The following is a 144,179-nucleotide window of genomic DNA, read 5'->3' on the forward strand; positions in this document are numbered from 1 at the left end:
CCTCATCGGCTACTGGGCTCGAACCCAGGACCTTCTTGCTGTGAGGCAACAGTGCTAACCACTGCACCACCATGTTAAATTATCATTAAAAGTTAAATTCTCTCTTAAAATAGATCTAAAACAACCATTTAAACGCAATCGATCAATCTCTAAAATAGAACTGAAAACAATCAAATGTTCAAACATCCCTTAGCAGCCAAGCTCACAACAATTTGTGCTGTGTTTCAGTGCAGTTTCAGTCCTAATGAGGTTATATCACCTTGACAGGTGACTAGCTGTCAAGCTGTTGGGAAGAAGGGGGCATAGTCCATTTATTATTCTTACAGCTTGTGGGAAGAAGCTGTTTAGAATCCTCCTGGTTCTGCAGTTGATGCTTCTGTACCTTTTCCAAGGTGGTAGGAGGGAGAAGATGCGGTGGGAAGGGTGAGAAGGGTCCTTAATGATGGAGACAGCCCTGCAAGTGCAGCGCTTCTGGTAGATCTCCATCAGGGAAGGGAGGGGGGCACCATTGATCCTGCTGGCTGTCTTCACTATCCTGTTTAGCTTCTTCTTGTCATAGGCTTTGCAGCTCCCGAACTAGGAAGTGAGGCTGTATGTTAAGATGCACTCAATGGTGCCCCTGTAGAAGGTGAACAGTGGGGAGACCTGCTTTTCTGAGTCTCTGGAGGAGGTGGAGCCGCTGTTGTGCTCTTTTGATGACTGCTGTGATGTTGGTGATCCAGGTCAGGTCATCAGCGAAGTGAACTCCCAAGAACTTCACACTGCTGACCCTCTCCACAGCAGCACCGTCGGATTTGCAGCGGCATATAATTGTGTTTGCCAGCCCTTCTGAAGTCAATCACCATCTCCTTTGTCTTATCCACAGTGAGGGTGAAGTTGTGAGTTCTGCATCATGTTGTAAGCATCTTCACCTCCATCCTATATGCTGACTGTTATATTATCATCGAATGTGATGATGTAGTTGCTGCTGAGTCTGGCTGTGCAGTCCTGGGTGAGCAGGCTGAACAGCAGGGGGCTCAGGACACAGCCTTGGGGTGATCCTGTGCTCATTGTGATGGTTTTTGATATGCAGCTGCCCACCCTGACTGACTGCTGCCACTGCGTCAAAAAATTGAGGACCCAATTGCTGGTGCCAGTGTCCACATTCAACAGCCTCAGCTTTTCCACCAACTGCTGTGGAATTATTGTATTAAAAGCTGAGCTGAAATCTATGAGGAGAATCCTGGCATAGGTGTTCTTCTGCTCTAGGTGTGACAGCGCGAGGTGGAATGTGGTGGAGATTGCATCCTCTGTGGACCGGTTGTTTCTGTACGCAAACTGTAATGGGTCCAGGTTTGCAGGGCGACACTTTATGATGTGCTGCATGACCAGTCACCCAAAGCATTTCATTAATATAGGTGTAAGAGCCACAGGGCAGAAGTCGTTCAGGCAGGCTGCGTTTGCCTTCTTTGGGACAGGAACAATGATGGCACTTTTGAGGCAGTTGGGCACTACTGCCTGGCTGAGCGAGATGTTAAAAATGTTTGCAAAAACATCTTTCAGTTGCTCTGCACAGTCCTTTAGAGTAGCCAGTTGACCTTATCTACATGTTTTTGGACTAAAATCAGAGCACCCAGAGGAAACCCACACAGGCACAAGGAGAACATGCAAACTCCAGATCAGAAGGTCCAGTCAGCAGGTTCAAGCCCATGTTAGGCAACCATGCAAACCACTGCACCACCCATATGCAGTCAGTTTTTCCTAAAAAGTAAACCAACATTCAGAAACCAGGTGGAAAAGTCTAAGTACACCCTTCCTGCTTCCACAATCATTAAGAGAGTAAATGGTTGCCAGGTCTTACTAATGAAAGATTAGTTAATGAATGAAGATTAGTTAGTGTGAAGCGTGGCTACTGCTATAAAACAGAACCTTTAGCAGTTTGGTGTTATGAAGCACTCAGATGTGTGTCTACATCATTCCAAGAAGCAAGGATATCAGCCATGAGAACCTCAGAGAAGCAATTGTTGCTGCTCATCAATCTGGTTAGGGTTATAAGGCCATCTCCAAAAAAAAAAAAAATTGAAATTCACCATTCTACAGTGAAAAGGACTGTTTACAAATGGAGAGCCTTCAAGACAGTTGCCAGTCGTCCCAGGAGTGGGCGCTCCAGAAAATTCCATCCAAGCTCAGACTGGTTAATGCTTAGAGATAGAAAGAAAAAACCAAAAGCTAAAATCACGTGACCTATGGACCTCTGTAAGCACATTAAATACTTATGTTCATGACAGAATAATCAGAAAAACCATGACCAAGTACAGATTTCATGGAAGGAAGGCTAAGAAAAAGAACTTTTTCTCCAAAAAAAGAATATGGAGCATGATTTGGGTTTGCAAAATTATAACTCAACAAACCACAAAAGCTATGGAACAATATCCTTTGGACTAATGAGACCAAGGTGGAGATGTTTGGTCATTATTCACAGCACCATTTTTGGTGAAAACCAAACACCGCAAACACCATATACCATCTGTCAAGCATGGTGGTGGACGACTGATGATTTGGGCTTGTTTTGCAGCCACAGGACCTATGAAACTTGACACCAGAATATTCTTGAGACAAATGTGAGGCCATCTGTCCAGTGGGTTAAACTGGGCTGAAATTAGTTTAAGAAACACGTAAATGATCCCAAGTACATCAACACCATCTGAATGTCTAAAGAAAAAGAAGAAAAAAAATTCAAGGCATTGGAATGGCCAAGTCAAAGTTCAACCCCATTGAGATGCTGTGGTGGGAACTTAAGAGAACTGTGCATACACTACCGTTCAAAAGTTTGGGGTCACTTTGAAATGTCCTTATTTTTGAAAGAAAAGCACTGTTCTTTTCAACGAAGATCACTTTAAACTAATCAGAAATACACTCTATACATTGCTAATGTGGTAAATGACTATTCTAGCTGCAAATGTCTGGTTTTTGGTGCAATATCTCCATAGGTGTATAGAGGCCCATTTCCAGCAACTCTCACTCCAGTGTTCTAATGGTACAATGTGTTTGCTCATTGCCTCAGAAGGCTAATGGATGATTAGAAAACCCTTGTACAATCATGTTAGCACAGCTGAAAACAGTTGAGCTCTTTAGAGAAGCTATAAAACTGACCTTCCTTTGAGCAGATTGAGTTTCTGGAGCATCACATTTGTGGGGTCGATTACATGCTCAAAATGGCCAGAAAAATGTCTTGACTATATTTTCTATTCATTTTACAACTTATGGTGGTAAATAAAAGTGTGACTTTTCATGGAAAACACAAAATTGTCCGGGTGACCCCAAACTTTTGAACGGTAGTGTAAATGAATTCCATCAAACAACAATGAACTGAAGCAATGTTGTACAGAAGAGTGAGTGAGTCAAAATGTCTCCAAAATGATGTTAGAGATTGATCACCTCCTACAGAAAATGTTTATGGGTGGCACGGTGGTGTAGTGGTTAGCATGGTTGCCTCACAGCAAGAAGGTTCTGGGTTCGAGCCCAGCAGCTGGCGAGGGCCTTTCTGTGTGGAATTTGCATGTTCTCCCCGTGTCTGCGTGAGTTTCCTCCGGTTTCCCCCACAGTCCAAAGACATGCGGTTAGGTTAATATGGGACGGCCTTGGGCTGAGGTGCCCTTGAGCGAGGCACCAGACTCCTGACTGCTCCCTGGGCGCTGTTAGCATGGCTGCCCACTGCTCTGGGTGTGTGCATGTGTGTGTTCACTGCTTCAGATGGGTTAAATACAGAGAGGAAATTTCACAAGTGTGTGATGAATAAAGTTGTGCTTTCTTTCTTCTTTAAAGGTGGTTCTATGGTACATGTTACTGAATGACAGGGTGTACTTATATTTTCCCACCTGGTTTCTGAACGTTGGTTTCCATTTTGGAAAAAAGAAATGTTTTTTTTTCTTCTTGTCCTGAGGTTATGTATTTGTTTATAGAACATGGTGAAGACCACACAATTGTTATTTAGGCCCTGATAGCTAAAACATAGACTTGAAGGAGGGTGTACTTTCTTTTTCCCATGACTGTATATACACAATTTACACTCTTTCAAATGTGTGACGAACGGCTACATTTCAATTTTTTTAAAAAAAGCGCACGATGTCTCTAGCACGTTTGTGAAAAGAAAGTGTTAAAGGAATTTTTAGCACCAAAATTTGAATATTTCAGAAGCAATGTAAAACCAATAAACTGTTCAAATACATAATTAAGAGAGGTTTTGATTAGAGAATCACTATGCTAATTAAAGATCTTAAATGTGTTATTCAAAGAGGACTAATTAATGGTTAGGTATATTCAGACGCGCAGCTTGTGAACAGGCAAGGCAGGCAACTGCTTGGGGCCCCCTGGCCCAGGGGCCCCCCCGAGAGTCAGGGCCCAAGGGCTTATTTTGATTTTATTGTTCTTTACCATTGTATTTTCACATTTGGAATTTAAAAAACTTTGGTTTCATACATTTTTCGTTGGTGTCAGATTATTTATAACATATTGGTGATGAACACTGGTCAGAAGGGCCCCCTGGAAATTTTTGCTTGGGGCCACAACAGACTAGAATCGCCTCTAGGTATATTATTCTTCAAGTAATGCAGTTTTTCCATTTTTTTCTGTAAAAAATAAACGCTACTACATTTTGTTCCAAAAAAAAAAAAAGCCTGAGAACTGCAGCTCCTTCAACGCATATAAAATTAAAGTAAAATTAAAATAAACTAACCAGGGTGTACTCGGTAGTTTAAGGACACTGGTCTACACTCTATCCTTCAGTACAGGACAGCACAAGTGTAACAGTATTTAGCTTAAGGTAAATTATTCAGCGATGATTTTTGACAGATTTCATACATCCAGTATAACCTCATGCATGTGTCCTTTTTTTTTTTTTCCAAATCATCAAATGTAATTTTACCCCATCAGCAGTGAGTTCTGTACATTTGCACTGAAACTAAAAGTAGTCCAGTGTAAAAACAGTACCAGCAAAGCAGCACAACTGTAACACACTGAATTATAACTCAAATACACGCCGGAAACCTGCTTTATACAGTAGAAGTGCAAAAGTCTTTGGCACCCCTTTTTTTTTTTTGTCATATAAACTTTGTTATAGATTTCTATTCTATGACTTCAGTACAGGCGGCAGGGTGGTGTAGTGGTTAGCGCTGTCGCCTCACAGCAAGAAGGTCCGGGTTCGAGCCCCGTGGCCGGCGAGGGCCTTTCTGTGCGGAGTTTGCATGTTCTCCCCGTGTCCGCGTGGGTTTCCTCCGGGTGCTCCGGTTTCCCCCACAGTCCAAAGACATGCAGGTTAGGTTAACTGGTGACTCTAAATTGACCGTAGGTGTGAATGTGTGAATGGTTATCTATGTGTCAGCTCTGTGATGACCTGGCGACTTGTCCAGGGTGTACCCCGCCTTTCGCCCGTAGTCAGCTGGGATAGGCTCCAGCTTGCCTGCGACCCTGTAGAACAGGATAAAGCGGCTAGAGATAATGAGATGAGGGGAAAAAAAAAAAAGTTTGTCTCTGAGCAGCGTATTAATAAGAGAGCACTTTTCAGATTAAAAAAAGATGACATAATTCCTTATGTTACTGGGTTTTGGTCCAAAATGAAGACGCGAGCGTGACAAAGCGTCCAGAAGAACCGTGGCCGGTTCTGTAAGATGCTCAGCAAAACCTACAGCTCAGTTCCTTATAAAACTGCACTCACTGCACCTCAGATTACTTTTTTTTTTTAAAGCAAAAGGCCGTGACACCAAATATTGACTTTGGTTCATTTATTATGGCTTATAGTATTTTTTTTTAAAAGCCATTTTGGTCTACAGCATTTCTTTACATGTGCCAAAGACTTTTGCACAGGACTGTAGATACAAACGCTCACTGGAAACATTTTAAAGTACTGATATTATTATTATTATTATTGTTGTTGTGAAAAAGCTATAATAAAAGGCAAATAAAAGATTGGAGCATGGATGGAGGTCTTCGAGTCTTCTACATCGATTCAAAAATGCTGACTTTTTTTTTTAATCATCCTGTATAGCAACAGTAATGGGGTAAAGCTTGCATTTACTTCTTCGCTCTGTGTAAATGTGTGCAAGGCAATATTGCCATTAAAATCAGGTTGAACAGGACCATATCCTGTTACACTTCTGACATTCCTAGATTAGAAGTGAGACCGTGAAATCGACGACGTGTTTTACTTGGAAATAAGAATATGGTGCATATAGTACATATACATATAGGCTCAAGGCACATGATTGGCCCTTAATGACCACTGATGTACCTCTATAGCTAATTAATGGATACTAAAAGTATAAAATATGTATTGCTAGTGTACGGTCAGAAATAGGGGTAGAGTAGGAGTCCATTTCTGTACCCCAATGTACAGTCTACCTCAAAGTCACTGTTGCCCCTTTTCCACCAAAGCAGTTCCAGGGCTGGTTCGGGGCCAGTGCTTAGTTTGGAACCGGGTTTTCTGTTTCCACTGACAAAGAACTGGTTCTGGGGCCAGAAAAACCGGTTCCAGGCTAGCACCAGCTCTTTGCTGGGCCAGAGGAAAGAACCGCTTACGTCAGCAGGGGGCGGAGTTGTTAAGACCAACAACAATAGCAAGACCGCAAAAGGTTGCCATTTTTAAATAAGCGACGAGATATCATGGATGCAGTAAAGCAGCAGTCATCCATTATTGTTGTTGCTGCTTTTTCTTCTTCTTCTCCGTGTTGTTGTTGCTTTGATGTTCGCACCAAGGTTTATGCAAACGCAGCGACGTAACTGACGTATACAGTGACGTAATGACGTAGCTCCCCTTAGCACCCTGAGCTATGGAAAAGCAAACTGGTTCTCAGCTGGCTCGCAAGTTGAACGAGTTGTGAATCAGCACCAGCCCCAAACCAGCCCTGGAACTGATTTGGTGGAAAAGGGGTGTGTGTGTGTACACCTTTTTAGGGCCAAAAAGTTCCCAAGCAGTATATAAAGAGTACAGATAAGTACCCTAGACGGTACTGCCCCAGTGACAAGCCATTGTATCCCTAAAGGTACAATCATATAGTTTATTTTCGAAGAGAATGGTACCACTCCAGCACCAAGGTAAAGCGCGTTTGGTACCTTTAGTTCTGAGAGTGGACCAGCTGGGGGCAGTGTAACTCCGTCAGTGCAGGACGGAGACAGCAGGACACAACAATGGGCTCCTGAGCGAAATTAAATCACACTGTGATTCATGAGCTTTAGTGGACTGTTGAAGCAGACCATCCTTCAGAAACACTATTTTTTAATTAATTATTTCCTTCGAATTGACAAACACACCCCACATACGACACCGTGGTGAGTAAAACACACGTTCAATTAACAGGTCTCAATTTGTACGAGTCTAAAAACAATCCAATAATTATGAAAATTACTCTCAAAACACTTCAATCCTGACCAAATCAATGGCATGAGAAGTATTTCAGGAATATATTTTCTATCAGATCTCACGCTGTGGACGGATTGTTTTATTTTATATTATGTTTGGTTCAACTGCTGTCAGCAAGTGGTGTGCAAATTTTAATAACATAATGACCAGGCACGTTAAGTGGCAAGACAGATGATGTGAGTAAAGATGTGGTTTAAGAGGAAAGCGTATCTTCCTAGCGAAGTCAGAGTTCACTAAAAATTGATCCATCTAATCTTACTTTCCATTGTTCATAGGAAAGCCTTATTAATCCGACTCATAAAACCGCAAGGGTGTTACCACGGGTCAATAGATATTACCGTCAAATAATAGTCATCCATTAAAGCGGAGTGATATGGCACCCGTAGGGTTTAATTGGAAATTCATGGAGACACTGACAGTAACAATATGACAGCCGAGGGTGAAGAGTTGACATGGAGGCCTAATTTAATTCCGACTCAATCTGTAACTGCAGCACTTTAAGCAGAGTCAAGTGTGGAAACGTCTGCTGAGTGTCTACTGGGAAAATAAGTGGAGGAAAAATGACAACATTTGTCTCCCAAAGCTTTCGACACACTCTGCTTGACTGGATTGTACTGTACATCATCTCATACTTGACGGAGTAACAATCGTGTGTGGAAAGACTTTATTGGGCTTCGAGAGAGCAATAAAACAATTATCAGCTTAAAGCAGAAGAAGTTGAAGCTCCATAAACGGCAAAGTTCACAATTCTGCTGTTATTCTGACGGGTCTATTTCAGAGCGCACGGTCCTCCGGCTGATGTTTGATTTAATTACTCATTAATAAGCTCAATGACGTCGTGATGAAGATCTCTGATTTTTTTTTAAATGAAAAAATAAAAGGCTTTGGCACGAGTGCACTCTTTCGGGCTGAGATTCGACGCAGCCAGCTGGGCAGGATTCTTCTTGCGCTAAATTGCTTTGACGTTATTAAGGAAAGGTGGGGAGAACAGTAGCGGGGGGGAAGAAAGAGGGAAAAATCTAGATAAACTGTAGGGCAGTTTGGAGAGATGAGGTTGGAAGAAGGTTAATGTAGCAGACAAATGGGCCAATAAAGGGAATATTGAGATGAATAGCAGCCGGCAGAGCAGCAGATGACAGGCCCAGGCAGGCATGCTAACAAAGCCACGATCTGATAAATGTGAACTAATAGAGACAGCAAGCTGCTCCACTGAGAGAAGAGATCTTTAAAAAAAAAAAAATGTATAAATATATAACAGGCAACAGTTCTGAGGGAGGGAGGGAGGGAGGGAGGAAGAACTCATTTTCATCTGGCATAAAGATGTCATTTGGTGTAAACATTTATTGGTTTTCAAACTGAAATAAAAATGACACCAGTAAACATTGAACAACCTTTCAGGATCCACACATTTTCTTTGAGAAATAAAAGAAAAATATATTTATTTATTTATTTATATATATTTATATAGCGAATTGTATAAATGTGCAAATTGTGTTGGTTTTTTTTTTTTTCCAGTGACCCAGTATATAATTTTTTTTTTTTTTTTTTAAAGATTTATTTTGAAAATCAAAACTTCTGACAAGGAGGAAGAGAATCTGAGACAGGTGGAGTAGAACCATTTGAGATGAGGATTATTAAAATAGCGGTGAGGAGGAGTGGACGATTTGCAGTGACAACTTAAATAAAGTTAAAATTGAGGGATGTCCACAAAAAAAAAAAAACCAAACAGCCTGTGCCTAATCCCAACGTTCAATGGAAAGGAAAACGATTGAATTATTCAGCTACTATATAAAATTATTTACAAAACAATGCGTGGGTCGTCATTTTACACTAGACACTGAGGCGTCTTCGTTTTCCTTTCTCGGAGAAAAGCAAAGTCGGCCTCTGATCGAAGGCACAACATGAGACCCACTGCGTGGCACACAGGTGACTCCATGATCTGACCACACCGAGGGGGTGATGGCTGGGACGGAGGGGCAGCTGTGCACCAGGAGGGCCTCAGACAGGGGTGAATGTGATCAACGGCGTCGGACTGGGAAAAACATCGTTGGACTGATGACAGTTTTTTTTTTTTTTAAAAAGGGAGAGAGATAAAATTAAAAAAAAAAAAAAGTAGAAAGAGACAAAAAAAAAAAACCCAAATACAGGTTGCCCTTTGATATGTTACAGTTAATTAAATATAGAAAGGACATTATATGTCTGAACTGAAGTTCGTTTTCCTTTTCCCAAAAGCATCAGAAAGACATCTCTCACCCCCCTGCAAGCGTCTATAACCCGAATGTGTGTAGACGTGTGGGAGGAAAAGAACATTCTTTTTTTAAAACCAAAACAAAACTGGGCAACTCGGAGTCAGAAAGGAGGACAAGGTGAGGGTGAGGATGAGTAAAGCAGGGGGTGCTGGTGCTGTAGGGTCATGGTAGGGGTCAGTTACAGTTAACGCTCTCGCTGAGAGTCGGCCCTCTCCGCTCCAGGCCACGCCGCTCACCGTCTTCTGCTGAGGGGGAGACTGAAGGGTGCCAGGCAGGCACTGTGGCAGGTCTTTTGCCCCTTGGGACACTATGCCTCGAGGGGACTGTGGACAGGATGGTGTAGGTGGGGGCTGGCTCAGAGGACGAGGCTAGGTACGGGCGCTGTACGTACGGGGCCCACCCTGCACAGTTTCCCCTGCAGGTGGTCGGCCTGTGCATGACTGACACCCTCGGGCAGCTCTGTCACCGCCCATGGCCATCTACTCACTGCAGGGAAGGGGGGGAGGGAGAGAGATAGAGAGAGAAACTGTTCAGCACCATCACTTCAGTTTTATATCTATCTAATTAATGCATTTTACAATGCTCAGCTCATTATTTATACATGGCCATGGCTTATTTTTTAACGTTTGGAAAAATCTCTTGACCTCATCACGAATTCAGTCTGCTCTGACAAAAAAAAAAAAAAAAAAATTCACGCACCCTCAACGGCTAATTAGCAGCTCGTTGCTGCCACGTGTTAGCAGCTTAAACGAGAGGACAGTAAAGCTTAATTTAATCCATTTTACTAAAACGGACTTGACGTGTTGCATTTTTACATAATTTTACCACATTTTTTGGGTGTTCACCATGGACAGCTGTGCATTTACCGACAAAACTTGACTCGCGCATGGATTAACATTTGAAATCATGCTGCCAGGGGCTTCAATTTTCCCCGAGACCGTTTAGTTCTATAGAAAACACACATTGCTATTCTATTTTTAAATTAGGTCTAAAGCTTTGGGAGACAGAACAGGCTAGGGACGGGTGATTTAATATTTAGGCCAATGTCACCGCTCCTGTTCCCTTTCTTCTTGCGTGTCCTCCCATTACGGGCTTCACCTACACTGAGATCTGTCGAGAGCGCCTTCCTGGGCCCCTTCCTGCCTCGACCGCCATGCCGAATCCCCACCGGACCCTAAATGAAAGAAGAAAGAAATGATGGTGGGGGAGAAAGAGACAGGTTCTCTCAAACGCTCGTGGAGCTTTGCGGCTCAGCACTGGCTGTAATGATTCGCGCTCTGTGGACTCGCACTCCAGGGCAAGCAAGTGTTTACCTGGTGATTGGTGACCATCGAGGGCGCGTGGAGCAAAGGAGGGCGGATCTGAGGGTTGTACTGAAGAGGTTGACCGAGGAGAGGGTACCGTGCATCACCTAGTCAGAACAACAGGATTAACAATTAATCGAACTGTCACTCATGATGCAAGTGTTCAGACTCAAAAGAAAGCAACCTGAGAACATTAAAGATTGTCATCTAATATTAGTCAAACCTACAGAAACCTCCTGCTATTTTTAGCATTGCCTTGATCGAGCTCGCCGAGGCTTGTCCTCCGCCGAGCAGCCGAACTCACCTTGCCCTGGGACAATGGATCTGGAGAACTGAGGCATGATGGGAAGAGAAGTGAGGCCGGGCCGGACGTTCTTGACGTTCGTTATGTGGGACGGAGTGGGTGACTGTGCTGGGGATGTGGACGGGCTGCCGAGCTGAGTGCTGCTCTGGAAGGCAAAGATTCAGCACTTCAACATGGTTTCACAAAGGAGAAAAAAAAAAAAAGGGATTTGAGACGCGGCTCACTTGGGAACCGTCCAGAGTGGAGATGTCGGTGGATTTCTGGCTGCGTTGATGGTCCAGGCTGTGGTACTTGTTGTGTTTCCACTGTGGAGGCGAGTGCGGCCGTGGCTGCTGACCTGGAGGTAATGTGAGCTGCATCATCACCATGCCACTACCTGGGGGTGGAGGAGGTACGCCTGTGCACCACACACACACACACACACACACACACGAGATGTCCTGTTCAACAGCAAGCTTATTAACATAATACAGGCTGACCACAGTGTCAATCTCTTTATTAACGACGAGCTGCCATTCGCTATGATGAGTTTGATTCATGTATGCATCCTTGTCTTCATTTGCTACACTTAATGCGCTCGAATAAATCTATTGCTCGATCAGGCTGTGACTGAAGGCAATGTGTTCAACAGTGAAACGCAGAGCCGTTAAAATATTTCACTAACAATTTAATCTAATGAAAGGTTGGAGAATTTTAAAGAAAGAAGGGGGAAAGAAAAAAAAAAAACTTGACCCCATTTATGAAAGGCTCGGAAAGCTTTTCACTCCGTAATTACTCTTTTTCTAAATGGCTCAAAGTAACCTATTTAATATCCTCTTCAGATTGAGATCAAAACAAGGTTGAATTCAATTATTCTGCGTTTGCATTAGATCCTCACACCCTGATTAATTTTGCTTCACGAATTTGACTCGCGTACGCCTTTTTTTCCCCCCTCCCCCTTCAAATGAATTACTAATTTCAAGTGTTAAAAGACATCCTGCTTTATTCGCAGACAAAACGTAGTCATAAACCACAGATAAGTCTAATTACAGGCTGAAGGAAAAACCAGAAAAGCAAAATAATGAAATGATGATTAGACAAGCTCATTACGACCTCCTGTTCTAAAATTGAAAGGGCAGTCGGCAGCATCTGATCCAGAACCAGCGAAAGGCGACACTGAAATATTTAGGATTTGCCCTGACTGAGATTTAAAAAGGGCATGTTCTTTCCACTTGGTAATCCCCCCATGAAATTAAACCATTTCGGCCAGTGGCTGCTAAAAGGGGCAGTGGGAATCTAATTCCAGTGTTTGAAAAGCGGCTTTTCTTCTCTACCGTCTTCCCATTTAATTAGTTATGGGCAAAAGAAGAGGAGCACGATGGAGAGACAGAAGAGAAAGATCACGGGGGCACGTGGAGAGAAGCAATTTGCGTTAACGGCATGCACATAAAGCTGCAAATTAGAATTAGAGGCCCCATGAAGGCCTTTGCTTAATTTTTTTTTTTTTTTTTTTTTTAAGATTGCCATAACTGGGAACAAAGCGCACAGGAATTACTTTTTAATTACCACCCCATATCTGTTCAATAATTGGATCGTTAGGGCTGGAGAACATCATTTCAATTAGCACCTTAAAGCGTGATGCGGAAATGAACCGTGGGTGGGGCGAGTCAGATCGCCTGCGCCACGACACAACTTCCTTTCTTTTGTCGCGGCTAAATTATACGGTTACGGTCTCAACAATGAGAAGGACCGCCTCCCTTTGAGCAGGTTCCCGACTGAATTTCCTGAACCTGCGGACAGGGTAGCCATTTCTTAAGGCGCGACCTTCTTTTGTCGAGCTGCGCCGTTTAATTTTGCGAGGTTTAAAGTGAGGAGCTCCGGTATTTAGCAAGGAGGGACTGCAAGGTGGCATTGTGCGTGCACGCACGCGCGCGTAGGAAGGATTAGGAGGAGAGCAATAAAAAGGTAGCACAGGGATAAAGAGGATATTGATTTGAAAAAGAGCAACCTGCAGGAGAGATTTTCGCTCGGGAGTGCGTTGCTGGAAGTCGCACCGTAGCGCAACGGGTCAGACGATGGTGAAAATATTTTATTTGTGCTATTTCAGCACTTCATGCAACAAAATGAGAGCTGCGTCATAGTTTTGGATGAACGTTACACATCAGAAATTAGTGAATGTGTATTATTAACAATGTGGGCGCTGACCATCGGGGAGGGGGGAGGGTCTACAGATGGTGCCATTAAGTCCGATTTAAAATGTAGATTCTCACGCATGAAATATTCATTAGGTACAGTTTCCACAAATGTTGCCCAAACTCATTCTGAATAAAAATGAATCGAGATGGCAGAGAGGAGGATGTTGACCGAGTGAGTTATAGGTCATCCTGGCCTTAAGTACCTGAGCACTGCTGGGCGGGAATCTGTTGGGAACTGCAGGGGGAGGACGTGCGAGGGAATGGCATCTGCTCCGTGCCTGGAGGGGGTAGGAATCCCACTGCGGAGCTGCGGAAACACACACATGCACACGGAGAGATAAACAGGTCTTGTCCGCCAAGACTATAATAAAATTCCACCAATTTGGAGCTACAGCTGACTTAATACAGCACAAATTCAGCTGATTGCCTCGAAATTGGAAGGAAATTACCAATATAGGGCACTAAGCACACATGGGAGCAGCACAGCTCCGCATGCCAGCACTAGTTTAAATATACCCTCTGCAAACCTAGCGGGAACATGCTTGCACTAAAGAAAAAAAAAAAAAGCCCAAAAAACAAAACAAAAAAACCCCACTGCCAATGTAATTTTCACAATTGCAAAACAGATATGGCACCACAGACATTCGCCATCCATCGTCCGGATTTTCCGAGGCGCTGTTCCCGTTCTCTAATAAGGATGTAAAGTGCTGGTCTAATGAGGATATAAGCAGCACAGAGACTGATGTGCCAGTCAAAGTGCACAGGCAGCTGTAAGAGCGATCAGGTGCCCTGAGGAATAAACCCCCTGCACGGGCTGCCTCTTATGAAGGATGGTAGATGTGTAGAGAAAACGAGAGCGCGCTCCTTTCGGGACCAGCTGCGTTATATTAAGTGTGTTCGGGTATCCGGTCACATAAATCAGTGCCAAACGTGGCCTAGTAAAGTCGAGTCTGCTTTAAAAAAAAAAAAAAAAGTGACCTTTTCTTCTTACTTATTCTGTGATGCTCGATCCGGTGCGGCCTGACCTCTTTAGCTGGTGCCTCACGAAATTATGCAAGAAAATTTACATTTAGCAACAGTGTGCAGCACAGATCTGGTTTTATTTCATCAGGGATCAGAAACCAACAAAACGTCCACGACGAGTCCAAGAAAAAAAAAAAAGTGACTGACGGAGTCAATATGAGCTCTGTAATGAGAATTAATGCTACCCATTTAAATGTGGGGTAAATAATGTGCCATTATAAATATTAACCGAGTACGTGGTTTTTAATAAGCGGCGCCTTATAATAGGGTCCGTACCTCATGGTGTTCTGTTGATTTGGTGGTATAACACTGTAGTAGACCTGAATGCTGGAAGCATGGCTCGACTGGCTGGGAATAATGACTGGCTGCTGATATGTCTGCTGGGATCCTTGAGGCATGGATACCTGACGAAAAGCACATGCGTTCAAGTCCTACCTTGTGACTCAAGCATCAATTATTTTAAGTAATGAGGAACGTCGCTCTTTTAAAAAAAAAAAAAAAAAAAAAAAAAAAGGAGTTTAAAGGGTTACCATGGCGAAGGCACCGACTCTCACCTGATAAGATGGCACTGAGGGATACTGGACCATCATGCCTTGCATTTGATTTCCCATATTGCTATGTTGGCCACTGACCAGGGTTTGACTCGGCGGCTGCTGCACCACGCTCTGGTAGCTCGGCTGCTGATTTGGCATCACAGTTTGGTAACCTAAAGCGATGAGAGGGGAAAAATAAAAAAATTAAAAAATCACTAAAAATGGATGGAAATGGGAGGGTAAAATTGTTTCAGATGAGATGAGTGACATCACCCTGATTTGCATTTGGGCACGGGATTCTCAAGTCGCACTTGCGAAGGAGTAAATATTGTTTGTTCCAGACTGTAAATCATTTAAAAAAAAAAATCTCTGAAATATATTTTGCATAATTTTCACTAAAACTGACCTGAGGGAACGCGTTCATCTTCACCTTGTATTTCTCAGACTGCTGAGAAATAACATTGAGAAATGGGCGAATGTTACAACCGAGTAGTGTAATGCAATAAAGAATTAAATTGTATGCACGGTCACACAACACGGCACGTCAGAGAATCAAAAAGACGAAATAAGCCAATCTAAAGCGCGAGACTGGAATAACGCCCGATGATGAATTTGAGTTAGGAAGAAATTACCAGGTTTTATATCCTGAGGCTAAGAAGCAAGAAGTTTCTGAAGAACATGCCGTAATCCTTCCTTTCCGTCACTGGAATGAATTATTTAGAACCAGAGAATGTCAATTAAACTAAAGCCACCTAATTACTCCCTTGTTAGCTAAAATACGTTTCCGTCTCCCTGTGGCAACACCTGCGAGTCTTTTGCCGTTAAACGCCTTTTCATTACCTCATGGTCTACAAACGTTACATTCTGGCTGCTGAGCACCTTTGCTTGCTACATCTTTTAAGGCTATTGGAGAACGGCGGGCGGGCGGGCGACGACGACGTTTGCAGAAACAGCCCAGTGAGGCGAGACGTGATAAAAAGCAGCCGACGTGGTTTTGTTCCGACGCCCATTATAGAGGAGGATAATTTGCATTGGTGTCAAGGTTATAGGGAGGGGGAGGGGAGTGTACATCCAGACGACACTATTGAAACGCTCTCGTCGGAGGAGGTGCCCAGTGGGAAGGCTCAATGGGAGGCCTGTGTGGGAGTTGAGGAAGGTGGGGGCTGTGGATGGATAGGCAATTTTCAATTTCTCCTGGCTTTTGGCCAAAGCGACAGCAATCAATTTAGCCCTGATGAGAAAAAAAAAAAAAGTGGGACAAAAGGAATGGATGGCCCACGGCGAGGAGCTGAAGAGAAGCTGGCTATTTTTGGTTCGATTCACTCACCTCCACTTAGGAAGCCAGAATGGAAGGAAATGCAATATTAAACATTCTCCGTGCAGGCTGACTGAGCAAAGAAGCAAAAAAAAAATGATGATAGTGAGAGAAAGGAGAAAACGAGTTATTTCACTAAACTCCCTTGGAACGTTCAAGTTTTCAAAGACGATCTTGCTCACCCATTGCCTGCTTGAGGGAAAAAAATGCATTGTCAGATGCTTATGATTAAGATTTAAGACTCTGGGGTGGGGTGGGGGGGGAAAATCCTATGTGTTGTCTTTCTTCTTTTGAGGGCAGATGTTTTGTTTCCTCTGGCTCTCTTATTTTTCATTTCCCCCCCCTCTCGCTGACTGCGAAGTTCATTCTGCTCATCCATCACTGCTGATCTGATCGTGTGTTTTTCGTGCATCACGACAAAAAATTATCTTCCCCTATGTCTTCGCTAAACTAAGTTACAAAAGACGTTCTTTTCTTTTCAAATGTTATTCGCAAACCGAGGCGACGCGGAGATTATTTCTAACGGCGCTTCCTGAGGATCCATCTGCTAAGTTTGCCTTTTTCAAACCGAGTTCGGGTTTCGATTTGCAACTTCCATTCACACCGCTATTAGTGATGACTGAAGTGCCAGCAAACATGAAGGAGGATATTTTGGTGATGTGTTCATGCTGTGAAGTACCGTAGAAACGGTACGGTCTATTGTTTGGGATGAAGGGGTAAAGGCTCAGAGGCACCTCTCCTGAGTCAGTGACGCTGCCGTTCCGCAGCAGCCGGAGCGCTCGGACGAACGGAGACGCGTTTAGCGTGAGGAGGAGTGAGGGGCTGGAAAAGAGACCGGTTCACTGTGAGAATCTTAGGGCCTCTCAGACAGTGTCCCGGCCCCGCATTCAGCCACTCTGAGTCACAGCTGACGGTCTTGTTACATTACATCACGTGAAAAGAAAACAGTTTACTGGATGCTTGGCAGCTTTGAAGACTATCTATATCCAAACCTCCAGGTGATTCATTTTAGGACCATGCCTTAGCTCGCTGTTCGGACCACGCCATAAAACAACTTGACAGCTAAGGTGATGAAAGCAAAGCTGAAGCCTTAAAGTCTCAAATGTCTATTAAAGGAACAGTCCACCGTACTTCCATAATGAAATATGTTGTTCTCTGAATTGAGACGAGCTGATCCGTACCTCTCCGAGCTTTGCGCGACCTCCCAGTCAGTCAGACGCGCTGTCACTCCTGTTAGCAATGTAGCTAGGCTCAGTATGGCCAATGGTATTTTTTGGGGCTGTAGTTAGATGCGACCAAACTCTTCCGCGTTTTTCCTGTTTACATAGGTTTATATGAAACAAAGTTCAGTTACACAAATTGAAACGTGGCGATTTTCTATGCTATGGATAGTCCGCACTATAATGACAGGCGTACTAACACCTTCTGCGCGCTTCGGCAGCGCACTGATACCTTCACCCAGGAGTGAACTTTGTTTCATATCACTGGTCATATAAACCTATGTAAACAGGAAAAACGCGGAAGAGTTTGGTCGCATCTAACTACAGCCCCAAAAAATACCATTGGCCATACTGAGCCTAGCTACATCGCTAACAGGAGTGACAGCGCGTCTGACTGACTGGGAGGTCGCGCGACGCTCGGAGAGGTACGGATCAGCTCGTCTCAATTCAGAGAACAACATATTTCATTATGGAAGTACGGTGGACTGTTCCTTTAAGCTTCTCAAAGGATCCAGCTTAAAGCCATAAAGGACATTTTTTTTTTTTTAAATAGCAGTTTTACACTTCAGTTGAATAAAACATCCATCAAAGCATGTGGGGTAATAAAGAGGCGAATTTACATGTGTGAGAGAGAGAGAGAGAGAGAGAGAGAACGAACGCCACTGATGTTGTATTTGATTGGAAATGCTTTTTGTATCTGTTTAAAAAAGGGCAATAACAACGCGAGTACAAAAGTGCTTGGTTCTGTGTAATTAGCTTTCGGCGCCGCTCCTCTGCCCCTGGGGTGCTTCCTCATTTTCAATCATTTGTGTGAAAACTACAACTGCTAGGAAACAGACAACAATGTACTGGAGAGAGGAGGAAAAAAAAAGGGGGCAGGGTGCAACAAAATTGTATAGCTTTTACTTAAAAAAAAAAAACAGATCACATCCAAGTGCTGAAAGGAACGGGAGGAGTTTTACAATTATGTACCAACTCTAATGTGATTAAAGGAAAAACGATAAGAAGCAGCTGTTGAGGTTTAACACGTAGCAGTTTGGCGAACAGGTCGTGTGCGAGTTACCTGGCTGTTGGGTAGGAGCAGGAGGGGGTGGGGGCATCGGCTGGCTCTGAGGGCTATTGTACTGCACCGTGCCAACTGGCCGATACTGCTGGCCGGACAGAGGGTACTGGCCTGGTGCGCAGTAACACGGCATCTGCTGATGGTCAAAAAAAAAAAAAAAAAAAAGGACAAATACTGTAATCACAGCAATCCAGACGTGCTTGAAGGATTCAGGGTCGATCAGAAATCAAAAGCTCGAACAGACCCTTCTTGTGGTTTTATGATTATAAAGATAGATTTGTTTCTAGCGCAATTTTTTATACAATAACACGTCCAACGTTAAGGCTAAACTTGGTCTTGATCAATGATGAATAAGTGACCGAGTCCACTCAGATTCCACCTCTGACTCATCTTTCACTCGGTGCCACTGGATTAAATCCTTAGTCCGGACATAAAAACGCAGTGTTTACTTTAATAAAACACACTCTCAGAAAAATAATGAACATTCTTGACTGGGAATATAATCTTAGGCTTTTTTTTTTTAAAATACATTAATGAAACACAGCATTAACGAGTTATAAAATACTTTTTAAAGCATGTTTAAAAAAAAAAAAAAAACGACCTTATAAAAGCAAACGCTGCTCCACCTCATTCATAAGGTTAACTTCATATCGTCAAACATGGTTCGGATGTCAAAACTGCTCTGTTTACTAAGCATGGCGGCCATTTTAGGATCCTGACACTGATCGTTCAAAGTAAGGTATCTGGGTTTGGGCTTACCTGCTGCATAGGCTGCTGCATGTATCCCTGCTGCTGCATCACCGGCTGGTTGACGGGCACTGGGCCTGGCGCAGGAGTGGAGTAGGTTGGGGTTGGCATGTTCTGCCCGGGCGTGGGCACCATGTAGCCGGGCTGCTGAGGGGGAGGGGGAGGAGCCTGGAGCACCACGGAGGACGGATACATGGCAGTGTGGGCATCACGGGCCTCGCCTGACGGCTGCCGCGCTAAGCTCATGTGGCTGAACTGAGTGCTCAGGTTGTCTTGCTACCAGGTCACACACACACACACACGTGGCATCAACGTTCCAGATAATAATAATACGCCATGTCATGTCATGTCTTCTCTTGCTCCTTAATATCTTCTAAACACAATAACTAAGCCATGGGATCAAATTAACTGAATCGGTAAATGGGCTACGAGAAATATTTTGCGCAGTCACGGGTTGTGCACAAACTTGAGATATTTTTTCCCCCCAGCTCCTAATGGATTTGCTAACTCAAACCCCAGTGGTTTAATCATCAATCCATATCAATTTGTTTTATTTTCTCAATTAAACACACACACACACACACACACACACACACGGGGCTGTGCTGCATTTCTACTCATAGAAAATTCACTTTGACATCTGTTCCGAGATTAATTATTCAGAGCAGACCTTCCTCCCTTTTTAATTAGTAATCCAGGGATGCTTACTGTTCCAGAGAGGTCAAAAACAGTCAAGAAATGAAGCCTTACTGAAGCATGCGACAGAATCGCTTCATGCTGACGTGTAGAAACGTGTAAACAGTGACTAGAATGAGCTTTCCAAGTTCACGGTCTGTAAATCTACTGTAGGCACAAGACCAATGAGTGCCATTAAGGGCGGCGGCGGCGTTCTGCCATCCATTCTACAGGAGAGCTTTCTATATTTTATGAAGCAGAACCATCTATCAAAGGAGCCTGCTTTAAATTACCGCATTATAATCAAATTTGGGCCAAAGGAATTCGTCATAGAGCACAAGTCTTACTGCGACAGATTAGATTCCCTCACCATCACCATGTACAAGTAGTTGAATAAGATTTGTTAATGGCAAATGAGGAGGGGGAAAAAAAAAAAGTGGTGGATGCACACAACTCGGAATAGTACCGTATTTTCCGGACTATACGTCGCTCCGGAGTTTAAGTCGCATCAGCCAAAAAATGCATTATGAAGACAAAAAAAAACAAACAAACAAACAAACAAAAAAAAACATATATACGTCGCACCGGACTACAAGTCGCACTTTTTTGAAGGGTTATTCTATCCATAGAATCTGTGATTGTATCTGATAAGCGGCGCGTCGTTACTGCGCGACTGCATTGTTTATTTAATAAACGAACAGCTGAGCAGTGATAACGCGCACTTTGCCCTGTAAGTAGCCTAGTCTGATTATTTTAAATATCTACTACTATCACTATCGTTATTACTAATAGCCTATATTATTATTATTATAACTAATATTAGGGCAATTCCATGTAAATGTCAACCTCACCATGCAAAAATAAAGCAACATGTAATACATCAAAACCACTCCCAGAGATCTCACCTAGGCCTGTATTTTACAGATGTGAATAAGTTGAACCAATTTGTAACCAACCTAATATGTCACCAACCTAATATGTCACTGTCAGTCTTTCTTTCTTATAATGTAAACCCCAAGCTAAAATCAACTTTGATCATGTACAATTCTATATTATTGCCACAAGCCACAGAAATGTATGCTAAAATCCACAAAACAATAGCCATCCTAAATATTATTTAAGAACTTTGATAGTTTTAGCTGATATTTAGAGAGTTTTTCAAAGGGTTATGGTGGTTAAATTGCTGATTTTCTAAACATATGCCATGTCTATTTCAGACACGTCACATCCATAACGGAATTTCGTCACATCCACATCCGGACTTTTCCTTCCGAAACTCTGCATGAAATACAAAATATTTTAAACAAAGATTTTTTTAATATTCACCTTGGACCCCTCTATCAAATGGATATCTCCATTTCGACATTAGGTTTACAATTTCACAGAGTTTGATAAAAATGTACAGTCACCCAAGAAAAGTGATACTTTTTCTGTCACATCCATAACGCATCTTTTATTGGCGTTTTTTGGCATGCCCTAGATGTACTATGGGAATTGTTCTTGTTCTATCACTTCTCCAGTATGGTACAGCCTTAAAATATGCAACACCTGTTTAAATACTGGGAGACAATAAAACATGCACTGGGTCATTTGTTGCCATTTTGAGTTCAAGTGTCACGTCCGTAATGCTGGAATTGCTGATTAGTAGCCTATTACTAATCATTACTATCGTTATTACTCGCGGTGAAAAAAAAAACAAACAAACATATATACGTCGCACCGGAGTATAAGTCGCATGGCCAGCCGAACCATGAAAAAAAGTGCGACTTATAGTCTGAAAAATACAGTACATAAAACCCTGAAACAAATTGATGTAGCCTTCAGTAACAAAACACATTTAATTTGAACAGCATGCACAGTCGAGACAGAAAAAAATTAAAGCTCTAAATGGCACAAGTAGATAAAGGGGGAAGGAAAAAAAAAGAGAAGAAGAAGAAGAGAAAAAGGTACCACAGTGTACTGTTGGTTAGGGGAGACGGAGAGGAGCTGTGGTGGGTAAGACACCGCCGAGTACTGCACAGGCTGAGCGGAAGGCTGGACAGGCCAGAGGGGCTGAGGAAGCAAGAGACGACGAGAAGACGAGAACGGGTTTAGTCAAAGACGGAGAAAAGACGAAAGGATCTCAAGTTTGGGGGGGGGGGGGGGGGGACACAGCACAGGCATTCAGATATTCAAAAGAGCGGATCTCACCCTGCGGGGCGTATTAGTTTAGTGGCTTAGTAGGATAAAAAGAAAAGGGGAAAAAAAAGAAAAAAAAACGTGTGAGGAAGTTAATTGAGCCAATTAGGCGGCTCGATACGACGACAACGATAAATGTACGGTGATGGGGTTAATTAGAGATGGTCGCACTGTGTGCGTGCGCGTGTTAGTTATCTGAGAATCCCTGGACTTGGAGACAAATTTAATTTTGGAGATCGGCACTCGGGAGATCGATGGGAAAACGAAAGCCTGCTGTTGTCAATGCCCGCTCTGATAGGGGTCAAATTAATTTTACATCTTGGCAATTGATCAGCCTAATGCTCCCATCATCCTCTACTCCGAGGTCATCGTAGCACAGCGCCTGACGAAATTTAGCCGCCCCACCGAACAGACTGTAATTTACTAAAATGACCTGCGGGAACTCCGGAGGCTCCCGTTTGGAAACTGAAGTGCACCTTGCTCTTTAACGTGAGCGCGTATTTGCTTGACATTCACTCGCTGACACGAGGCTGGCAACCGAGGCCCCCGACGGAAGCGTGGCCACAGGTTTAATCTTCCCTTAATAGCAAGCAAAATACCTGGGCCAAGCAATTAATGCCCCTTCGGGCTCTATAACTGGCTGCAGGACAGCGCCATCAGCACATTTCCCGCACCATCTATCATATCTAATTGACATGCCCGCCCAAAAATAAATAAATAAATAAACAAAATCAAAAAGGATGACCACGCGGTCAGTTCATTTGGCTTAAGTCATAGCGAAGCATTAATCTGCGTAACTGAATACTGCATGCGGGTTAAGAGCATGGGGCTGCGATATTTTACTGCTATGACATTTATCTTGAGCAAAATGCAAGCTGTCTCCTGCTTAGCACGCAAGTCTTGTGGGAAGAACAAGCGAAACTATTAACGACAAAACCGATTCCCGTTACTCTGAGAAACGTCACGATCATACAACCATACCTGAGACATGACATGATTGGTGGACTGATGCTGGTGGGGGCCGGGAGGTAGAGGTGGCGGAGGAGGAGGAGGGGGAGGAGGAGGAGGCAAAGGCTGCTGGGGCCTGGAAGCCTGAGGAGCCACGCTGGGGCTAAAGACCACGGCGCTGCCTTCCGGGTTCACAAAAGGCTGACCTGCAATCGGAGGAGCGAGATCACAATCTGGCACAAATAAAACAGCGTTACAACAACATTACACAGAGACACAGACGGCTGCTGAATGAAGTTATTTCACCATTAAAGGAGTACGCCACCCCCAGGTGAAATTGAGTCAGTCCCTGCAGTCCCTAGAGTTGGATGAGTGAGCCAAAGCGTTTTGTAGCCGACCCAGCCATTGTCCTGATCTGGAAACGCCCCGGTTAGCTTTAGCTTAGCGTAGTCGCTGTAATCCGGCGTGTCCAGCTAGCATTGTCGTTGCAAAAGTGAAGCAAATAACTCAAGATTTTTTATAATTATTTCTCATGACCTGTACATTCTAGGGCTGTAACGATACACCCAACTCACGATTCGATTCGTATCGCGATTTTTGACCCATGATTAGATACGCCCACGATTTTTTAAAAAATGTTTTTTTAAAAGTAGTAAATTTGACTTAACATTTACTTACTTACGTTAACTATTTAATAACAAATAATTCAGACCACTGCAGAGAATGAGTAATATGTATGCAAAAATGAACAAATGTAAATCCAAAGAATGTTTTATTTCTCAAAATAATACTGTTGAGCCGGAAGCTCTGTTTTTTTCGGTTCTGAAAAAGTCATTTTTCCAAATCGTGTAAATCCGTTAGGATTTTTTTTTTTTTGGGGGGGGGGGGGGCTCTCTCACTGTCTCACTCTCATAGGGCCAATGATTTTCTGTTATCGCGGAAAACAGATGGAAATTACGGAATTTTTATGGTGAAACATTGCTCGCGTGTCAAAATGTAACCTCCGCAGAAGGCTTCCGCCCAAGCAGACATGCCTTCAGTGTTGCCAGATATTGCTAACGTTTTCCACCCCAAAATATGTTCAAAACCAGCCAAAAAGCACCTAAACCCGCCCAATCTGGCAACACCGCATGCCTTTCCGGTCAAGTGATTGTGATTGGCTTGTGGCACACCTAGCCAGCCAATGAGCTGCTTGTTTACAGATTCGCTCCCCGCGTCGCAACCAGAATGGCGACCGCTTAAAAGAAATGAACGCTCTGCCAGTGGCGAGTGTGGACGTTGCGTGACTCGCAGAAGATTGTCGCAGGTCGGCGAAAAAACGACTTACTAATAGATATAAAAAATAAAAGTAATTTAAGTAAGTTTAAAATGTAATTTAAATAAAAAGTAAAGTATTCATAAATTGAAGTTTGGAAGCGCCTCTGTTTTTGGGCTGAGGACAAGTTTGAAAGGGTGTACCGCGATTCTGCCTTCTTGTATCGCGATACGGATCGTGGCTCTGCGTATCGCGATTTCTATTTCGATATGCATATCGTTACAGCCCTAGTACATTCACATCGAGTACACATATCAATGCAAATTAACACGAAGGGATTTCATCTCATCTCATTATCTCTAGCCGCTTTATCCTTCTACAGGGTCGCAGGCAAGCTGGAGCCTATCCCAGCTGACTACGGGCGAAAGGCGGGGTACACCCTGGACAAGTCGCCAGGTCATCACAGGGCTACGAAGGGATTTACTAGACCAATTTATATCTGGAACTATTTTCGGCTAGCCTGGGAAATCCCATGCTGCTTTGAACAATCGCTCCGATCTGAAAAGACAGCATGGAAACTATGGTCTAAAGGCTCGCCTGAGTTAGGGAGCCAATCAGAGAGTGGGGAGGGGTGGAAAGACGGTGACGCGTACTACTCGACAAACGGAAGCTTGTAGTTTATTTGGGACTGTTTACAGATCACGTTTAACATGGCGGCGAGCGATACGAACCAAACTTTCGATCAAGCTTTAGACACTGTTCTGAATAGTTTAGAGCGAAAGTTTGTTTTAAAAAAAAAAGAACCGCATTTGGCGTTACAGTCTATTTTTGTTTTGCCTTCTCTTTCCTTCTCTTCTTCGTCGCTCTAACTACGTCACCGGGTACAACTGCCATGATTGGCCATGGGCTACGTATACGCCAAATGATAGACATTCGCAACGTCCAATAAACGGCCGTTGACAATCGTAAACCACACCTCCCCTATGAGAAATTCAATAGGCGGATTCCAGACCATATTTCACTTGTGATATGGTCTGGTGTTAACCAGACTAATTTTCGGCCACAGCACAGGCAAAGCACCGCTGCAGGCGCAAAGACACCACGCAGCACCTGAAAACCCTGGTTTCCCTGGTAACACTGGTGTATTGACGGAAGTTGTGGTGCTGCGTGGTGTCTTTGCGCCTGCAGCGGTGCTTTGCCTGTGCTGTGGCCGAAAATAGTTCCAGATATAAATCGGTCTAGTAAATCCCTTCGTGTTAATTTGCATTGATGTGTACTCGATGTGAATGTACAGGTCATGAGAAATAATTATAAAAAATCTTGAGTTATTTGATTCACTTTTGCAACGACAATGCTAGCTGGACACGCCGGATTACAGCGACTACGCTAAGCTAAAGCTAACCGGGACGTTTCCAGATCAGGGTAATGGCTGGGTCGGCTACAAAACGCTTTGGCTCACTCATCCAACTCTAGGGACTGCAGGGACTGACTCAATTTCACCTGGGGGTGGCGTACTCCTTTAAGACGCAAATAGATTTCCTGGTATTCGATCCACGTTCGCTGGATATGAGCAATCACGTGCTCTGATTGGCTACTCTACTACTAGGCTATCAGCTCATGTACCGCGAGGAGAGAAAAACAAAACAGCGGAGTGTTTTGCTGACGCGAACGAGGACGACATACAAAGTTTACCCGAAAACAAACCCCCCCCCCCCCCAAAAAAAAAAATCAAAGTCCTTACCATGCCATGTGGCGCATCGGGCGGCGCCGATCTCCCGTTTCGTAGCCCTCAGACTCTCACGTATTACATAGCTAGGGTTAGAGTGGGGGGCTAGTCCTCTGGGAACTGCGAGAGTTTGACTCCCCACTCACATCTGTATTGCAGCGTGCCTTGCCAGACGGCAGTAGGTGCCATTTTTATGATGGTCTTTGGTACGCCCCGACCGAGAGTAGAACTCGCAATCTCTCCATCGAGAGGCGGACACGCTAACCACTAGGCCAACTCGTGTTTTTTTTTTGGCAACAAAATATGGAATGAAAGTATTTGACGGTAAGAACATCTCTCTTTTTATTTTTCAAAAATTATCACATTTTTCACAAATTTCTTGTGACATTTCGGCAGTTTGTTTACATTCTAAGCAGAAATGACTGGATGCTTTGTATGAAGTTTTTATTGATCAAATTTGCAAAAATTAACAATAAAAATGCTCAGTTTCTCAAAATCCAGTGAATGTGGATCGAATAAAATGGTTATTTCGCTTAATCTCGTCGTACATGGTGTATAGCCGACTCGGTGCTACGCGACTCGTCGGCTATCAGCTCATGCACGACTCAATTCCATGGAATAACTGATAATTTTTTTTTTCGCGGTGCAGTTTCCATCAAATCCTGCAGTCTGATTGGCTGGTGAGCAGGTGCGTATCCTACAATACGGACCCAGGTTACGGACCTCTGGCGACTCGCTCGTTCACAACAACAACAAACATAGTAGAATTTTTTGTCAACATTTATCTTTTTTTTTTAAAATAAGATTTATTTAAAAGATTATCAAAAAACTTAAATTTTTGCCAGCATTTGTCAGGAGAATAGCATTAATTTTACAGCATGGATAGCGATAACGACAGTGTTCACACAGCGAAAGCGAGTTTTACTACCCTGAGGAAGAAGAAATAAAAGAAAACATTTCAGGAGAAAGCTAAAACCTCTAACTGTTGCTGACGCCGAGCAAAAACATGGCTGAATCCTGAATGACTCCTATTTGTATAAATAGGGGACGACATAGGCGGCAAACACTACGTTCAGACTGCAACCTGAAACGACCCATATCCGATTTGTTGTGAAATCCGATTTTTTTGTTCGGCCGTTCACATTACCAATTATATGAGACTTGTATGCGATCTCCAATATGAACGGAAAACGACCCAAAAGTGTCCCGCATGCGCAAATTGACACGTAATAAGCACATCTACGTAATACGTAAACAAACAAAAAAAAAAAGCGCACTCTTCAAGTTTGCAAGTAAAGCATGGAGATGAGGCGAGACCTGGCGATGTGGTTTTTGTGGCGGCGGCGGAACTCGCACAATAATCTGATTAATGTGGGCAGCAGACTAATGAGACCGAAGGTGTCAAATTACTGGAAATTTCCAGAACAATCTTATAATCTTGTAATACAGGATGGTTTAAGTTATAAATCAGTTATAGAAACTGTTTTATTTAATCAGGCTAACAGATCAACATCCAGGTCCCTACCAAATCCACCATGAGCTGGATCAATTCTATAAAAGTCTACTTAAATTCTGAAAACTGTACAAATGTTGTTTTCCACCAAAGAGGCGGGATTAGCCAACGCAGAATAGTGACGTTTGTCTCTTGTTGATGACGTGTAGGTCGCATGAATGCGACCTGTCCGGTCAGACTGCAGTCGCATGTGAAAATAACGGATATGCATCGGAATTAGGACCACATATCCAAGCGGCCTGGGTCGCATGAGAAAAAAAATCGAATCTGTGTCGTTCAGACTGCCAATAACAAATCGGATACAGGTCGCATATGGGCAAAAAAAAAAAATCGGATATGGGTCGTTTCAGGGTGCAGTCTGAACGTAGTGAAAATGTAGTTGTTTTCCTGCCATGGAAGTGCACTTGTATACCGAGGAGGAAGCCATTTGCGTTACAGCCGTGAATGAGGATTCAAAATGGCGCCTCGGCTCGGTTTTCCCTTTCGGGCGCTCTCGTTTTCTGTTAGAATTTGGTAAAGAAAAAAATAAATATATTATTTACCAGCTTAAGGTCGGTCCGTATGGTGAAATACCGTGACCGAGGTCTTGAAAGTACTGAGCGAGGCCCTCTGGGACCATACGGACCTCCCAGCTGCTAAATAACACATATATGCATATTTTATTTTATATATATATATATATATATATATATATATATATATATAAAAAATGCTTGAGTTTCCCAATTTCAATCATGTCTGTTTAGAGTTCTTGCTTCTAGGATCGTGAACCAGCTCAAGATAAGGCTGAGTTAGACTATAAACTAGCATTGTTTTATGCTAGACACAGAGATCCAGGATTTTAATTAACCTGGTTATAAACCTGCCGTCATAAATTTCAGAAATCTCCGAGCCTGGAGAGGACTGATGAATATCGGCCAGCCTCGTACAATTCTCAAGCCTCAGCTAATCTCCAACATGACGGAGCAGAAATAATCCATTCCTCATACACATACATATATACTGTACATCTCAAACCCTGTGAACTATTAGTGGTGTCTCATATCATCTCGCCAAATATACTTTCTGTAATTAGCATTTCTTTCACAGATACACCACTAACAGTTTAGCCGATTCTACCCCATAAAGTTCAATTATACCATCCTGAATTAATCAGGCTTTACTTGTTTTGTTTTTTTTTGGCGCACTCTGCTGCGACTCATTTCTCAAGCTTGGAAGCAAAACGTTAGACTTCTGAACGCATTTCAAATTCGAGGGCGGAAACCTGCAACCCGATGTTTCCTCAGTACGTGTGAACTCTTGTTACATCCGAAAACGGATCAATTCGACCTCGAGTCTTCACGGGCTTTGCCTAGGTCACTTGGATCAAGATAAATTCTTGTGGTAAAGGAAAAATTCCCCCCATTTACTGATTGCTCCGTGACCTTTCTGAAGCAAATAACGCACATGGGCTGCTCCTCAAAAATATATTCGCGGCGGCAATGCGCCGACTTATCGGTCGCATGCATATTTAAAGACGAGACAGGCGTGAGCAAAGTGAATAGGGAATATTATATGCAGCGCAGTTAACAGGATCCATCACCTCCGCTCGCTTTCGAGAACACACAGAACAGCTTCATTATCGGTTTCCCTGCGACACTTTGGAGAATTTGTTCTGACCAGAGATAAGGCGAGCAGTGGATTTGTTTGGAGGGATTTTAAATGGCGTATGAGCTGCCTCATTAGGCGGAGATTCTTAGCAATTCGGTGACAGTGATGTGCACTTCATCAGCGCTGAATTTACTTACCAAAGGACCAGCAAAGAAAAGCCAATTATGAGGCTCGGTCATTAGTTTGTGTTTTTTTTTTTTACACTAATAAACCATGACTACATCTCTACCTCCCCTTACATCATCCAAGAACAGATGGTTAAGACACTATGTAAGTAAGTAAGTAAGTAAGGAAGGAAATAAGTAATTAAGGAAGTAAGTAGGGTTAGTTTAGGATTCAGTGCAGAAAACAAAAGACAAACCTCCCTCAAGCTTAAAATCACAAGGAGACTTATCAGTCAGTGCCTACGTGAGTACCAACCTGTGTGCGGGTTGAGCAGGATGCTCCCGGGCGGTATTCCCGCCGCTTCCAGGGGAAGCAAATAGTAGCTAGCGTTAGCTGCGGTTGTTGGCGCCCCGCTCCTGCCACCCTCACAGGACACACTGCTACTAGTGCTGATGGTAGGATAGGCCAAGGGCGCAGCGTGGCCCGGCTGGATTAGGGATGAGGCCACAGGAGGGGGAGGCAGAGAGCGAGAGAGCGAGCCCGTAGATGAACCTACGCTACTAGAAGAGTCAGAACCTAAGGAAGGGGGAAGGGAGCAACGACAGGAAGCCTTAAGCGACAGGTACAGCAGAAATACACCATGCCAATCATGCTAGATGATGATGATGATGATGGGGGTTGTAGAGTTAGAAATAAATTAGAGCCCTTAAGCTTGAAGTCTTTCGGGATTTTGGACTTTTTTTTTTCCCTCCCCCCCTTTAAACCTGGTGTGATCTATAGATTCCCTATAGATACAGGAAAGGCAATTTTTCTGAGTAATATTCCAAACACGTGCAATACATTTTCAATATTAATTACTAATTACCTCAGAGACCAGAGCAATGAAAAAAGGTAATAATTTTATTAGCAATGAATGACAAGTTAATTAATTTCTTGATTAATTTAGCAATTCGGTTTTTAGTGCTTCAATTTTCAACAGTGGCATGACTCAGGTGCAGGACAGCATAGATTTACATAGAAGACTAGACGCCTCACCGCGTATTCCAGAACGTCCGCACAGGGCGGCCATCTTACCACAGGCAAGCTTTTCCACAGAATTTGCGGTCCACTGAGGTAAGACCATTGAGATGCTTAAATGTTTATACTCTTATCTCGCTGAAATTTTGACGTATATACAAATGGTTTGATTTAGGGCTGGGCGATATGAGAAAAAAATTATATCACGATATATTTTTTCAAAATTTTCGATAACGATATATATATCACGATATAAATCAAATCACCATTTTTGTATTTTCTTTGATTTTCTGCTCAAAATATGAACATTACAAATTAGTAGTTCCTTCCTAATTAACAAAAATAGCTTAACAAGCCTTCAAGGTTCACAGAACCAAAACAAACTGGATGCACATTCTTTTGTTCAAATGAATAAACTGAAAAATAAAAACTATATACCATTGTTAATCATTTGTGCAAATTCTAGCAGCTTTCAAATAAACATAAAAGACGTATTGACGTGTAAACCTTATGCTGCAAGGAGAAAAAAAGTGCAATCCTGTACGTCAGTGTGTTTAAGGTTTTGCGTAACACTTTGTTGTATGTCCGATTTTAAATATCCAAAACACCTCCACACAACCGAAGATCTCTGGCCCTTCTTTTCAACGATGTCCTCCAGGGCAGTGCTCTGACTTTCCTGTTCAGAACTCCGGTCAGTCGGCTTCTCGCTCATTTTTATAATCGCTTTGTTGGAGAAATGCCGCGCTCCTGCAAACTTCACCACAGCCATGCTGTGCGTTGCTGCTAAACGTGTGTGTGTGTTTGTGTGTGCACGCAACCTAACTTGACGTGGCTCTCTTCCAACTGATTGGTTACGTGCGGTACTGTTTAGTTATGATTGGCTATTCGCGTGTCTGTCAAAACTTCGGACGAAGTAATTTTATTGAAGGCGTAGGCTTATCGTAGGCATATCGTACGTGTCTAATTTCTAATCGTAGAGATTTTATATCGTGAATAACATCGTAATCGTAAAATCGCCCAGCCCTAGTTCGATTTCTTAAAACATTATTAATGTGGTTGTAATTCTGGGTGCTTGAACATGCTAAAATCGTACCTTTTTTCTTCAAAAACGACTTACTGCAGCTTTTAGTCAAAGTTGTGTTTCATGCTAGGCTAGCTCGTAGCACCAAGTAATTTTACATGGAAGGTCATGAGATAATATTTTCAATAACTGAAGTTGCACTTGCACATGGTTTTCATTTTCGGGTTGGTTAATTTAAAACAACTTGCATTATGATTTCTCGAGGAAATCAAAAGTACTGACTTTGATGACAAGATGGTGTGCGTGTTTTAATTGTAGATGTTTATATCAGTATGTTTAGTTTTATTTTAGCTGCACGTTGGAGCCTAGTCAAATGAAATTTCAATCTTCTGTGCTAACATATACTGACTTTGACATGATAATCAGCTTTGAATGTTCTTTTTGTAAATGTAAAGATAGCTTTTTATCCTTGGAAGTATAACCACATGTGATTAATTAAGTGCTTTTTTTGTCACAAACTACCGTGAGTCGCTGTCACTGTTTTATACTATTACTTACTCAGGCAGTGCATTTGTTATTATGCTATGATGCGAGTTTACATTTGTTATTATGCTATGATGTGAGTGCATTAGGTTTTGAAGTATTTCTGAAGTTTCAGAAGTGAGTAAGCTGTTTATTTAACTTTAGCTTCCCCTACGGCCCTATCACATGTAAAAATATTTTCACTAAAAATTGGAAATAAATTGTACGGTTATCTGTCCTAAGGCCGCAGTTATCCATAAGTATGCAGTGTTAGGCTTCTCACAGCATAGGAATTTCAGCATGTATTTTTTTTAAAACATAAAATGATTATTCATCATTAATATCATAAATACATACCAGGCTTTCGTCTAAACGGGGGAACAGGGGTGCTGCGCCCTCTTACTCTCGGCGTGTGCCCCCTTACCGACTCCGTGAAAACATCCCAGCAACACTACGTGACAATGTGTCTGATCATCAAATACGTTATAATTGCTCCAAAAATATTCCAATCATAGTAGATACACCGCCAGACGGCGCAAAAACAATCCGAATTGGCGTTTTCCAGACTGAGGCGCCATGTTGTTTAGGTGTTTACTTGTCGCGGCTGCTCTCGCGAGATTTGACATGGGTTACATACAAGGTCAGCTGACTTGTAGAGCGAGATTTCTCGAGACTGAATGACCTTTCACCCACCGGCGCGGGAGCTTTTGACAGAAGTAGTTCGCGAGTTGTTTTTGTTGACGCTTGGGCATTTAAAGACGTCATCCCGCGGCACGAAGCGGAAGAAAGCCAAAGACTGTCCGGGGCAGAAGAAGATTACTTCTTTCTTTTTCAATGTTGACAGAAAATTTGTTACAATTTCCCTCTCGGATAGCCTCAGAATGTCCCATTGGAGCATTTTTCAAAGGCTTTGCACGGCGGGGGGCGACAACCGGCACCATCTCCCCCCCCCCGCTTCACTCCCTCGCCATGGTGAGCGCCCTCATACTAAATTTTTCTAGAAAAAACCCTGCATACTTCCGTTTGGTTTTTTTAATATAACAAACCAAACCGTTTGAATATCGATCGAAATTTGAGGAAGTTACGGTCATCTGAAAAGTACATATCGCTACCAACACAATGTAATGGGTAAGCCAGCTGTCTGAGGTAAGATGGCCGCCATGTGTGGACGTTCGACTTCGTTGACGGGCAACGGGGACGAGGCATCTAGTCTTCTATGTAAATCTATGCAGGACAGAGTTAGAAAGGGCTCAGAACGCGGAGTATACGTGTTTTTCCGTTGTTCTGCTCGTTTGGTTAGCTTGCTCGCAAACGCGGTACAGCCTGCGCTGAAACGAAATTCACCAACGAACTCCTACGGGGAAAGCAGGCTGTTTTTCTAAACGTGAGATCGAGCAACATGGAAATAAATGCTTTAAAAGAGAGAGTACGGCGTTAGTTGGAGAAGATGCAAATGGAAAGCATGCATTAAAACTGAGGGCTTTCGCTAAAGACATTTTAATGTGTCTTGCAAGAGGCATGCTGTGAAAAAAACAAGGAGAGGGAGGGGGGGAAAAAAAAAAGTCGCCCAGCAATAAAACAACTTTGTAAATATAGAAATAAGTTTTTAAACAAAAAAAAAAAAAACGTTTTAAATACTGAAGCGCTTATTCATACCCATGAGGCCAAGTGTTTCTGGGCATGATGCAGAGAAGCATTTCAAGAGCTCATTTGCTGAATGGTGATTGGCTGAGACAGGTGTCACTCACCCGTTTTAGACAGACGTGAGGCACTCTTGCCACTGCTGGAGCTGTCTCCGCGGATGAGCAGCGAGATGCCGCTGAAGCTGCTCGCCTTCGTTATGACTGGCTTCAGGTTGCGGTTCGAGCTGTCCGAGTCGGTGCTGCTCCACGGCCGCGGCTCAGAGGAACGGGCTTCGGTCTCCGAGCTGCTCTGGCGGCTGGTCCCATTCCCCGAGCGGCCATGTTTCAGCCTGGGTTGCAATCAGTGATCGCGAGACAGGAGTATTAAAGGGGAACTGAAGTCATTTTTAAACTTGCTTTATTTCTTAATTGCGTGTTATTCGATTACGGTTTCGGTTTTCGTGACTCGTGTTGTTAAATATTATCCTCATAGAATTAAATATGATACTTATCGGCCTAGTCGGTTTTTAGCCGTGTTGAATTTGGCTTGCGGCAGGCGTCGCTTATCCGCGCCATCTTCACGAGACTTGTGCGAGAGACTTCGAAACGTCAAGTGTCGGCGCCGCCATTTTGAAAACGGTTTTCCAAACGAAAACATGGCACAAAATGACGATTGCTGCCGACAAACTTTCCGATTGCCGTCAAAACAAACAAAACTTCCGGCTTGATTACGTCAGCGTTCGAAAGACGGCGTGCGCGTCTTTTGACGTCGTCGGTCACTTTGGTTTCCGCTGTACGTTTTACTTCCGTCCGACGAGGTCTCGCACAGGTCTCGACGAATCTCGTTTACGGCCGTCGCTTTGACGTACGGACTGATATATTACAGAGCGCATCTCAAACGCCCATCACTTGCTATAGCAGCGACAAAATAGCGATCGAAAACGCGTTCCGGTATTTAACCTCCTAGGGCTTAGCGGTCACATGCGTGGACAGCGCTTTATGGAAATTCAGAACTAGAATCCACATATGTGGACATACTTTTTCTCTAAAAGTACATCTTATCAAAAGATGATGCTTAGTTTTTATTCTAATCAGGTTCTAATAAGCCCAAATAGCAAAGAGAAATAAAAAATGCATGTAAAAAAAAAAAAAAAAAAAAAAAAAAAAAAAAAACAACAGCTTGGGCCTTAGGAGGTTAATAAAATGAGATCAATAGAATTTTGATGACGATAAAATTTGCCTTCAGTTCCCCTTTAAATAAATCCAGACATGAATCCAGTATGGGAAGTGGTGACATTATTCCACGTCGCTAATAAACCAAAGAATACCTGAAAACCTGCCGCCTCTGCTGCGTCGTGTTGCAAACGTCGTCCTCCTGGATCCTGCCAAAGTTAGAAAGCTAGGCTTAATTTCCCCTGAGTCTGGGTCTTAACAGATCTGAGACATTACTTTAGTAGCTGACGTGTGTGTGTGTGTGTGTGTGTGTGTATCACATGGAGCAGGACACATGCTCAGACCACCTGCACACACGTGCCCCTCCCCCGCAAACTCACTTCTAGTCTCAAGAAATCCATCATCCTGACTTTTCCTTCACTCACCTTTTATCAAGCGGGAAAGTGTCCAAACCCTGCAACAGAAATCCGCAGCGGTTTTAACGTTTCGACGCACCAACCCATGCTCTCCAGACAGATTTATATAAAAAAGCAAAGCGATTGACTGGAGGAGAAAGAAATGATCAATCTCACGTCAGCAAATATTCTCTCTCTCGCCCGCTGATACTCCTCTTCGCGCTCTTCTATTGATTTACTCCTCCTGTCATCCTTTAACCTCATCCGCATCTGAAAACACAAGCACCTGCTTTTGGATGTGCTTCTTTTTGGCACTTTTAAATCAGACAATATACTAATCTCGGTCATTGTATGATCGCGAAGGCTTTAAGCCCACCACTTACCAAGCTGTCGTCTTTGTCCATGCTGGAGTTGTCTCTCTTTAAAATGTAACGCTTCTGGAAATCGTCCGTCTTGTCGTCTTTGATGTGTTCGGAGAACTTCTGATCTGGTCTGAACAGGTAAGTGCCAAAAAAAAAAAAAAATGCTTAAAATGTATTCCGCTAGTACGGTCGCTCAGGCTAGAAATATTCAAACCGCACTTAATTCGGGTTCCGTTCTCTTCAAAATTCACATACATGTCAACCTACGGATTTGACTCAATAAACGTAGTATACGGGCGTACAAATAAAGTTATACGGATTCTTTAAAAAAAAAAAACTTCAATATTTATTTAGAGCTATAATCAATTCCCACAATGATAAAAGCACGCATAACATTTACAAACGTACTGTACACCACAGACAGCCAGTAAAGAGTCTTATGAAATCGCGTGTTATCTTGTGGTAGCGAGACTTCGTTCCACTTCTGATCATGCGCACACCGCATTGCGAGAATCCCGCCAACCGGGAAGTAACATTTTGTTTGAAACGCGTATTTCCACCTGAGCGACTGAAAAGATTCTGAATGGGCACTCCGGCAAGATCAACACAGACACTTGCTGTGACATGCAGCCTCGTGAGGTATTGGTGCAGAGCGCTAAAAAAAGCTGTCGTGGAGTAGTCTGGCTAACGCAACTTCAAAGCTCTGCGAGCATTTGGTCTGGCAAAGATATTAAGCCCAACCGTTTCCCAAAGCGCGTGGTTGACCCGCCTCCCTGAAATGCCTCAGTTTGCTACTGGTCGAAGCCAGAAAAGGCTGTGACGAAGCTTAAACCAATCACATCACTCTTTCCTCTGACGTATGTGACGCGACGGAAACTGCTTGAGTAACAGGAAGAAGATAAATACCTCCAGGGCTCCGTTTTCAATGAGAACTTCCCGTTGAATGCTTTCAATACAGCATCTACCGCTGTGTCGAAGGCTTGCCGCTGCTCCATGTTCGTAATGTTTCTAGTGAATGAAGCGCTTCCGGCATAGATTCTGTAAACAATCTATGGCTTCCGGTCGCAGTTCTACTACGTCACTGCCTTGAACACGCCTCTACCCAGGGCCGTTGGAGATGCTCAAAGTTGATTGGCTCCCGATTTTTCGGGAGCTTGGAAGAGCTGGAGATAGCTTGCCTTGCCAGACTAAGCTCGCAACAGGCCCCCGTGTTGCGTCACACTTAGGATGGGCGGGCCCAGGCTAGTCGTGGAGTACAATTCAGAACATTAGAGTGACACTTTGTGTTTTTGTCGAACATTGGAGCTTCGTATTCATTCTGAAGGTTTATTGTTATTAATATTGAATAAAAAGTAACTTGGGTATATCATTGTTAATTATCATTCAAATTTTAGGTAAATTATTTTAATTTGCATCTTATACGGATTTTATAAGGGAAATACGGATTTTGGAGGTTGGTTATACAGGTTTGATTGACCAAAGGTTGACATGTATGAATCCATGGACTTTGTGTCAACTAGAGCTGGGAATCGATCCAGATTTCCTGGATCGATTCGATTCCGATTCACAAGGTCACGATCCGATTCGATATCGATCTACTTAGATATTGCTGGATTGTCACTTTAAAGTAAAAACTGTCCCTATTGACAAGAACAGCCCCATATGCGTTTGCGCATGTAATTTAACACCAAGTGCAGTTTGATTCGCCGCAGGTTTAGCTGAAACTGTGTCGGCGTGATGCCTGGACAAGTGGTTGCGGAGATTGCTTGTATTGCCACGATATTTTACCTCTATGCGGCACGGTTTGCACACTGCTTTTGTTCTGTCGACTTCGTCTCTGTCCTCGTAACGTTTGAATCCAAAGTAATGCCGTACGTCAGCTTTCAGGCCAGGCGGTGATTTTAGCTATGCAGCTTCAGCCATCTCGCGTTCTCAAGTTTCCGTTTCGTTTGCCGGCACCCGCTTTTTGTAGCGGTCCTTGCGCGGTCGAGAAAATAGTGCCTATAGCCACCTGGAAGAGATCGATCCACACATTTTTGAATCGATCTCGTATTTTTTGAACGCGAATCGATATCGGATCGTGGATCGATCTTTTGAACCCAGCCCTAGGGTCAACAGCCATTTCTGCAGTTTAAGATGTTTCAGTTGGACTTGAAGGGCATCAAAGAGCGCGATTACTCACATTCTTGTATTGCTAGTTTTGTTGATGATCACGCATTTCCCGGTTTGGTCGACGTTGTGGTCTAAGCCAAAGTAAGCAGCTACTCGGTGCAGGAGCATTCTGTGGTAGGAGGTCATGGGGGGGAACTTTCTTCTCAGGCTCCTAGAATAGTCAGGGGGGGGTTTAAAAAAAAAAAGTAGCAGTCGTGAAGAAGTAGTGAGTCCCTGCAACCATCATTAGCTGTTAAATCTCTCTCTCTGCTCCATGAGCAAAAAAAAAAAAAATCTTGTAAGAGAATTATTTGATGAAAAACAGTCACTTGCAAAACAATGGATGCCTAAGGGAGCCATTAACTCACTCATTGTTACTGATGAAGTCGAGGATGTCTTGTTCCAGCTTCAGCAGCATCATTCGGTCCCTGGATTACATGAAGGAACATCATTTCACATTTAGGACGAAGCAAGTGTTTCTTATTTCACTTATGAGGTGAATAAAAAGATTCCTCGTGGACGGTTTTTCTGCGAGGAAAAAAAATAAGTCAGCGAGAAGAAATTTTTACAAACCTGGGGTTGTTTTTCAGTGTGTTAACCAAGAACTCGTGCAGATCAATGCCAGTGGAGTCGGTGTATTCTTGACTGGAATCTTAAGGAGAGTGATAGCGAGAGAAAGTCTTTGGCACTTCCAATATAACAGGATCGCATCGTTGCGACAAATAAAACAATAATAATAATAATAATAATAATAATAATTCTTCTCTCTCTCTCTCTCTCACACACACCTCTTGACAGCATCTTGTGCTGCATGTTCTCCAATTTTTCCGCACTTTTCTCTCGGTCATCTTCGTTTTTACTGACTGGAATATCGTCTTTGTCGAATGATTGAGAAAGTTTGATCTGAATCTCGTCCTGTGGAGGGCCAAAAAAAAAAATTTGAGAAAAATTAACCTCAGTGTATACACCCACAGCTTTTACTTGAGGTTTTTTTTTTTGGATCATCAAGCAAAATATATAAACGCTCATTTCACTACTTGCTTATATCCGTGCTAAGCGCCGACACACACTGTCTTCTGCGATACTTATACGAATATCAGATAACGTTCATAAACGAGTTTTAAACACCGTGGACTATAACCAGAAAGCGATACTTCAGCAAGGTTTGTTGCAGGGCTTTGAACCGGAATTTTTTTCCTATTGGTTCGTTCCGAACAGAAACGGAATTTTAACGTTTCCGGTTTTGGGTTCCACCATTAAATAGACGTTCCCGAACCGGTTAGAACAAAAAAATTCGTTCCCGGAACGGTTAATTACGTTCCCTGTCAGCTGTTTAACAAATGGCTATAAAATTATGTCTCTGTCTCATCCAGCTTAAGCCAAATGTAGGCTAATTCTATTACAACCTTCATTAAATAAGACAAGAAATAATTCAAAACAATTATTATTTCAAATGTTGGTGATTTGGATTCTCAGTATGTCTTCCCATCTACACAAACAGAAAAAGTGCCAAAAATGAAAGATAATTCGTTTAGTGTGTTACCAAAGGCTAGTCAGGCCCTATGCATTGATAGGCTAACAGAGGTTAACGTCATTTCATGTTCGCGAGCCTCTCATTAACGTGGACAAATGTATTGATATCGTGTTTGAAATTGACGTTTTTGAATAACGATAGACTGCAATATTTATTTAAGATGTGGAGACGTGATAGTAGTCCACCCTCCCGCTCTCTCCATTCAGTCAGCGAACGTCACACAGGAAGTGAACCCCAGCGGGTCATAGAAACTTGCGCAGGAGAAGAATGACTTTATTTGTAGGCTACGGAAACTTTGAGGAACGAAATAAAAACCGGTATTAACCGGTTACCATTATTTTTAATAAGCGTTCCTGTTCCGGAACAAACAATAATAAAGTTTCTGGTTTCGTTTCTGTTCCATGTGAAATAGAAAAAGTTCCCAGTTTTCGTTTTCGTTCCTTGAACCGGTTCAAAGCCCTGGTTTGTTGTGCGAAAGACCACCATGCACGCCATCAGAGGAAATATTTACAAGGAGATACATCTTGAAGCACTGGTCAAATACTGAGTGTCAAAATTCGAGCCTCGAGCTGAACATGTACCGGTACAGCAACAGATATTATATTTTACTCCTTGGTTGGGTTTTTTCCCCCCCTGGAACCCTGCCATTCGCAATGTGGCGATGCCTGGGCACCCTGACGAGAAGCTTTTGGTTTAAGTCTTTTCTTATTCCTCGGGCTCAACGGCGTCCTTGTGCCTTCGCCTCCTTTGGAGTGGCTCAGACTGAGCTGCTTCTTCCACCCCCCTCCTTTTCCCTTCCCAATTTCCTTTGATTAACAGCACAGCGAAGAAAGGAGTCCATTTCGCTTTTCAAAACTGGCACAAAAGTAAAACAAAGGAGGGCAGGCGCGCAACGTGAGGCCCAGGGAGGCATGGAGCGGTTTATAAGAAGCAGCTTTCTTTAAATGGGGGAAACAGGAGCGGTAGTGTTTACGCCGAGACGAGCGAGAGCTGAAGTTTGCCCTTGTGATTAAAAAAAAAAAAGCAGCCTAGAGGAACTATAACGAAAACTAACACGGCTTTAAGAAGCCGATGCTTTAAAAGTCAGGTTCGGTGATTAATTATTGAGTGCACTTTTGATACGTAAAGTGGGGGAGCTTGCATTTTATTCAACTGCCTGCAAGATCTTTATGGAAATCTTTTGTCGTTGCGCACTGTGTACAGCTGTGCTCTGAACACTAAAATCTCCCTCTTTTATTAAAAAAAAAATTTCAATGAATTACAGTAGGGAGGAGGAAAAAAAAAGACATTACATTCAGGCAAATAAAAAAACAAAAAAAACAAAAAAAAAAAACCACCAAATAAAGGATTTTATCAATCTAACTTTTATAAATCTTGCTTTTACAAAATATATAGTTAGTGAATCGAGTGTCTAAACAGGAATGTAAAACCTTTTAAATAATGTTTTGGTAGAATTATGTACAACAGCTTAACCATTTCCAGACCCACAGAGTGAAAAAATAAATGAGACTACTTCCCATATTGTGCCATTTCCACTACGGACCTCACTTATGTGTTTCAGGAAAGAAAAGAAAAAAAAAAGTCATCGAGCGTGCACTGGATAAAATGAGCCTGTAAGAAGCAAGTGCGAGAGACTTTTCAGTAGCCCTGCGAGAGGTTTACCTGATGTTCTGGCAGCAGTTCAGAGGTAATTGGGGGAGGAGAGGGTTCTTCACAAATGGCCAGGCTCCGAACTAACTTTAACTTTGCGTTAGACTGGGGGAGAGTAGTGAGGGTTAGAGAGAGACACAGGTCAGGATGTACACAAAACCACTGCAGGCTTCATTTCCACAAAACAGATGCACACCAACTCCAGGGAAATAAAACTATGGCAATGAATGGCATGGTTTGGTTTTTAAATAGGATGGGATGAAAAAGAAAGATGGGTGCGATTTTTCAGAGCTGGAGGACGACACCCCCTTGTCGAAGCATCCAGTTCGGTTAGTGGCTCCTGAGCGTTTGAAAATCATGCAGGTGTTTAAAAAGCAGGAACCCGTTTACACAATGCTACGGAAGCCGCGAGAGGCCCTTCATATAATAATTTTTTTTTATTCACCTTGTTATCCCGAGATAACGACATAATTAATTCAGGATCTAGAGAAAACAAAACCGTTATTTCGAGATCTCGAGAAAACAAGACAATTATTTCATGATCTCGAGTAAACAGCTGAGAAATGGTTCATTCCGGTGTGCCAAGAGCAGGGCTCGAAATTAACTTTTTTTCTTTGTGTCCCCCAGTGGTCCCGAATTCTGTGTTGTATTGTCCCGAATGGAAGCAATAGTGTCCCCATTTTTTTCCTCTCTGAAATAACCAGTGGTTAATATTATCATATGAAGTTACTATTATATTTGTAACTATGCAATTTTGAACCCTTTATATCATTTTTACAATAAGTCACAAGACACAAGCGACACGTCCTATACATCATCTACTTCAAAATTACAGTTATTGCATTTTCAGTTTATTAAACTTCGGCGATCTCACTGTATGAATAGATACCCGTTTATTTAAAGGGGCCAACTAGCTCATTCAGAAAATGTTTCAACTCCCTACATCTGCAGTACACTTTAGTTGAAAATAAGACCCCTTTTATGTTCATTTCATCTACTTATACCTTGAGTATCTGTTGGCACTTAGAAGGCCAACTTATCATTTTCACCATTACCGTTATCCATTTTTATGAACTTTCCGTTATCCATTACCGTTATCCATTTTATGAACTTTCGCTGCCGAAACGTGGGCGCAAATGTTAGCAACATCAGCATAGTGGCAGGTCCGAGCCTAGCTGTGCTGCTGACTGACTAAACTTTCTGAACTAGAAAGACACCAAGAAAACTCACTTATTCTGTTGAACGGTATCTTCCGTCAATATCATCCACATCATTCCTGTTGTATTTTATAACGTGTCTAACAGTGTTCATTAAGTTCATTCAGTTGCTTGCGTTGCCTGCAGACCAGGCGATGACACTTTGGATCCTGAAGGTCCCGGAGACGTTATGTCTGGGCTTTCAGTTTCTTCCCCGCGGTCGGTCCGCTTCAACCACTTCAGCATTTTTGTTCTGGCAAGAGTCGGCGCAGTGTGTGCGGTAGCAATTCCATTCCAAGTCCATATAATGCGGACTCCGGCCGAAGATTCTAGAACAGAATGCGCTGCTCTGTAGCCTACGGATGCAGGTGCATCGAAAGTGTAGCTACTATGTATTTTTCGCTGTTAACGTTTTAAAATTAAAATTGACAAATTAGGTGAATGTCTACGTATGTGTTACGGCTTTGTAAAGAATATTAATGTAGAACTTTTTTTCTAGATCTATTTTTTTCCATTGTCCCGGGATTGTCCCAGATATGATAATTGTGTGTCCCGATGACATTTTTTATGGTCCCCGGGACGTCGGGACACCGTTAGTTTCGAGCGCTGGCCAAGAGACTTGTGATATGCTGACTTCAGAGCTATTTCTCATTCTGTCTAGACGCAACTTTGGTCATCCATTTCTCAGCTGTTTACCCGAGATCATGAAATAACGGTTTTGTTTTCTCGAGATCTCGAATTAGTTGTGTTGTTTACTAGAGATCCTGAATTAATTATGTCGTTATCTTGGGATAACAAGGTGAATTAAAAAAAAAAGATTATATGAAGGGCCTCTCTCGGCTTCCGTACAATGCTCTTCATGGGACACACACGATTAAAAACGAGCAGTGCTTCATGAACACACATGAAAAGAAATGAAACTGGCTTGCAGAACAACCGAGCAAAAAAAAAAAAAAAAAAAGGGGTTCGGACATGCCTCTTGCCACTGTACCTTGGGCCGTTTCGCGCTCTGTCCAGGTATTTGCCGCTGTACGGTAGGCAATGAGACAAAAATGGGGCACATGGATTACGCTGTGGAATCATCCATCAGTCACAACACCACAATACTGAATGACATGCTACGGCTGAGACGAACCCAAGGCTGGACACATTACATCCTGCTCGAAACCATTCTTTATTAAAAACATACATGCATCAGCTACGCTTTTAGAAATAATGGCTCAAAAAGGAGCAAAATGTTATTTATACGTACTAACACAAATGTGATAACCGGTGTTCTGTAAAGTTATCCTACCTCTTGGATTTGTCCTACCGAGCCTACTGCGCATGCGCAGAACACATGACGTCATACCGAGTTTTGTCCTACCGATCAGCTGGGCTGAGAGAAAATCGGCGAGTATTTCACGCATTTGCCGATTTTTATGTTTTGTGCGTATTGGTCGAGTCAAATAATTTGTAACGACTTGTTTTGAATAATAAAATGGTCTGTATGAGAACTTGCTAATTCTGTCACACAGTGGGCACTGTATTTTATACGTTTCTGAATTGCAAATATGCCTACATTACGCATTACAAATGCGTGAAATACTCACCGATTTTCTATTAGCCCAGCTGATCGGTAGGACAAAACTCGGTCCAAATTCATGTGTTCTGTAGGCTTGGTAGGACAAATCCAAGAGGTAGGGTAACTTTACAGAACACCGGAACGTATATCAAGCATGGATGCAAACGGCGCGCCTTTTGGCGGATGCCGCCTTTTTCACGGCTGTCTGGGGGACTTGTGTGAATCGCGCAGATCCAATGAGTTGTTTTTTTTTTTTTTTTTTGGGGGGGGGGGGGGGGGGGGGGGGGGTTGGCGTGTCTGATTATAATTTCATCAAAGTAAATTCTGTATTAAAATTACTAAATAAGCAAATGCCGTTACAATCCATGAAACATAGGAAGTACGAGAAGAAAACAGTAAATCAGAAAGCTGCGCACGTAAAGCCGATTGGCTGCGCGCCATTATCTGCTGCTGGCTGCACTTCACTGCACGCGCGAGGATTTCCATCAGTCCAACGCAAGTTACGTAATTGGCTTTACGTGCGCAGCTTTCTGATTTACTGTTTTCTTCTCATACTTATACTTCCTATGTTTCATGGACTGTAACGGCATTTGCTTATTTAGTAATTTTAATACAGAATTTACTTTGATGAAATTATAATCAGACACTCCAACGCCCCGCCCCCCCCCAAAAAAAACCCTCATCGGATCTGCGTGATTCACACGAGTCCCCCAGACAGCCGTGAAAAAGGCGGCATCCGCCAAAAGGCGCGCCGTTTGCATCCATGATCAAGGCCAAAAGGTATGTGGACACCTCCTCACCACTACCACTACCGCACCCATATGTACTTGCTGAACATCTCGTTCCAGATCTTCCCCCTTTCCTCCACCGTTCTGGGAAAACCTCCCACTAGAGTTTCAAGTGCACGGATGTGCGTTCATTCAGCCACAAGAGCATCAGTGAGACGCTGGGGTGGACTCAGCGTCCCACTTCATCCCAAAAGGTCTTTGGGTCAGGGCTTTTTTCCAATCTTAGCAAGCCATATCTTCGTAGCTTTGGGCATTGTCGCGCGGGAACAGGTTTGGGCCGCTTGGTTCCGTCGTAAAGCTACAACTGCGCGCTTCCAAAGTTGTAGCAGCACTTTGGGGAAAGACCACATAGGGGTGTTACGATCAGGTGTCCACAAACTCGTGGCCTTATAATGTGCGGTTGAGGCTTTCTTTTGTAGATGTCCATCATTCCAAGAAGTTATCGAATTTGATTAGGGTGAAGAAAAAAACAAAAAAAACATTGTAAACCTTAGAGCTGTCATGGTTAGTCAAGGTAGAAGCACTGATGGTTACACCACCACTGATTTAAAGGAAAAATTCATTTAAAAAAAAAAAAAAACACCCCGATCCAGTGGTTCTCATGCCTTTTGCTTCCAGCCTCCAAATAAATAAAAATGAAATAAAATAAAAATCACAAACCCCTCCCTCTAAACTACCCCATAATCATATTACAGCACCCGACGCTCCTCAGTGGTAGAAACCGGCGTGGCATAAACCGCACACGGGTTTTATTGGACACACCAGGCACTCGTGGGCGGGGCGATCAGTGTTTACCTCTGCTGCCGCTCCCAGCACGTCGGTTCATATACAATGGTTGTTAAATGCACAGAACATGGTACTGCTGACCAGAACTAAACAAAGCAGTCTATTTTTGGCTAAGCAGCGCATCAACACTGCCACACTAATTAGAGTTTTTATTTTTTATTTTTTTAAAGGCTCAGCATAACACCTTACCTCACAGCTACAGTACCACAATGTGATAATGCTCTCCAAAAGAGAACAATTACGGGATTTAGTTTTTTTTTTTTAAATTTATTTAATCCACACCATCTTTGATGTTCACAAAACGATCACACGAAGCTTCTGATATTTTTCGACCAGGTCATCACGCTATCTGATTTTGATGCAAATGGCTGGCTTCGTAGTTACAGCACTTTCCAAAGAACTGAAGGAGAAACAGAAGGGAGACGACGACGACGTGCTGACGTGTCTTTATAAAAAGAACGGTTATTCACACGCATTCGTGACGGGGGATCTGTTTCGTGACTCGGCCATTTTCGGGGACCTGGGAATGGGTAGAAAAGGCATGCGAGAATTGTCTGTATACTCCTGGTGAAGCTCGGAGACGGAGTTAAGCAGCAGCAGCAGGCCACGGGGCCGTCTCTCGTTCTTCTCCTTCGCCGTCTGTCTTGTACTCCGCGAAGGCTTGAGCAGACACAGTGGGCCATTGTTAATAAGCAACACAGTGGCCTTACAAAATGATGATGGATGCTTATGCGGCTTTAATTGGGTATTGAGCATCTCCAAGTCCCTGAGTGCTTGGCACTGGCGTCGAACCGTGTGCGGCCGATCCGGCGAATACAGAACTTGGTGAAAATTGCCATGGGAACACAGATGCCGTGCGAATCTGCCGAGAATGGGTTTGGGGGGGGGGGGACTCAGAAAAATGTGTGCACATGCTGCAGGAAAGGAAAAAAAAAAAAAAAAGAAGCAGGTAGTGCTGCGTTGTGCACAGCGAGGCAGCAGAGACTCGCGAAGAGCAAAAGGGAGGGAGGGAGCAGACAGATGGCCATAAAGCCACTTGCTGTGCTTCCCCTCCCTGGCTCCAAGGGTAACACAGAGGAAGCGTGGGGATAAGCTCGGATTGGCTGCTCAGACGGTCCTCCACTTCTGCCGCCTGAATTTTGGGCGAGTACCTCTTCAAGAGAGCACGAGGCGAAGACCATTTGTGCAATGAAATGAAACGAGGCGCGAGAACAGACGACACGGGCCAAAATGTCAGTGCGTCAAAAAAAAAAAAAAAAAAAGCAGCAAGGTGTCTGTCGGCTAATAAAATCATAGAAATAAATAAATAAATAAATGACCAAAAAAAAAAAAAAGTAGGCGTGTAACCTTCAAAAGCGTAACCTTCACAAGCCGCACTCGGCTGAGGTGTATCCATTTCAGCCGGTTCTCATAACGCAATTACATCACGATTGATTGCTCGTGTTTGGCGTGCTCGTCCCCTCGGGCCGGCCGGCGTGCCTGGGCTGGATCGGAACAATCGTTCGACCCGATTTGTTTTTCTGACCTCTAGACTTCAGAAGATTCGTTCCATACAAACCTCCAGGCACAATCCTTTGTTTGAGGGACAGCGATAATCACGACGGTCACTAAATGATTGATCGCGGGGTAAATGAACCTGAGAATATCGCGAGTTCTTGGGGTTTTTTTTTTTTTTTGGTACGACGGAATCGAATTGTAGAAAGGACGTGCAAATCGCTCAAAAGGAATTCGATAAGACGTCTGATCAGAGAACACCACGTTCTGTGGTACGCGCCTCGACAGCAAAGCGCAGGCTGAAAGGATCCGTACAGCCGCGATTCCTGCGTCTCGGGAAACGTAACGTGGCTTGATATCGTAGTTATTCGCGCTTGGCGCCGACTAGTCATGTGATTATTAGCCTCCGTGTCAGGAATGTTTAACTCTTAAGCAAAAATGGTACGCTTATCATTAATTAGACGCGCTTATCTTTAAAGTTTTGATGATGGTGCGGATTTTGATCTGACTCGTATCTGTAGCGTTCTCCGTTCCGGGATATGAAAGTCACCTTCGGGAGCAAACGTTCATTTTTCTTCTCGGAACAGGCTGCGGTGTGTGTGTGTGTGTACGCTTCTCTGGCAAGTTTACCTGCGTCTCGCTCTTATCGTTGCAGCAGTTCTCGTCCCCGTCAGGCTCTACGTGCTCCCGGCTCTCGGACTTGCTGAGGCAGTCGCCCCGTGGCGCGGAGTTGGTTTCTTCAGCCTCCAGACCTCTCATGGTTTCGCTCGTCTCCTTTACAGTGACAGTATCAGACATCCTCATTAGAGAAGGCTACGTGGAGCGTTTACCAGGAGCTTGGGACCTGCAGGACATTAGATATTAGATTTCTACACGCCAGACGGATTAAGGCTTCTGCTCTCAATCAGCTGAATGACAGAACACGAAGGACGCACGGCGACGCCGTTAAATAAAACATCGCGGTTTTAATTTCGAGTTATATTCTTTGAACAACGCCGAGAGTCTTGAAATCTTGCTTTTTTATTCTGACGCAGACATCTCAAGTCAGACCAAATGGACATTTAAAAAAAAAAAAAAAAAGGCAGAACTGCCTCATAACATTTATAATATAACTCGGCTTGTTTTGAGAACTAGAGCTGACCAATATGACAATACATCAAATATTATGATCAATTTTACCACAATATCACTAATATTCAGAATTTTCACATCTGAAATGTTGTAGAGTTTATTTTTGTCGACGTTAAATGAAGGGTTTTTTTTTTTTAAATCACACCCACTGTTATCACGATGCGCTATTCTTGCTGTATCGCTCTTCCGTACTAGTTGTTTTGTCATGTCCTGCTGACGTGAACATCTGAGCGGTGACCTCTACGACAAGGGCAACTGCAGTGTTTACGTGAACCCTGGGTCACCTTCATTTATTACCCCATAAATCAACTCCTTCAACTTCAGGCAAGGAGGAGGAGGAGAAGAAAAAAGAAAAAACTCATTTGTATTCTGTCAATCCAAGAGTTCCATTAGCACGTTCGAGCCGTGTGAGGTTTAAACCACGTGACGCGCCGCGTCCCACTGAGACTCTTGGAGCACTGACAGATTGCGGAGATGGTTCTTGAAGCTACGAGCACTTTCTGTTTTCGGTCTACCTTTCCAAAAATGTATTAAAAAAAACCCCTCCCCCCTTACAATGTATGGTTTTAGTACCCAATGTTCTGCTGCGTGCTGGGCCTGTGGTGGCGCCGCCCTGGCGTCCCTTTCAGTGGCGCTGTGGACCAGGTCGTCGCTTGTGCTGAGCGTGCTGGAAGCCCTGAGGAAGAGGCCCATGTCCCTGTCACCAGCACTGGCTCCAGATCAGAACAGCGCTGGCCGCAGACAAGGCGCTCATGGCCTTCAGGAACCTGCGGACGAGAAGGTGGTGACGGAACGTACAGTAAGTGCTGTGTTTTAGAAGAGATTTCAGAAAATCTTGTTCGGAGTGGGCCAGGATCATCAGCCATGCTATTACACTTGACTCTACGGTCAGATGATTCCTTTTCGCTAAGAAGAAAATTCTCAAATAACTTATTGTTCAACACGCTCCCAGATTACAGAGAACCCACTGTGTACGAGAGAGAGATGAAAACTGTAAAGCTGTCTCCACCCAAAGGCTGCAAAGTCCAGCAGGTGGCCAGGCACATATCCACTTTCTTTCATAACGCACCAGGCTGCCATTTTGCTCGTTTCCTGAGTGGCCCGAACGCAGAGGCGCTACATGGAACACGACTGCAAATTCTATTCCGCGCGTAGCACGCAAGCGGGTCAATCAAGTAACAAAATGTCACATGGCACATATCGGTTTAGCTGGTAAACACGCCTCGAGTTGCAAAACAAGGTGGGCGCCCCGCCGCTTTATTTCTGATAGAGGCCAGAGATCGAAGGGACGTGTTCGGAATCGGAGGGCACGGCTAAGCAAACGGCCGGCGGGGCCCGAGTGCCGACAGCGTTGCGCATTTATCACGCTAATGTGACTTAGGCGGCTGCTGCTGCATTATTTAATAGGCTGATGGACCCGGCTGATTGGGATTCATGAGATCTGGAGCCTGAGGGTGGGAGAGAGAGCAAGTGAGCGCGGGTTGGAGGCGAGGGGAGGGGTGGGGGTCCGTCATTGGAAGGGACAGGTGCAAAAAAAAAAAAAAAAGTACGGCCACCCACACATCTCTATGCTAACCATGTGAAAATCACAGGGTGGAAGGTAGCCGTCAAACCCGCCGCTCTGCACAGTGCTCTCCTCCAGCTTGCTCGGCTCTCAGAACTCATTCTGAAAGATGTAGATGATGCCTCACACACACACACACACAAATCTGCTGCTGATATGAGCTGAGCCAGCCTACATATATATTTACACCTTCCTAAAAAGAACCCATTTAACATATTCCGGCTGGGAACGCATCCGAAGCAGGACAGTTCGGGTATAGATAGCGGCACATAACCCAAATTTTCTGACCTTTACCTCGCAGTGGCTTTTAAAAGAAGACTAAGGGAGAAAAAGACGATGCCCGAAGCTTACCGAATTGCCACATGAACATGAAGACGGAGCTAAAGCCTTCGCCTTTAATCCACCGTTCTATTATTATTTAATAATAATAATAATTTTAAAAAAATGTACATAATTGGGGTGTTCGTTTGGTTAATTAACCAAATACATTTTCATTGTCTGATGATTACTACAGTGCAGGACAAGTGCAAAACCCTGCACATTTTTTTTTTTTGCGTGTCGGATCTTGAGATGTTTACACGAATGAATTGCATTCATATTTAACAAGCAGATCCAGGGGAGAGGAGGGGGGGAAAAAACCTTCCCTTCCTTCCTTCCTTCCTTCCTACAAAGGCTGCTCATCTCTGCTCATCCAACAAAAAAAAAAGAGCCGTTTTTGTGGAAGCTGGAAACCCAGCTGCAGAGCCGTGTCCACATTTAGAGTTAATTGGCCGGCGCGTGTCATCCAAATCGACACGGCGGCTGCGTTTGAAAACAGACTTCGAGCCCATTTAGGCGCCTGCAAAAGCCTGGTGCACTGGGAACTGCTGACAAGACCAGGAAAGGAAAGAAAAAAAGAAAGAAGCATGCTGTTTCCAGTGTCAGGGTAGTGCAATCAAGCTGAACTTGCGTCCGTGACTGACTGACTGAGAGAACGAGCATGCGTGTGTGTGTGTACACGCGTGCATGCTTGACTGCTCAAGAATTCATGTCCGCTAATGTTCCTTTCCCAGCCTGGAATCAATCTCTGGAGAGCTGAATGAAACGCCGATGCCGTCAGCCGCGGCACATGTATTGATTTTGTCAGCGCAGACAAATAAGCTGTTAGCGCGACCTGTCGTTTGTAAACCGAGATGAGCGCCGGTCCATTATGGTGGCACTAACTACACTCATTATGCGCCGCTTTTGCGTGAGCGTTATTACTGCCGTCAATTTACGCACCCACACAAAAGTGAAGTATGGAACTGGGCACAGGAGCGAACAGATAACACGGAGGACAAAATTCTTTAAAAACAGGAGCATGTTTGGAAATCTGTTTAAAAAAATAAAAGACAACTAAAATGGCACAAGTATAAAACACGCACAGGAATTTTTAAGAGATGTTTTAAATTTGCACGTCAACCTGTAAAGGCACCGCATTAACCCGATCCCTTCTGAGCTTTCCAGGTGTTCACGCGTCTCTTGCGCACGTTTACGGATATAATCTCCATCTGAGCTGATCATTTCGCAGCCCGTTATGTTTCAGATGTCTAATGGAATGGATTTCCCACTGCAGATACTTTCTCTGAGGGCTAGAAGACAAGAGGTGGAGAGGGGAGGGAGGAAAAAAAAAAAGATTGAATGAAAGAGCTCGGGGAATATTTCAGCGGATGAGTTCTGTCCGCGCAACAGAAGTGGAGCTGAGGAACATGTGAACGGGCTGAAGGTGAAGATACAGCGGCGGAGAATCCGGATCAGGAAGAGTTGTGTTTTCAGGGGCTCTTTTCCTCAAAGCCACGGCTGAAGATGCCGCCGGTCTCGTGACTTAGCAAGAGTTAACTGCACAAATACAGAACGTGGCACGGAATAAAAACGAAACGAAACGAATGGAACCTTCACTCGACCTTTCAACTACGTGCCCTTTTTAATTCCTTTATTATTTACACACACACACAATTGTAATTGAAATAAGACTCATCTTCGAAAATCAATTATTCGTTACCTCCTGAAGACACACTTCCAGCCTTAAACCAACTTCCTTTTCGATTCAAGATCGGTCACTTTGACTTTTCATCAAAAGCAGCAAACTAAAGCAAATAAAAAACAACCAAAGCCCAGCACTGGATGCGCCGGGAGCTCGGGTCCGAAGCTCGTCGTTGTGTGGATCCACACCCCGCTACGCAAGCAACAACTCTGCACGCTTGTGCATAAACACGTCGGACAATTCCTGACAGACAAACGAAGTGGAAGTGTATCGCGGCAACTTAGCACGGCACAGTGGGCAATTATTTCAAGAAAAATGCATGCATAAATAAATAAATAAATAAATAAATAAATATTTTTTTTTTTAAAAAAGCGCAACTCAGGATGGGAGAAAATTACGCACTCATTTCCATGCATGGAAATACAAATACGAAGACAAAAGGAGTCCAAAAGGCGATCGGAAATGGACACCGTGTCTTAAATTATCTGCTCGCGTCGTGAACGATTTAACAACCATCGTATCGCAAACATCACATTTAGGGGCAGAATATATACACACAAGAGAAGTAGTAGTTTGTTTTCACTTCGTCCAGCATCCACACACACACGCTTGCGCGCAAGGTGCAAACACACTCACCTGCCACATCGTAGCCTCCATTATTTCCATTGGTCAGAGGTTTAGTTTCCATAGTACCAGAGGCTGCATTGGCTGTGCCGGCTGCTGCTTCGAGCGAGCGAGCTCCCAAAAGCAGCCCCCCTTCACCCACTCGCTCTCTTTCTTTCTTGCGCTCTTTCTCTTTCTGCGGCGCTAGCTTCGTCTGTGTCTAAGTGCAGGAGCCCATGGTTGAGCCTCTCGCCCCGGAGCCTCGGAGACAGCGGCAAATCAACGGCCGGACGGCGTGATGTCAGCGATGCGCTCAGCCAGTCAGAGCGCACGGCTCGGCTCGAAGGCACGTCACTGGCTAAATTGAGCTCTTCATTAGCGGAACAGCCGCAGCCTCGGGGCGTCGGGAGGAGCAGTGGGTGGTTTACCTTCCCACCCCCTTGGGGAAAAAAGAAGAAAAAGAAGGGGAAAAAAAAAAAACTACCATATCCTGACTTGGTGTGTGTGTGTCAGAAAAAGTGCACCTCAGCAGAGGTTGGGTCAGACACGATCACACGGGGCGGCGGCGGCGGCGGCGGGGGGAAAAAAAATAATTCATGTGAATCTTTGCGTTCAGGAACCGGAGAGACAGAGCGGTCCACCACACGGAGCTCGGATTCAATAGGCTCGTAATAATAATTTAAAAAAAATGTAGTTGCTATCACCGTGGAAATCAGCTGTCGCTAGAATTTCAATTTCAAAACTGAATGATGACGATCTTTGCCCTGCAAAATTTAAAAAAAAAAAAAAGCTGGAATCAGTGCATTCCTGACGCACACAAAACCGGAGCTACACCAAGCACCCAGAAATAAATTCAGGATCGTTTTAGCAATAAAAACGGGACAATCCTGATGCTTCCGTCTGGCGGTTTTCCACTGACTGGAAGGGCAGAGCAAAATACAGCTCGCACCTTTCCCTCGCTGACGGAAGCCATTTGAACTGTAAACACGCGTAAGACGCGAGCAGCCTCCCTTCCTCCTTTCATGTGCATTGTGTTTTCGACGCAGGAGGTCAGGACGGCGATTCCTAAGACGGCTATGAGAGGTGCAGGGGGCGAACGAAAGCGCTCCCTTCCATCCGTGTGGAATAAAAGCCCTCGGAGGCGCGGCGGAGTGTTCATTACATTTGTTTACGTTATCCTGCGATGGCACCAGAAACTCGCAGGCGTGCAGAGATTACGTGGAGCAATAACAGATATGCTGGTAATAAGATGACGATGATGAGAAAGTCCTGGAACTTGGTTGAACGGCAGGAAGAGACGGGGGGAATGTATTTGTTCTGCCTCCCTGCCATGTCATTTGGTTGTTGAATTAGCCGTGGCAGGCCTGAGCCTTTGATTAAATCTCAAACTCCCACGACGAGCACCTGAAAGCAGACGTTTGGAATTCGCAGATGATGTCGCTCAGCTAACCGACCCCCCCCCCAAATAACGCATTCCTAATTGTTGAGGCAAAGTGATGCAGGGTGGCCCTGTGAGGATGAGGACTGGAGTTCAGATGGAGACAGCAGACTGATGGGGGGACAGAGAGGGAGGAATGAGACACGAGCGGGCAAGAGGTGCCAATGCACCAGGGCACTGCCAACTGTGGCAGAACCTCAGTGTGAAAAATAGGAAGGAAGGAAGACAGACTGACAAAGAAAGAAAGGAAGGAAGATAGAAAGGAAGGAAGGAAGGAAGGAAGACAGACTGATAAAGAAAGAAAGGAAGGAAGATAGGAAGGAAGATAGAAAGGAAGGAAGGAAGACAGACTGATAAAGAAAGAAAGGAAGATAGGAAGGAAGGCAGACTGATAAAGAAAGAAAGGAAGCAAGGCTGAAAGAAAAAGGAAGCAAGATCGAAAGGAAGGAAGGAAGGAAGGAAGACAGAGACTGACAAAGAAAGGAAGCAAGACAGAAAGAAACAGGAAGCAAAATTGAAAGGAAGGAAGGAAGACAGACTGACAAAGAAAGAAAGGAAGGAAGATAGAAAGGATGGGAGGGAGGGAGGCTGAAAGAAAGTAAGCAAGACAAAGTAAGTAAGGAAAGAAGACAAAGAAAAAGGAAGGAAGGAAGGAAGGAAGGAAGCAAGACAGAAAGAAACAGGAAGCAAAATTGAAAGGAAGGAAGGAAGGAAGACAGACTGACAAAGAAAGAAAGGAAGGAAGATAGAAAGGAAGGAAGGATGGATGGATGGATGGGTGGGAGGGAGGGAGACTGAAAGAAAGTAAGCAAGACAAAGTAAGTAAGGAAAGAAGACAAAGAAAAAGGAAGGAAGGAAGGAAGACAGAAAGAAACAGGAAGCAAGATAGAAAGGAAGGAAGGAAGGAAGGAAGGAAGGAAGGAAAAGGAAGCAAGACAGAAAGGAAGGAAGGAAGACAGACTGAAAGAAAAAGATAGAAAGAAAGAGAGAGAGGGAGGGAGGGAGACTGAAAGAAAGCAAGCAAGGCAGAAAGAAAAAGCAAGTAAGGAAGACAAAGAAAAAGGAAGCAAGATAGGAAGGAAGGAAGACAGACAGACTGACAAAGAAAGGAAGCAAGACAGAAAGGAAGGAAGGAAGGAAGGAAGGAAGGAAGGAAGGCAGACAGACTGACAGAAAGGAAGCAAGACAGAAACAGGAAGCAAGATAGAAAGGAAGGAAGGAAGAAAAAGGAAGCAAGATAGAAAGGAAGACTGACAAAGAAAAAGGAAGACTGAAAGAAAGCAAGCAAGGCAGAAAGAAAGTAAGTAAGTAAGGAAGACAGAAAAAGGAAGCAAGATAGGAAGGAAGGAAGAGATTGACAAAGAAAGAAAGGAAGCAAGGAAGGAGGCAAGAGACGGACAAAGAAAAAAACAAAGATAAAAAGACAAAGAAAAGACAGCAAGAAAGGAAGGAAGACAGACAAAGTAAGAGACAAAGACAGACAGACAGATAAAGGAAGGCGCCAATCCCGGAATGTGAAGCGCGACAGTCGTGCGATTTGCCAGCACAGTTTCACACTCCCATTCGGTTATGTGGAAGCGGATGATTAAAACTCTTAAGCATTTAAAATCCTCTGTAATTAAAGACTCTGGGGCTCGTGTGACTCACGGGACTCGCTCAGTGATGCAAGATTTCGAAATGACGCCATTTGGTCACACCTGTAAATACAGCCCACTGTACTGAGAACACTAAACTCCCATCCTCCTGAACGACCTGGAGGAAAAGCTCCTTCAGGTCTGAGGTCTGCTCCGTGTCTACTGGATTATACATCGCTGTACTGGTCATGGAAAGGACCAGTAAAGGAATCCGACCGATGGATCGTGTCCCTGTCATCATCATCGTTCTCTCTAAGATGACAGGAGAACCCTTCCACTTCTCATCAGGTAATGCAGGTTTCCTCACACGGATCCAGTAGTCAGCGATTTAAAGCAGGAAGATTGAGTTCAGAAGAAGAAGAGCACCTGGACCTGACCGCATCAGCGGACTACGGACAATACGGATCCAGAGTCGTCTCCTTTCATCATCGTCCTTTAAACGATGCAGAACCGTACAAGGTGTTTAAAATGCCGTGACTGGTCAGTACGTACACAGCGGACTAAACATCATGTGATGATGCTCACAAATCAAACCCGATGCCGTCGCTACCAACAAGTCTTGCTGATTTGTATACCACAAATCTGCTTCCGACATGAAGAAAACTACTCAAGACAAATCATTTGAGACCTTCGGCCCTGACTGGATCGCTTCCAAAATCTAATCCGTTCATCTTGCCATAGAAATCCTACAGTCATCCGTCCATCCTTGAGGTATTGCGCTCACGAGCTTCTCGTACAAACAAATGACCTGAAACATAACTCCTTCACTCGGTGGACAAATCATTCACTCTTTATCTCAAAGCTCTGCTGTGAGGCCCAGGCTCACGTTCTGCTTTCAATCTACTCGGCCTGGATACAAAATAGAAGCTGATATAACGTGATGGCGTTAGAATCGCTCGCTAGTGAAGTGCATTAATCCAGACGAAGGGAAACCGAGGCGGTGTATACGAAGTCCTCAAGACCTCTTCTAAAAAAGCTTCTGATCAAGGACACTGTGTCTGGACAAGTGCTTGGACATTTTGTAGGACACTTTCCCTCCTCACGACACAAGGAAGATGTATTATTATTCGAGTCTGCCTGGCGTCTCTGGATATGTTTAGCCGTGAGGTGACTGCATGGAGTAAGCAGGACAATGATACAACGGTTTCGCTGTCAACTATATTTAACTTGATCCTATTTCTGAAAATATTGTCGGTTATTACAGTGCATGCTGGATCGCACCTCAGGGGTGGAACGATGCGAAGATTTAAAAGATGAGCCGCATTAGCCTCCGCTTTCTTCAAGGCAGTCGTGTAATACTGTCACATGGGCACGGAACGATTCACCACTTTGTTCAATTCACAATATTGGGTTCATGACTCGATTTTCCCATGATACATCATGGAGAAAAAAAAAAATTTACGAAAATTTTACCACCAAAAAAAAATTTGAACTTTTCGGTTCATTTTCTTAACAACCAGCAATAATTGCTTACCCACATTATTTCTAAAGCTTGGAATGAAACATATGAAAATATTCCTTTTATTAAAAACTAGCATCGCCCGGGTTCTTTTGGGGGGGGGGGGGGGGGGGGGGAGCTTGGACGTGCCAAGTTTAGTGAAGATCTGTCGACAGTTTGGGTTGATAAACATAACGTGAAAGGCATTGAGGGAGGGAGGGAGGGAGGGAGGGAGGGAGGGAGGGAGTGGGTGGATGTTGTGCCCATACTTGAATGTTGTTTATATCTGCAAAATTCCAGGTCATCCCCTGACCTACTTGCCAAATTTGGTGAAAATCCATCGAGAAATGGCAACGTTAGCTCAAGACAAACAAACTTTGCCACTTATTACATAAAGGAAAAAGGTTCGTGACAAATTTTCTGAATGAACTTCTGAACATTTCTACTTCCTCTGTTTGCTTCTCCTTTCTTTAGCTTTCAGCAGTCTGTAAAAAGAGAGCTCCAATTTCTTGTTAAACCTATTTTTTGTCAATCGCGCACCAGCTCTTTCCCATTTTAAATCTGTTTTTGTGATTTTATAGCATTAGAGCTGTATTACTTCCGCCTAGAGCAAAGTCATGTGCATTCCCGTTATTAAGTACTTCTTAATTGAGCGAGGTCTTTACGGGAAAATATCAAACCGAGGTCTGAATTAGCCTTTGATTAAATCTCAAACTCCCATGATGAGCACCTGAAAGCAGACGTTTGGAATTAGCAGATGATATCGCTAAGCTAACCGACACCCCCCCCCCCAAAATAACGCATTCCTAATTGTTGAGGCAAAGTGATGCAGGGTGGCCCTGTGAGGATGAGGACTGGAGTTCAGATGGAGACAGCAGACTGATGGGGGGGACAGAGAGGGAGGAATGAGACACGAGCGGGCAAGAGGCGCCAATGCACCAGGGCACTGCCAACAACTGTGGCAGAACCTCAGTGTGAAGGAAAGAAGTAAGGAAGACAGACTGACAGAAAGAAAGGAAGCAAGACAAAGAAAGGAAAGAACAGACTGAAAGCAGGACAGGAACAGACTGACAAAGAAAAAGACAAATACAAAGAGACCGTAAGAAAGAAAGGAAGTAAGTAAGAAAGGAAGGAAGACAGACAGAAAGCAACACAGAAAAACAGACAAACAGGAATAGACAAAGACAGAAAGAAAGGAAGTAAGGCAGACAAAAAAGAAAAAGAAAGGCGTCAATACATCAGGGCACTGCCAACAACTGTGGCAGAACCTCAGTGTGAAAGAGACAGACAGGCAGACAAAAAGAAAGAACGAACTGAAAAAAAGACAGACAAAGAAAGAAAAAAAAGACAGACTGTTTTTGTGTTTTCGCAGCATTAGAGCTGTGTTACTTCCACCTAGGACGAAGTCACATGCATTCCCGCATCCCCTACCATATATATCTGGACAAGAACCTCACTATCCGGAATATGTGCAATATCCTACATGCTGCTATAAATCCTTTATTGTGCAAAATATACATAGCGTAGTGAGAATACTTTATTCAAAGTTTTTTTTTTAAAGTATTTAATTGTAAAATTTGATATTTTGTTTACCGGACTACGTGCAATAGTTACATGCAGTTCTATTGACGCAAGCCAGTGGAACGAAATTTCACTCAAATGTGCATACAGGTGAATAACAAATCTATCTATCTATCTATCTATCTATCTATCTATCTATCTATCTATCTATCACTTATTAACTGAGCACAAGTTCTTTACGGGAAAATATCAGAGCGAGAACTTGACAGTACAAAAGACCGAAGTGTGATATTTTCCCATTAAGACCAAGCAAGCGAGGTTAATAAGGAGTTTATTATATGGCTTTTTTATTACTAAGATTAAAATAAATGGTCATTATAATGAGGTGTGATGTTGCTTCAGTCACGTGATATCTGTAACGTAGGTGAGTCACACATGCAGAATAAACGGCAAGCGGTTTCAAAACGGAATATCTGTTAGCGGTTAGCGGTCTCTGAACGCTCTTCGCTGCTCATTTCTTGAATAACTCAATGACTCGTTTGTCTTTTGTGGTTCAGCCGTTTTCCAATTTGTCTTTTTTTTGTTGCAAAATTGAAAGCCAGCGCCTTGGAAAGAAACTCTGTAATCGCCCACGGGCACTACAGGAAAATACTGCCTGCCAAGGAACCAATCAGAGCGCACGATTTTACAGGAAGTAGCTCATGCCATATAATAATGTAGGTCATCGCAGCCTCTGCCATCTAATCAATGCAATCACATCTAGGAAAAACTAAGCGATTACACAACCTGATAACGATCACAATTCATTTTTTCCTTTCAATTTGAAATCGTCGTAATCTGTATCGTGATCCGTCGTCACACGATGTATCGTTAGATGCCTCCTGTAACATGTAGGTTTTAGGTTTACGCTTCATGCTGCGTGATCTGTTGGCACTCTTGGAGAAAGTTTAACGAATTCGAATTTCCTAAATTTATCACATGTATCGAGGAAACGCCTTCATTTTCTCTCCCCACACTAGCACTGTTAAGCTAAGGTGTGGATGTGAAACACTGACTCGACACAAACTAGTGAAGTATTTCCAAAGACCAAGACCAAATAAACTCTATTCTTTCACAAATGATTTGCAAAGTGCGACACGCTCCTTAGCTCTCACAGCAAATAAGGCGTCTTCTGGACCAGTGTTGAGCTAAAACGAAAATATCGATCGATCACCAACATACAGGTGCATTTCTGAAATATATTTCTGCACTTATCTGATCAGAGATCATGATTACAAGTCGATATTCCGAACCTCACGCCCAGCGATCCTGGGAGGGGCTGTAGATCGACCAGGATAAACGTTTAATGAATTAATTAATGAATCTCTGTGCCATGATGATAAATGTATAGATTTGAATACGTGTTTGAAGATATGGGATTATCTGTTTGAAGAGTGTGTGGCGTAATTAAGCATTATTTTTCCGCCCCGTGTCCTGTCCACGGCTTATAAAACGCTCGCTTGAGACTTTGAGCCCTGATGCTAATCTCGCCAGTCTTGTTTAGAGTCTGTTTACTGCCAGACACGTCTTTTTTTCCTCCCAATCGTCGACTCGCTGCCTTCATGGAGTAATAAAGCAGAACAAATAACCAAATCATAATTCCCATATTCAAATTTTAACCTTTTTGAACACAAGTATTTACATTTACACTTGTAGGACAGACATTAGCAGTAGGTCTACTCTCCCAAGGTGCAAATACATACATCACTTTCCACGGCACTGTTCACATACTCACTAGCGTATCTTATGTACATGTGGAGGATTAAAAGCGGCATCCACTTGACGGCATGTCAGCCTCGTCGTCTCTGTCCATCTGCTGTCCAAGTGGAACTGATGTTTAGTGAGCTCATGCACAGCGATATTTACCACGCTGACGAGCTCCGTTTCTCTTTAAAACGTTCTGCTGTCGACGCCATTGTCGTCATGACCTGCATCTCAAATTGAAAACACTCACGATACCTTCAAAAACGCTTACTATTAATAAAGTAGTACAGATCTGACATGACGTTTAGTTTGTTCGTTCGGTTGAGGACACGGCGTCACATGACGCTACACTGCCGCCGCGATTTATGTTGGCATTGCACATGGCATTAATTTCTGACGACGTGCGCAAGCGGTTTACTGACGGACTGAAGGATCTCCTCCGTGACCATCTTATGCATGCGTGGTGAACAAGTATACATCAGCCTTAAAGCAGATACGCAGAACCAGGGCCGACTTTCGTTTATAAATGCCTTGAGACCTCAAGAATGGCACAGGAATAGTTTTAAGCGCTAACAATAAATCTAATATAGTAATTTTTACTGATTAAAGTGATTCATATACAACCCCGATTCCAAAAAAGTTGGGACAAAGTACAAATTGTAAATAAAAACGGAATGCAATGATGTGGAAGTTTCAAAATTCCATATTTTATTCAGAATAGAACATAGATGACATATCAAATGTTTAAACTGAGAAAATGTATCATTTAAAGAGAAAAATTAGGTGATTTTAAATTTCATGACAACAACACATCTCAAAAAAGTTGGGACAAGGCCATGTTTCCCACTGTGAGACATCCCCTTTTCTCTTTACAACAGTCTGTAAACGTCTGGGGACTGAGGAGACAAGTTGCTCAAGTTTAGGGATAGGAATGTTAACCCATTCTTGTCTAATGGAGGATTCTAGTTGCTCAACTGCCTTAGGTCTTTTTAGTCGTATCTTCCGTTTTATGATGCGCCAAATGTTTTCTATGGGTGAAAGATCTGGACTGCAGGCTGGCCAGTTCAGTACCCGGACCCTTCTTCTACGCAGCCATGATGCTGTAATTGATGCAGTATGTGGTTTGGCATTGTCATGTTGGAAAATGCAAGGTCTTCCCTGAAAGAGACGTCGTCTGGATGGGAGCATATGTTGCTCTAGAACCTGGATATACCTTTCAGCATTGATGGTGTCTTTCCAGATGTGTAAGCTGCCCATGCCACATGCACTAATGCAACCCCATACCATCAGAGATGCAGGCTTCTGAACTGAGCGCTGATGATAACTCGGGTCGTCCTTCTCCTCTTTAGTCCGAATGACACGGCGTCCCTGATTTCCATAAAGAACTTCAAATTTTGATTCGTCTGACCACAGAACAGTTTTCCACTTTGCCACAGTCCATTTTAAATGAGCCTTGGCCCAGAGAAGACGTCTGCGCTTCTGGATCATGTTTAGATACGGCTTCTTCTTTGAACTATAGAGTTTTAGCTGGCAACGGCGGATGGCACGGTGAATTGTGTTCACAGATAATGTTCTCTGGAAATATTCCTGAGCCCATTTTGTGATTTCCAATACAGAAGCATGCCCGTATGTGATGCAGTGCCGTCTAAGGGCCCGAAGATCACGGGCACCCAGTACGGTTTTCCGGCCTTGACCCTTACGCACAGAGATTCTTCCAGATTCTCTGAATCTTTTGATGATATTATGCACTGTAGATGATGATGTGTTCAAACTCTTTGCAATTTTACACTGTCGAACTCCTTTCTGATATTGCTCCACTATTTGTCGGCGCAGAATTAGGGGGATTGGTGATCCTCTTCCCATCTTTACTTCTGAGAGCCGCTGCCACTCCAAGATGCTCTTTTTATACCCAGTCATGTTAATGACCTATTGCCAATTGACCTAATGAGTTGCAATTTGGTCCTCCAGCTGTTCCTTTTTTGTACCTTTAACTTTTCCAGCCTCTTATTGCGCCTGTCCCAACTTTTTTGAGATGTGTTGCTGTCATGAAATTTCAAATGAGCCAATATTTGGCATGAAATTTCAAAATGTCTCACTTTCGACATTTGATATGTTGTCTATGTTCTATTGTGAATACAATATCAGTTTTTGAGATTTGTAAATTATTGCATTCCATTTTTATTTACAATTTGCACTTTGTCCAAACTTTTTTGGAATCGGGGTTGTAGGTAGCGGTCTGAGTGAATGACCTTGACATCTGTGACATCACCGCAGGAAGGCTATCGGTCTCATCGCCATTTCCGCTATACTGAGAAACAGAGCTGACTGCAACTGCGGTCAGCTAATTTATCACCATGCCACGTAGATGTGTCGCTGGCGGGTGCAGCAACACGACAGAAGGCGGATTTACGTCGCATTCACGGCCCAAGAATGTTCAAACTGCAAAGATTTGGACGCGTTTTGTGAGAAGTTCACGGGCACATTGGGTGTCTACGAAGTGGTCTGTCCTCTGCTCTGCACATTTTACTGAAGACTCGTACGAGACCTCTGATCTGTTGAAGAGCGTCAGGTATAAGCCTGTATTGAAAGAGGGTGCAGTATCAACAATTAAAGGAAAAGAAAACTACTAGAAAAGGAAAGTAAGTTCAGTTGCACCAGTTCTCCCGGCGCGTGAGCCGAGAGTTGTTGCTGAAACCTGGGATGGAACGGGACGTGACGTGACATATCACTCGGGCAGTGACCTCCGTGCGGTTGTTGCTAAAATCGGTGACATTCCGTTCCTTCGCGGGTTTTAGTAATTGCCTGAGCCGAGCAGTAATGGCGGAGTACTCAGTCAGTGCGTTTACATGCACATCCAAATCGAGCTACTGTCAGTAATCGAGCTAAGGGGCCCAGCAGGGTGCCAGAGAAATCCAATCCTACGTGCACACAAGGAAATCGAGCTATTGTGTGAGGTACATTGTGCACCCGAGCCATAGGTGGCGCTACACGCCCCATCGTGTTGGTACACTTCCGGTTGTCGTCATGAAGAAGAGGAGTGATTTCCACTTTACATTCACACCACATGTCATTGCCACCCGTCGGCTACAAACGGTCCTGCGCAGACCACTGTTTTGTAAGACAACTTATTTTGCACAATTGTATATTTTTCTAAAGTCCATTTTTTGCTTACAATTTAACTTATGTCTTAATAAACACACAAAAAGTTCAATTGTTTTTGTTTTTTGTCTCCTTGTTCCTCCTGACCTCTTCTGCTGCTCGCTACTACTACTGTTGTCATGCCGACCGAGGCTGTTGTGTTTCCCGCTTGTAGTCTCGTCACTCGTCACTTCCGGAAAGGAAGTAAGTAGCTCGACTACGTACCTCGATAGGGTTTACATGCACCAAGTAGCTCGGCTACAATCGCATAATCTAGGTCGCGTAGCTCGATTACGAGAAATCCAGTTCGTTTCGATTTCAGCCGAGCTAAGGTGTATCCATGGCATTTAGAACTTCGATTTCAGTTGAGCTACGGCAGAAATTCGATTTTCTCTATGTACATGTAAACGCACTGAGTGTAGAGAAAATGGAGAATGAGTGGACCAGCCGTCTGATTTCTCCGCTGGATATGCTCACCTCAGCAGCAATATCTCGCCCTTACGTGGAAGAAGCGAACGAACGGAGAACTGAACGAACAACTGAAAGTCAGATTGTTTCAAAACAATTAGTCACAAGAAGCGAGAACACAGACGGGTAAGATGCGACTCTTATTTGGATACAAAACAACAACATTCGTTGTTTACCTGCATTTAGATTCATACGTGTAACTTGTATTGTGTGTTTAAGTTACCGGTATAAGATTTAATTTGCTTCAGAATGTGATTGTCTCAGTTCATCTGATTATTTAATTAGCCTTTTACGTTTTATCAGTGAAAACGCATGCGTGTACATGTATGTTGCATAAGTTATAACACCCATCCTGTTATAACCCACAATCAATGAAGTCAAATCAGTCCTCGGCCCACTTTACACGGGGACGGTCTGAAACAAAAACGCAAAAGTCCGTTTTCGTTCTCACTTTTTTCCGCGTCTACACGACCGTTTTCAAGGAGGAAACCTGCGTCTATACGCTGACGCATAAATGTGTGGAATTCAATTGGATGTGCATGCCAGGCAGCTAGGTGGTGCTGTGAAAGACCTCCGCTATGTCTGCATGCATGCACAGCGTCTTCCGTCTTGTCTGATCTGCACCGCGAAAACTTTGACTACTCTGGCTATGGTAAGTAAGTAAGTAAAAAAGTAAGAGCATGCTATACCCGCCTCTGTTCATTAACGGTATATGTGCAGATTCGGTATAGATGTTCGAAGGACTCCTGGACGTTTATTAAAGCTGCCAGAGCAGCTTGAAGGTCCGTTGGATCGATGTAATCAGACATGCTCTTACTTTTTTACTTACTTTCTTACTTCCCGGGCTGGCATGTACAGTATATGATATATGTATGACGTAAACGCGTACCCGACGTGAGCAGATCCGAGCAGAGTTTGGCGTATTGGGTAGTTTAGACGGATATGCAACAGGGGCTGTTTTTAACTTATCCACTCTGGAAGGCGTTTTCAATTTTTTCCGTTTTTCAGCCTCGGAAACGCCGTCCCCGTGTAGACGAAAGGTTAGTTGAGCAAGTCGGTAACGGGATTTCTTACTTTCACCGTAAATGTTTATTTATATGACTTTGGTCTATAGCTGTAAAAGGCCTCGGCCTTAAAACCGGTTCCCGCCGTGACGTCACGCACTCAGGGCTGGCTGGCTCAGCGGAGCAGCTCGAATGCTGACTTTGCGGTCATTTTAACTCTCAAAAATATATTTTTTTATTCCCATTTATGCAGCATACAAGAGTCAAGGATGGAGATACTATCCACTCAGAAATGCATTTAAAAATAAAGGTTCTGCGTATCTGCTTTAAATGTACATTTCGCCACTAAAAACATGAGTGGGACAGAAAAGGAAATGAAAGGTTTTTTTTTTTTTTAAATTCATTCAAAACACTGATATATTTGTTCTAGGGAATTATATATAGAGGACTATATAGCGAGCTCGTTGGTAAAATTGGGGGGAGAAGAGAGAAGAATGACGCTACTCCGTCGCGCTGGTATTTACGTCATTACTGTCGCACAATTAAAACGTGCCAGATCAGGCGGCTGGTGGGTTTTCAGAATAATAAACACATGCATGTACACTACCGTTCAAAAGTTTGGGGTCACCCAGACAGACAATTTTGTGTTTTCCATGAAAAGTCACACTTTTATTTCCCACCATAAGTTGTAAAATGAATAGAAAATATAGTCGAGACATTTTTCTGGCCATTTTGAGCATTTAATCGACCCCACAAATGTGATGCTCCAGAAACTCAATCTGCTCAAAGGAAGGTCAGTTTTATAGCTTCTCTAAAGAGCTCAACTGTTTTCAGCTGTGCTAACATGATTGTACAAGGGTTTTCTAATCATCCATTAGCCTTCTGAGGCAATGAGCAAACACATTGTACCATTAGAACACTGGAGTGAGAGTTGCTGGAAATGGGCCTCTATACACCTATGGAGATATTGCACCAAAAACCAGACATTTGCAGCTAGAATAGTCATTTACCACATTAGCAATGTATAGAGTGGATTTCTGATTAGTTTAAAGTGATCTTCGTTGAAAAGAACAGTGCTTTTCTTTCAAAAATAAGGACATTTCAAAGTGACCCCAAACTTTTGAACGGTAGTGTATTTCCGTGATAAATCCATATTATCCTGAGCGCATTTCCCGCATTCATCAATACTTGGCGTCTGCTGCATCTTTCAGTTGTTTTAAAATCAAGGCCGCATACTTTCTTCTTTCTTTGCCGCTGCCTTTTATTAAATCAAATTTGAGGCTTTGGATTTGATTTCTTTCAGCGCAAGTGCAATGCATGATGGGATATATTGCTTGGGTTAGTGACCATCGGTTGTACGCTACTTTTCACGGTGCATTGTGGGATACTTTGAGTGCAATATATAGAGATCTTGCAGTCACGTGACCGGAAAGTTAACAGCCGCCATCTTGTCGGTCAAAAACACCGCTGAATACTGCTGCACTCGTGTACAGAATGGATCAACTTCAACCGACGGACTAAACGGCTCATTTTTCTAATGAACAGATAACTAGATATATGTCTAAAATAAACGATCTACAGATTAGTGACCCTTATGGCTTACCGGATGGAGTTTTCACGACCGTGTCAGTGGATATTCAACTGCCAGAGGTGGAATACCCAGACGTGTATAATTACCTCATTAACTTTCCCTCGCTGTTCAGTGGTGAAGCACTGCGTGCTTATAAATCTCTGGACAGTTATCTTTACAGAAATTCAGGATTTTTCAGCTGCGCCATCTTGTAAACAAGAAAATAATCCTCATTGGACGGGTAAGTCACTTAAGTATTACTAGTACTGATACTAGATATAATCAGTGGTATAGCACTGACCAACCGATTATAGAATAGAATAGAATAAGGTAATTCCAGCTGTAATTCCAAATCGTCCCTCTTGTTTACATGGATCTGGCGTTGGAGAGGTAGAGGCTTGGCAGTGGAGATTTGAGTGGCTGTTTTCTGAGCTTAGTCAACAGGCCGGCTCTGCCTGCAGCCTCGCTTTTGCTTCCGCTCCCGACGCCGCCTCCTTCGCCTGCCAGACCCGATAACAATCCACGGAGACCCCGCTGGTCTCGCTATCTCGTCCGGAATGTTGTGCATGCGATGGAAATCGCTACAAACCGTCATTTTCTGCTGGAAACCAATGCCCAGTAAGTCCATACGGTTGTAGTGGATTATTGAAGTCCGGTACAGACGAACAACACGCAAAAATACACACAAAAAACGTGCACAGGTAGGGAGAGCTTATAGCCGCAGCCGTTGTAGTAGAATTGTATATAGTAGGGTTTTCCAGAAGAAAAGGTAGAAGTAGAAGCAGAACCAGAAGTAGAAGGCGGAAATATGGCGATGGCGTCTGTTACAATCTGGATCGGCTGTGACGTCACATGCAAGATCTCCATAGGGCGTAATAATTCTCACTACACATTCGGGCAGCACTACAAAATGGTGACCTCACTATACGGTCCACTATATCGTGAGCAAGGAGTGATTTCGGACACAGGGCGAGCGTACAATAGACATGTAACGATTCGCCGAATTAGGATTGAGTTCGAGTCACGATATTGGGGTCATGATTTGATTTTTCCCCAAACAACATTTTGGAAAACAAACAAATAAATAAATAAATAAAAATGAACATTTTATTACCAAAAAAAAAGCAACATTTTTTCCTATTTATCAACTTAAATATTGATTTTGTTTAAAAAAACAAAACCTTGTTTCATTTTCTTAATAACCAACAAAAGTTATTTTCCTAAAATTTGGAAAGGCTGAAGTTAAAAAAAAGAAAAAAAAGAATAATAATCCATTAGCTAAAATATTCCTTTTACTAAAATTTAAATAATTGTCACTAAAAATAACCAAAACCTTTTCTTAATAATTATTTACAATCCCTTCTGAAGGTTGTAGTCCAACTCTAAACACCAAACTACCACCTTCATTTGCTTCTCTTTTCGTCTGTAAAACGACCGCTCTGATTTGTTGTTGAATCGATTTGTCCAATCAATCGCACGACAGCTCATAACCGTTTGAGATCTGTTGTTTGTGCGTTTTTGCAGCCGTTATTTCCGCCTTTGTCAGGCCTCGACGTGAACTTTTTAATCCACTTCTCCAGTCTGACGAGCAGGATGACTTCCCATAACCTTTTTATTCCTATGTATTTACATACATTTACAATGAAAGGAAAGTGATTCACTAACGCTACGTTCACACTGCAAGGCTTAATGCTCAATTCCGATTTTTTTGTGAAATCCGATTTTTTTGTGAGGTCGTTCACATTAACAAATATATGCGACTTGTATGTGATCCTCAGTATGAACGAAAAGCGACCTAAAAGTGTTCCGCATGCGCACTGCAGGATACGACGACGTCACACGCAGTGAGCATGGCCAGTGTTTACGGAAGTAAAACCGCCTGGTTGCGGTATGACTCATCCAATCTAGCTTGAATAGCTGCATCCCCCCAAATGGAAATCAGCTCCCTAACCTCTGCGTCCTTCCATTGAGAAGATTCAGAACCTTCACAGCCCGAAGCGTCCCTCGCATTGATGTCATGCGCAGGGGCGCAGATACGTTTTTTGAACTGGGGGGGACAAAAAACTGGGGGGGACAAAGCTGCCAGCAAACCAACCCCAAACCCCGATATGCCTGTCAAACTTCTTGTGGGTTACCATAGCAACCAAGCTCGAGCTCGCAACCTGTGCAGTCTGCGCAGCTCAACCAACCGAATATCAGTCTTTGTTTTGTTTTATGTGAGTTGTTGCAACTATGTATACACTGCTGTGCACCTCAATAAACCGAATGGTAATTAGTCTTTTGATTTTTCCGTGAGGTTTGCCTTATGCAAAGAAAGACAGCATAGACGTTTTTTCCTCCCTATAAGTGGGGGGGACCGAACGAGGTGAATTTAAATATGACTCGTCCCACCCTCTATCTGCGCCCGTGATTATGCGCCATGTTGTTGTAACTTTTTTGAGAGACGCGCCGCCTACTTCAGCGCAGAATAGTGACGTTTGTGGCTTGTTGATGACGTGTAAGTCGGATGAATGCGACCTGGCGGTTCAGACTGAAGTCGCATATGAAAAGAGCGGATAGGAATCGGAATTAGCACCACATATCCAAACGGCCTGGGTCGGATTTGAAAAAATCGGATCTGTGTCGTTCATATTGTCAATAAAAGATCGGATACAGGTCACATATGGGCGAAAAGATCGGATTTGAGTCACTTCAGCCTGCAGTGTGAACGTAGCCAAAGTTGATCATAAAGCAGGTCTAGTTAGGATCATCACTCTGCTTTACTGATTTATAATTTTTCAATAAAACTCAAACTTTAACTGTAACAATAAACAGAAAAGCCCCATTATGGTGCGCGTGTTGTTCCAACCCATTCCCTGATCTGCAGTTTTGAAGAGTTCGACTCATCTAAATTCAAAGCTTCTGGAGGAAATAAAAGTTAAAGCTTGAAGCATAAATTAATTTAAAGAAATGAAACTGAAAGAAAACGAGGTGGATATGATTATGGGGACAGAATCACGTTGTGAACGAAAACAAACCGTGAATGAGTTCGGTACGGTCGGAAAATTCCCAAGAAATATTGCACAGCGATAGCGTGTTAACGTGAACCATACAAAAGAAAAATACAATGAACGTCCAAACGAAATGAAGATTCACTACATATAATTATTTTATTAAGATATTTGATCACCATTTCTCTGATTTCGATGAAGTCTAAATCATCTATAATTAGATATTATGCCGCGGTTATTTTCACACACACGCACACACCTGCTGTACTCAGCTTCCCTGGAATTTCGTAAACAAGAACACAGCTGGATCGCTGACGGGATTGAACCGGTTTTGTTGGAACTTACTTTATATAACTCTTGATCTTTAGAATTTCTATAAAAATTGTGATTTTCAACAAATATTCGACTCGTCCTGTCGGACAGACAGATGTGAATTTGACTTGTCCGGACCAAACACGTGGTTGTCCCGGACAGTCGGACTACCGTTAACGTCGAGCCCTGCTCAGGTGTATCCCCTGTATCGTATGTTTATTATTTTATTTCGCCCTCTGCTGTCTAAACAAAGCTATTCCAGCTCGGAAAAACTAAGATTGCGCAGCATAACAATAATGGTTCGTTTTTTTTATTTCCACCATCCGATATTTGTACTGAGATTTATTGTCGCACCGTATATTGGTACACACCTAGCATACAACAAGCTGCTCCATTACTTCATCACTGATCAGCCCGTGTTAAATATCCATACAGCAGATGCTTTGCTTAGCGGTGACTGACATGAAACGCATCCACATTAATCAGTGTATCCTAGTAGCAGCCACGACACTGGAGAAGCCGCTTGATATTCATCTCCATTTTACATTACGATGTCCAGTCATCCGCGACTAACAATTAAAAGCCAATTCCATCATAAGACGCACGTCATATGGGGGAGTGAAGAGAAAAAACAATTTTTTAAAAAATTAAACGCCGGAGTGATGCTCTTTTATTCGTCTTCTTCTACAAGTTTATCAAGAAATAGCTGGTAAACATCACCACCTAGTGAACGGATGCCCTGAGTGACTCGCTCGCAGGAATGTGACGTAACAGGATCAGTCACTCCGTGAGCTAAAAATAAAAAAGCCTAGGCACTGCTCACATCCATTCCTTCTTTATTCATTTTATCTGCCACTAAGCTCTCTTACATCAGAAAGAGTACATTCAGTTTTGGTGTAAAAGTGCACTCTTTTAACAAGTTGATCTCAGTTACACAACTTTAATAAAAGGCTCATTATAATAATCTTGATATGTAGTCGTACAAGAGGGTGGGAAAGTGAAGGAAGGATGCTCACAGGAGCAGATTAAGAACCGACCGCTCACCTAATACAACCACTGCGACCTGTTAACCCACTGCCGACGCCCCTGAAGAGCTACGCAAACCCAATTCTGCCCTGGCGACGTCGCGGTCACAAAGCCATCACGTTCTTTGTCTTTTGCGCCCAAGATGGTTCCCGAGAAACGCGTGCGGGAAGATAAGCAGCGCGCTCCCCGTGCTTGACAGGAGCTTGGTTCTGAAAACCGTCAGCCACTTTCTCTGCTAAGTCGCAACAAAGGAAATCAATGAGGTCCCGTCACTCACGTCACTCCGACACTAAAGCTGCAGATCGGAGGGGAGGAGGGGTGAGAAAAACAAAAATCATCTGTCAAATAATTATAGCTTGTCCTGCAATTTCACAGTACAGTTGTCTTTTTCTTTAGCGTCGAGAGAAAAGAAAGAAGAAGAAGAAAAAAAAAAAAAGCCCTCGCCCGGCATTCAGTCAGGAAACACCTGGCACAAAGCTTGGGAGACAACACTTCCAAGTACTCGACCGATTCATTTACATAATAAAGAAAGCGTAATGCCAGTGCTTACTAATTAAGCCTCGCAATGCAATTTTTCTTCGAGAAAGCCCCCCCCCCCAAAAAAAAAAAAGGAAATGGGGTGGGGTGAGGATGGTGGAGGATGTAAGTGACAAATGCGTTTATTTACATTTTTCCCTAAGGACGTGCCGATTCCTACACAGGCTGGGAAAGAAAAAATCCTAATGAGGTCCCTTGGGGGGAAGAGAGAGAGAGAGAGAGAGAGAGAGAGAGGAGCCTTCTCCACTGTGTGGTGAGGAACGTGACAGAGCTCCTGTGGACACTGTTCCGTCCTCATTAGAGCAGGGGAAGGATGGTGTTCCGCACAGCCCGATCTGGTTCAAGATGTCATCACGCAGCAAAACCGTTACTCTTCATTGTGTGACACTCCTGCGGTGGTGAAGGACAGGCGGGAATGCGAGAAAAGGAAAACGAAATCGCTGGCAACGCGACCGGTTAATGCATGCCGCTGGTTGGAGAGTCGTCCCCCCCCCCCTTTTGCAGCATGAGTGTGGTTCAACAGAAGTGCTTCTGTGATAAAAATTAGACAAACCACAGGGTGTTCAAATAGCACTCGTGCTCTCGCTCTCGCTCTCTCACACGCCTTTCATATATATGGAAAAAAAAAAAAAAAATATATATATATATATATATATATATATATATATATATATATATATATATATATAAAATCAAGCCTCAACACCAGGCACTGCCCAAATGCCCGATTTACCCAACCAAGACGTTCGAGCAGTAATATTTCAGCGAGTTAGGCCCGTTCGGGCACACCCATGGTCGGCTTCTTGAAGCACAAAAATGATTTTCTCGTGAGGCCAAGAAAAAATAATTGTTTGTTTCCTATTACATCTTGAAAAAAAATAGGGTAGGTAGGTAGGTCTTTTTATTTTATTTATTTATTTTTTTAATCACACAAAATACCAGATAGGTAGTTTTTTTTTTTTTTTAATAAATTTTAGGTGTGGGACAAACAGTGGCACATAGTGGGGAAGTGTCATTCTGTGACTCAACCATCCAGAACCAGGCCTAAGAAAACCAGCGAAGCTTGTGGAATACAGGATTCGGAGCCCATGGATAAAATATGGAGTGCTCGGACGCTTAAAGGAACTATAAACATAACTACAAATGTTGAACCTTAACTTTATTAGGAACACTATGTTGTGAACTTGTATGTTTAATATGAATACAAAGAACATCGTGATATCGATACCGCCGTTAGCCTGGGCGCTGTGTGTATACTGTTCGCATGACTCGTCCAGCGGACGATGATAATGTTCGTAGCGTTCTTTTACAGTTGAAAACTTATAAAATGAACTTATTGTCTTACAATCTTCCGTGTGGTCGCAACTGATCACGGTAATCGAGAACACTTCGTTGGCCGCCATGATGCCTAGCGTTGTGTACAACACAAGCCGGAGTTTCCCGGAAAGAGGTCATGACGTCAGATTGAGGCCGTGAGAAATCAATGAGTGTTTCTTGTCCGATATATGCGTTTTAGAATTAGTCACTTGTCAGATCGACAATATTATGCAAATCGTAATGCAGATATATTTTTTTTTTCAAAATTTATTGTTGGTCGGCGAAAATACATTTTTTTTAAACATCTAACAAAAAAGTCTAGGGTCGGGGCATTTTTTAAACGGTCGGTTGGGTAACCGGAAACAATTATTTTTTCTTGGCCTGAGTACATTAGAAAAAACAAGATGTCAAGTCAAGTTAGTTTGTATCGTGCTTTTAACAACAGACATTGTCTCAAAGCAGCTTTACAGAATCTGAATGACCCAAAACATGAGCTAATTTTATCCCTAATCTATCCCCAACGAGCAAGCCCGTGGCGACGGTGGCGAGGAAAAACTCCGTCAGACGACATGAGGAAGAAACCTCGAGAGGAACCGGACTCAAAAGGGAACCCATCCTCATTTGGGCAACATGACTATAACCAGTGGCGTGCACAGATAGACACGAGATGGTGCTCAAGCACCTGCCCCTCTGCCCTCTGCCCAAAAAAGTGCCCTTTTGAATTTTTTTTTTTACAGTTTACTGAGGCCAATGTCGACATGATCTTTTAGAAAAGCCGCGGCATTAAAAGCGTGTGAAAATAATGTCCCGATGTGTGCCCCCTCCGCACACACACCGGACCTCCGTCTCTCTTGCTCTGTCACGTGAACAAGCGTGCAGTGCATTCAATGTGAGGTTGCAGCAGCATAGCGTCCTGGAAGCCACGGCCTTGTCGTAGCGCAGACAACACATCGGGCAGTCAGTCAGTCAGCTCTTCCCCTGCCCCACCAGCCAGGTAACACATGAATCGAGTGAAAATGTATTGTTTGCCCTCTAAGCCCAAGCTGTAATTATTTTGTCGTGAAGTAGCCCGTCGCATACAGAAACAACTGCACATGGCAGCCTTTGCCAGCTTATTTGCTCCCTTTCCATATGGAGAAACAAACTGAACAACATTTTAAATGTAGCCTAAACCATTGAGGCAACCCCACTCTCCATCAATTCCGACCTGTTTTTATAACGATTAAGAATATCACGTTATGCTAGTATGCACACCGTTATGCAAATAAAGGAGAGCTCCGTTGAGCCCATTGAGTGTGTATATTTCGTTACAAATTTTAAAATGATCTCACGGAAATCTGTGAATAGACACAGTCTTGAGACTCAAGTCAGGGACGGGAAGATCAGACGTTCAGACTTTATCAGACTTTTTAAAGATGGAACTACAGAAAAATACCCAAAACTTTGATATGATTACGAACACAAGAGGAGGGTTAAATCTCAGACTTTTATAATAAGGTGTTCCACATGCGCAAAAAAGTGCCCTTTTTCCCCCCAGAGCACTTGCCCTCCCAAAATGTCTGTGCACGCCACTGACTATAACATTAACAGTTTTAACATGAAGTCAGTTTCGTTGATGTTAGAACTTTTCATTGATGGAAACTTGAGTGCAAAACTGTTCATGACAACCGCAGTCCTAAAGCTAGCAAGCCAACTGTAGTCATCAGCCACAAAAGCATTACTGTAAGAGTCCAGAGCGTCTTCCAAGTGTGACTTTCAACCGTCCACATGGGGCCGTCCTCTACAGGAGCGACGCGATGAGACTCCAACCAGGCACAGGGCCGCTCGATCCCAGGATTGACATGTAACTCAGAGGGACGGATTTGGGAGGGGCGAGATGTATTAACCAGCATCCTCGCCTCACCTGTGATCATCATTTTGTTTTCTTCTTCCCGATTTGTAACGACGATTCTGATTGGCTCGCTTCAGGTGCGCGTGCACATTTGTGCTTTTCATTACTACGAGTGGTCGCTGGTGCCCTCTACGTTTTTTATATATGTGTGTGTGTATAATATATATATTCTGTGTCTCAAATCCTAAACCACACCCTCTACAGTAAATATATATAATTTACACAGTGAATTATACCATAGATAAATACATCTTACCCTATTGATCATATGAGGGGGTGAATGGATGTAGGGAGGGAGGGATGGATAATGGAGGGATAATGTTTTATAATGTTTTTAGTTTTTTAATTCATCTTTGCAATATTGCTCGTCACTGTTATCGGCAAAACAAAGTGTGTTTTGTATCCTAAACTCTATATAAAACTAGACAGAACTCGATGCCAGCGGCGTCGATGGGGATGCCTCCGCCTGGCAGACTACACGCCTTATTAAGTTGTGATTTGGGGATGGACATTTGACCTCACAGTAATCTTGACCTGTGACCTTTTAACCTCAAAATCTAATCAGTTCATGTTTGTCCCAAAGTGCACAAATGGTGAAAGTTTGGTGAAACTCCTTTCATTAGCCTTTGAGATATCGTGTTCACAAGGTTTCGGGACGGACGGACGGACAACCCGAAAACATAACGCCTCCTGCACCTTAAGGTGGCGGAGGCATAAAGACGTATTATGTACTCGTACCGTACGCAAGTCTTAGGTGGTGTTTACATTAGACCGTATCCGTCTCGTTTTCGTCGCGGATGCACTGTCCGTTCACATTAAAACGCTGGGAAACGACTCCACAGGCGGAACAACTTGAATCCGCCAGGGCCCACGTATTCAACCCATTACGTATCTGATCCGGTGCTGTGTAAACATTGAGGAACGAGGATACGCAGTGCTGAGCTCTAGCTGACGTCGTCATTGGACGTCACTGTGACATCCACCTTCCTGATTCGCTGGCGTTGGTCATGCCACGTTGGTCATGTCACGTGACTGCTGAAAAACGGCGCGGACTTTCACTTCCTGCTATTTGTCCTGAATCACTGCTCGTGCGCTTCACTCGCGCGCTCTGTGAGCTGCGCAGGGCCGGAGTGCGCACCCTCCAAAGGGCACTCGCTGTTCAGGGCGGAGTGATTTGGAGCGCAGGATGCCTGCGGAGCCGAGCGTATCCGTGTATTGGTGTTGCTGTGTGCACGCGAATCATGTATTGGCGTTGCTGTGTGCACGCGAATCGTTTTAAAAACGTTAATCTGATGATCCGCTGATACTGTCTAATGTAAACACCACCCTACATACATAATACTGATTTATGTTTCATGTTTTCAGGGCTTGTCTTGTTCTTCTGTTGCAGAAATAAATGTTTGTACTTTTCATTTATTTTCTTTTCATTTTTTTAATTATATCTTTGTGTGTGTGAGTGCGCCAGTGTTTTGGTTTTTTTTCTATCCATGTTTGTATTGTTGTGGTTCTTTGAAGAAAAACCAAATAAATACATTTGAAAAAAAAAAAAGAAATAAATGTTTGGGTTTTGTTTTTGTTTTAAACATATACTTTTGTCTAAATAACTCAATTATATCCCTAGAAAACGTCTCGGTATTGCCTTGAACCGTGCACTTGAAAATTCGCCGAAATACAGCAAAATTTTAGGGCAAAAAGAAATTCAAGGGGGGAAAAAAAAAACTGTTTTGAGGCCATTAAAGTGCATATCCTGGACCAATTTCGTGTTTTGTTGATTTTTATATGAAAGTATGTCCCTTTACACACTCTCATCCAGAAGGGTAATTTTGCACAAGGCCATCTGTCTACAGCAGAAAATAATAAAATAACAAAACGCATCTGGAAAAATCCCAAGCGAGTCTGGAGCCAGATTCGTGACGTCACGTGCGGAAGCGCCAGCAGGCTGCGAGAGCTTGCGCGGTTTCAGTGCACAGCCTGTGTAGACCAAGTGTAGCAGCGAGCGATTTTGCATTGAAATATGGAATTGTCACCCAAGCGCAACCTTTAGATGAAGAATATAATGAGATGTCAGAATTGGGGCTTCATCTGTTTGGATTTGATGATGATTCAAGTAGTGAAGACGACAGAGACGACACTGGGGATGTAAATAATACGGTCGTTTCCTCATAAGCAAACCAGCGCTGACGTAGGATTCAGAAGGAGGCGAACTGCACGCGACGTCATGAAAATCAATGTTTCCCGGGAAATCCAAACGCCAAGTTTTTTCAGAGGCGGACCAATTCGCCTCAAACGGCTTGATTTCAACTGAATTTTTCTGGTATTGTGCAAGGTAATAAAAAAAAAAATTTGCACAAAATGCAAAATGTGACAGATATTTGACCAAAGTTTAATATAAAATAGGAGAATTACGTTGATCTTGCTCCTGAATTTACCCGTGATATGCACTTTAAAGTGTCAAAAGTTAATCATGTTGAGGCCTGTAAAAGCAGTACCGTATTTTCCGGACTATATGTCGCTCCGGAGTTTAAGTCGCATCAGCCAAAAAATTCATTATGAAGACGAAAAAAACATGTACGTCGCACCGGACTATAAGTCGCACTTTTTTGAAGGGTTATTCTATCCATAGAATCTGTGATTGTATCTGATAAGCGGCGCGTGGTTACTGCGCGACTGCATTGTTTATTTAATAAACGAACAGCTGAGCAGTGATAACGCGCACTTTGCCCTGTAAGTAGCCTAGTCTGATTATTTTAAATATCTACTACTATCTTTAATACGATCACTATCGTTATTACTAATAGTCTATATTATTATTATAACTAATATTAGTAGCCTATTACTGATGCATTAATCAGGTTGCTTTTAGAATATTTTTACCGGTAGGGCTTATTATCGCCCCATGGCTCTTTCATCTTTGTTATTAAAGCTGTAGTCATCATCGAGGAGTGTCATTCTTCATTTTTGTCGAATTTTATTTCATCAAATCAGGAAAAAAAAGTGCGACATAGTCCGAAAAATACGGTATTCCGAAATACTATGACACCCTGTATCAATAATAATAATAAAAAAAATAAAAATAAAAATAAAAATAAAAAACCCACACAACTCTGACCAGCCAGGCCTTTTTTCTTTTCTGAGAGTTGCCATGCTACGTTGTTAAATTGTGCATTTCCTATTTTTAAAAAAATAAATTAATTAATTAAAGCTTGTGCACAACCCTGTAACAATCATCCTCTTGTTTTTCAAAATTAAAAACAAACAGCAGGCAGAAGCTACGCTGAGCGATGTTCTCTTAATTGTCCGACTCGATCGTGAGCCGTTTGATCAAAGAAAGGACGTGACATTTTCCATATCGAGCGCCAGCCGGTCCTGAACATCCACTCGTCCAAATCCCTCAGACTTAACACAGCAAGCCTTTCTAATAGGTCGCTTTACTGTCTGGTGGACAGCAGTGTGGCGCGGCTGCCTCTCCGTGGACACTGGAGACCTGAGAGCATCTACATTCTGAGCTTATTATGTGCTACTGAGCGACGGCTGCTTTCATTGAGCCGTTTCTTCCCCCGCCTGAATCGAAAACGCACACACACACAGCTCAGCATCCCCTGACTCAATGAACAAACACGAACGAATGAAGATTTGGCTCAGGGTTCATCTTAAGGAATTCGAGGTAACAGTGAGATTGATACTGTGGGCTACAATCTAATACCTGCTTCTGCCTGTGTGTGTGTGTAAAATGCCCCCCGCAAGTGACTGACCTTTCCTTGGAAGGATATGAAAAGCTCAGTGTTTCCACTCATGGAGAGAAAGGGCAACGGTGTTTGAAGTGCGTTATTGAACCACGCTCGCTTTTAGCTCAGTATGTAAATCTGTGCACACACACCCACAAATTCGAGGAAGATCGCTGCAATCGCTTTAGAGAGATCTCACGCAATAAAAGAAGAGGGTTAGAAATTCATCAGCTGCAAACCAATATGTGAAATACCGCGAGTGGGGCGTGCGCTCCGCTCCACGCTGCGTAATGGATGCAAATGAAGCGCGGGAGCTCTTAATGCACGGAGAGAGAGAGTGGGAAACGGATCGGAGATTCTTGCCGGTGCTTATTCTAATTAGGTCAGCTCTCGTCCTAGCTGTCGACCTCTACCTTGATTTGACAGAAGTTGGCAGACCCGCTGCCAACACACTCCAGCTGCGCTGAGACATCACGCCAGCAAGCAAATCCTGAGCGCAAGCAAAGATTCGGATTAGCTCGCCAGGGGTCTCGGCTTGTGCCGCTAAACTCTCGCGCACACAATTTCACAGGAGTGAATTTCACTTGCAGTTCGAAGTTGCAAAACCACAGTGCTGGGAGGAAATCTGATCGACACCGTGACCCGTTCAGGTAAAGGATAGTGCGAGTGTTCGAAAGACGGCGAAGATGGATGGGGCCGAGGCGGTAATGCTTTTAAACCCGCAGTAGGATCTGAGCAGGTGTGGATGAATAAAGTTTCAGAGGAAGAGCTGGACAAATCTCAGGTGTCGGATATTTCATTAGAGAGATGGTAGAGAAGCTGCTCTAATGGATGAAGCATGACAAAGGTGTTTGGATGGGACAAGAGGAAGAAGATGAATCCTTCACTTCACGGAGAGCGGTCATATATGGCAGGGGGCGGAGTTAGGAAACGACAAGGAAGACAAAACGTTTGAACTAAGGCCTATTTACAACAGTCCTTGAAGGCTTGCTGGGTTCTCTTTTAGCCATTACACGCTGTCACAATCGATGAAAACAAATTAAGTCAATAAGCAGCAGTGACTAACGCTACGTTCACACTGCAAGGCTTAATGCTCAATTCCGATTTTTTTGTGAGGTCGTTCACATTAACAAATATATGCGACTTGTATGTGATCCTCAGTATGAACGAAAAGCGACCTAAAAGTGTTCCGCATGCGCACTGCAGGATACGACGACGTCACACGCAGTGAGCATGGCCAGTGTTTACGGAAGTAAAACCGCCCGGTTGCGGTATGACTCATCCAATCTAGCCTGAATAGCTGCATCCCCCCCCAAATGGAAATCAGCTCCCTAACCTCTGCGTCCTTCCATTGAGAAGATTCAGAACCTTCACAGCCCGAAGCGTCCCTCGCATTGATGTCATGCGCAGGGGCGCAGATACGTTTTTTGAACTGGGAGGGACAAAGCTGCCAGCAAACCAACCCCAACCCCGATATGCCTGTCAAACTTGTTAGTAACCATAGCAACCAAGCTCGAGCTCGCAACCTGTGCAGTCTGCGCAGCTCAACCAACCGAAAATCAGTCTTTGTTTTGTTTTATGTGAGTTGTTGCAACTATATGTATACACTGCTGTGCACCTCAATAAACCGAATGGTAATTAGTCTTTTGATTTTTCCGTGAGGTTTGCCTTATGCAAAGAAAGACAGCATAGACGTTTTTTTCCTCCCTATAAGTGGGGGGGGGGGACTGAACGAGGTGAATTTAAATATGACTCGTCCCACCCTCTATCTGCGCCCGTGATTATGCGCCATGTTGTTGTAACTTTTTTGAGAGACCCGCCGCCTACTTCAGCGCAGAATAGTGACGTTTGTGGCTTGTTGATGACGTGTAAGTCGGATGAATGCGACCTGGCGGTTCAGACTGAAGTCGCATATGAAAAGAGCGGATAGGAATCGGAATTAGCACCACATATCCAAACGGCCTGGGTCGGATTTGAAAAAAAATCGGATCTGTGTCGTTCATATTGTCAATAAAAGATCGGATACAGGTCACATATGGGCGAAAAGATCGGATTTGAGTCACTTCAGCCTGCAGTGTGAACGTAGCCTAATTTTGTCTCCCAGACGCATGTACAGTGGTGCTTGAAAGTTCGTGAACCCTTTAGAATTTTCGATATTTCTGAATAAATATGACCAAAAACATCATCAGAGTTTCACACAAGTCTTAAAAGTAGATAAAGAGAACCCAGTTAAACAAATAAGACAAAAATATTATACTTGGTCATTTATTTATTGAGGAAAATGATCCAATATTACATATCTGTGAGTGGCAAAAGTATGTGAACCTTTGCTTTCAGTATCTGGTGTGACCCCCTTGTGCAGCAATAACTGCAACTAAACGTTTGCGGTAACTGTTGATCAGTCCTGCACACCGGCTTGGAGGAATTTTAGCCCATTCCTCCGTACAGAACAGCTTCAACTCTGGGATGCCGGTGGGTTTCCTCACATGAACTGCTCGCTTCAGGTCCTTCCACAACATTTCCATTGGATTAAGGTCAGGACTTTGACTTGGCCATTCCAAAACATTAACTTTATTCTTCTTTAACCATTCTTTGGTAGAACGACTTGTGTGCTTAGGGTCGTTGTCTTGCTGCATGACCCACCTTCTCTTGAGATTCAGTTCATGGACAGATGTCCTGACATTTTCCTTTAGAATTCGCTGGTATAATTCAAAATTCATTGTTCCATCAATGATGGCAAGCTGTCCTGGCCCAGATGCAGCAAAACAGGCCCAAACCATGATACTACCACCACCATGTTTCACAGATGGGATAAGATTCTTAAGCTGGAATGCAGTGTCTTCCTTTCTCCAAACATAACGCTTCTCATTTAAACCAAAAAGTTCTATTTTGGTCTCATCCGTCCACAAAACATTTTTCCAATAGCCTTCTGGCTTGTCCACGTGATCTTTAGCAAACTGCAGATGAGCAGCAATGTTCTTTTTGGAGAGCAGTGGCTTTCTTCTTGCAACCCTGCCATGCACACCATTGTTGTTCAGTGTTCTGATGGTGGACTCATGAACATTAGCCAATGTGAGAGAGGCCTTCAGTTGCTTAGAAGTTACCCTGGGGTCCTTTGTGACCTCGCCAACTATTACACGCCTTGCTCTTGGAGTGATCTTTGTTGGTCGACCACTCCTGCGGAGGGTAACAATGGTCTTGAATTTCCTCCATTTGTACACAATCTGTCTGACTGGATTGGTGGAGTCCAAACTCTTTAGAGATGGTTTTATAACCTTTTCCAGCCTGATGAGCATCAACAACGCTTTTTCTAAGGTCCTCAGAAACCTCCTTTGTTCGTGCCATGATGCACTTCCACAAACTTATTTGCATAAACATATACAGAAATATAGAACATTCTAAAAAGGGTTCGCAAACTTTCAAGCACCACTGTAACTGCTCAGCTGTTTGGTCGGTTGACGTCACGAGCTATCCGTCACATGAATACAAGTCTATGGCTGCATTCGGATACTCAGTACATACTAACAACAATTCAGTACCGACCACCTGACTGTAACCGTAGGACATTCTATGAGTTTGTGCACGAGTAGTAAGGACACAATTTCAACGTACTCCGCCGCCATCTTTACAGATGATGTATACCCACGTATGCCGTGAAATTAAAGAACAAAATTAATTCTGCAATGGCAGAAATAAACAATTCCTGATCCATTTGTAGATCGCTGCACCAGCCAGCTTCTCTTTGAACAGCCATCGTGGGAATAAATCATCTTCTTAAGTTATTCCGAGGCTCCAGTTGAATTATGGGATATCGTCGTGTAGTGTAATGTGGTATATCTGCCTGCTACGGATGCAGTAAATCAGGGGTTCTCAACCTTTTCTGCTTTACGGCTCACCTATTCATACTTGTAACGAGTCGAAGCCCATTAAAAAAAGATCCCCGATCATTTTGGCTCATCTATTCTATTAGAATCTAATAATCTACTGTAAAGTCTATTAATGGGATGCAACATCACTCCCTGTTACAGATAGGGATTAAATAAATGCAATAAAAAAAATCTTCCCTCCACCCCGCCAATGCAAGTCTTGTATTTAAAACTGTATGGATGTGTTAGAAGCCGAACCTTCCCTATACCATTCCCTATAATTGTAAAACGACCTTGGGTTTTGAGAAAGGCGCTATATAAATTGAAATTGTTATTTTTTATCGGGTGTAAACAAACCACAGCCACTCAATTCTCAGTCCTCCCTGCTCTTCTCTTCCAGCAGGCATCACAGATCTATATAATTTACCCACAAACGTATTTATTTATTCTGCATGTCTCTCTGTCTGTATGCTCTCTCTCTCTGTCCGTGTACACACAGGTTAACTGTAGAAGAGGAATGTGACAAAAATAAAGGCTTGTTCTTAATTTACCCACAAATACGTACTTCTTCAAAATATACGGCAAACCAGCTACCGGATTTGGGACACTATGACATCCTAAAACTATTTAGTATTTGGCTTCAAACTTGAAAAAAATTCACGACCCACTAGATGGCGCTTTGCGGCCCACTAATAGACCCTTTTTCAGCGTCGTGTGATCAAACAGTTGTGGACACACCCTGGCAACAGAAGCAGTAAGCTTCCCAATTGATTCTGGGACAGACTAGCCTACTCATCAATCATTTAAACGTGGATATATATACTGTTCTTAGCATCAACATGGCTGGTTGTTGCGTATACGGTTGTACGAATCGCTATTCCACCGGCGGACTAAAGTTTTATAGGATTCCTAAAGGATCGCACCCATTTCAGAGCAACAGACGGTGGCTGCGGCTGCAGGCGATTAAACGTGTGGACTGGAATGAGGACATAATAAAAAAATGCTCGTGTCTGTAGCACCCACTTTATATCAGGTAAGGTTATCTATCTACTGATTTTACTGGAAGCCTTGTTTACATTAGTGATTACCTGCATGGTGTAGAATAATCATCAAAAGCAGCTTAAGTTGTTGGATAAACTGACGTTAGCTTTGGCCAGGCAATGGGACATTGCATTGCAACCAACAAAGTTGCAAGCTTAAGTTTGTTAACTTCGTTAGCAACTATGGTTTTGGGAAACGTACCTCTGAACAGTTAGCTGCTATCTAAGACTCTACAACAACAAATAGCTGCTAATAGGCTAGTGCTACTTACCCCGCCATACAGGTGCAATTCCCAGTCAGGACATAGTTTTCTTGATGGTTGATGATGACCCACGCTTGGTACATAGTGGTCTTGTGCCCTTGTCTCTGACTTGGTAGAACATCTGACTTTAAAACACAAAATTCTGCGTCTATTTGATGGTACTGGACTTCCTGAACATGACCACAGACGACATACTCGTAAGCATCTAGCGATTTGTAGGCTCGTAATTTGTCCATGGTGTACAAACTTGGTTTTTCAATTATGTATGTATATATATCCCGCCACTGAATATTTGGCCACTTTCTAACATTGTCAACCCACTCATTGATAGAACACGGATCCGGGAGTCTAACACCATTTGCCAAAGTTAACTTATTAAGGTAACTTTCACAGTCTTTCGTTGATAATCCCCTTGCATAGGCTGTTTAACTCCGCCATACTTCCGTTGCCGCGCTGCGTGCGCAACCGTTCTAAGCTGATCTTTGTGTACAAACAGAAAAAGGGTCTATAGGCCACGGCCCAGTGGTTGAGAAACACTGCAGTAAATTATCTGGGTACCATTCGACTGCTAAGTATTCAGGTCAAGTCAAAGTCCCTCTCACGCCAGAATCTGGTTTTCCCAGGCAGTCTCCTGTCCCAGTACTAACCAGCTCTTTAAGGCGTATGGGTGCGGCGCCAATCTCCGTTTTGTAGTCCTCGGCCTCTCACCTATACAGCTAGGGTTACAGTGTGGGGCTAGTCCTCCGGTAACCGCAAGAGTTTGACTTCCCCACTCGCATCTGCATTGCAGCGTGTCTTGCCAGACGGTAGCAGGTACCATTTGTATGACGGCCTTTGGTAGAACTCACGATCTCCCAGTCGAGAGGCGGACACACTAACCACTAGGCCAACTCGTGGTCGCCGAGTATTCAGACACCCTACATACTGCTTTTGGCATACCAATAGTATGGAAGTATGCATACGCAGACGCGGCTATATCTTATAATAGGGTTGTTGCTACAGAAATACACCAACCGACCACCTTAATAGGAACTAGCTCTTGATTCTCAGATTCCTGTTCTTGGCTGCAGGAGTGGAATCCAATGTGGTCTTCTATTGTTGCATGCTGAGATGCTCTTTTGCTCACCACGGTTGTAAAGAGTTGCTACGAGTTACTATATCCTTCCTGGCAAAAAAAAACAACAACATTGTAGCGCAAAGATCATCACTGAATGGTAAAGTGATCAGCGCAATGAGCACTCACTCTCCTATGCTCTTAGCGTGAAGAGGCTTTTGTGAAACCCACCACTGGCCATTTTCCTCTGACCTCTCTGATCAACAAGGCGTTTGTTTCCACCCACAGAACAGTCACTCATTTCATGTTTTTTGTTTTTCCGCAGCATTCTGTGTAAACGCCAGAGACTGTTGTGTGAGAAAACCCCAGGAGATCAGCACTTTCTGAAATACTCAAACCAACACCCGTGCCACAGTGAAAGAAAGTCACACTTTGAGATCACAATTTTTCCCATTCTGATGTTTGAACATTGTTAACTGAAGCTCTGGATTTGGATCTGTGTGATTTGATGCTCTCGAAGGATCGGCTGATTAGAGAACCGCCTCAAACAGCAGATGGATGTATGGGGGTTCCTAATAAAGGAACGCTACACCGCATAAGGTTTGTGAACATGTAAAACCATGGCTGTTAACCTGGAGTTCGGAAACATCACGCGTGAACTAATATCACGTGAAAAGAAGTGAACAACAATTCCCATCAATCCGAGTTTAACCGCAAACCATAAACTATAGGCAATGTTTAAAAGCACTCATCAGGGAAGTTACGCTTCAGTGGGTTTTATATACATCAGGAGTTCTGAGTACAGGTACAGCCTCCATGCATGTTATGGTCACGTGACGTACCAATGATCGCCCCAAGAAGCACTTAATATTGCTGTATTTTATTTTTTTCGCGGTCCGGTTTCCATCAAATCCTGCGCTCTGATTGGCTGGCAAGCGGTTATGGACCCCGGTTACAGACCTCTGGCAATTCACTCGTTCACAACAACAACAAACTTAGTAGAATATTTTGTCAACATTTATCTTTTTTTTTTTATAAAAGATTTATTTATAAGATTATAAAAAAATCTTATAAATTTTTGCCAGCATTTCTCAGGAGAATAGCATTAATTTTACAGCATGGTTAGCGATAACGACAGTGTTCACAGCAAAAGCGAGTTTTACTACCCTGAGGAAGAAGAAATAAAACATTTCAGGAGAAAGCTAAAAACCTCTAACTGTTGCTAACGCCGAGCAAAAACATGGCTGAATCCTGAATGACTCCTATTTGTATAAATAGGGGACGACATAGGCGGCAAAATGTAGTTTTTTTTCCTGCCATGGAAGTGCACTTGTATACCGAGGAGGAAGCCATTTGCGTTACAGCCGTGAATGAGGATTCAAAATGGCGGCTCGGCTCGGTTTTCCCTTTCGGGCGCTCTCGTTTTCTGTTAGAATTCGGTAAAGAAAAAAATAAATATATTATTTACCAGCTTAAGGTCGGTCCGTATGGTGAAATACCGTGACCTCGGCCTTGAATACTGACCTCGGCCCAGAGGGCCTCGCTCAGTACTTTCAAGACCTCGGTCACGGTATTTCACCATACGGACCTCCCAGCTGCTAAATAACACACACATACATATTTTTATTATATATATATATATATATATATATATACACACACACACACACACATATACACACACACACACATACATACATATATACACACACACACACACACACACACACACAAAAGCCAGCCCGGCTGGCTAGTTGAAAATAAAAATATATATATGAAGCGAAGATTCAGACACACCGTCAACTGAAGCCGCCACATATTAAGCGCGTGCCGTGTCAGTGTTAATCGATGTGTTTATCGGCAGGACGGAAAATACCGAAGAATTCTGAATCACACCGTGTACGAGTCAGGCTGTCGGTTTTTTCATTACTGCGCATGCATAACGCATCTCGTTGAATATCGCGGTAATCACGTGTAGTATTGGACCAGGTGGGTGGAGCACAGAAGCACGGCAGGCCAGAACGGAGTTCTCAATGAACTATTTATTGCTAGCTTTTCAGCCTTTTATCACTTCCCAGCCACGCGCACACACACACACGTGTTCTGGTTGGGGAGAGAGAGAGAGAGAGAGCTCCCTTTCTCTGCTCTCCTCTCCTTTTAAAGGGCGCGGTCACTGGGGAAGACACACAAACACAGGTTAATCCCAATCAGGTGCAATGATTCCACCACTTACCTTCCCTGACTCCGCCCTCCATTCACAGACCAATGCTTGGCCACGCCCCTGCTGCCACATCACGTTATCAAATTCAACAGATGTGGCCACATTATCGCCCATTTAAACACGTGTTTGTTGTTGTTTACATCTACATCTGCCAAAGCTACATTGCGATGTGGAATTTTCTGAAAGGTGTACAGAAACCGCCAGAGACGGGGACAAAGCGACCTCGGTCTGAAGAGGAGAAACGACAAAGGACTTATAAGCAAACGTGGGAGCAGGGTAGGCCTCGGCTGCGATACGATTTTTATGGAATAATTAATTTTTTTCAAGTTGATTCCTAGTCAATATGAAGCTCCTAATGCTTTCTCTCTCATAAATGGTTAAATACAGAAAGCATGTTAGACATATTTTGGGTGCTATAGTCATGATAGTAAGTATATTTGCTTTCAATACTCATACACCAAGTTGCCAAGTTTTCCAATATATTATTATTTGTTGATATATTATGGCGCTCTGTGTTGTTCTCATTTATGTACTTAACAACAGTATCAAAATACTCGGGTCTTGAAATAAATGCACATTAGTCATGAACAATGGTAACTACTCTCTTTTGTGTTATTTTTGACAGAAGTAAAATTCATACATGAACAAATTTTGGCGAGTTGATTTTCTGTTTGGCGAGCTTAAGGCCTCTGCAAGCTCTTGCGACAAGGCTTTCGCAGACAGCTTTTCACAGACAGTTGTAATTTATCGTTGAGCGGGGAGTAACAGGCGTGCGTGATGTTATTCACCGCTACAACGCAAGGGGGCGCGAAGTCGCTAGGAGTAGTTGGCGGGTGTGGTTAGTGGAGTGTTTATCCTCCGCTTACTTATAATGACTAGAACTGGAGTTGTACAGACGTACGTACTTCCTCACTTCCTCGATCAACCGCTCTTCGTGCTGCTCCATCTTCGCGCGTGTTTTTAAAAATGGCAGTCGTGAAAACAAACCAAACCGGGAAAGTAGGGAAGCGGAAGTGCGTGTACAGCGGCTGTAGAGTGGACCAATCGGACCCCTCTTGTCTGCGACGCTGTCTGCGAGGCTTCTGCGGTGGTCACAATTTTTAGGAGGTGCGCGCAGAGCGTCTGCGAAGGTGGGGGGGCTACGCAGACGCTATCTGCGACACCGTCTGCGAGGACTGCGTTGTCAGCATAAATTGGCCTTTACTCTGGAAGGTAACTAGTCCGGCTGGCTGGTGAAAAAAAAATAAAAATTTCGAGCCCTGTGTATGTGTGTGTGTGTATATATATATATATATATATATATATATACATGCACACACACACACACACAGTGTTGGGCACGTTACTTTCAAAAAGTAATTAGTTATAGTTACTAGTTACTTTTCCCAAAAAGTAACTGAGTTAGTAACGGAGTTACTTTGTCATAAAAGTAACTAATTACCAGGGAAAGTAATTATTCCGTTACATTTTGTTCCCCCTCAAAAAAAATCAAATTCAATTAGTGTAATCATAAAAGTGAATGTTAAATGTGTTTAATGACTGAAATGGACCAATTAGTAATGTTATCTACACTATATTAATATTTTTGTGGGACAATGTGAGATAAGACATCTATCAAATGTACTAATATATTTTTGTAGTTATTAAAATTATGTTACTAATTACTGGCCACTGACGAGGACAAACGCTTTGTTCCTCGACATAATGTGCATTGCACGTAAACACTCTTGCCTTTTATTTCAAGTAATGAAAAGTCCTGGCTGTATTTCCAATGTGAAAGCGCAGTGCTGGGCTGACTGCTCGCCATCGCTGGGTCTTCCGATTGAAAGAGCGCGCAGTAGTGCAGTAGGCGTGGCCTACCTACGTACGTTGTCCAAATCTACTCTGATTGGCTTACTGTGCTGTTGTCTCGCGTCTCCCCGCCCCACACTAAAGCAGAGTAAAGAAAGGCTGAACGAGCAGCGTGCCAGATGAGAACAGCTTTAATAAAGTAACGCATAGTATTTTATTGTAAGTAACGGGAACGGCGTTATAACGATGTAAAAAGTAATTAGTTAGATTACTCGTTACTAAAAAAAGTAACGCCGTTTATTTCTAATGCCGTTATTCCCATCACTGTATATATATATATATATATATATATATATATATATATATATATATATATATATATATTATAATGAGGTGTGTGCAGTGGGAACTGATCACAACTCAGACAGATGCTGTACAGCAACCAACCTGGTGTCCAGAAATCGTATCCATCAGTACAAAGAATAATTAGGAGGATCTGATTTTTTATGAGATGTGTCTGGGTTCATGTTTGGTGTAAAGAGGCTTTTAAGGAGCATTAAGGACCGATGATTTGGAATGGTTGGGTTCGTTTTCAGAAACCCAGCAATATAATTTAACTTAACGAACAAGCAAATGGAGATAGATGAAGTGCAGATCCATGATTGAACATCAATAAAGCAACTTTGAGGAGCGCCATCATGTAATTATGAAAGGCCTACGATGAAGCAGAGTCCAGCTGTGATCATCCCTGCAGGAACTCATCACTCACACGCAAGAGCGCATGTACACAACGTGACTCAACCAGAACCGCCTCAGCGCCGGAGCACTGCACCAGTGCAGGACTAAAATTAACCAAAAAGAAAATGTAAAAACAGGTGGCGTGGTGTTTTTCGTTTTGTGAAAAAAAGGCTTCCAGGGGCTTGTTACTCCCAGGTGAGAAGTTCCTCGGGGGGTGACGTACACCTACTCTTCACCAGAGCTCATACATCACATCAGTGCTATTAATATTCCCCATGACAGATACAGGCCAGAAAAAAGCAAAGCCTGCAGAACAATACTGTGCACAATACTGTGCACCAGATCAGTTAGAATGTGATCACAACGCAACAAACCTGACAGGAGAGGTTTATTTCAGTGTGTCGGCACACCGAACAGGGTGGGTTAAATGAGTTAAAGCGGAACTGGAGTCATTTTTATACTTGCTTTATTTCTTAATTAACGTGTTATTCCGTTACGTTTTTGGTTTTATTAACCTTATGACTCGTATTGGCATATTAGGGGTTTTTCTAGAAAAATTTAGTATGAGGGCGCTCACCATGGCGAGGGAGCGAAGCGACGGGACGGGGGTTTGGTGCAGGAGGGGAGGACGGTGCGGGGGGTGTCTCCCGCCTCTTCTGCAGTGAGAAGCCTTTGAAAAATTGAGGCTACAATGGGACATTCTGAGGCTGAGAGGGAAACTGTAACAAATTGTTTGTCAACATTGAAAAAGAAAATAAAACTGTCACAAACTCTTAATTCAAATTCTAATACCTCATAATTCAAATGACAATACTAATTCCTCATGATTCAAATTGAAACTCCATGATTCAAATTCAAATTTATAAACTTTCCCTGGAACTCGGCCTTTTTCTCATTTTGCTTTTCCACTGAACACTCGGTGCTTTCATTAGAGCAAGACATCCGGTCTTCGTTCGATTGTCGCGATCTCGCCATCGGAAACATCTTTATCCGCTGTAGGTACAGTCCGTCTAAGAACTACAACACAGTCCCTTTAAGGACTACAACTCCCATCACCAGCTTCCGCATTGACCTGCGTCACGCTGGGGCGGGATCACCTACGTCACGACCTCCATGACGTCACTTCCTCCCTGAAGGCATAAGTAACGGAACAACGCTTCCATCTCTCTCTCTCGTCTTGGATTTCAAGCGTCCAGACACAAAGAGATACCCTGCACCAGAAAACCAGATAAAGACGTCTTTTCCTCAAGAATCAGAGTTTCGCACTTTTCTTTCACCTTTGGCCACGGTAGATCCTAGAATCGCGTGATTTTAAACTCAGCTTGAGTTACAGCCGGTTTGGTTTGTCTATTATAGTAACGTTACGAACTGCAGCCCGGAACAGTTCATTTAAAGTTTAGAAGCGACCAGATCCTTCTAATTAAAAAGCTGTGCACATTATTCTGATCAGAGACTCTCTTTTCATCACGAGCGACCACGCGTCGGACCAAGAAATCCTCTGCTTTCCACGGAATCGACTCACGTGCTCCACAACGGTGAAACTCCAAAAGTCTCGGAACATCTTCTCATAATCTTGTGTAGAGACGAGATACTGAAGCAAGACTGGCATTTGGGCATAAAAACTAGTCTTAGGAATTAGTTTTTGAAATAGTGTGAATTTGAACTCAGGAACGTTTTAATTGTTTACACTGTAGACACGCAGCGTGTTGAATTGATGATTGTTCTATTTTGTTTTAATCTCTCAATTGTTTAATAGATAGGCTGTGCATGCTTCTCTATTCCTTACTAACATACTTAATTTCCTTATTACACGTATTTTGACCGCATCAAGATTTCAGTGGATTTAGTACTGTTATAAGCTAGTGAAATTAGCCTATGGCTAATTCTTTTGTCCCATTAGCATCCAGGGCTACGTGTATTGTCTCAAGGGAACACGTGGCGGCCCTCCTCCACACCCACATACACACCTTTTGTCTTAACTCCACGAGGTAGGATCCTTGGGCCTACGGCTAATTCCTTTGTCTAGCTAGCAACCAAGCTGTAATATAGTAGGGAGTGATTTATTTTTTTTTATTGGTGAATATTTATTTTATTATTTTTTTATTTCTCATTTTATTGTAACTGTTTGACTTTATTGTACAAATGCTGCTGGCATCTCCCTGCACAAAATTTCATGTTCAATTTTACAATTAAACATACATTTCATGGATATGAAGGTCTGTGTCAGTGTGTGCTATGTTTAATTTCATGTGAATTATAATGTTTACATTTATCGGTTGCACATATCGGTTATCGGCATCCCAATTCCATAATAATCGGTATCGGTATCGGCCCTGAAAAAAAAAAAAACATATCGGTCAATCCCTATTGAAAACTGTTTACACAGCGGCCAGATCGCCACATCATTCCAATTTAGATTAATTTCGAGATTCACCAGCTTCATCAGTGATGGAGATTATTCCATACGACTTCGAACCAGAAGACAAGAGTTGGAAAGACGACAGGATAAGGATGAGTCCGTCGCGCTGGTATTTACGTCATTACTGTCGCGCAATTAAAACGTGCCCGATCAGGCGGCTGGTGGGTTTTCAAAATAATAAATACATGCATGTGTTTTTGAGATAAATACATATTATACTGAGCGCATTTCCCACATAATCCTCACTAAGGTTTCGGACAGCGCTACAAAATGGCGTCCACACTACATAGTGAGTAGGGAGCGATTTCGGACACAGGGAAAACTTCCGGCTTGATTACGTCAGCATTCGAAAAAGAGGGCGCGCGCGTCTTTTAACAACGTCGGTCACTTTGATTTCCGCTGTACGTTTTACTTCCGTCCTACGATGTCTCGCACAGGTCTCAACGAGTCTCGTTTACGGCCGTCGCTTTGACATATTATGGACTGATATATTACAGAGCGTATTTCAAACACTCATCACTTGCTATAGCAGCGACAAAATACCGATCAAAAATGCGTTCCGATATTTAATAAAATGAGAGATGGAATTTTGACGATAAAAAAAAATTTGCCTTCTTTAACGTTCTCTTCCTAAAGTGCAAGAACGATGGTTTCTGGTTGGATGTAAAACGAAGGATTTTGAGAGATTTCGCAAGCTGTTAAATCTCGCGTGGTTTAACGCCTTGAATTAGCTTCAAGTCCTTGAGTAGATGGATGTCGTGAAGCATTAGCGTTTACTTCCTTGGTGTGAGAGGAAACATGCAGTAACAGAACAGTCTGAGGACACAAACTGCTCTCATCATTAAGGGGACTTGACAGTAATAACAGCTCAGCTCTCAAGTAGGACTAATCCTAAACAAGTGGCAGTGTGAACTGCACTTCTTTTGCACCCTTTGACGTCTCTGTCAGACAGAAACATCCCCGTGATAGACAAAAATGAGTCACGTTATTCACTCAAGTTATATTTATCACTCAGTGAATAAGGGGACGTTTATAAATAAGACAGAGCACCAAAGCGCGATATTTACTCCGTCATCAATAAACCCTGCAGCAGTTCAACCCAGGACGTGAAAAATACAAAAAAGTCCAGCTATAGGCTTTACAACTCAACCGGTTTCAATCATTATGACTATAGGGGTGTTCACACGGCACATATTTGCATCGATGCTGCACCCAGCGCTTGAAACTAACGGTGTCCCGACGTCCCGGGGACCATAAAAAATGTTATCGGGACACACAATTATCATATCTGGGACAATCCCGGGACAATGGAAAAAAATAGATCTAGAAAAAAAGTTCTACATTAATATTATTTACAAAGCCGTAACACATACGTAGACATTCACCTAATTTGTCAATTTTAATTTTAAAACGTTAACAGCGAAAAATACATAGTAGCTACACTTTCGATGCACCTGCATCCGTAGGCTACAGAGCAGCGCATTCTGTTCTAGAATCTTCAGCCGGAGTCCGCATTATATGGACTTGGAATGGAATTGCTACCGCACACGCTGCGCCGACTCTTGCCAGAACAAAAATGCTGAAGTGGTTGAAGCGGACCGACCGCGGGGAAGAAACTGAAAGCCCAGACATAACGTCTCCGGGACCTTCAGGATCCAAAGTGTCATCGCCTGGTCTGCAGGCAACGCTAGCAACTGAATGAACTTAATGAACACTGTTAGACACGTTATAAAATACAACAGGAATGATGTGGAAGATATTGACGGAAGATACCGTTCAACAGAATAAGTGAGTTTTCTTGGTGTCTTTCTAGTTCAGAAAGTTTAGTCAGTCAGCAGCACAACTAGGCTCGGACCTGCCACTATGCTGATGTTGCTAACATTTGCGCCCACGTTTCGGCAGCGAAAGTTCATAAAAATGGATAACGGTAATGGATAACGGAAAGTTCATAAAAATGGATAACGGTAATGGATAACGGAAAGTTCATAAAAACGGATAACGGTAATGGATAACGGTAATGGATAACGGAAAGTTCATAAAAATGGATAACAGTAATGGATAACGGAAAGTTCATAAAAATGGATAACGGTAATGGTGAAAATTATAAGTTGGCCTTATAAGTGCCAACAGATATTCAAGGTATAAGTAGATGAAATGAACATAAAAGGGGTCTTATTTTCAACTAAAGTGTACTGCAGATGTAGGGAGTTGAAACATTTTCTGAATGAGCTAGTTGGCCCCTTTAAATAAACGGGTATCTATTCATACAGTGAGATCGCCAAAGTTTAATAAACTGAAAATGCAATAACTGTAATTTTGAAGTAGATGATGTATAGGACATGTGTCGCTTGTGTCTTGTGACTTATTGTAAAAATGATATAAAGGGTTCAAAATCGCATAGTTACAAATATAATAGTAACTTCATATGATAATATTAACCACTGGTTATTTCAGAGAGGAAAAAAATGGGGACACTATTGCTTCCATTCGGGACAATACAACACAGAATTCGGGACCACTGGGGGACACAAAGAAAAAAAGTTAATTTCGAGCCCTGGCTGCACCGATGTCTTTTGTTGCGATATATCTTACACCGGTGTAAATTTTGTGGAGCGTTCACACGTCACAAACCTGCTTACTAGAGAGAAGCGTGTTAGCATCGGTGCAGCCCCACTTGCGTTCACATGGCAGTTTTTGTGACCGTGCTATACGATAGTAATAATGCGGAAATGAAATATGGGCATGCGTGAAAACGTACTTCCTTTTCCCGGTTGTCATGGCATCACCAAGCGCCGGGAAAACAACGTGGATGAAGACACCAGTGTTGCCAGATACTGCTGACGTTTTCCAGCCCAAAATATGTTCAAATCCGCCAAAATGCACTTAGAACCGCCCAATCTGGCAACACTGGAAGACACGCAGTTCTGTTGTTGTTGATATTCGCCATTTTGGAAGCGCAAAATACCAGGATGCAAATTATGCAATGCCCGTATGTAATCAACTCTCCTCACGCGTAGCGAGTCTACCCCTGTAGCGTTCAGACGTCCCATTTTATATCGGTGCTGCCCCGCAAACTAGCATTTACTCCGGAGTAAATTTCTTAAACCACCTCCCGAGCAGGGTTAGATTTGCGCCGGTTTAAGCAGCTTTCAGGGGCGACACCGGTATCACTTTGTACCGTGTGAACGCTCTACCGGGGCAGACCCGGTGCTACACCGGAGTAAAAGTTGCCGTGTGAACACCCCTAATTACTGTCTTCCGCGGTTAATTAAACACATTCAGCAGTTATATCCACGATCGTACGTTACTTGAACAGCATCCAAACTACTTTCTTCTGTAGTTGTCAGGCTCGGAGTACTCGAGTCCGACTCGTGCCCTAATTTTAATAAGGAGCCGCCTTTATTTGATGCACAGTGAAATTCCTCCTCTGCATTTAACCCATCTGAAGCAGTGAACACACGCATGCATACGCAAGTGAGCAATGAGCGCGCACACATACTCAGAGCAGTGGGCAGATATGTTACAGCACCCGGGGAGCAGTTGTGGGTTCGGTGTCTTGCTCAAGGGCGCTTCAGCTATGATACAGAAGGAGGGGGAAGTGCTGCTCATTCACTCCATTCCCCTCACATTTTTCCTGCCAGTCCCAGGAATCGAACCGGCAATCCTTTGGGCCCAAGGCTGCTTCTCTAACCTTCAGGCCATGACTGATGTATTTACACTACCATTCAAAAGTTTGGGGTCACTTTGAAATGTCCTTATTTTTGAAAGAAAAGCACTGTTCTTTTCAATGAAGATCACTTTAAACTAATCAGAAATCCACTCTATACATTGCTAATGTGGTAAATGACTATTCTAGCTGCAAATGTCTGGTTTTTGGTGCAATATCTCCATAGGTGTATAGAGGCCCATTTCCAGCAACTCTCACTCCAGTGTTCTAATGGTACAATGTGTTTGCTCATTGCCTCAGAAGGCTAATGGATGATTAGAAAACCCTTGTACAATCATGTTAGCACAGCTGAAAACAGTTGAGCTCTTTAGAGAAGCTATAAAACTGACCTTCCTTTGAGCAGATTGAGTTTCTGGAGCATCACATTTGTGGGGTCGATTAAATGCTCAAAGTGGCCAGAAAAATGTCTCGACTATATTTTCTATTCATTTTACAACTTATGGTGGGAAATAAAAGTGTGACTTTTCATGGAAAACACAAAATTGTCCGGGTGACCCCAAACTTTTGAACGGTGGTGTATTTATTTATTTTATTCAGCACACTGCACGTGCGCACACGCGTATGTGCGCTCTCTCTCTCTCTCTGGATCTGTCTCAGAAACTGGGTCTTGTGGGGGTCCCCCACTAAATATCTCATCTCATTATCTCTAGCCGCTTTATCCTGTTCTACAGGGTCGCAGGCGAGCTGGAGCCTATCCCAGCTGACTACGGGTGAAAGGCGGGGTACACCCTGGACAAGTCGCCAGGTCATCACAGGACTGACACATAGACACAGACAACCATTCACACTCACATTCACACCTACGGTCAATTTAGAGTCACCAGTTAACCTAACCTGCATGTCTTTGGACTGTGGAGGAAACCGGAGCACCCGGAGGAAACCCACGCGGACACGGGGAGAATATGCAAACTCCGCACAGAAAGGCCCTCGCCGGCCACGGGGCTCGAACCCAGGACCTTCTTGCTGTGAGGCAACAGCGCTAACCACTACACCACCGTGCCGCCCCCCCACTAAATATACTCACAGTCAATAAACTATACGGTTTTGAATGGCGATGTTGGTTTTAATTTGAAATAAAATGATGAAAGAAATAATACAGATAAAACTAAATCTTTGATGTGAATACTCTATTCAGAATTTGGCAAAAATTCTGCAAATTTGTGGAACAATGGCGGCTTGATCTGGGACATGATAAATGGTTGACTACATCGCGTTCCCTTAAAAAGGTTCTGGTCCACTGAAAAGTCTACAGTTATCACTAATTGTATTTTAAGTTGGAACTTTATCCACCTAAGGATCGGTGCGCTCACAGAATAATCATAACCGTAATAAAACATCATGCAAAATATTCCATCACCGTTGTAACTCCATTTTCCGCAGACCCAAAACCAATACGATCGTGTGTTTTGATCTAAACGGAAAGCCTCAGGGTCAAGGTCACGACCTCACCAAAAGTAGGAACTTAAAATCACTACGCCATATAAACATTTAGTGATAAACCTGCGATTTTGTTTTTTAAAACGAAAGCTGAAAGTTAGGTATAGATTATGTTTCTTACAGAATATGTTACGATGGTAGCTGGTCTTGTATGAATTTCTGAGCTATAAAATGAGTTGTGGTCTATTTTTTACCGTAGCGTGTTATTTGTGTGCGGGGAAGGACACACATTAACAATCTGCATGTGTAGAATGGAATTTTCCACTCCGACAGTTAGAAGTTGATCGCGCTTCCATTTGCGGTCTTTCTGTTACGCGAGTGATCTGTTCGGACGTTATCACTGAAAAGGTGAGTTTTGACAGTTTTATTTTGTTTTAGTCTTGCAGTATAAGGCAATAGAATGTTTCTTTTTCATCTTACTTTCATATTTCGTAGTGTTTGCGTATTTTTGGCCAATATTTTGCAACCATGGTCAATTTAGATCGAACTTTTGATAGAATCTACAGCCAGTCATTTTGCCCCGCCCCCGCTCCGTCCGGTGCAGTAGTGATGTCCCGTTGCTCACGCGCCGCAGCAGAGACCCGCGCGACCTTCAGCCGGTGCAGTCGCTGTTCTTTTACCACCGCCGTTATTCTCATCTTTCCGGTGTGTTCTTGATTTTTCCACAGTGTCCTATTTCGCCATATCAAATACCCAAAATATTATTCATATTTAAGTGAATAATCAGTTCAGTCATCATAACTTGGCATTTTTAACCCAAGCAATCAAAAAGAGGAAATTTATTCAATATTTTCACTCCTCTGTGAAGGAGGGGCTTTAATTCTTCATGATGTAGTTATTTTATATGTAAATCAATTTTACAAAAGCATTTGAATTGTAATCAAAAACATTTCCACAGTGGAGGCCAGATAAAGCAAGACGCTATCTTTATTCTTATTAAACATCACAAAAGAAACATTGAGTGTTCGGTAAATGCAAAAAAAAAAAAAAAAAACAGTAAAATTAGAAAATTTATTTTTTGACCATAATGTCCCAAATGAGAGACCAGGTTCTGAGACGGACCCCTCTCTCTCTCTCTCTCTCTCTCTCTCTGTGTGCGCGCACGTGCAGGTTAAACGTGACAAAATAAAGGCTTGTTCTTCTTAATTTACCCACAAATGTATTTATTCTACTTGAAAAGTATACGGCAAAGCAGCTACCGGATTTAGGACATCCTGAACTAGAGTATTCGGCTTCAAACCTGAAAAAAATTTCGCGGCCCACTAGATGTCGCTTTGCGGCCCATTGAGAAACACTGCGCTAGAGGATTACTGATGGCCCTGAAAGCGGACTGTGATATGAAATCATCGTATTTCTACACTGGCTAGGTTTTGTCATGATTGACCTTTACTGTACGGCACTGTAGAGCGCACGCTTCCACCAAGACCAAACGCTATATCTCACAAACATTAGCGAAAACAAAGCTAAGCTCGTGGATCCACCCTGTGACTCAGATCCGCTCTAAAATGGAACGGGTTCTTCCTTGGCTAAAGCTATGCCCTTCCACCAAGTTTCATGGAAATGTCGTCGGTGGGATTTGTATAATCTTGCTCAAGACACACAAGCACACCGTACAGAAAACATAACCAGCTTGGCATGTCTGATCATATAACAGACATGATCATTTTAGAAATCCCTATTTTGAGCGCCATTACACTTAGGCTTAGATTCGACGATATTAATATACATTTTAGTTACTGGATACAACAGCTGTTATGTCCTTAACCTATCGTGCTCCATTTCTCTTTATAATCTGGAGATAAAAATCACTCCGTCTACATCATCCTACTGATAACCGGGGTAGAAACGAGTCTGGTTTTGTCACTGGCCAGAATGGATAGGTGGGTTAGAAATCTATTGGCCCTTCCCAAGTCCGGGTGGCCCTTCAGTCTGTCTCGCATGAGATCAGGGACCGACCAAAGAAGGGTCCGAGTGAGGACTAAATAATAGCAAAAATAATGTAGTCATTAATATTCCTAGACTGTAAATCTAGGAATATTAATAACCACATGACTTTAGCTATTTCAGAAAACTGAAATTAACTGAAAATTTGCTCATTAAGTTAGTTGTGCAAATAATTTTGGCAACAGAAAAATAATAATAATAATAATAATAATAATAACAGCGACACCTTTGTTTTAGCCAGCATCAACTTTTTTAGCAGTTTGTGCTACAGTAGCTCTTCTGTGGGATTGGAACATATGGTCTAGCCTTCGTGCCCCATGTGAATCAGTGAGCCTTCGACACCCACGACTAGGGGTCGACCGATAATCGGCCTGGCCGATATATTGGGCCGATATTCTGCATTTTTAGGGTTATCAGTATCGGCCATAATTTCCACCGATATGCCGAAAACATGCCTTTTTGCAGCCATTTCGTTCCTAACGCGACTGTCACTGCACGTCCTTTCCTGCACTCGCCTCTCTGAGTTCAAGAACATGGTCCCGCCCACCACAACATCTGATTTGTTTGGCACAAGGGATATAGCCAATCAACACGCATAGTAGGGTTGGGCGGTATTACGGTAAGAAGGTATCCCGAGGTATCCAAAAGTACCAACGGTATCGGTCTCATTACCGTCATTTTAAAAAAATATATAATATCTAAATAAATATGGAGTACATGAGGTCATAATATAAAATAATAAATTGAAGATCATCCCGAATAACTGTGTGATCGTATTTTCACTAATTCTATCAATTTCCTAAAGAAGTTCTCATCGCGTGCAGGGTTGTTTATGTCGTTACCATGGCAACCCTGCGTGACATTTGGAGTCTGACAGAAAGCTTCGCAAGAGACTGAGACCGGGGGTGTCATGGCTCAGATGGCTAAAGGCACCGTACCATAAATCCGGGGACCCGGGTTCGATTCCGACCCGAGGTTATTTCCCGTCTCTCTCTCCCCCGCTCATTTCTTGTCTCTCTATACTGTCCTATCTAAAAAAAAAAAAAAAAGAGAGACTGAGACCGTGGTTGAAAGATGGCAAGTCAAGATAACGAGTTAGTGGCAAAAAAAAATACAACAAACATCGGCAGTGTGGCAGTATTTTGGTTTCAAACCAAACGAAAAATCTAATATGTCCCCTAAGGCACACCATAGCCTGGGGTACTCCACTTCCACGAGATCTCTCCAATGAGTTGTGTTTTGAGTAGGTTACATGAGTAACAACAAGGTAAAATAATATAACGTATGACATTTGGGATGTGGGTAATAAACGTTTGAAATGTCATCTACTGAAGAAACGGAAGAAAACATCGTAGCGTAAACTGTTCGGTTTCTGGTGGGAATTAGCAATGCGCTTGCTATCTTTGGGTGTGTTAAACCATATGGATTTAAGTGGAATAATTGTAAGGAGTTATGTGATCAAGACAACGTTTTAAGCAAGGTAAGGCCATTTGATTATTAATTTCCCCGCCATGGCATGACGTGGGCTAAGGTATTAGGCAGAGACCCGTCCACCCGTAAATTTGAAGGGCAATTGCCGATTTCAACGGGCAAGTATACACACAGACGGATACTGAAACGGACGATAATGCCGAAAATTTTCGCACATGAATACTCCCACATGTCATCCGATAAATCCAGTTATGTTCCGCCCACACACGGACTGGCCATCGGGAGTAGCGGGAGTTTTCCCGGTGGGCTGGTGGTTCAGCGTGGGCCGGCGGAGAAAAAAAAAAAAAAAAACAGTTGCGCGCTGGCCTTTAATATGATAAGCAATGTTAACAGTTTCTTTAAGAAACTGTTAACATTGCTTATTACAGTTGCGCGCTGGCCTTTAATATAAGCAATGTTAACAGTTTGTTAAAGAAACTGTTAACATTGCTTATCATATTAAAGGCCAGCGCGCAACTGTTTTTTTTTTTTTTTTTTTTTCTCCGCTGGCCCACACTGAACCACCGGCCCACTGGGAAAACTCCCGCTACTCCCGATGGCCAGTCCGTGTGTGGTTCCGCCATCATTTACAAATCGTAAGAAACACAGTTTAATACGAAAAATACTGAAAACTTGAAATGAAAAATCAGAATATTTCATCGTTTCCGCCATTTTGGCCCGCACTGAATCTTGTAACATGCGGACTGAATAAATCGCGAATTCTGATTGGTCGAAAATTGCCAAACACCCTGCGTTGTAGTTTCCTCTTTCTTGGCGGGAGAACCGCATTTTTTTTTGCTGACTCACTCTTCTGGATCAAGATGAATCCCAACAAACGCCCCAAATTGAATGTGACAAAAACTGATTCGTTTTTCCACAAAAAGACAGAAAAGGTATGTGTGATACATTGATTAACAAGGGGGTTTCATTGGGGTATGGTAAAATAGAATACTGTTGGTTTTTTTTTTTTATTAAATACTGTAACTAGATCAAAAGATTATATACAATTCATTGTTGTTTATTTTCTTTTCACTTTTGTTACCAAATCAGACACCATACATACATCTGATACATTCAGGAGTGAAACTGAAAAAAATACAAAGTAAAAATATGCAATATTTCTGATCAAAAATTACACGCCATTTCACCCTGAAAATGTCCTAGAATGCAGGAAATGAAGTCTAAATTTCAAAAATTTTCTGGGGGGGCATGCCCCCAGACCCCCCTAGAGGGACTTCGCGCCTGCGGCGCTCGTCTTCGCACCTGCGGCGCTTATCAGGATTATATAAAATATTATTTTTGACTGGTAAATTTCTTTTTCTGCCTAATACCCTAACGTGGGCCCATATGATTTTGCCTTGTGCAGCTATCACACATTTGAATTAGGTTCGCCTCATTTGCGCTGAAGAATATGGTTTATCGCGCAGTCTAAACGGACTTGGGTGTTGGTTGATTCTTTTTCTTTTTTTATTTCCCATGCTTGAAAGGGTATGATCCTGCTCATCGTGTACTTTTTTTTGATGGAGTAGGTGAAATAGTGCTGCAAATGGCGTTTCAATGCAGACATGTGTAAACGACAGTTGAATGCTATTTTCAAGATGAAGGAAGAGTTGCGTGATGCTTTGAAATATCTCTTAATCCATTCATCAATGCACAAAATTCGCTTTGCTGCTTAATCCATACCACAATGCACACAATTCGCTATGCTGCTTTTAAATAGTACATTTGAGGCACAGGCGCAGGTCTGGACAAGGTCCGCCGGTATAGGCGCACGTTACACAGTAGGCCGAAACAAAATATTTTTTTCTCGGTAATACCGTATACCCCGGGAAAACACAGAGACAGTTTAAAGGTATCAAAATTTGGATACCGCCCAACCCTATCCGGGTGGCCCTTCAGTCTGTCTCGCATGAGATCAGGGACCGACCAAAGAGGGGTCCGAGTGAGGACTAAATAATAGCAAAAATAGTCATTAATATTCCTAGACTGTAAATCTAGGAATATTAATAACCACATGACTTTAGCTATTTCAGAAAACCGAAATTAACTGAAAATTTGCTCATTAAGTTAAAGTTGTGCAAATAATTTTGGCAACAGAATAATAATAATAATAATAATAATAATAGCGACACCTTTGTTTTAGCCAGCATCAACTTTTTTAGCAGTTTGTGCTACAGTAGCTCTTCTGTGGGATTGGAACATATGGTCTAGCCTTCGTGCCCCATGTGAATCAGTGAGCCTTCGACATCCACAACTAGGGGTCGACCGATAATCGGCCTGGCCGATATATCGGGCCGATATTCTGCATTTTTAGGGTTATCGGTATCAGCCATAATTTCCACCGATATGCCGATAACATGCCTTTTTGCAGCCATTTCGTTCCTAACGCGACTGTCACTGCACGTCCTTTCCTGCACTCGCCTCTCTGAATTCAAGAACATGGTCCCGCCCACCACAACATCTGATTTGTTTGGCACAAGGGATATAGCCAATCAACACGCATAGCTAAACGCCGTGAACTGTTTCAAGGCGGCCATACGGGCACTCGGGAAGAAGCGGCACAAGGGATATAGCCAATCAACACGCGTAGCTAAACGCCATGAACTGTTTCAAGGCAGCCGTACGGGCACTCGGGCAGAAGCAGATCCTGCTTCAAGGTAAGGACACGCTGCTTTTGCCGCAATAAGTCACAAACACACAAGTTGCAAAAGCACATCATTATATGTTTACATTCTTCATCTACTACTCGTTAAAATTGTCCATTTGCATCTGTGTAGCCAGGCAAACTTAGCTTACGGAAGGAAGCACTTGAATTAGCCTACAACCAACTAGTCTCGCTGAAACTACATGTAATGTTGTCCATAGTAAGCAGTCCCCAGCATAACATAGGCTGCAGTCATTTTTAAATCCCCGTCTGGAAACGTTGTGAATGTGTCAGTAGTTCTACTCGAACAGTAGAATGACAGCCATACAGAGAGGTGGTCAAGGGAAGATGAAATAAAACATAGTGTTTGTGTTCTGTAGGCTAGCGCAAGCCTACTGGCTATTTGTTATGGTGATGAGTAAACTTCATGACGTGACTCGTGCTCAAAAAGCGCATTGCACTTGTATATGTTAGGTAACTTTATAAAGCGCTATTTGAACATTTAAACAAGCCAGGTGTGATGTGGTGCTTTATTTCTCATTTTATTCTAACTAATGTTTGACTTTATTGTACAAATGCTGCTGGCATCTCCCTGCACAAAATTTCATGTTCAATTTTACAATTAAACATACATTTCATGGATATGAAGGTCTGTGTCAGTGTGTGCTATGTTTAATTTCATTTGAATTATAATGTTTACATTTATCGGTTATCGGCATCCCAATTCCATAATAATCGGTATCGGCCCTGGGAAAAAAAAAAAAAAAAACATATCGGTCGATCCCTACCCACGACCCTGTCACTGGGTCAGGAGCTGCCGAGACCGATAGCAAGCTTCACGGCATCACAAAGTAGGCTACGGACCCTGGACTGCGCCGCCGCCATTTTCACTGTCGAGCTCCTGTCTGATTTTACCCCCAGACGCTGCCGTTATAATTTTTGTTCCCCTTGTCAAACAGTACTGGGTTTTGAGACCCAAATGTACCATTTGACTGCTGTTAAATCCCTACCGAGTTCTCCGACAACCTCCGTACTGCTTTCTGTGTCCTAACAGTATGGAAGTACGCGTACTCGGATGCAGCCAGACTGAATGAGAGACTCCTTCAAGCCTGGAGAAGTGTGACGTTTCCACACCCTGCACCCTGATTGGTTGAATGTGTTCCTTTTACGGACAAAACATTAGAAAAATCGGGATGCTGAAGAAAAAAAAAAAAAGTATTCATTGTTTTGTGTGCAAAAAAAGCAATCGCCTTTGATGCCAACGTATTCATTTACTCATTCGAAATGTATTTTCAGATGGAAAAATCGTGACCGCGAATCACGACGATGTGAAAAGACCTTTAGGCCGTTTGACTGCTCATGTGAACTGGAGCTCAATTAGGCTGTTTTCACAGACAGCTCTTTTTAAATGAATTGTACTCGCTCGTGTTAAAGCAGACCTGAAAGGGAACGATCTGCAAATGTCTTCAGCGCTGTGTGTGTTCACAACGCAAGCAGACTCAGAAGAAATCTCACTTCTCTGTCCGGACGTTTCACCTTGGTGCTCACAACACAGCCTTTTCACAACAGTTACACAACACTGAACTGCGCACAACGCCATTCAAAACAGTTATTTAGCTGATAAAGAGAAATGAGAGAGAGACAGACAGACACACAGAGACAGACACAGAAACACAGCGAAAGACAGACAGACCATGAGAGAGACAGACAGAGGCAGACAGACAAAGGCAGAGAGAGAGAGGCAGACAGAGAGACAGACAGCGAGAAAAACAGACAGACACACAGAGAGAGAGAGAGACACAGAGAGAGAGACACACACAGACAAAGACAGAGAGAGACACAGAGAAACAGAGAGAGACACACAGAGAAAGAGACACACACAGACAAAGACAGAGAGAGACAGAGAAACAGAGAGAGACACAGAGAAAGACAGAGACAGACAGACAGAGAGAGAGAGAGACACAGACAAAGACAGACACAGAGACAGAGAAACAGAGAGAGAGAGACACACAGAGAAAGACAGAGAAACAGAGAGAGAGAGACACAGACAGAGAGACACAGAGAGAGAGAGACACAGAGAGAGAGACACACACAGACAAAGACAGAGAGAGACACAGAGAAACAGAGAGAGACACACAGAGAAAGAGACACACACAGACAAAGACAGAGAGAGACAGAGACAGAGAAACAGAGAGAGACACAGAGAAAGACAGAGACAGACAGACAGAGAGAGAGAGAGACACAGACAAAGACAGACACACAGAGACAGAGAAACAGAGAGAGAGACACACAGAGAAAGACAGAGAAACAGAGAGAGAGAGACACAGACAGAGAGACACAGAGAGAGAGAGAGACAGAGAGAGAGACAGAGAAAGACAGACAGAGAGAGAGAGACACACAGACAGAGAAACAGAGAGAGAGACACACACAGACAGAGAAAGACAGAGAAAGAGAGAGACACAGACAGAGGCAGAGAGAGAGAGAGAGAGAGAGAGAGACACACAGACAGACAGGGAGAGAGAGAAACTTGTTACCAGAAGCAAGTTTACAGAAGCACCAACACTCGCTCCTTCTTCCTGTCTCTCGTTTGAGTCGTCAGTGAAGACAAACCACCGATAAACACGATGCACACATTCACTCAGTGTCCATTTAAACAGGAAACATCTCCGGACAGTGTTGATGATCCTGTGCTCACTGGAGCACCTGATCATGGTCTTCTGCTTCTCCTCAGGGTTTGGTGAGTCCTGAGATGCTTTTCTGCTCACCACAGTTATAGAGAGTTGGTATTTGAGCTGCGAGAGACTTCCTGTCATCTCAAACCATGCTGACCGTTCTGCTTTTAGCACCATTCCGTCCAAGTTTCTGACACAGACCTCCACCAAACAGGTCACATTTTCTCCCAATTCTGATGCCTGATGTGAACATAAACTGAATCTCTTGATCTTGACTTGGACCCACATGATGCCCATGGGACAGCCTTGGGCCCAAAGGGTCGCTGGTTCGATTCCCAGGACCGGCAGGAAAAGTCCATGGCTGAAATGCCCTTGAGAAAAACACCTAACCCTGGGTGTGTGCGTACGTGCTTGTTGTACTTTGCTCTGGATAAGCGCGTCTCCTAAACCCCTGTAGCGTAATGACTGTATACACTGCGCTCCTGCCACACCACTGACTGATCAGATAACTGAATCCACCTGCAGGTCTTCCTATCACAGTACACACAGTGAGCGTGTACTACTATACTTATATCAAATAATAAGCAATTAGTTAATTAATTAATTAAATATTTTAAAGTAATTAAACCAAATGATTGCTTGCGAGACACGAACAAATCATGATATTTTGTGAAAACCAAGTTCGATAATCGCTTTATCATTAGGCCTATCAGACGCTTGCTGGCTGTGCTGTGAAAACTGTCCATGCAGACGCTCATCTAAGTTTCCAAATGTGTCATTGCTTAACTCTTGAATATTTTCCATCATGAATACTATCATTAAAAAGCTCATCATTTCTGCTTTCCAAAGAAATTTATCTGGTTAAAATCTGTTCAGTACTTTGGGAGTAACAGCAGGTTGAAGTCGGTACAACAGAGTAAAAACTCTCTGCTCACGTGACGTCGGGAAACTGCCGGTGCTTTACTTTTTGAGTCACGGGAAAGCGCTCAGGCTCTCTCTCTCTCTCCTGATCAATCAGATAACTTTTATAGCGATGTTCTCTCGCTCTCACTGCTTCTGATGAAGGATTCAGCAAAATTTTCTGTCTGCTAGTTTTGATGTTCTGATTCACAGGAGACTTTGAAGTGAGTTTTCATAGCTTTGCCTACTTATTTTTTCAAATAAAACTGATTCATGTAAATAAATAACTATTTTAGAATATAATTGGAGTTGCTTTGATGAAAAAGATTGAGATCTTAGTGGTCAAAATGAGATTTTAATAAACCACAAGTCAGAAACGCGGGTGTCAATTTCAGTTCAATTAACTGGAATTGTTTATTGGATGTGGATCAGACAGGGTTTTTTTTTTTACCAAATTTCAGAGGGAACTAAATTTCACCGATTTTATGAAATTGAAAGGCCGTCTAGCCTCAAGAACTGAGACCAGTTTTACTTTTAGTATGATGAAATTTAAAGCGGAACTGAAGTCATTTTTAAACTTGCTTTATTTCTTAATTAACGTGTTATTCAATTATGTTTTCAGTTTTAGTAACCTTATATCGTGACTCGTATTGGCAACTAATTGCAATTAAAAATATTATACTTATCGGCCTGTTCGGTTTTTAGCCGTGTTGAATTTAGTTCGTTTGGTCCACGGCAGGCGTCGCTTATCCGCGTGATCTTCACGAGACTTTGAAACGTGAAGTGTCAGCGCCACCGTTTTGAAAACTGTTTTCCAAACGAAATATTGCACAAAAACAAGTTTAAATGACGATTTCTTCAAACATTCCTGACTGCCGTCAAAACAAACAAAACTTCCGGCTTGATTACGTCAGCGTTCGAAAGAGGGCGCGCGCATCTTTTGACAACGTTGGCAGATATTGGTCACTTGTGGCCCTTTTCCACTACCCTTTTTCAGCTCACTTCAGCTCGCTTCAGCCCGACACGGCTCGCGTTTCGACTAACAAAAAACAGCACGACTCAGCTCACTTCAGCCCTGCTTAGCCCCTAAAACTCGCACCGTTTTGGAGTGGGGCTGAAGCGAGCCAAACCGTGCCAAGTGAGGCTGGGGGCGTGAGCAGACACTCCCCTGTGCACTGATTGGTGAGGAGGAGTGTCCTCACATGCCCACACACGCCCCGCGAGCGCGCTGGGATCTGTAAACACCGTAAACCCGGAAGGAGAATAATTACGAATTACGAGAATTTCTGAAGCCTTATGCGCCTCGCCTCATCTATACGCTCTTGCCAGTATCTGTTGGCGTTGTCGGTGACAACAAGCCACAGCACCAAGACCAGCAACACTAACGACTCCATGTCCTCCATGTTTATTGTTTACTATCCGGGTCGTGAGACTACCGCTTAAAAGCTCACTGATGTCACTGTTTGCGCTGCTTAACGACATCACGTGACGTCCACCCACTTTCGCTAACTCCACCCAATGTGTCCACCCACTTCCAGCCAGCACGGTTCAGTGCGGTTGTAGTCGAAATGCAACTCCAACAGCCCTGCTCAGCTCGACTCAGCACGGCACGGCTCAGCCCGACTCAGCCGCGTTTGTAGTGGAAAAGCGGCATTGGATTTCCACTGTACGGTTTACTTCCGTCTTACAATGTCTCGCACAGGTCTCAGCGAATCTCGTTTACGGCCGTCGCTTTGACATACGGACTGATATATTACAGAGCGTATTTCAAACACTCATAACTTGCTATAGCAGCGACAAAATAGCGATCAAAAATGCATTCTGATATTTAATAAAATGAGATAAATAGAATTTTGATGATAATAAAATTTGCCTTTAGTTCTCCTTTAATGCCCGTGTCCATATAGCAGAAACGTGCTGGGAGGATTCTGAGGAGCACGTCATCATAAATAAACAAATACCCACTCCCTTGCTATGCATCGGTTTTGTTTCTATGACAACAATATCTTGACAATGCGTCACCATCCTAAAAGTAGCAATAGCACGATCGGCTGCCTGAAAAGAAGCGACAGTGAGGACGCTAGCGCCTTTCGGAAAAGTTCACAGATTTTCAACTCAAAGTGCCCAAAACAGCAAACAAGGCAGAGCGCTCTGTTATTAAAAAAAAAAAGCCGCTGGGTGAATCCGGCTCTCTTTCTCTATGCTGCTGCATTCACTCTCTCCTCATCGGGTTTTTACGATTGTTCCCATAGTTTACACACCAGATTCATCATCATCATCATCATCATTCACCCGCTAACATACAAATCTACACGTCTACAACATGGCGCTCGGCAGATGCTAATTTGTACCCTGGCACCACCCCTTATTAACATACGAGCGCCCACAGCAGTCTGAATAAAGAAGATGGAGCTGTACTCTGAACTGTAAGGGCCTCTGCATGCTCTTGCGACAAGGCTTTCGCAGACAGCTTTTCGCAGACAGTTGTAATTTATCGTTGAGCGGGGAGTAATAGGCGTGCGCGATGTTATTCACCGCCACAACGCAAGGGGGCACGAAATCGCTAGGAGTAGTTGGTGGGTGTGGTTAGTGGAGTGTTTATCCTCCGGTTACTTATAATGACTAGAACTGGAGTCGTATAGATGTCCGTACTTCCTCACTTCCTCGATCAACCGCTCTTCGTGCTGCTCCATCTTCGCTCGTGTTTTTAAAAATGGCGGTCGTGAAAACAAACCAAACCGGGAAAGTAGGGAAGTGGAAGTGCGTGTACAGCGGGTAGAGTGGACCAATCAGAGCCCTCTTGTCTGCGACGCTGTCTGCGAGGCTTCTGCGGTGGTCACAATTTTTGGGAGGTGCGCGCAGAGCGTCTGCGAAGGGGGGGGGGGCTACGCAGACGCCATCTGCGAGGACTGCGTTGTCAGCATAAATTGGCCTTAACTCTGCAGGAGGCGATCTCCAGTCCACAAACCGTCAGTAAAACGAAGAAACTCTCAAAATATCAAACTCTAAAATGCTGTCTTGGATATCGTGATAGATTTTGATATTTGGACTGAATTTTAGCTTGCTTGCATCATCAGTCAAAGCTCTCAGGTAACAACAACCGGTCAGTTAACATTAACATTCTCTCCATGACGCGACATACATTACCTAAACTGACCAAAGTACTGAGTAATAAAAAAAAAAAAAAAAAACTCTGTGTGATTTTAATACATTTATTCGTCTCCATGCATTGAGGTGACTCCCGTAAGCACTAACGTGACCAAGGGGTCTTTTTCACCGCTTCAGATTGTTAGCTGTTGATAGATCGAGTTCACCTGGGAATGGCGCATACCCAATATTGGGAATTACGGCACACAGGCTACGTAAATATTATACACTGAAACGCCACTATAACGAACTCCTTGAAAGACATCCAAATAGTTCGTTATACTGAAATGGACGCACTTATACAGTGGTGCTTGAAAGTTTGGGAACCCTTTAGAATTGTCTATATTTCTGCATAAATATGACCTAAAACATCATCAGATTTTCACACAAGTCCTAAAAGTAGATAAAGAGAACCCAGTTAAACAAAGGAGACAAAAATATTATACTTGGTCATTTATTTATTAAAGGAAAATGATCCAATATTACATATCTGTGAGTGGCAAAAGTATGTGAACCTCTAGGATTAGCAGTTAATTTGAAGGTGAAATTAGAGTCAGGTGTTTTCAATCAGTGGGATGACAATCAGGTGTGAGTGGGCACCCTGTTTTATTTAAAGAACAGGGATCTATCAAAGTCTGATCTTCACAACACATGTTTGTGGAAGTGTATCATGGCACGAACAAAGGAGATTTCTGAGGACCTCAGAAAAAGCGTTGTTGATGCTCGTCAGGCTGGAAAAGGTTACAAAACCATCTCTAAAGAGTTTGGACTCCACCAATCCACAGTCAGACAGATTGTGTACAAATGGAGGAAATTCAAGACCATTGTTACCCTCCCCAGGAGTGGTCGACCAACAAAGATCACTCCAAGAGCAAGGCGTGTAATAGTTGGCGAGGTCACAAAGGACCCCAGGATAACTTCTAAGCAACTGAAGGCCTCTCTCACATTGGCTAATGTTGATGTTCATGAGTCCACCATCAGGAGAACACTGAACAACAATGGTGTGCATGGCAGGGTTGCAAGGAGAAAGCCACTGCTCTCCAAAAAGAACATTGCTGCTCGTCTGCAGTTTGCTAAAGATCATGTGGACAAGCCAGAAGGCTATTGGAAAAATGTTTTGTGGACAGATGAGACCAAAATAGAACTTTTTGGTTGAAATGAGAAGTGTTATGTTTGGAGAAAGGAAAACACTGCATTCCAGCATAAGAACCTTATCCCATCTGTGAAACATGGTGGTGGTAGTATCATGGTTTGGGCCTGTTTTGCTGCATCTGGACCAGGACAGCTTGCCATCATTGATGGAACAATGAATTCTGAATTATACCAGCGAATTCTAAAGGAAAACGTCAGGACATCTGTCCATGAACTGAATCTCAAGAGAAGGTGGGTCATGCAGCAAGACAATGACCCTAAGCACTAGGGATGGCGAAAACTAAAAAAAATCTTGACCGACCACCGAGCCTCATTAGCCGGTTAAAGTCGGTTAACCTATGGAGTTTAAACAGGGATGCAAACGGCGCGCCTTTTAGCGGATGCCGCCTTTTTCACGGCTGAATCGTGCAAAGATCCGATTTTTTTTTAGGGGGGGCGTTGGAGTGTCTGAATAATTTCATCAGAGTAAATTCTGTATGCTCAAAGGAAAGCAATCGGATCTGCACGATTCAGCCGTGAAAAAGTCGGCATCTGCGCCTTTCGTTTGTGTGGAGAGATATGATCTGCAATAACATGCATTGTTGGCTACAGACCGAAACATACTTTCAGAATGCACTGGCCAAGGCAGGACTAAACTCCATGTGCCTTCTAATAATAATTAAAAAAAAAAAAAAAAAACAGAATAGTAATTTGTAAGCTAAAAACAGTGTCTACACTTTTTTCTTTCGCTGAGTGGCAGCTGTGTTCAACTGGGGCGGGACATGACTGAATGGGTGTTTCTGATTTGTTAGCTGTCTTTAACTAGGGCGGGAGGGTGGGACATGACTGAATGGGTGTTTCTGATTCGTCAGCTGTCGTCCTTACACCGCATGGCACGTCCCAAGCGTTTACAACACAGAATTCCAGGTTCTCCGCTCCAAAATCGGCAGCTTCAAAACGATTGATGTTTTTTTTTTTTAACCGACAACCAAAAAAAAAATTAACCGGTTGACGTTGATTCGGTCAACCACCGGTCAAACGGGCATCGGTTAGCATCCCTACTACGCACACAAGTCGTTCTACCAAAGAATGGTTAAAGAAGAATAAAGTTAATGTTTTGGAATGGTCAAGTCAAAGTCCTGACCTTAATCCAAAGGAAATGTTGTGGAAGGACCTGAAGCGAGCAGTTCATGTGAGGAAACCCACCAACATCCCAGAGTTGAAGCTGTTCTGTCTGGAGGAACGGGCTAAAATTCCTCCAAGCCGGTGTGCAGGACTGATCAACAGTTACCACAAACGTTTAGTTGCAGTTATTGCTGCACAAGGGGGTCACACCAGATACTGAAAGCAAAGGTTCACATTAAGGTATTAGGCAGAGACCCGTCCACCCGTAAATTTGACGGGCAATTGCCGATTTCAACGGGCAAGTATACACACAGACGGATACTGAAACGGACGATAATGCCGAAAATTTTCGCACATGAATACTCCCACATGTCATCCGATAAATCCAGTTATGTTCCGCCCACACACGGACTGGCCATCGGGAGTAGCGGGAGTTTTCCCGGTGGGCTGGTGGTTCAGCGTGGGCTGGCGGAGAAAAAAAAAAAAAACAGTTGCGCGCTGGCCTTTAATATGATAAGCAATGTTAACAGTTTCTTTAAGAAACTGTTAACATTGCTTATTACAGTTGCGCGCTGGCCTTTAATATGATAAGCAATGTTAACAGTTTGTTAAAGAAACTGTTAACATTGCTTATCATATTAAAGGCCAGCGCGCAACTGTTTTTTTTTTTTTTTCTCCGCTGGCCCACACTGAACCACCGGCCCACTGGGAAAACTCCCGCTACTCCCGATGGCCAGTCCGTGTGTGGTTCCGCCATCATTTACAAATCGTAAGAAACACAGTTTAATACGAAAAATACTGAAAACTTGAAATGAAAAATCAGAATATTTCATCGTTTCCGCCATTTTGGCCCGCACTGAATCTTGTAACATGCGGACTGAATAAATCGCGAATTCTGATTGGTCGAAAATTGCCAAACACCCTGCGTTGTAGTTTCCTCTTTCTTGGCGGGAGAACCGCATTTTTTTTTGCTGACTCACTCTTCTGGATCAAGATGAATCCCAACAAACGCCCCAAATTGAATGTGACAAAAACTGATTCGTTTTTCCACAAAAAGACAGAAAAGGTATGTGTGATACATTGATTAACAAGGGGGTTTCATTGGGGTATGGTAAAATAGAATACTGTTGGTTTTTTTTTTTTATTAAATACTGTAACTAGATCAAAAGATTATATACAATTCATTGTTGTTTATTTTCTTTTCACTTTTGTTACCAAATCAAACACCATACATACATCTGATACATTCAGGAGTGAAACTGAAAAAAATACAAAGTAAAAATATGCAATATTTCTGATCAAAAATTACACGCCATTTCACCCTGAAAATGTCCTAGAATGCAGGAAATGAAGTCTAAATTTCAAAAATTTTCTGGGGGGGCATGCCCCCAGACCCCCCTAGAGGGACTTCGCGCCTGCGGCGCTCGTCTTCGCACCTGCGGCGCTTATCAGGATTATATAAAATATTATTTTTGACTGGTAAATTTCTTTTTCTGCCTAATACCCTAGTTCACATACTTTTGCCACTCACAGATATGTAATATTGGATCATTTTCCTCAATAAATAAATGACCAAGTATAATATTTTTGTCTCATTTGTTTAACTGGGTTCTCTTTATCTACTTTTAGGACTTGTGTGAAAATCTGATGATGTTTTAGGTCATATTTATGCAGAAATATCGAAAATTCTAAAGGGTTCACAAACTTTCAAGCACCACTGTAACACCAAACACTCACGTTATATGATGTGAAATATTCGTCATGTTCTCCGTATCATGAATTTTTCCTTCTGAGTCACTACTGCAGTTCAGTGACTGAGTTAAAGGATCACGAACAGAGGCAATGATTTCTTTGTCTGTTATGGAAATACTGGTTACCGGTGTGTCGCTGTCACTGTTGTGTCACACACTGACTCATTCTGTTTTCTAAATCTTCACCATTCAGTTCTTTCATGTGTCGCAAATCATCGATGATGTCATTTACGTTGCGCCGCAGGGCTGAGTGGGGCAGGGGGTATAAAACACCTCTGGTATGCTTTAACTAAGTGTTTTATTTCATCCTTTTATCGATCCTCTGTATACAGTACAGAAATATACAGTTTAATAAAGTGCAGAATATATATACAGTGAGACAATATATACACAGGCGAACAATCCAAAACAGCAGGAGATAAAAAACGAGATTTCAGGCGAAAGGGTTGGTCGAGGCGCAAACAGTACATCTAATGGCCCTTTTCCACTAGCCTTTTTCAGCTCACTTCAGCCCGACACGGCTCGCGTTTCGACTACCTTAGAGCAGCACGACTCAGCTCGCTTCAGCCTTACTCAGCTCCCAAAACTCGCACGGTTTTGGAGTGGGGCTGAAGCGAGCCAAACCGAGCCGAGTGGGGCTAGGGGCGTGAGCAGACACTCCCCTGTGCACTGATTGGTGAGGAGGAGTGTCCTCACACGCCCACACACGCCCCGCGAGCACGCTGGGATCTGTAAACACCGTAAACCCGGAAGAAGAAGAATTACGAATTACGAGAATTTCTGAAGCCTTATGCGCCTCGCCTCATCTATACGCTCTTGCCAGTATCTGTTGCCGTTGTCGGTGACAACAAGCCACAGCACCAAGACCAGCAACACTAACGACTCCATGTCCTCCATGTTTATTGTTTACTATCCGGGTTGTGAGACTACCGCTTAAAAGATCACTGATGTCACTGTTTGCGCCGCCTAACGACATCACGTGACGTCCACCCACTTTCGCTAACTCCACCCAATGTGTCCACCCACTTCCAGCCAGCACGGTTCAGCGCGGTTGTAGTCGAAATGCAACTCCAATAGCCCCACTCAGCTCGACTCAGCCCGGCACGGCTCAGCCCAACTCAGCCGCGTTTGTAGTGGAAAAGCAGCATAAGGCTAAGCGAGGACAAGAACGAGAAACAGGAAATCAAGACAACGGGCAGAAAGGCTCAGTAATGCATACATGCGTATTGTAATAGTTTGTGATGCAAACGCATCAGTACAGTCTTTAAATAGGCAAACACATACTAGTTCCTTAATTGAGCTCAGGCGCACCTTGTTCACGCCGGAGCCCGCTCGGCGCACCTTCAGGTGCACGCGCCACAGCACGCAGTAATGACACTGATGAAGCTGGCAAATCTTGAAATTAATCTAAATTGGGATGATATGGCGATCTGGCCGCTGTGTAAATAGTTTTCAAAATGGCGGCGCCGACACTTCACGTTTGAAGTCTTGCACAAGTCTCGTGAAGATCACGCGGATAAGCGACGCCTGCTGTGGACCAAACGAACTACATTCAACATGGATAAAAACCGAAAAGGCTGGTAAGTGTCATATAATTTGCCAATACGAGTCACGATATAAGATTAATAAAACCGAAAACAATCAAATAACACGTAAATTAAGAAATAAAGCAAGTTTAAAAATGATTTCAATTCCGCTTTAACCACCTCAGGCTGAGTGAATATCGGTGAATAATAACCTCGACTTCATCTCAAGTATTATTCACTTCACCTTTGGGGAATAATTGTTAACTTGACTGCAGACTTTATTATTCATCATTTGTCTCTGGTGGGAAGAGGAGCGCATGGTTCAGTGATTATTTTTTTTTACTTTTATTTGTTTGAAGACTCCAACTCATTGCCACTAAAGGCAGGGGATGCAAACTTAGTTCCTTTCATGTGAAAGTTCGTTATAGCACAGTTCTGGGAATATTCGTTTCCTGTCCACAAGCATCTACACATCATCATAAAAACAGCAACATGAAGATTTTCACACAACAATTCCTCCGGTGTGGATGACGGCGTTCTCGTTTAAAGATGTCAGCCAATCAGAGCGACGCTATAGGCAGTATCTCACTGGGCTGCGACAGCCTGCGACTAGTTGGAGACACAATTGTGATAAAATATGCTAATTTCACTTGGAATCACACTGAAATGATATTCGCATATTTTATCGCAATTATTGTGTCTCCAACTAGTCGCAGGCTGTCGCAGCCCAGTGAGATACCTGCTGAACTCGCACTTCCTGTCTCACAGAAACTGACTTGAGAAGGGTTCGTGACGGCTTTGCGACACATTTGCGGCTATTTTTAGAGAAATTTTGTCGCACTAATTTTTTGAACATGTTCAAAATTTCAGTGTCGAAGGAGCGACACTTTGCGACTCATGCGAGGAAATTGAGAAGCCCCGCCAATGTTTAAGTGACACTTCTGAAACTCTCTCGCGAATGACGTTTGCAATTTGTCAGAAGCTGTCGCAGCCCAGTGAGATACTAGCTTATTTACATATCGAATATTTAAAGGACACAAAATCAGCCTGCCTTATCCTTATCCCAGGCTAAAACAAAAAAAAAAATCTCAGAGAAGAACGAATGTGTGCTTTAATGCTATCCAAATAGGGCTCAAGCGAAAGTCATCCTTCCTCATGTATACTAATGGGATTCGACGTGCTACTGATCACGATGAATAAACTGATATGCAAATGAGATATGAGTGATGTCATCAAGTGACCTGTTGAGCTACTTTCCCCTGAAAAGAGTTGGCTACGCTGTATGTCCAACACAACCGAGCTTTTAATAAGCTCGGTGATGGAGAAAAAGGCGATCGTGTTTAGAAAATAAATACATATCAGGGCTCGAAATTCGCGGTGGTCCGGTCGCCTGAGGCGACTTAATTTGGCATTTGGCGAGTAATTCCTGTCACTCGCCAGCCCGGCTGGCTAGTTGAAAATAAAAAATATATATGAAGCGAAGATTCAGACTAGGGCTGTGTGATATATTGAATATACTCAATATATATGCAAAAATTGTGTGAGATACATAAAATTATTATATTGTAACTATCGAGTATTTTATGGTCATCTGCCAACTTGCTAGCCTAGTAAACTAGACCCACCCGCCTAGCGGCCAAAAATATTTTTGCCTAGCAAGTGGGTCTAGCCTCGCACCATATAAACAAAAACACCCCGGGCATCAAATCGTGCCCGCCAATCACAACGCAAGGTTTTTGTTTGGATTCTTTGGGCGGGCTTTTGCAGGAGTGACGACAAAGCTGCGCGACGCTGGAGAAAGCACAACAGGAAAGATGGCTACGGCTAGTGAACAGCACGCGTTTGACTCCGCTTTGGAATCAGTTTTAGAAGAATTAGACTTGGAGTTTTCGTTGAAACATGAGCAGGAAGAGGCTCTCCGCTCATTCCTTTTCAAGAAGGACGTTTTCGCTGTTTTGCCGACCGGCTATGGCAAAAGTCTGATCTACCAGCTGCCTCCGCTCGTAGCCAAAAGGATGGGGCTAGTTTGTGCAGTACGAAGAATTAATAAACAGCTTTGAAACATTACTTTTTGATTGTTTCTTATTTTCCCGTTATTTTAAATTTAAGGGAAATTATTTCACCAAACACCACTAAATAAAAACTCTCAAAAACAGTTTAAGCAAACCCTTGAAAAACACTTGAAAAAAAATAAGAGTGTATGTGGTACAGACTCCAAACTTGTGGTCATTATCTCCAAACTTCTTAATATCTAGAACTTGTTTATTAATTAATACGCATTTTGAAAAATTATTTATTTCAAGGTCTCCCCCACTGCTTTCTGTCGCTCTGACTACGTCACAGTCACTGTTGCGCTGATTGGTCAGAGCGTTGGCCTATACGCACAGAGACAGTTTGAAAGACAGCGGTTTGTTCCTCCTACCCCCTTCGGAAATGTCTACGGATCGAGGCCAGACTAAATATTCACATTTAGTCTGGCTTGCCAGGCTACCAACTTGCATTTGTTTCGTTTGTTTAAAACCTTTTCCGGTGGTTTTCTTTGTCACGCACTCGCCAACCAATCCCGGGGCGACATCTCGGTGCTGAAAGGAACTTGCGGGAAGATTTCCTAGTTTCGGTTTACAGCGCTGACTCAGTTAATGCAATCGTTGGTGTTGCATAGGCTACCATGTAAGCTCTGTCAATTTCAGCGACAAATTAAAAATGGAAGCGGACGAACTGGTTCCTAAAAGAACTAGTAAGGGGTCAGTCATCTGGCATTTTTTTGGATTATATTATGGTGCTCTGTATTGTTCTCATTTATGTACTTAACAACAGTATCAAAATACTGGGGTCTTGAAATAAATGCACATTAGTCATGAACAATGGTAACTACTCTCGTGTTATTTCTGACAGAAGTAAAATTCATACATTTTTGGCTAAATGATTTTCTGTTTGGCGAGTTACTTTGGAAGGGAACTAGTCCAGCTGGCTGGTGAAAAAAATATATGAATTTCGAGCCCCGCATACGTGTTATTTACCAGCTGGGAGGTCCGTATGGTGAAATACCATGACCGAGGTCTTGAAAGTACTGAGCGAGGCCCTCTGGGCCGAGGTCAGTATTCAAGGCCGAGGTCACGGTATTTCACCATACGGACCGACCTTAAGCTGCTAAATAATATATTTATTTTTTTCTTGACCAAATTCTAACAGAAAACGAGAGCGCCCGAAAGGGAAAACCAAGCCGAGCCGCCACTTTTGGCCCTTTTCCACTACCCTTTTTCAGCTCACTTCAGCTCGCTTCACCTCACTTCAGCCCGACACGGCTCGCGTTTCGACTACCAAAGAACAGCACGACTCAGCTCACTTCAGCCCTGCTTAGCCCCTAAAACTCGCACGGTTTTGGAGTGGGGCTGAAGCGAGCCAAAGCGAGCCGAGTGAGGCTGGGGGTGTGAGCAGACACTCCCCTGTGCACTGATTGGTGAGGAGAAGTGTCCTCACATGCCCACACACGCCCCGCGAGCACGCTGGGATCTGTAAACACCGTAAACCCGGAAGAAGAATTATGAATTACGAGAATTTCTGAAGCCTTATGCGCCTCGCCTCATCTATACGCTCTTGCCAGTATCTGTCCGCGTTGTCGGTGACAACAAGCCACAGCACCAAGACCAGCAACACTAACGACTCCATGTCCTCCATGTTTATTGCTTACTATTCGGGTCGTGAGACTACCGCTTAAAAGCTCACTGATGTCACTGTTTGCGCCGCCTAACGACATCACGTGACGTCCACCCACTTTCGCTAACTCCACCCAATGTGTCCACCCACTTCCAGCCAGCACGGTTCAGCGCGGTTGTAGTCGAAATGCAACTTCAATAGCCCCGCTCAGCTCGACTCAGCACGGCACGGCTCAGCCCAACTCAGCCGCGTTTGTAGTGGAAAAGCGGCAATTGAATCCTCATTCATGGCTGGAATGCAAATGGCTTCCTCCTCGGTATACAAGTGCACTTCCATGGCAGGAAAAAACTAGATTTTGCTGCCTATGTCGTCCCCCATTTATACAAATAGGAGTCATTCAGGATTCAGCCATGTTTTGCTCGGCGTTAGCAACAGTTAGAGGTTTTTAGCTTTCTCCTGAAATGTTTTCTTTTATTTCTTCTTCCTCAGGGTAGTAAAACTCGCTTTTGCTGTGAACACTGTCGTTATCGCTATCCATGCTGCAAAATTAATGCTGTTCTCCTGAGAAATGCTGGCAAAAATTTATTTATTAATCTTCTAAAAAGAAAAAGATAAATATTGACAAAAAATGCTACCATGTTTGCTGTCATTGTGAACGAGCGAGTCGCCAGAGTTCCGTAACCGGGGTCCGTATCGTAGGATACAGACCCGCTCGCCAGCCAATCAGAGCGCAGGATTTGATGGAACCCGGACCGCGAAAAAAATCTGAAAAAATTATTTCTCAAAAAGGTCATTCTGATTAACGAAGAACATGAAACACAAAGTTTAATCCCAATTTTAACTTCTCTCTCTCTATCAGAACATCAGCTGGTCAGATAATAATAATAATAATAATAATAATAATCACTTATAAATCATTAAAGTCACTCAGAGGAGCTGAGAATGTTTTTTAAATTCCTTAATAAACATTATTACTGACTGATTTACTTCACTGGAGCACAAACTAGAATTCAGACACACTTAAAACTCCTTAAATATCTATTTAGAAATACTTCTCTGAGGTATTAATGACTGCAGAAAGTAAAATAAATATATTTTTAAGACACTCTAGGATTAAAGATAATTAGCAAGCGAGCTAGTCAGTCAATGTGGTGAACATTAGCAAAGGCGTCGAAGTGAAGTTTAACTAAAGAGAAAGTTCCAGAAGTGTGTGCGGTTCAGTGTGTTATTAAGGTATGAAACACTGTGTGAATAAAGTATCGCGTTTTAAAAAAAAAAAACTAAATAAAATATGAAATGTTTACAGCTCAGGCCTGCTATATCATGAAGCTAGCAGCTAGCAAGCAACAGGCTCCATGCTAGCAGCCGGTCAGTGTAAATACAACTGAGTGCTAGCTAGTTAGCTAACTGAGCTAAGCTAATGTGTGAGACACCGGTTTGAATAGGAAAGGTTAAACAAACACTGCTCGGGTGTTTGTGAAATTTTCAACACCATTATGTTTCAGGCTGGAACCGTTCCTCAGCTTTTATCACCATTTCATTCAACTAATGAGCTAGCGTTAGCTTAGCCGGCGGCTAGGCTAACCATGCTAACGCTAAAGTCCAGCCCCTGTAGCTGTCTCAGTTCACACAGACAAACACCGAGGAAGGAAAAACATCCCAAACTCGAGCCTTACCTGCTCCGCAAAGGTGAATGTATTCTTATTATCTTCAGTTTTTCGTCAACGCTCTGGATTTATTTTCATTTATTTAGCATCAATCTCAAACATGACAAGGATCAATAACATGCTCAAGCCAGAGCAAGCGTCCTCGGGGGGCCGTTATTCGTTCCGCACCCGTATTTCGACACATCCCGGCTCCTTTGCTTTGATTGGCTTCTGTGATCCCAAATTCTTCTCAAACTGTTCTGGGATTAGTCAGTCCTATCAGTGAGGTCAAGATGTTAACCAATCCTAGTGCAAGAGGCGGGACTGGTCCCAAAACGGGTGAGGAAAAGGTGAAGTAAAGGCAGGCTGAAGAGAAATTGATTGACAGTTTATTTCGTCCAATCACAGCGCTCAGCGCCGTGACGCATTGGCTCGTTAATTTTCACTGGACTGTTTTCATTCTAAGGGCGGGGCTTAAAACAATACTGAACATGCTTAGTTCTCATGTATCTCATGTGTTGGAAAACATTTTGGGATAATTTTCATCATTTCTAATAAAATGATAATGCTTGAATTGTGTCACCTTTTTTTGGAATAATTCACATTTTGGGATCATTTACAGAATTTCTAATAACTTTATAATTGCTGAGTTATGTCAATATTTAACACAGGATAATTAATTAAAGAAGAAAAATGATCTTAATATTTCAAACCAAAATGAAAATTCTTGAATACATCCCCAATATTTTCTCAATAATTTTTCTCAGGAAAAACTTGAACTTTTCCAAAAAAAAAAAAACTTATCAAAGAAAGAAAGTGCGTGAAAGCCTTACTAGATGTGATATACAATTTTTTGACCCCTTGTCTTTTTCATAATTGTTTTTATGGATCTATTTCTTGTTCTGTTTAACCCCCCCCACCCAAAAAAAAGAAAGAAAAGAAGACAAATTAAAAAATAAAAATCCTGGTCTATGAATTACTACCGCATTTTTGTTTTGTTAAAAAAAAACAAGAAATAAGGTAAAACACTGTGATTCAACAATGTACAATAATTCTGTATTAAAAATGAAAGTCTACAAGCCAATATCCACATGAGTTGGTCTTATACCGGTACATAGAGGATATTACACGGTTGTTTGAGGATATGAAGTTTATCTTTGAGTGGTGAATATATCTCATCTCATCTCATCTCATTATCTCTAGCCGCTTTATCCTGTTCTACAGGGTCGCAGGCAAGCTGGAGCCTATCCCAGCTGACTACGGGCGAAAGGCGGGGTACACCCTGGAAAAATCGCCAGGTCATCACAGGGCTGAATATATATCATGAGTGAGAGGTATAGTTTTCAACATGAGAAGATAAACTTCATATCTTCATGCCAACATGTAATATTCTTTATATTATACAGACACATCCACAAAAAATATGCAAGTTAATCAAAAGAATTTTAATTTTGAACCGGTTCGTCCAGTCAGCGGGAAAACACTGGGAGTGACATCATCAGAGTGAAATATTGGGAATTATCATACAGTTAAGTCCATATATATTTGGACACTGACACAAATTTTGTTTTTTTACCTGTTTACTGAAACATATTCAAATTATAGTTATATAATGGACATGGACATAAAGTCCAGACTTTCAGCTTTCATTTGAGGGGATCCACATTAAAATTGAATGAAGGGTTTAGGAGTTTCAGCTTCTTAACATGTGCCACCCTGTTTTTAAAGGGACTAAAAGTAATTGGACAATTGACTCAAAGGCTATTTCATGGGCAGGTGTGGGCAATTCCTTCATTATGTCATTCTCAATTAAGCAGATAAAAGGCCTGGAGTTGATTTGAGGTGTGGTGCTTGCATTTGGAAGATTTTCCTGTGAAGAAAACATGCGGTCAAAGGAGCTCTCCATGCAGGTGAAACAAGCCATCCTTAAGCTGCGAAAACAGAAAAAACCCATCCGAGAAATTGCTACAATATTAGGAGTGGCAAAATCTACAGTTTGGTACATCCTGAGAAAGAAAGAAAGCACTGGTGAACTCATCAATGCAAAAAGACTTGGACACCCACAGAAGACAACAGTGGTGGATGATCACAGAATAATTTCCATGGTGAAGAGAAACCCCTTCACAACAGCCAACCAAGTGAACAACACTCTCCAGGAGGTAGGCGTATCAATATCCAAATCTACCATAAAGAGAAGACTGCATGAAAGTAAATACAGAGGGTTCACTGCACAGTGCAAGCCACTCATAAGCCTCAAGAATAAAAAGGCTAGATTGGACTTTGCTAAAAAACATCTAAAAAAGCCAGCACAGTTCTGGAAGAACATTCTTTGGACAGATGAAACCAAGATCAACCTCTACCAGAATGATGGAAAGAAAAAAGTATGGCGAAGGCGTGGTACAGCTCATGATCCAAAGCATACCACATCATCTGTAAAACACGGCGGAGGCAGTGTGATGGCTTGGGAATGCATGGCTGCCAGTGGTACTGGGTCACTAGTGTTTATTGATGATGTGACACAGGACAGAAGCAGCCGGATGAATTCTGAGGTATGCAGAGACATACTGTGTGCTCAAATCCAGCCAAATGCAGCCAAACTGATTGGTCGGCGTTTCATAATACAGATGGACAATGACCCAAAACATAAAGCCAAAGCAACCCAGGAGTTTATTAAAGCAAAGAAGTGGAATATTCTTGAATGGCCAAGTCAGTCACCTGATCTCAACCCAATTGAGCATGCATTTCACTTGTTAAAGACTAAACTTCAGACAGAAAGGCCCACAAACAAACAGCAACTGAAAACCGCTGCAGTAAAGGCCTGGCAGAGCATTAAAAAGGAGGAAACACAGCGTCTGGTGATGTCCATGAGTTCAAGACTTCAGGCAGTCATTGCCAACAAAGGGTTTTCAGCCAAGTATTAGAAATGAACATTTTATTTACAATTATTTAATTTGTCCAATTACTTTTGAGCCCCTGAAATGAAGGGATTGTGTTTAAAAAATGCTTTAGTTCCTCACATTTTTATGCAATCATTTTGTTCAACCCACTGAATTCAAGCTGAAAGTCTGAACTTCAATTGCATCTGAATTGTTTTGTTCAAAATCCATTGTGGCAACGTACAGAACCAAAATTAGAAAAATGTTGCCTCTGTCCAAATATTTATGGACCTAACTGTACATACAGGACACTTTTTTGATGGAATAAAAACGTGTTCTATTCCCTTCTAGCAGGTTTCATTCATTTGGTTTGATAGCATGCAATATTGTTAGCATATCGCTTATCCTACATGTATTACATCACTCTACCCAATGGAGAATGAGCGTGAAGGTTTACAATATTGCATGGTTGTCAAGACAACATGACATCACATGTCAGAGCTGATGCGAATATTCAGTGAGAAAGTTTTCTGCTGCGCATGCGCACAATCATTTCTGTGTTGGCCGGGAAAGAGAAAGACACATTGAACACCCAAAAGGCTACCAAAACTTCATTAGATATTCTTCACACATATTTACAAGCAGTGGTGAACCGTTACTATTAGAGCTGGGACTTGAGCTCAGCCAAAACTTAACCAGACATCAAAAAAAGCAACGGGGCAAAGGATTTTGTAAGGGATTAGCGGCAGGCTGCCAGGTCGCTCCGTCGTGTGTAGTTGTTGATGTTGATTTTAAAAGTAACTTAGTAAATTACACAGGGAAATAAATACTTAAGTCCAAGTGAAAAATACTGTAGTGAGCGTGCAGCGTGGAAGAAGAGTCTGGAGACAGAAATCTTAGTTTCTCAGTAGTTAGCCTGCGCTACTTGCTGTCGATAGCACTGGCTTGACTGCTTTATTAGCATTCGCTAACACTACTGATGAACGCTACACCAGCTGGAAGGTGACTTCACTGCTGCGTTGACGGCGCCGACTCGCAGTTAAGCTCACATTGGCCTTTGAGAAGGCTGAGGGCGATACATTTTTGGTCCCGCCCACTATAAATCAAAATCTGATTGGTTAATTTGTCTGTCACTTTACATAAACATAAACTGCCATGGCCTCCTGTCCCGGCAATGAAGCCTAGTGAATGAGCCAGTTCTAAACTCTTCTCAGCCTAGAGGCAACAAACAAATAGTCAGCTGGGATAGGTTCCAGCTTGCCTGCAACCCTGTAGAACAGGATAAGCGGCTACAGATAATGGATGGATGGAAAAAAAATCTCACTGGATAGCTCGATTTTAATGTTTTCAGGACAGTAACCCTTTCATTTCTGAAGCAAAATGAGACCAAATTAAAATTAGAAGAGAATGATTATAATGAAATTATGAAATAATGAAAGCAATTAAAGAATGAAAGAAATTAAACATAACATTTGAAATGCTGATATGTTTGGGGCTTCTCTGAAGGCCTAGAAGGTGCTGACGGTTCCTCTCTGGTATAATAATAATAATAATCTCATCTCATTATCTCTAGCCGCTTTATCCTGTTCTACAGGGTCGCAGGCAAGCTGGAGCCTATCCCAGCTGACTACGGGCGAAAGGCGGGGTACACCCTGGACAAGTCGCCAGGTCATCACAGGGCTGACACATAGACACAGACAACCATTCACACTCACATTCACACCTACGGTCAATTTAGAGTCACCAGTTAACCTAACCTGCATGTCTTTGGACTGTGGGGGAAACCGGAGCACCCGGAGGAAACCCACGCAGACACGGGGAGAACATGCAAACTCCGCACAGAAAGGCCCTCGCCGGCCACGGGGCTCGAACCTGGACCTTCTTGCTGTGAGGCGACAGCGCTAACCACTACACCACCGTGCCACCCCTAATAATAATAATAATAATAATAATAATAATGTCGCCCTGTGATGACCTGGCGACTTGTCCAGGGTGTACCCCGCCTTTCGCCCGTAGTCAGCTGGGATAGGCTCCAGCTTGCCTGCGACCCTGTAGAAGGATAAAGCGGCTAGAGATAATGAGATGAGATGAGATAATAATGTCTGGCTTTTTTGTGGTATATGAGATACCACAAAAAGCGTAAGGATCTGAGTGACTTTGACAAGGGCTAAATTGTGATGGCTAGATGACTGGGTCTGAGCTTCTCCAAAATGGCACATCTTGTGGCATGTTCCCGGTGTGCAGTGGTTAGTACCTACCAAAAGTGGTCCAAAGAAGGACAACCAGTGAACCAGTGACAGGTTCATTGGTATTGAAGGTTCATTGATTCACATGGGGCACTAAGGCTAGAACATATGGTCCAATCCCCCAGAAGAGCTAATGTAGCACAAACTGCTGAAAAATATAATACTGGCTAAAACAGAAAAATGTCAGCACCAATCTGTGGGACTGGACCATTTGGTCTAGCCTTCATGCCCCATGTGAATCAATGCACCTTGGCCGCCCATGACCCTGTCACCGGTTCACCGGTTGTCCTTCCTTGGACCACTTTTGGTAGGTACTAACCACTGCATCCCAGAAACACCCCACAAGATGTGCCATTTTGGAGATATTCAGACCCAGTCATCTAGCTTTCACAATTTGGCCCTTGTTAAAGTCGCTCAGATCCTTACACTTGCCCATTTTTCCTGCTTCATATCAACACATCAACTTCATGACCTGACTGTTCTCTTGCTGCCTAATATATCCCACCGCTTGACAGGTGCCACAGTAATGAGATAATCAAAGTTATTCACTTCACCTGTCAGTGGTTTTAACGTTATGGCTGAAGGGTGTATATCTGGTCATCTTCTCCACCCGGTGATATGCTATAAATTCAAGCCCACATCCCGCAGGTACATGAATAGAACATGATGTACACTGAAGCCTATTCCCATGGTACCTTGCTCATTTTTATGAAGTGATGTGATCTTTAGAGGGTAACGATTATAACAACAGATTTTTCTCAGCGCCTCTGATCCTCAGACTGTGTAGCTGTGCTTGTGTTGTTGGTGAGCTTCAGAACATCTACCAGTCTTTGAGGCTGGATTTTGCGACACAGTTAGCACTCAGATCTGCCTTCCTTCGCACATCTGAAAAGTGTCTGATCTAAAGAAGAAAACAGGGGGGACAAAGAAAAATGCATGGAGGAAATGAAATGTTTCCATTTCTGTCAGAGTCGTCTTTAGACACAAATGTGGAGCGGCCTGGGAAAATTGTGACATTTTTCTACTATATATAGTTCCGAAAACTACTTACTTTCCTGAACTGAAATACTTTTCTCTTTCTATCAGTTTAAAACCTGATTACTGCCAAGAGTGAAAAGAGAGAAAATTGCATTTAAAGATTTCATTCCAACTCCGCTGCAAGACACCAACACACTCGTTGTCGAGTTATTCATTTGCATGTAATACAATACGTATCAAATAAAATATACAAAGAATAAATAAGACTGTAAACATGTCTTTATTTCCAGCTTTATTCGCAGCTTACAGACAGACAGGTGATTCAGAAGTCTTGTCCATCCAACAGTCTTAAGTATAATAATAATAATAATAATATTGGGGTGAGGCGGCACGGTGGTGTAGTGGTTAGCGCTGTCACCTCACAGCAAGAAGGTCCGGGTTCGAGCCCTGTGGCCGGCGAGGGCCTTTCTGTGCGGAGTTTGCATGTTCTCCCCGTGTCTGCGTGGGTTTCCTCCGGGTGCTCCGGTTTCCTCCACAGTCCAAAGACATGCAGGTAAGGTTAACTGGTGACTCTAAATTGACCGTAGGTGTGAATGTGAGTGTGAATGGTTGTCTGTGTCTATGTGTCAGCCCTGTGATGACCTGGCGACTTGTCCAGGGTGTACCCCGCCTTTCGCCCGTAGTCAGCTGGGATAGGCTCCAGCTTGCCTGCGACCCTGCAGAACAGGATAAAGCGGCTACAGATAATGAGATGAGATGAGATGAGATATTGGGGTGGCACGGTGGTGTAGTGGTTAGCACTGTCGTCTCACAGCAAGAAGGTCCTGGGTTCGAGCCCATTGGCCGAGGAGGACCTTTCTGTGTGGAGTTTGCATGTTCTCCCTCCCCGTGTCCACGTGGGTTTCCTCCGGGTGCTCCAGTTTCCCCCACAGTCCAAAGACATGCAGGTTAGGCTAATTAGTGGCTCTAAATTGAGCGTAGGTGTGAATGTGAGTGTGAATGGTTGTCTGTGTCTATATGTCAGCCCTGTGATGACCTGGCGACTTGTCCAGGGTGTACCCCGCCTTTCGCCCGTAGTCAGCTGGGATAGGCTCCAGCTTGCCCGTGACCCTGAACAGAATAAGTGATTACAGATGGATAATAATAATATAATTTTATTTTGAAACAGAAATAAACATTTGACTAAACTTCATAATAGTCACCTTATAATCTAGGGTTGCTATCTGTCATCTCCCAAAAACATGGTTGAACAGAGCCATGACATAATAACAACATAGTCTCAAGCAAAATGAAGTGAAGACGTTTTCATACTTGAGTTATGTTACAGGCAACTGTTTAGTGACTTGTTAAAGGAACCTCATAATAGGTATGAACAACATACAGTCATCGAGTATCGATGACTCATTTCTGATGGATGGACATTGTCCAGTCCAAGCTTTGCAATGCAAATATATTACAATAGAAATAGTTCTTTACGTCATAGAGATTGGATCACAAGTGGGCATCTGAGACACATTCACACCTGTGTCTACTCGTGTTGTAGTACTCAAGACTGCAGTCTCAAGACCACTTTTTGAACGTCTCAGTCTCATCTCGGAATTGCATTTTTACTCAGTCTTGGACATAGAGACTCGGGATTTGATTTCAAGACCGCAGGCTTGTAGTACTCGAGTCTGACTCGAGCCCTAATTTTAAGGACTCGTGACTTGACTTGGACTTGAGCACTGATGACTCGGACTCGTAAACTGGAGACGAGGATTTCGATTTTTCTTTATGTTTTGTAACATGCCATAATAATTTGGCATAAGATATTTATATCTATGTTAATTTTTACTAATTTTGTGCAAGAGAATGCACAATGTTCAGGAACAAACTAACGTTAAAGGTGCTAAAATGCCTGGAGAGAAGCCCCTAGGACTGTCCACTTTGCTTCTACAGACTTCTCGTGCAGTGGGAAAAAATGCACTGCTTTGTGTTCCATATGTAGAAGAACTATCAAGGAGACGACGGGGACGACCTCGAACTTCAATCGTCATTTGGCAAGACCACACCCAGAGAAGGAAGTGACACGCTATGTTCATTGCTCTGTTGATAGCGGGGCTTGCTGAGCGATGAACTAGCTAGTGTTAACCCTCTCTCATGTTACTTGCCCTGTTGATAGTGGGCAGGGCTTGCTGAGCGATGAACAAGCTTTTTATCTGTAGCCTGTTAACTAAAATGGGGCAGTCAAGGAGGAACGTTAGTCCAACACAGTAGCAGAGACACTTTCACATAAAGGCAGCAACAGCCACCGTCAAATGGTGCGGTTAGAATCTTGTTCTCGGACTTGACTCGGATCAATAGTGGACTCGACTCGAAATTTTCTTTAATGACTCGGACTTGACTTGGACTTGAACACTGGGGACTCAAGACTGGACTCAGATTTGAGGTTTAGTGACTCGACTACAGCACTGCAAGACCGGTCAAGACCACAACTGTGAAGAGATCACTACATTTCCGATGCACTGTCTGATTTATTTGGTAACATCATTACTGTGATTGGATGTAAAACTTCCTGCTTCAAATGCAACCAATAACGTGACTCATTGCTAATTTGAAATTTTCATTACTCTTAATGTCTGTTGCCCCTCCTCCAACCCCTTCACACCCACTAGTCAGGTCCTGGTCTTGACTCGGTCTTGCCCTGCCTTGGTCTTGGTCTTGACTTGATCTTGACCCCTCAGAGTCTTGGGCTTGTCTTGATCTCAATACATTCTGGTCTTGGTCATGACTTGGTCTCAGTTTAGGTGGTCTTGACTACAACACTAGTGTCTAGCATGTGTCTCTCGATGTCCATTTGACCACTTGTGTTCAGATTTCATTACTGCCTACATCACTTCCATTAGAAGGTCCAAGGGCCCCTCACACACTTATGTCAAATACGTTAAACCTGCAACATACAGTACCTTCATTATTTTCCAGAACTCCAACCACATACATCAGCTTTGGCATGCTGTCACCAAAATAACTACCATGCTCTGCATCAATGACGTATTTCTTGTTAAGCCTTGTCAAGGACACACCAGGACACATTAGCATTTACACAACAAAAGATATGTAGTCAATGTGTTCCAGACCAACTGGGTAAGTGTTTTGAGTGAATGCGTCTTGACTGTGTCTTGGTGGTTGTTAACACTTGTATTTAGCGCTATCAACTTGTGATCTGAACCAAGTGTAAAAAGGGTCTCTTCGTGCTTGTTTCAGTTCCCTAAAACTCTTTGGAAGGTTCAGCGTTACTGCATAGCTGTTCACACCTGGTATTATGAATAAAAACAAGGCAAGTTTTAAAAGGGATTTAAAAAATATATTTCCATGTCATTTTGGTGAAATATATTTATAGTTTCTTAAAGTAGATAGGTCAAAGCATATTAATGGAAGAAACCCCAATTTCCATATATTTTTTCAGACATTTTCTGCCCTTTATCTTTCATATTACACATTACGATTCAAAAGTTTGTACACCCCTGCTCATTCATATGTTTTTCTGTATTGTGATTATTTAACATATGGAACATGTATGGAGGCGGCACAGTGGTGTAGTGGTTAGCACTGGCGTCTCACAGCAAGAAGGTTCTGGGTTCGAGTCCAGTGGCCTTTCTGTGTGGAGTTTGCATGTTCTCCCCGTGTCTGCGTGGGTTTCCTCCGGGTGCTCCGGTTTCCTCCACAGTCCAAAGACATGCAGGTTAGGTTAACTGGTGACTCTAATGCCGCTTTTCCACTACCAACGCGGCTGAGTTGGGCTGAGCTGTGCCGTGCTGAGTTGGGCTGAGTCGAGCTGAGTGGGGCTGTTGGAGTTGCATTTCGACTACAACCGCGCTGAACCGTGCTGGCTGGAAGTGGGTGGACACATTGGGTGGAGTTAGCGAAAGTGGGTGGACGTCACGTGATGTCGTTAGGCGGTGCAAACAGTGACATCAGTGATCTTTTAAGCGGTAGTCTCACGACCCGGATAGTAAACAATAAACATGGAGTCGTTAGTGTTGCTGGTCTTGGTGCTGTGGCTTGTTGTCACCGACAACGGCAACAGATACTGGCAAGAGCGTATAGATGAGGCGAGGCGCATAAGGCTTCAGAAATTCTCGTAATTCGTAATTATTCTTCTTCCAGGTTTACGGTGTTTACAGATCCCAGCATGCTCGCGGGGCGTGTGTGGGCATGTGAGGACACTCCTCCTCACCAATCAGTGCACAGGGGAGTGTCTCCTCACGCCCCTAGCCCCACTCGGCTCGGTTTGGCTCGCTTCAGCCCCACTCCAAAACCGTGCGAGTTTTGGGTGCTAAGCAGGGCTGAAGCGAGCTGAGTCGTGCTGCTCTAAGGTAGTCGAAACGCGAGCCGTGTCGGGCTGAAGTGAGCTGAAGCGAGCTGAAAAAGGGTAGTGGAAAAGAGCCATAAATGGACCGTAGGTGTGAATGTGAGTGTGAATGGTTGTTTGTCTCTATGTGTCAACCCTGCGATGACCTGGTGACTTGTCCAGGGTGTACCCCGCCTCTTGCCCATAGTCAGCTGGGATAGGCTCCAGCTTGCCTGCACAGGATAAACGGTTACAGATAATGGATGTATGTTTCTTATTTTAGATTCTTGAAAGTATCCAGTGTTTACCTTGAATGTGCTTTGTACACTATTGGCATTATCTTAACCAGCCTCATGAGGTAGTCACCTGGAATGCTTTTCAATTAACAGGTGTGTCTCGTCAAAAGGTAATTAGTGGACGAGTTTTTACCTTCTTAATGTGTTTGAGATCAAACAGTGAATAGTAAATAATAACAATACAGTAAATATCCCTATTGCACAACTGTAGTAATCCATATAATGTCAAGAACCGCTCAACTAAGTAAAGAGAAACAACATCCATCATTACTTTAAGACATGATGTGACTTTTAATTCATAAAAAATAAAGAAAAAACATTGAATTAGAAGGGGTGTCCAAACTTTTGACTGGTAAGAGTGTATATATTATACATATATATTTTTATTTCGGGTGGCACGGTGGTGTAGTGGTTAGTGCTGTCACCTCACAGCAAGAAGGTCCGGGTTCGAGCCCCGTGGCCGGCGAGGGCCTTTCTGTGTGGAGTTTGCATGTTGTCCGCGTGGGTTTCCTCCGGGTGCTCCGGTTTCCCCCACAGTCCAAAGACATGCAGGTAAGGTTAACTGGTGACTCTAAATTAGGGTGACCAGATTTCCCTAGTCTGAAACCGGGACACCTTTGCACGCGACCATGCTCGTGTACGCACACCTTTTTTTTACGTAAACGTGACACTGAGAGGTGCTCTTATCATTTTGTTGAAGCTCACATTTATCAACATCTCACATGAAATAAAACAAACAGGCATTTTGTTATCTAGTAGCATAGTGGTATACAGATCAGTTAAATTATGGTCAGACAACAGGTTTTGTAATGGCTGAGAATAGGCCAGGCTATGTCCATAGGCCAAATTTAAACTGATTTATTTCACCTGTTTGTGAGAACACCAAGAAGAATGCATATGCACATGTAGGCTATATCTCTAAAATTGTATGCACTATAGCATGAACTTAAAAAGTAGATATGCGATCTCAACATAGCCTAGGTCAGAATCAACCTTACTAACCATTCCCCACAACTGAATGAATAAAGCAAGAAGATTTGTACAAAAGTGAACACTTTAATGGAAGGTGCAACAAGCTGTTCAACACAGCAATATGGCCAAACTGTCAGAATGGTATGTTAAACAGAAACAAAAAAGAGACAAGTGATTTGAGAATATACACTCAAACAAAACAGCAGTAAAGGAGGAGAGGGGCGACAGCCCGAGGAAAGCCCCCACAGGAGCGCACAGTATTTGCAACATAGACTACCCAACTCAGTACAAGAACAAAGCACAGGAACAAAGCTAAGGCGACTGTCAATCCACCCACCCTAAACAAAATGCATTAGCCTACGTATATTTACAAGAAGAGTGAATCTTTTCCAGTAGGAAAAGTAGCCTTGCTTGTGTTTAGCCGTTTTAATGTGATCCTGTATATCGGCGTTACCACCGTGGGCTACGGAGAAGGAACACTTACAGTGTGTGCAGTAGGCTTCGTGCGCATTGTTCTGCACCTCTCGGAGGAAGGGGTAGGTGCCCTGTAAATCTTTGGAAAAGGTACATTTTCTCATCTCATCTCATTATCTCTAGCCGCTTTATCCTTCTACAGGGTCGCAGGCAAGCTGGAGCCTATCCCAGCTGACTATGGGCGAAAGGCGGGGTACACCCTGGACAAGTCGCCAGGTCATCACAGGGCTGACACATAGACACAGACAATCATTCACACTCACATTCACACCTATGGTCAATTTAGAGTCACCAGTTAACCTAACCTGCATGTCTTTGGACTGTGGGGGAAACCGGAGCACCCGGAGGAAACCCACGCGGACACGGGGAGAACATGCAAACTCCACACAGAAAGGCCCTCGCCGGCCCCGGGGCTCGAACCCAGGACCTTCTTGCTGTGAGGCGACAGCGCTAACCACTACACCACCGTGCCGCCGGTACATTTTCTTTTCGGCATAATTGCTGCGGCATTACTGCTGCTAGCTGCTAGACAAAGAACATTCGCGCCAGTTAATGTTTATTTTATTGTTGCATGGCAACACGTTCTGTTGTCTGGAATAATGTGGCTAAATAAACACCCATGCCACAGGGCCAGGGGGCAGTAACCAGGAAAGTTTGCAATTCCTGTCAATTCATCAAAATAGTAAATGCAGACATTTCTCCGCTAATGATTCCCACGCTGCTCAGTCACAAACGTCGCGAGTGGCGAAAACCGGGACATATCCGTGTCCCGACAGACTTTTGTCGGGACTCGGGACACACAACCCCAAATCGGGACTGTCCCGGTAAAACCGGGACGTCTGGTCACCCTACTCTATGTGTCAGCCCTGTGATGACCTGGCGACTTGTCCAGGGTGTACCCCGCCTTTCGCCCGTAGTCAGCTGGGATAGGCTCCAGCTTGCCTGCGACCCTGTAAAACAGGATAAAGCGGCTACAGATAATGAGATGAGAAGTAAATCATGTAGCACGGTGGTGTACACTGCATTGCAAAAAAAAAAAGTGGGATTTTCATCAGTAAGCAGCACTGTATGGCTCCATCCACACGAATACATCTCATCTCATCTCATCTCATTATCTCTAGCCACTTTATCCTGTTCTACAGGGTCGCAGGCAAGCTGGAGCCTATCCCAGCTGACTACGGGCGAAAGGCGGGGTACACTCTGGACAAGTCGCCAGGTCATCACAGGGCTGACACATAGACACAGACAACCATTCACACTCACATTCACGGTCAATTTAGAGTCAGCAGTTAACCTAACCTGCATGTCTTTGGACTGTGGGGAAACCGGAGCACCCGGAGGAAACCCACGCGGACACGGGGAGAACATGCAAACTCCGCACAGAAAGGCCCTCGCCGGCCACAGGGCTCGAACCCGGACCTTCTTGCTGTGAGGCGACAGCGCTAACCACTACACCACTGTGCCGCCATACAAATACATTTTAGTTTTAAAATAAAAACGATCTCCATCCAGATAAGTGTTTTAGCACCATGTGACATCATCTGAACACACCTATCACATCACATTGTATGCTAGGCATGTGCATGCCGGTATAAACAGCTGATGGATGCTGCTTGTTTCCTTCAGGAAAAAGGTCACGTGATAGGAATGTGATGAATCAGGGAAAGATACGTCGTGACTGATAAGACCCAATCAGGAAGTGAACGTAGGTGTGCGTGTCATCATTTCCAAACATCTCCATTTTTGTCTGTCTACACGAAAACGCTATCCTGGTGTTTTCAAACTAAAACAGGGTCAGGAACATTTCTGATAGAGAAATCCGTTTGACATACTTGCAACTGGTTTTGGCCAGTTTGCTTGCTAATTGTTTTGGCTAGTTCCAGTTAAATCCTTGAAACGTATCTTCACTCACACATCTGCTCTGTTTCCAGAAGGTTATCCTGACCAGTGATGGAATGCTTCATCACCCATTGGTGTTACCCTGTCATACACAGATTATGCCGCTTCTTAAATCACATCTTCCAATCATATAGCTACACCACACTCTTGAATGTGAATATATACTCATGTTTGTCCTACAATAAACTGAGCAACTGTGTCTGTGAGTCTCTGAGCAGCTCTGTCTGTGTCAGTGACTGTTGCTCCTGGATCAAATCTCTGACACGGCAGAGGTCTACATTCCTAGATCATACTTTGTCAGTTCAACCTTCTTCAGTACAGACAGATCAAAACCTATCAGTTTCCAAAAGTCTTCCTTTTTGGAGGTTGAAAACGCTATTGATGGGAATCTGTCGGCAGCACAGAAAGCTACCAGGAACTGACATGGAGAAGCTTGGCAGTTGACCACCCAGTCCGTAGGTCGAGGGAAGGCTTTCACATGTAAACGATAAATGCTGTGAGCTATACAAATGCAAATCAGGATAGTGGGGGGGGGGGGGGGGGGATTTTGACTCACCACTGGTCCAGAGGTTACGCCTTTTTCTCAAAGGTACTAACACCAACTGAAAAAGATCTCTGGTATAAATACAGTAGCTCGGTATAATTTTAGAGTCATAAATTGTAGCTTGAATAGATTTTCATTAAGTTAATAAGTATGTGATGATGAATTTCCTTGTATGCCATGAGCAACTGGTCAAAAAAATGTAATTAAATAACATACAAAACAGTATAACATAGTTCAACTATTTATTTTAATCAGGGTTCATTTACTTTTGAAGAGTGAAATTCAAGCTCTTTTTCAGCACTTTCAATGTGCCTAAATAAAACATTTCTAGACTCTCGAAGCCTTTATTTAACTTACATTACAGGCGGCATGGTGGTGTAGTGGTTAGCGCTGTCGCCTCACAGCAAGAAGGTCCGGGTTCGAGCCCCGTGGCCGGCGAGGGCCTTTCTGTGTGGAGTTTGTATGTTCTCCCAGTGTCTGCGTGGGTTTCCTCCGGGTGCTCCGGTTTCCCCCACAGTCCAAAGACATGCAGGTTAGGATAACTTGTGGCTCTAAATTGACCGTAGGTGTGAATGTGAGTGTGAATGGTTGTGTGTCTATGTATCAGCCCTGTGATGACCTGGCGACTTGTCCAGGGTGTACCCCGCCTCTCACCCATAGTCAGCTGGGATAGGCTCCAGCTTGCCTGCGACCCTGTACAGGATAAAGTGGCTACAGATAATGGATGGATGTTTAAAACAGTCATAGACAGAGATGCCATTGCTAACTGCTAAACTAAATTAACTCGCAAATCTGAATAGCATATAAACAACTGTGGGATTAGTATTACAGTGTATTAGGACCATTACTGGTAAAATACACTCACCGGCCACTTTAATAGGAACTTGTTTTTGACTCTAAGATCCCTGTTTTTGGCTGCAGGAGTGGAACCCAATGTGATCTTCTGTCTGCTGTTGCATGCTGAGATGTTTTTCTGCTCACCACGGTTATAAAGAGTGATTATATGAGTTACTATATCTTTCCTGGCAAAAAAGCTTGAACCAACCTGACCATTTTCCTATGCCATCTCTTATCAACAAGGTGTTTGTTTCCACCCACAGAACTGTCCCTCACTCAACTCAGTGTTTTTTGTTTTCTGCACCATTCTGTGTAAACTCCAGAGACTGTTGTGTGCAGTACCGGTTCACCCAATATGCACACTACGCACGTTGTGTAGGCCCCGCAAACTCATAGAGGCCCCGTGGGAAAAAAAACAACACGTGACGACGTGACCGTCCGTCGCGCTGCTCGCGCACGTCAGATTCCCAGTGCATGTGCATCAACCTAGCAAGATGAAGTGGAGTTATCCCTCGGGGAGTGAAAAAAGCAAAAAGAAACTGCATGAAAATGAACAGCGGGAACAGCAGTCAGGTAACTCTCCTCTCCAGGTGGGAGGGACGGGGCTAGTCGGTGTTTGACCTACATAACAGGGCGGTGAGCCCTGGGTGAACCCCGGACGGTCTCCGTGTGCGTCTTGCTGGCTTCTACAATTTAAGCGTTATATCAGTCGTTCTGAGTGTAGTTACAACTGCACTTATACAAAATGGAAAGTAATGGATAAATATTTACTAAGATTGAATTTTGTTTGCAGGGGCGGCACGGTGGTGTAGTGGTTAGCGCTGTCGCCTCACAGCAAGAAGGTCCGGGTTCGAGCCCCGGGGCCGGCGAGGGCCTTTCTGTGTGGAGTTTGCATGTTCTCCCCGTGTCCGCGTGGGTTTCCTCCGGGTGCTCCGGTTTCCCCCACAGTCCAAAGACATGCAGGTTAGGTTAACTGGTGGCTCTAAATTGACCGTAGGTGTGAATGTGAGTGTGAATGTGAGTGTGAATGGTTGTCTGTGTCTATGTGTTAGCCCTGTGATGACCTGGCGACTTGTCCAGGGTGTACCCCGCCTTTCGCCCATAGTCAGCTGGGATAGGCTCCAGCTTGCCTGCGACCCTGTAGAACAGGATAAAGCGGCTAGAGATAATGAGATGAGATGAGAATTTTGTTTGCTTGGATAGCCCACAGGCAAATATAGATGCAGCTATATTAGTGAATAAATAAAACTCATGAAATATTATGACAATGGTGCTAAATAGGCTAAATAATAATATAAATCACCTACATTTTAAGTACAGTATCTGAAGGTAAAACAAGTGCAGCCAATTTGATGGAGCTGAATTAATAGTAGCCTTATCTATATTTTACTTCTTCAACATTGTGGTTGACTCCACAATAGCATCCATTAATGAACGATTTGAAACTCTGAACCAGGTTAAGCAGAGCATTTTTTAACAGAGTTACTGGGAGACCAAATGGTCTCCCAGTGGCCAGATTTGGTCTCCTAGTCAATGCCAAACCAGCTTCACTGGGAGACCAAATTTTAAACCAAGTTATGTCTTATCATTTGGTTCAATCAGTTGCAATTAATTAACCAAGTACCATGTAAGTATACATTTAACAAGGAAAACAAAGATCTATGTTATAAGATATACACACAAGATCATGTTGGTTAATGTTAAGATCATGTAGTTATTATTATTATTATTATTAGATTAGATAGAACTTTATTGATCCCTTTGGGAGGGTTCCCTCAGGGAAATTAAAATTCCAGCAGCATCATTACAGGATAAACAGAGAATAGAAAATAGAGAAAACTTCTAGATAAATTAAATTAAGTATTTACATATACAACCCCAATTCCAAAAAGGTTGGGACGCTGTGGAAACTGTAAATAAAAACAGAATGCGATAATTTGCAAATCATGGAAACCCCATATTTCATTGAAAATAGTACAAAGACAACATATTAAATGTTGAAACTGAGAAATTTTTTTGTTTGTTGAAAAATGTATGCTCATTAAGAATTTGATGTTAGCAACACATTTCCAAAAAGTTGGGACAGGGGCAGGTTTACCACTGTGTTGCATCACCTCTACTTTTAACAACACTCTGTAAACGTTTGGGAACTGAGGAGATCAATTGCTGTAGTTTTGAAAGAGAAATGTTTTCCCATTCTTGCCTGATATACAATTTCAGTTGCTCAACAGTTCAGGGTCTCCTTTGTCATATTTTGTGCTTCATAGTGCACCAAATGTTTTAAATAGGAGACAGGTCTGGACTGCAGGCAGGACAGTTTAGCACCCAGACTCTTTTACTACAGAGCCATGCAGTTTTAATATGTACAGAAAGCGATTTGGCATTGTCTTGCTGAAAGAAGGAAGGCCTTCCCTGAAAATGATTTTGTCTGGATGGCAGCATATTGATCTAAAACATGTATATATCATTCAGCATTAATGATGCCTTCCCAGATTTACAAGCTACCCATGTCATGTGCACTAATGCACCCTCATACCATCACAGATGCTGGCTTTTGAACTGTGCACTGATAACAAACTGGATGGTCCCCCTCCTCTTTAGCCTGGAGGACGTGGTGTCCATGACTTCTAAAAAGAATTTTGAATTTTGATTCGTCAGACCTCGGGACAATTTTCCACTTCGCCTCAGTCCATCGTAAAAGAGCTCGGGCCCAGAGAAGGTGGCGGTGTTTCTGGATATTGTTTATATCTGGTTTTAACCTGCATTTGTGGATGCAGTAATGAACCGTTTTCATACATGATGGTTTTCTGAAGTGTTCCTGAGCCCATACAGTGATTTCCACTACAGACACGTGTCTGCTTTTAATGCAGTGTCGCCTGAAGGCCTGAAGATCACAGGCATCCAATGTCAGTTTTCAGCCTTGTCTCTTGCATACAGAGATTTCTCCAGATTCTCTGAACTGTTTTAATGATATTATGTACCATAGATGATGTGATCCACAAATTCTTTGCAGTTTTACATTGAGGAATGTTATTCTTAAATTGCTGCAGTTTGCCCATGCAGTCTTTCACAGAGCAGTGAACCCCTCTTTACTTCTCCGCCTCTCTGGGATGCTCTTTTTATACCCAATCATGTTACTGACCTGTTGACAATTAACCAGATTTTTTTTTTTAGCATTACGCAACTTTTCCAGTCTTTTGTTGCCCCGTCCCAACTTTTTTGAAACGTGTGCCTGACATCAAATTCAAAATCAGCATATATTTTTCAAAAAACAATAACGTTTCTCCGTTTCAACATTTGATATGTTGTCTTTGTACAACCCCGATTCCAAAAAAGTTGGGACAAAGTACAAATTGTAAGTAAAAACGGAATGCAATAATGTGGAAGTTTCAAAATTCCATATTTTATTCAGAACAGAACATAGATGACATATCAAATGTTTAAACTGAGAAAATGTATCATTTAAAGAGAAAAATTAGGTGATTTTAAATTTCATGACAACAACACATCTCAAAAAAGTTGGGACAAGGCCATGTTTCCCACTGTGAGACATCCCCTTTTCTCTTTACAACAGTCTGTAAACGTCTGGGGACTGAGGAGACAATTTGCTCAAGTTTAGGGATAGGAATGTTAACCCATTCTTGTCTAATGTAGGATTCTAGTTGCTCAACTGTCTTAGGTCTTTTTTGTCGTATCTTCTGTTTTGTGATGCGCCAAATGTTTTCTATGGGTGAAAGATCTGGACTGCAGGCTGGCCAGTTCAGTACCCGGACCCTTCTTCTATGCAGCCATGATGCTGTAACTGATGCAGTATGTGGTTTAGCATTGTCATGTTGGAAAATCTGAAAGAGACATCGTCTGGATGGGAGCATATGTTGCTCTAGAACCTGGATATACCTTTCAGCATTGATGGTGTCTTTCCAGATGTGTAAGCTGCCCACGCCACACGCACTAATGCAACCCCATACCATCAGAGATGCAGGCTTCTGAACTGAGCGCTGATAACAACTCGGGTCGTCCTTCTCCTCTTTAGTCCGAATGACACGGCGTCCCTGATTTCCATAAAGAACTTCACATTTTGATTCGTCTGATCACAGAACAGTTTTCTACTTTGTCACAGTCCATTTTAAATGAGCCTTGGCCCAGAGAAGACATCTGTGCTTCTGGATCACGTTTAGATACGGCTTCTTCTTTGATCTATAGAGTTTTAGCTGGCAACAGCGGATGGCACGGTGAATTGTGTTCACAGATAATGTTCTCTGGAAATATTCCTGAGCCCATTTTGTGATTTCCAATACAGAAGCATGCCTGTATGTGATGCAGTGCCGTCTAAGGGCCCGAAGACCACGGGCACCCAGTATGGTTTTCCGGCCTTGACCCTTACGCACAGAGATTCTTCCAGATTCTCTGAATCTTTTGATGATATTATGCACTGCAGATGATGATATGTTCAAACTCTTTGCAATTTTACACTGTCGAACTCCTTTCTGATATTGCTCCGCTATTTGTCGGCGCAGAATTGGGGGGATTGGTGATCCTCTTCCCATCTTTACTTCTGAGAGCCGCTGCCACTCCAAGATGCTCTTTTTATACCCAGTCATGTTAATGACCTATTGCCAATTGACCTAATGAGTTGCAATTTGGTCCTCCAGCTGTTCCTTTTTTGTACCTTTAACTTTTCCAGCCTCTTATTGCACCTGTCCCAACTTTTTTGAGATGTGTTGCTGTCATGAAATTTCAAATGAGCCAATATTTGGCATGAAATTTCAAAATGTCTCACTTTCGACCTTTGATATGTTGTCTATATTCTATTGTGAATACAATATCAGTTTTTGAGATTTGTAAATTATTGCATTCCGTTTTTATTTACAATTTGTACTTTGTCCCAACTTTTTTGGAATCGGGGTTGTACTATTTTCAATGAAATATCGGGTTTCCATGATTTGCAAATCTTCATATTATTTCTTTATTTATGTTTTACACAGTGTCCCGACTTTTTTGGAATTGGGGTTGTAGATATATAAAAAGAATAAGATATGGGGGACAAAAAAGTCCAGCAGGAGAGGTATTGCACATTATATTGCACATTGTCCAGTATTGCTTTTTGTCAGGTTAGGCTAGGCTACTGCTCCTTCCTGTCCTCTGTCCTCCTGTTACCCCTCCTCCCCCCCAGAGAGGAGTTGTACAGTCTGATGGTGTGAGGGACAAAGGAGTTTTTAAGTCTGTTTGTTCTGCATTTGGGAAAGAGCATTCTGTCACTGAACAGGCTCCTCTGGTTGCTGATGATGGTGTGCAGAGGGTGACTGGCATCGTCCATGATGTTCAGTAGTTTGTCCATAGTCCTCTTCTCTGCCACTGTCACCAGAGAGTCCAGCTTCATGCCGACCACAGAGCCGGCCCGCCTGATTAGTTTGTCCAGCCTGGATGTGTCCTTCTTGGATGTGCTGCCCCCCCAGCAGACCACGGTGTAAAACAGGACACTGGCGACCACGGACTGATAGAACATCCACAGGAGTTTCCTGCAGATGTTAAAGCACCGCAGCCTCCTCAGGAATTATAGCCTACTCTCTATTATCTCATCTCATCTCATTATCTCTAGCCGCTTTATCCTGTTCTACAGGGTCGCAGGCAAGCTGGAGCCTATCCCAGCTGACTACGGGCGAAAGGCGGGGTACACCCTGGACAAGTCGCCAGGTCATCACAGGGCTGACACATAGACACAGACAACCATTCACATTCACACCTACGGTCAATTTAGAGTCACCAGTTAACCTAACCTGCATGTCTTTGGACTGTGGGGGAAACCGGAGCACCCGGAGGAAACCCACGCGGACACGGGGAGAACATGCAAACTCCACACAGAAAGGCCCTCGCCGGCCACAGGGCTCGAACCCAGGACCTTCTTGCTGTGAGACAACAGCGCTAACCACTACACCACCGTGCCACCCTCTCTATTATTATTATTGTAAGGGAAGGGTTTACCCAAGCCTGTATTATAATGGCCCATGGTAACCAATAGTGACAGATCTGCCAACCAATCATGAATGATTTTTGTTGGTTGTTGTAGAAGGAGGTAAGTTCCAGTCAGGCAGATTCACTGCTGTTCAGACACTAATTATGGCCTTCTTCCACTACATGATACCGGCTTGACTTGACTCTACTCTATCAGTCATTTGTTTTCCACTACAGCTGGTTGTCATAGTGACACTGCATGAAACGTGACGTCATCTTCAATGCAACACACACAGGAACATGTTTATTACTACGGTATTCACATTACTACTCGTGCGCATGTTTGTGTGTGTGTGCATGCGAAACGGCGTTATATCAAACCAAAGTTGACAAAATGAATCAAATTTCTAATGCGTTTTGTTAAACAGCCTCAAAAATGCAGTGTCCAAATTGTCAGGATGTAATTGTAACAGCATAAAAAGTACCATTATTTTACAAGCGGCAAAAAAAAAGAAAAAAAAAAGCAGCGCTGTCAATCTGAGAATGCAGGTTCACATTCCCACTCGGCATACTTTATTTAGGGAAAGTTTTGCTGCAGGTAATGCATTTAAAATTCGCCAGCCTGTCGTGATATTTTGCCTAAATCTCTGTTGGTTAACAAAAAAAAAAAAAAAAAAACTTATGGGTAATGTTATGGATTGACTGAGGTTTTGTAATAACTCAAACATCATGGCATGGTATTACTCAGACCGAAGCAGGATTCTGTCTATCTTAATAAAAGTTAGAGTCTCAAATGGTTTCTCATGAAGGCAGGAGCCTTCGGTCTGTGGTTTGATTTAATATGCTGCTGACTGCAGAGATCAAAAGCAGACTGCATGTACACTCATCGCTTTTACCAACAGAGGGTTCGGCAAAATACCAGTACAGGCTGGCCAATTTTAAACGAGTTACCTGCAGCGAAACTTTCTGCTAAATAAAACATGCTGAGTAGGGATGTGAACCTGTATTCACTGATTTCAAGCCCTGTGCTTTCACCATTACACTGTTTGAGCATACACAAGATGGCTTGTTTTGTTGCTTGTAAACAGATGGCACTTTTTATGCCACTGCTATTACATCCTGACAGTTTGGACAGCACTTTATTACGCACTTTTTATTTTGTGACAAATTGTCACAACTTTAGCTTGACTTTAGCCATGGCCTAATGGTTAGAGAAGCAACTTTGGGAATAAAAGGTTGCTGGTTCGATTCCCTGGACCAGCAGGAATGGCTGAAGTGCCCTTGAGCAAGGCACCTAACCCGCAACTGCTCCCCGGGCTGCCCTGGGTATGTTGTACATCGCTCTGGATAAGAGCATCTGCTAAATACCTGTAATGTAATGCAACGTAACACTGGACAAACATGCACCTGAGCAGTGAAAGCATACACATAATCAGTGAAGCAGAATAAATAAATATAAAGCTTTTTAAAAATGGAGGGTTTGTTCAGGGGCCGGCATGGTGGTGTAGTGGTTAGCATTGTCGTCTCGTAGCAAGAAGGTTCTGGGTTCGAGCCCAGTGGCTGACAGGGGCCATTCTGTGTGGAGTTTGCATGTTCTCCCTGTGTCTGTGTGGGTTTCCTCTGGGTGCTCTGGTTCCCTAGGCTAATTGGTGGCTCTAAATTGACTGTGAGTGCGAATGATTGTGTGTCTCTATGTGTCAACCCTGCAATGATCTGGCGACTTGTCCAGGGTGTACCCTGTCTCTCACCCATAGTCAGCTGGGATAGGCTCAAGCTTGCCCCGACCCTGCGCAGGATAAGTGGTTATGAATAATGGATGGGTTTGTTCAAGGCATCCTGTCTCGCACAGTGATGCGAGTCTCTCTGACCAATCAGTAGTCCACAGTGTTTTCACATCACCTTTTGTTATCACCTCAAATCGCTTGGAACCATGATAGGGGTGATCTCATCTCATCTCCTCTAGCCGCTTTATCCTGTTCTACAGGGTCGCAGGCAAGCTGGAGCCTATCCCAGCTGACTACGGGCAAAAGGCAGGGTACACCCTGGACAAGTCGCCAGGTCATCATAGGCCTGACACATAGACACAGACAACCATTCACACTCACAGTCAATTTAGAGTCACCAGTTAACCTAACCTGCATGTCTTTGGACTGTGGGGGAAACCAGAGCACCCAGAGGAAACCCACACGGACAATATGCAAACTCCGCACAGAAAGGCCCTCACCGGCCACGGGGCTCGAACCCGGACCTTCTTGCTGTGAGGCGACAGTGCTAACCACTACACCATCGTGCCGCCTGAGAGAGGTGATACAAAAAAAAAAAAGTATGGGATTCTGTACCAAGTACAATCCATAACTTTGGCCTGATGGAAAACCAAAAAAAGGTGAGTAGAGTTGAGTTGGTACTATGCAGTGGAAAATGGCTTTTAGGGTCATTCACACCTCCAGCACTCTGCCCAGAGACAAACAACCATTCACTCTCAGGGCCCGTCCATACGAGTACGCGGCCTCATCCAATACGCTGTCGTTTTGAAAAAAATCTCTGTAAACACGGCGTCGTTTCCAGAAATATCTGCCTCCACACGGATTCACTGGAAACGACCCAAAATGCTGTAGTACATATGCCAGGCCTGTATGTGGCGCTGTGATGCCGCCACACCAATATACTAAAATCGGAAGAGAAGCCATGGAGCATGCATATAAAGGTCACGCGCTGTTTACAAACAAGCTCATAACACGAGAAGAGGACGATCATGGCCAGCGCAACTCTGAGAGGAAGAGGAGAGTCTTTTGTGTGGACCGACAATGAAGTGGAACTTCTACTTCGTGTCACGTTGGACATTTCTGCAGTACGAGCACAAGCCTGTAGTCCGCCATTGTTGTTGTTATGACGCGTCTAGCGGCG

The 144,179-nt window shown here is 43.2% G+C and overlaps 1 protein-coding gene across 8 annotated transcripts; it reads right to left on the reverse strand.

The window, feature by feature from the left end:
• Positions 1 to 8,716: 8,716 nt before the first annotated feature.
• On the reverse strand, positions 8,717 to 120,069 carry LOC132891561 (R3H domain-containing protein 1-like). Of its 8 annotated transcripts, XM_060929264.1 has the most exons (27): positions 119,902 to 120,069; positions 82,881 to 82,996; positions 48,355 to 48,548; positions 47,281 to 47,494; positions 40,835 to 40,927; positions 38,427 to 38,553; positions 38,212 to 38,290; positions 38,007 to 38,066; positions 37,670 to 37,810; positions 35,509 to 35,617; positions 35,303 to 35,395; positions 35,156 to 35,184; positions 34,886 to 34,939; positions 33,684 to 33,907; positions 29,691 to 29,951; positions 23,160 to 23,332; positions 21,951 to 22,052; positions 19,338 to 19,601; positions 18,579 to 18,714; positions 15,002 to 15,153; positions 14,724 to 14,851; positions 13,628 to 13,731; positions 11,475 to 11,647; positions 11,251 to 11,395; positions 10,956 to 11,053; positions 10,745 to 10,816; positions 8,717 to 10,128 (listed from the first exon to the last, which is right to left on the reverse strand). In XM_060929264.1, the coding sequence occupies exons 4-27, from the start codon at positions 47,452 to 47,454 to the stop codon at positions 10,126 to 10,128; spliced, it is 2,994 nt and encodes a 997-aa protein (XP_060785247.1). In that variant the 5' UTR covers positions 47,455 to 47,494; positions 48,355 to 48,548; positions 82,881 to 82,996; positions 119,902 to 120,069; the 3' UTR covers positions 8,717 to 10,125. The 8 variants fall into 8 exon arrangements, with proteins under 8 accessions (XP_060785247.1, XP_060785248.1, XP_060785246.1 ...); XM_060929265.1 differs by lacking the exon at positions 82,881 to 82,996 and having other exon boundaries at positions 18,579 to 18,711; XM_060929263.1 differs by lacking the exon at positions 82,881 to 82,996.
• Positions 120,070 to 144,179: the final 24,110 nt, after the last annotated feature.

This window comes from Neoarius graeffei, chromosome 9 (genome assembly GCF_027579695.1).
Source record: "Neoarius graeffei isolate fNeoGra1 chromosome 9, fNeoGra1.pri, whole genome shotgun sequence".
Classification (NCBI taxonomy): Eukaryota; Metazoa; Chordata; class Actinopteri; order Siluriformes; family Ariidae; genus Neoarius; species Neoarius graeffei.

Excerpts from the sequence above, each read along its gene's own strand:
- LOC132891561 (XM_060929263.1), bottom strand. The coding sequence starts at position 47,454 with ATGAGGATGTCTGATACTGTCACTGTAAAGGAGACGAGCGAAACCATG. Across the intron at positions 38,291-38,426 it reads GCACAAGATGCTGTCAAGAG|ATTCCAGTCAAGAATACACC; the intron begins GTGTGTGTGAGA and ends ACTCTCCTTAAG. Across the intron at positions 35,618-37,669 it reads AAAACTAGCAATACAAGAAT|ACCAGATCAGAAGTTCTCCG; the intron begins GTGAGTAATCGC and ends TTACCTGTTCAG.